The sequence below is a fragment of the Gastrolobium bilobum genome, unplaced genomic scaffold, assembly GCF_033153095.1.
Source record: "Gastrolobium bilobum isolate Gb01-03AN ecotype WA unplaced genomic scaffold, APGP_CSIRO_Gbil_v1 utg16185, whole genome shotgun sequence".
Taxonomy (NCBI): Eukaryota; Viridiplantae; Streptophyta; class Magnoliopsida; order Fabales; family Fabaceae; genus Gastrolobium; species Gastrolobium bilobum.
This window is the reverse complement of record NW_026899733.1, coordinates 546,281-689,944: the sequence shown is the minus strand read 5'-3', so window position 1 is coordinate 689,944 and position 143,664 is coordinate 546,281. Positions and strand designations below refer to the sequence as shown.

Genomic DNA, 143,664 nt, shown 5'->3' with positions numbered 1-143,664 from the left:
TCTGCTGTTAATGGCTGCTATTTCTCCTTTCCTTAACCAGGTGAGGACTTTGATCATAGAATAATGGACTACTTCATTAAATTGATCAAGAAAAAGCATGGAAAGGATATTAGCAAGGACAACAGAGCACTTGGCAAGCTTAGAAGAGAAAGTGAGCGTGCCAAGAGAGCTCTCAGCAGCCAGCACCAGGTCCGCGTGGAAATTGAATCACTCTTTGATGGTGTTGATTTTTCTGAGCCACTTACCAGAGCTCGGTTCGAGGAGTTGAACAATGACTTGTTCCGTAAGACAATGGGGCCTGTGAAGAAGGCAATGGAGGATGCTGGATTACAGAAGAATCAGATTGATGAGATTGTGCTTGTTGGCGGAAGCACAAGGATTCCAAAAGTACAACAGCTTTTGAAGGACTACTTTGATGGAAAGGAGCCAAACAAGGGTGTCAACCCTGATGAGGCAGTTGCCTATGGTGCTGCAGTTCAAGGAAGTATTTTGAGTGGAGAGGGTGGTGAAGAAACCAAAGGTACATAGTCTAGTTTCTTAATTACTTGGTTAGAGGTCATAAATTTTATTGATGCAAGTAGATTGCCAAGCATTACACTTTCTCATTGTTATGTGGCACTCTGGATCCAGATATCCTTCTCCTGGATGTGGCTCCCCTCACCCTTGGAATTGAAACTGTTGGTGGGGTGATGACAAAGTTGATTCCCAGAAATACTGTTATCCCTACCAAGAAATCTCAGGTTTTTACCACCTACCAGGATCAGCAGACTACCGTCTCCATTCAGGTACTGTTCCATAATTCAACTCCACTCTAGCGCATGATGCTGAGACATTTTTCTTCTAAATTCGTAATGTTTGACCCCAATTTTGACACCTTTTTATTAATAGGTATTTGAAGGTGAGAGGAGTCTCACAAAGGATTGCCGGTTGCTTGGGAAGTTTGATCTGACAGGAATTCCACCAGCTCCAAGGTTTGTTTCCTGCTTTTCATGCCGTCCTTTCTAAATTTTGCTCAATTGATGTTTGTAATTTATTGATAATTTTGTGTGGTAATTGAACAGAGGTACCCCTCAAATTGAAGTGACCTTTGAAGTCGATGCAAATGGCATCCTAAATGTGAAGGCGGAAGACAAGGGAACTGGTAAAGCAGAAAAGATCACCATTACGAATGAAAAGGGACGGCTGAGCCAAGAGGAAATCGAGCGGATGGTTCGTGAAGCAGAAGAGTTTGCCGAGGAAGACAAAAAAGTGAAGGAGAGGATTGATGCTCGTAACGCTCTCGAAACGTACGTCTACAACATGAAAAACCAGATAAGTGACAAAGACAAGCTGGCTGACAAGTTGGAGTCTGATGAAAAGGAGAAAGTTGAGACTGCTGTGAAAGAAGCTCTGGAATGGCTGGATGACAACCAGAGTGTGGAGAAAGAAGAATATGAAGAGAAGCTCAAAGAAGTGGAAGCCGTTTGTAACCCAATTATCACCGCAGTCTATCAGAGAGCAGGTGGTGCCCCAGGTGGTGCATCTGGGGAGGAGGAGGAGGATGACTCTCACGACGAGCTCTAGAAATGTTTGCTATAATTTGACTGGCGCTTGCAAACACAGGAGCTAGATATGATGAGGAGCATTAGGTTAGGCGGAGTCTTAATTTTTCTGATAGGTCGGAATTAAGAAGAATTTCCCCTGTGCTTGCTTTTTGGTGGCAAAATTACTTGTACTTTTTTTGTGCTAGTTTTAAACAAAACTTCTTCAGCTGTATGAACTTGCTTTTACTTTTGTTGTGTATGGTTCGTTTTCGTGCAATCCTCTCCATCCTTGTCTGGGTCTTAGAAATGGAGACTACGGTTGGGACTTCGGTGCAGTCTCTCAGCCTCTCTAAATTTGTCAGGAAAGTGATACTTTAAGTTGTAAAGCATTAGTACTCAGTTAATTTTTTTAATTTTTATTTTATTTTATTTAGTTACGACACACAAATCTCAAGATCTGGTTATCATTCCAAGTATCGAAGGCCTAGCACTTCCTGTGTAGCAAACATCAATTTATAATCCTCTGTAACATGGATTGTCACCTGCTGTTAAGTATTAACACTGGTTAAAAATTCAAGTTCGACTTTTGCAAGTTGTCTTGGGAGTTGATTTATAAATGTCATGAGTCGACATTTTTTGGCCTAGAAGTAGCATGCCCTGTCAATGACATAGGGATTTGGCTGAAACTAGGAGAGTTTCATTAGTCTGTCCTAAAATATGTTTCTTGTATCCAGTCATATAAAAGGAGTCTCTCTCGTACACGTGAATACTTATAATTAGTTCATTGTTTTATAATGATAGTAAAGAAATTTTTATTTTCTCCCAAATTAGTACTCTAAGCAATTTTGTGAAATTCATATGTGATTTCATAATATTTTACTTTTAATCTAACAGCTTGTATGATTAAATAAGGACATATGTTACATTCTTAATAAAATAATTTTTTTCAAGAATATTAAAAAGTCTCTCATTATTGTTAAATGCTGCATGAGTGTTGCATGGAAATATTTAACAATTTATAGCAACACTTTAAAAATAAAAAATGAAAAATTTGGTCGTGCAAAAGTCGTGTGCGTTTTTTTTTTTTTTTTTTTATCTTTCAGTTGTGTTCTTTTGTTGATGATTCTTGCAGTATTCAATCTGTACGAATATGAATATTATCTGTATAAAGTTTTTCTTTAATACTTGTTATTATTGGTTTGGTATGACAGGATGAGGATACTTAATTACTTGTGAATCCTTAATTACCTGTGAATTCTTTATTACCCGTGAAATCAGCTTTACACTCGAATCAATCTCAAATCCAAAACATATAAAAGTATAGATTAAAAAATTAAACATACCTAAAATAAAACTTTTAAAACACTTAAATAGTTACTTTCGAAGATTTAAGAATGCAATATGTGATAGTGATAGCAATTCTTTACTCAAAAGTTGTATAGTATGAGATGAGACTTAGACAATAAAACTAAATCTTTGAAATCAGCTTTACACTCGAATCAATCTCAAATCCAAAACATATAAAAGTATAAATTAAAAAATTAAACATACCTAAAATAAAACTTTTAAAACACTTAAATAGTTACTTTGGTGGTGAGGCCCTCGAAGATTTAAGAATGCAATATGAGATAGTGATAACAATTCTTGACTCAAAATTCGTATAGTATGAGATGGGACTTAGACAATAAAACTAAATCTTTCAAAGAATTTAAAAAATGTATTTCATTATGAAATTAATGTTTTTTATGTTGTAGATAAAATTTATCTTCTACATACATATAGAATATATGAGGCCCATATAAAAAGAAAAAAAATATAGATCTCATGCACTTTTATATATATATAAAAGATAAATTTATCTCCTATAGAAATAATAAACCCTTTCATTATTCTATTGTATGGAGTTATTATTAATTTTTAAAAGCTGATTGTTATTGCAAGAGACTTAAATGCATGTTAGATCAGGTCCATTAATTGTGGGTCACATTGAAACCCACAAATAAATATTGTAGTAATTGCGGTCCAGTGGGCGATGTTAGCTGTAACCTCTTGTGACAGTCAAAAACCAAAAAGTTAAACACATAATACAGATCTATTAACGTTGCCACAGTTCTAGATGATTTTTTTTTTCAGAATCATTGGATGGAAATAGATAAATTGAAAATGAAAGTAATTTCTAATTAATATTTTCTCCAATTATTCAACGTTTTTAACTTCTCCATAATAGAAATTAAATAAAATGGAAATAATTTTAATTTCAAATAAATGAATGTTTGTACAATTTATCAATGAATGGATTTGAGTCTTCTAAAATAGAAGTGTGTTTTAAGTGGGAAAAAACAAAAACAAAGAGCAGTTACAATAGTTGATTAGAAAATTACGTTGGAATATTAATTCCTCATAACTTTACGGTGATAATCATCACCAACAAACCAAGATTTATAATACCAAATCATAAAGGAATGTTAATAGAAAGGTGGAGGAATATTTTCAATTCAAATGTTTTCCTTTCATGTCGTATCGTCATCTTCCTCTTTATAATGCGGGCTAAACGTGATTGACTGATAGTGTAAAAAAGTTTTCACACTGACATAAGCAGTAAAGCAGGGATGAAAGGTTGAATGAATTTCATTACTCGAGCAAGTGCTATAAAAAGATGGAATCTATATCATTGTCTGGACCAGAATGCAGTCCTGAATATGCAAATCTACAATTTATTTCTTTTGTTTTTATTACTGAAGTGGTTAATTTTAATTAGAATCCAACACTGGGATTGCCTGAACCTACTGCAGCAACTCCCATCCCACCAAATCCAATACCATCTGATGAAGTTGCTAGTGTCTCATGGTTTCCTGATTCTTGAACTACATCTTTAACATCCAACTCACGTACAAGTTCATCAATTTTTCGAAATTGATATGGCCATCTTGCATTATAAAGAAACTGGCGAAGATCAAACCTATTATCCTCTGGTGAATAGCTCTGCAAGTTGAGTGAAAGATTGTAAACTTTCATTAGCCAACAAAAATATAAGAACAAGCCAAAATCCTTGGGACATCAAGAGCTATCCAGCAGAATTCAACTCTGATTTCATATCATAATACTACATACCTCAGCATGATAGGAAGGTGTCAATACAGTCATTTTGTGTCGATTGATGGAATAATACTTGAAGAAGTATTTTACGTTTTCCCCCACTTGTGATGGAGTTAATCTCGCACCCCATCTGCAGCATAGATTCTGCAACAGTAAATTACAAAAAACAACAGGTTATGTCTGAACTACGAAATGGACAACATTCAAAATTCTAATATGCTCATAGTAGTTAATTGCGCCGCAATAGCGCCGCAAGCCGCGCCATATGGGTTTCGCGGTGCCTCGCCGCAAGAAACCGCGCCGCGCTGCACTGGAACACAATAGCGGCCATTGCGATCGCATTTGCGGCCATATTGCTGTTATAAGGCAAAATGTCAATTTTGTCCTAAATTTAAATGTGTAACAGAAAAATTTAAGGGTTTATTAGTCTATCTGTGACTCTCTATCACTTCTGCTGTTGTCTCTGCCTTTAAAAAATGTTTCTTTTTGTTATTATTTCTGTCATATATCTATTCTGCTATTTCCGCAACCGCAACCGCAACCCGCTATAACGCTATAGCTTTTTTCGGGGTTAGCTGCGACATGCCGCAATCTGCATTTGATAACTATGATTATGCTAAAAGTTTCTTTCCTTCGAGTTCATCATGCTAACCAGAGAAATTATTCTTCCTGCTAAGCTTTCCATATAAATTGAAAAAATGGTAGTTTAGAAATCAATCTAATGGGAATGGAGATACATGGTATGGATCTCTTGTGGAGATGCTTAACTTACATCAACAACATCAACATCAACAACACCTTTATCCCAAATTAATTGGGGTCGGTGGTAGATGAACCCACAGAAAAGATACAAAACGGTTGAAAAAAAAAAAAAATATAAAAAATATAAAATAAGATAAAATAAAATAACAATATATGTATATATAAATAAATAAAAGTAAAAAAGAAAGGGACAAGAAGAAGTGGGGGAAATGAAGGGGAAAAGGACTAAAAAGGGACCATCTGGAACATAGGAATAATAGCGGGTCTAACCCTCCACCATACTTATAGCTTTTCTCCATTCCGTTCTAAGACATACTGTCCGCCAATCTATATCCCACTCCATTAAATCTTGTTTTACTACTTTCCCCCAAGTAAGCTTCGGCCTACCTCTGCTTAACTTACATATTGTGTATTATTTTGTTGTTTCATTAGATATTCTCCTAAAGTAAACCATGCTTGCTTTTGATTTTTTTGTTGTAGATAGACGTTCTATTATTACAAGTATATAAGAAGCTAAATTTGCAAAAAGGTTGCTGAAGGCCTGAAACCGTCAAAAAGCTGATATCAGCTAAACTTCCCTTCGGGAAAAAAACAATTTGTCTGTTTGGAAGAGTCCATTAGATTAGGTTGACTACTTTATTTTTATTCTTTTTATGAAAGCTTCTGCAAATAAAAGCTGTTGAGATATATAGTCTCACATTGATTGTGTGGGCAACTAATGTGGCCTTTATAAGGCCTTGGACACTCCCACCTTTTGAGCTAGCTTTTGGGGTGGTGTATCCCAAAGTTCTTTACATGGTATCAGAGCTTGAGTGACTATAAGGTCACAAGTTCGATCCTCACCGCCCCCCACTTTAAAGTGGAATTAAAATTAAAAGCACAAAAAGGTAAACCAAAAATTGGGCCTGTGCATAATCCACGCTTCAAGCCCAATGGGCTCTCGTGTGAGGGGGCGTGTTGAGATATATAGTCTCACATTGATTGTGTGGGCAACTAATGTGGCCTTTATAAGGCCTTGGGCACTCCCACCCTTTGAGCTAGCTTTTGGAGTGGTGTATCCCAAGGTTCTTTACAAAAGCTCAGATCAAGAACTCCTCTAAGATCTTAATACAAGTAAATAAGGTTTTGCATTTTGATACTTGATATGTCAAGCTTTTAAATAGAGACAAGATCCGGTATTGTGCTTTGATGCAAGTAATGACTGTTTTAAGCAGGACACCACCAATAGTTTCTCCCCTCCCAAAGGAAAATATCCGATTCAAGAAGTTTCTGTTCATGAAATAATTTTGATCTTACACAATAATAAAACCTCTTTCAGAGACCTGTCAAATGACTTGCAAGTAAATTAGCTATAGCCTGTAGGGTTTAACTTTTCTCGGCTTTGCATTATTCCACATTATTTCCGGCCCCACACATATTTACATTATGGGATGGTCGTGGGTCAGATTACCACTTGTTTGACCTATTCCTTTCAATCATTGTCAGATGAAAAGTAAAAAAATGAAAAACAAATGAAAGGTTAAAGAAAACATAAATAAGACAGGATGGAGAAACACGAGATATACCTGGAACATGGAAACTGGACCACAACGGAAAATTTTCCGCAGTCTTCCATAAACTGATAGTTCCTCGTAAGTCATTCCCATATCAACTTCATCAAGCTGTTCAACAAAGAATAAGGCGTTTGATATTCTTTTAAAACTTGTCTACAAACAATTACTTATACATGAAGATAGAACCTAGTGCAGAAAAATAAAGGCATTGAAAAGTCAAATGCTCAACAAGCAAAAACTAATAGAGCACTGCTGAAGGGAAAACAAATGAATATACTGGTTCCTGGATTTCACCTAGACCATCTGACTACATAAACAAGCATAAAATAAAGTTAAGCGTTTACACACACGGATCACATATTGCTTGCATGTGTCTGATAGGTAGAAGTTCAATAGCATGTGAAAATGGCAAAGGTTGAAAATTTAACATGCCCAATTTCATCCAGCTTGGGGCAGGTAAAAATAGTTGTTATGCAGCTGACAGGCAGTTAAGGTTTAAGATAATTCATCCTGCTAACCTACTTGCACATAATCATTGCTTTCCTGCTCTCCATTTTCATAGGATTGAGTTCATTGTAAGACTCTTGACAGTAGTTGTTTCAACTGTCAATGCTCACAATGAATGAACTAAAGTAGTTTTACTAAACATATATGCTTTTTTTTTAGGGTTTGTTTTTTCTAAAGTTACTTTAGATACTTTTATCTAATGTTCATCGAAACGACGTCGTTTTGGGACGGAAATCATGGTGTTTTTGTAATTTTAATTTATTTCAGGGTTATAATAGTCTTTATCATTCTAATTTTTTAATTTTTCAACCTCAAAACGACGTCGTTTCGATGAACATTAGACAAAGTTGTCTAAAGTAACATCAGAAACTTTTTTCCCTTTTTTTTAATACTGAAAAATGTTACTAGGATTTATTGATATGAGCCATTCTCTTCCCCCTGCTTCAAGGCAATTCTCAGATGCAAGGGCACAGGGAGAACTCCCTCCTACCCTGGTTACGGATATTTCTAAAATGAATTTTGAAAACATTTAGAAAAAAATTCCTACATATTTTTGTTTTGAAATAAAAATAAAGAGGGAAAAGACTGGAACAGAGAAATCCAAAGATAATCATGAGCCCAACCAGCGAAACAGCCTTCTGCTCCTTCAGATGTTATGAGACTCCCAAGAGGTGTACAACATATTTCTAGGGTAGTTTTGACAATTACCTTTCACTTGGGTACAAAGAAATAGACAATGATTTAAATTCTTTATTGTATTGCCATGACATATTCCCCACTCACCACCTCTGCTGACCCACTCAGGCAATTATCAACACATACCAAATATGGTATTATATGCATTTGCAATTAAAACAATGCAACCGAGAGAATTTATCAAGAGAATCAAGACCAGTACTGAAAGGTACAATATAATAGAATATTACCTGACTGTAATTAGAGCGTATAGGCTCCAGTTCAGCTGTGGGTGGAGCTGCTTCAACATCTGCCAAAGATGAGTAACCAAGATGGACAGCTGCCCATCGCAAGAATGCCCGAAGGTCCTGCTTACTTATACTCCCAATAGGATTTATATCTGCTGAACTGCAATCATACTGTAAGAAGAGATAAACTTTAATAACTAAGGTGTAATGGACCACAAACATGAGAAATTAGACAAACTAATTGAGAAACTAAAGAAAAGCATAACCCAAAGCTGTACAGAGATACCTTCGTCAAGTAACCCCGTAACCCTTCATCCACATTGGAGCTCCCCAAGACAAGATAAAACCCAGGTTTGTTGTGAACCCAAGGCAAGAGTGATGCTAACATGAAAGCTAGTACCATTCTGATTCGAGCTTGAATGTTCTGCAAGCTTAAATTCTCAACATTAGATCCACCGTCTACCTGTAGAAACAAAAACATACAAAGAAATTATTTGAGGCTACAATGTAATAGAAACAAAAGATATATAACATGCTTCCAAGCTGTAGTCAGGAAAAAAGAAGATAGATTCCCATAAAGAAACTATACAGTTATTTAACTAATCTGACATCTTGATTTGGAGATCTATGTATGAGTTTATGACTTGTTTTAGAATCAAAACACTATTATTTGTTACAATATCAACCTACTAAGACGAAAAAAACCCAATTTCCCAAGTGTTTGACAACATCACAGATTACGAATAATTCACAAGTTCATGCTTCATTTACCTTATAGCGTGGTCGTTTTCCTGTAAGTGTTTGGAACAATGTCAAAAGAGCAGATACAACACCATCAATGCTAACATCAAGGTGCCATGAGCCAATTTCATCAGCCAGCACCTTGGCCCGTGACCTTGTCACTTCCGAACTGCAAGGATAAAATTTTTAGTGCCCCATTACATCTGATAAGAGTAATATTATTTTTTTGGGTGGAATTCATGTATATATTTGAAGGTGTCAATCTGCTTGAACATAAACTGATTGACACAATGAAAGGATTACTCGACATAGAAAAACAAATCCTAGCATTCAAGGACGAAGTTCTTTCAATATATTTAGTCTACCAGTATCTATGCTTTACACTGCACAATAGTATAACTATTCCGAGTGCTAGAAGTTCCGAAAAGCACCCGTTCAACCTCATAAGATCACACAGGATTTAATAAATATTAGTACTAGATCAGGTATCCAGGATCACAGAAACCCCAGACATTTTGAGATACAAGTTTTAGAAAAGGAAATCATATAAAGCTTACCGGTCAAACTTCTGTGATATCATTAATGTGTTTCAAAGACAAAAACAATCAGCTTTGTTCAATGCCACCATTATATAAATTTGATTGGGGGAGTTAAAAAAAAAATGGAATAAAAGAAAATAGTATCAAAACCATAAATAAAAAAATCCCTCCGTATGAAACCCTGACTTGTGAGGATAAAGATGATGGAAATCCTTGTACGCAGACTTATTATTGCATTTTAACAAATAAATTTTTTCCATAAATCAAACCATTGTGATCACAACAGAACAATTTTACAACAATTTCAGACTCCCTCTTATCAAATCCATCACCCCCAAAAAGATAAATAAATAAAAAGAAGAGGAATATAGCACACAGAAACTCAGAGACATAGAGCCAAAGATTGTAAAACACTAAAACATGAAATATATCACTTACCTGTTTTCAGATCCCATAAACACAGTATAGAATATTCGTTTAGCAAATTCCCTGCTATCTGTAGGATACTGTCCATCTTTATAGTTTCCTATTCGTATTGCATCAGCTTTAACTTGTTCATCCCCATTTGCGATTTCTGCAGTCAAATATGAATTACTAGCCAATGATATCCAAACTACAACGTTTGGGCTTGTAAGGTCAAGTACTGCTATTTATTTTACCTCCGCCACATTAAAAAGAAAGAAAGAAAATGAAAAAGAGAGGCCAATTATCCATCTCAATTTTACTATTGACCATGATTTGACAGCAGTCGAGTTTCTTTGTAAAAAGTTAATGGGTTTTATTAATCTCATGTTAAAGGAGATAAGTTATCTCATGTCATAGAGACAAATTTGTGAGCTCCACCATCTGAAAAATAAAAAGAAAAGAAAAGAAAAAGGTGGCACAGTTATCAAAGGGTGTGTAGGAAAGAAAATTATCACATGTAGCATAAGAGTAGTTTTTCCCAAAGTTAATCACTCTAAACTAATAAAAGGTCTACGTTCTATATTCAAGCAATTATGCATGACTTTCTAGAAAGGAAATATGAAGATTCAGGTCCACTTCTCCAACTAATTCAGTTGTCAGTCAATTATATATGACCTCTTAACTACCCTTCCCGGTGATCTTTATACAGAGAAAATTCACCTATGAATCTAGAAACTGTATCGTATTACATAAAGCTTGCTGATCTCAAGATGACAGCAGAAATGCATATAAGAAAAATACAAGAAATGCAAAAAAAGGAAATGGATATCTGGCTTTCGAGAGGCCAATCTCTCCTTACAACCCTCCCCAATCTATTCTCTTATCCTACTCTCAATTTTGTTTTTATCCCCATTTTCCCACTCCAGCGGCCATAACAGCTTTTCCTCCAAATGGAGGATCACACTCCTTATACCTTAAGTGGGTCCATGCTCCTTCCTAGAGTAAACTTTAATCTTAGGAAGCTTTGGGTTCCTAACATATACACAATAATGTAGCTTCCAAATACTGTCACAAGTTGACCTGAAATAGGAACATTGAAGGTATACAAGAATCTAACAGCACTTGTCCTCACATTTGAACCCACCTTTCACAACCAGCTGACACATGCATCCAACAATTGCAGCCACAGAGGAACTGTCTGCTCCACCAGAAAGAGGAAGCAGAAAGCCGGATGCTCCACTTCTTCTCAAGTAGTCCCATAACCAACAACCAGGTCCAAATGCTATTTCCTCCTCGGGACAGTGATACTGTATCTGTAAAGCACAAAGCATGTTCATTTTAGGAATTTGGATACCTGAGTGATTGCAGCAGTAATGTTGTGACATTATCATAGAAGGATCCAGATTTTGGCACAAAAAAAGCTAAGTGCCAGATTCTCTTTAAATGAAAGCAGAGATCAAGACGTCATCAATTTATGTGCACCTATAAAGCTAATTAATTTTAGCTATCTGAAAGTTGCAACTCAAGATGACAATAAACTAACCTTAAGTGAAACGGAAAGGCGTATTTTAAGGTTAAAAGGAACACAAAGACTGTATGGTACTTCCACCGAAGGAACCTTGTTTTTGCAACTTGCTAGCTCTCGCAAGCTACTTACAGATCCTCTAAGGCTTGCAACCTACCGATAGACAAATGAGTAAAGGAACCAAATCTAATGTCAATCATTGATAGTCAATATGCCCTTGTATGCATTAATATACGGAAACTCATGCAACGCATACCACATCTAGGTCTATCTGAGCAACCACAATCTCAATATCCTTTAAAGAAAATTGTGAACCCTGAGCAACAACGTCTCCATTCACCACAACACAGGCACAGCCATCTGTTACAAATAAGTGAAAGATAAGATCAAATTTCAGACAAATGAAAAAAGCCTACATAAATGAAATCTACGTAAGAGATAAACAAGCAAAATGGAAGTTAAAATACCCTTATACCAACTTCCAGAATGTTAACGGTATTTGACTCTCCAGAATATGCAATGGACAGAAATGTGAAAAGCACAAATATCATTCTATTAAGAGAAATTTTTTCTACCATAGTAAAGGCGACCACCATCACAGCCTTGTTGATTGCTATACACGTAAACCCCTCCGCAAGTACCGGTGGCACGTATAAAAGCATCAAGACGAACATCGAGCTTTCTAAGTTGGTGGTGACTTCCACTTGCATTCAGAAACACTTCAACCCCATTCAATGCAAGCTCAGAATGAGGGGGCATTGGAGTAAAAAGCTCTTCACAAACTTCAGCTGCAATAGCACTTAGAAGGGGGAAAATACTTCATATTTAGCACTTGATAAACATCTGACTGCAACTTGGAAGGGCCCAAAAAATAAATTAAACACACGCACACGCTATATAGTGGGAGCGCACTAGTTCTTACGTGTATGAAAGAAAGGGCAGTTATGTCAATTACAAGATTGCTCAATGGATGCAATGCCAGTAGGGATGTCAACTTTAAAACGCAAGAGGATAAAACATACGTAGTGGTTGTAAGGTAAGTTCACACAGAACAGAAAAGATGAAAAAATCTATAATTTATTAATCCCGGAATTTAGCATTAACCAATGATTCACCTTAACTAGAAAATCTGATGAGTGATTTTATTGGTTATGAAAAGGACATAACTTATAAATAATAATAGAAAACGAAACCAAAAAATTGGCCAGGGAAGCCAGTTATGTTACATTTCAATGATACAGAAATAACAAAAATTATGTGTAACTTACGTATCTTGAAACTTAACGAATCCGTAACCAAAGGGAACTGATTTTTGGCCTAACGCCTCAGATATTTCACTGGGCAGCTGAAAATCCACAAGTTCATCCCTTTGCTTCCATGCTGTAAACCATCGAAGTTCTCTATAATTGCCATCGTTTGCAAGCCGCATCTTTGGTCGTATCATAATAATCCTTCGATTCAAACACAACACCTGACAATTGTACCGCTCTAAACCTTTAATAACAGGCATGCCAATGCTACACACTATGTCATCCGTCCAATCACCAAGTAAGATATCTTTCAAGCATTCCCATCTGAAACGAAACCCATTAAAACCAGACAACTTGAGATCTTCCTACGTTAAACAAAACACACAAAAAAAAAAAAAAAAAAACTTACGCATGGTTAACTGTGTCAAGCTCCAAGAAGTGGTCTTCGCAGCCATAACCAGGAATCTCGAGCTCGGGGCCAAGCCTAATAACAGCGCCGGCTTCTTTAGCCTTGGCTATGGAGTCTTTGATTTGCTTTGTGTTGCAATCAAAATCCATAGCCCATTGGTTGAGATTGCAAGTAGCCACCTTCAACAACCTCATGTTTGGTCTGAGAAATGGAACGTCCCAGTTTACAATAAAGGCTTTTGTAGTGTGTATCGGAGACGTGTAAACCACGAGGATTTAAGTGTGTATTTGGTCTTGGCTTGGCTTATAGTCTTTAGCTTTGATTCTACGAAGTTAGGATGAAACACAGCAAAACAAGAACGAGCACGAGGAAATTCACCTCCGGACCCTTGGACGGGTTCTGCTGTATTGGACTTCAACCCGGATGGTCTTTTCTTGACGCGTGTCAATGAGAGCCTAACGTACCTTTCGATTTTACCACTTCTAATTTATTGGATTTACTACTAGAATATGGACTTTTAGGGAGGTTTGCTACACGAGAAATTTGTTTTTGTCTGGTAATTTTGATTTTTAAAATATAATTTTTACATTCAGTTTACGATAATATTTTAAAATTAAAAATTTAAAAAAAATCAATTTCTCAAGAATCTTGAAGAATATTGCATACCAAACGACTTCTTAGTGTCTCTGATAAGGACTCAAGTCTATCTGTCATCTTCCCATAAATATGCTTGATTCATATATTAGATTGCCCCTTATTGAACCTATAAGAAAAATATTTGCCATAAATAAAAGAGAAAACAGTCACCGGAAATAATTTATCTCCATTGACTGAAGAAATTCTTTACCTAAAATAAAAACATGTTTTTCTTTATTTAGTTTTTGGATGTGTATGACAATTTTCTCAAAATTAATTATTTTTTAATTTTTGTTCCTGACTACAGAAATAGATAGAAATAATGTTTGATAAAATTGATTTATTGTTTTGTTCCCGATAATTAACCAGTTCAATTTTTTTGACATGATTTGAGATCGAAGATTTGAGACGTGTTTTGAATGATTAATTGTAATTAGTTATTTACTTTTAGAAGTTAATTACTATTATATTCATGTAAAAAAAAATTCTTATTTTTAAGATTTAAGATTTTGAGTTTTGAATTTTGAATCAATTTATAATTAGTCAGCTTACTAACTTTATTATAGAAGTTGGATTTTGTTATTATGTTAATAAAAATTAAAGATCGAAGTGTTACTCTTTTATAAAATCCCAATTTTCTACATCACATCTCCTATATGAAATCGTCTCACAGACATACAAAAATTTAATCCTCGATAATAAGGTGATACATTGCACTTTTTTTGGGGGTTAAATTTTAGTACAAATATTTGACAAATAAGGGGGATAACGATGCAAAATGAAACTAGTTACGAAATAATATTACATAATATGCTGAATTGCATTACACCTATATCTGACTTGAATACTTGTGTTTTCAGTCTAGACGTGATTTTTTAGACTAATTTCATCATATATACCATATAGTTCTTCTTCTTTTTCTTTCTATTATGCCACATTTTATGCAAAATTTAAAAATTGAACATACAGATTAGGGAAGGAAACGTTCATTTTTCTAATCCACAGCATCCTACATCAGTTGCGTCAACAAATTTGCGATTTTGTTTAGGATAATTAGAGCAACTTTTGCACTAAGATAAAATATATTTTTAATTGGATTGGATTAAATCGATTTGGATTAATACATAATACATTGGATTGGTTTGGATTAGATCGATTTTCACCGATTAAATCGAAAATCAATTCAATTCAATTAATATATACAATTTTTTCCAATTTTTAATTTTTGATTTATCAATTTTTGTATTCGGTCATCACAGTTTGAATTGGTTTGAATAGATTCATCAACCCCCTCAGCAAGATGAAATATATTTCTTTAATTAATAGGCCCCCAAGGTTAATTGTTGTATACTTGTATGGAACAAAAAGGTTAAAATTGAACACACAAAATTCAAATTACAAAGCTTTTGTGAAAAAAAATTGGAATAAATAATTCATTTATAATTATGCATCATTGTATTAGTATAAATAAATTTTTTAATTATAATGAGAATTACTTAAAAGGATTCGGTCAAAATTAAAGTCTAAGAAAGCTTATGATTTATTAAATTAGATGGAGTTAATGAACAAGGATGAGAAAGTTGAGAGGTGTTGCCAAACACAAGGACCAATATTATTGGCCGAAACAATCCATTCTCTACTTTCTATTGGTCCACGTCATCACAAATGACATGTCCGAGCTTTCGTTAGAGTCGGCGTGGGCACTATAAATAGCGCTCTACGACTCAGCGCATATTCCATCAATAGAAGTTTAGAGAACTCTCTTTCATCTTCGAAACAAGCTCCTTGAGAGGGTGACACCATGGCTGGCTCGTGTTCACGCGTGTCTCTGGTTCTTCTAGCCATCGTTTCCTTCGGTAATAAGATCTCATTACCTTTTTCTAGCTTTTGCATAATGTAGCCAGATCTCGCTATGCATGCTTTAAACCTTTTTTCGTGCTTGTTTGTATCCCCGATTTTGATGGATCTGATGAGATCTTAGCCCTACTTGGTTAACATTCTCTTCACTTCACATCTAAAGAATAATTAGTAGTTAGTGACAGTGAGTAATCGTATGCCTCTCTGTGCATCTAAGAAACTAATTAGTAGTTAGTGACAGTGAGTAATCGTATGCCTCTCTGTGCATCTAAGAAACTCATCAACATTGATTAGTTCTTGTTCTGCTTTACATCTTGCGGGAGTGTTATATTGATTTTATTATTTCCTTTTTATGTTTGTTAAACCGAGTAAACAATTATGATGAAGTATGTTATGATGAAGCTTTTCCTAAATAGGCAGTTGAAAGACATTAAATATTGTAAATAGTATCAATCAAAGCACGAATATCAATATGAATTCTCATTTTTTAGCAATGTCGTTAATGGAATTGGCATCAATCACCATTGTTACCTGATTTCCCTTATTTGGGAAGAACGCATTAAATAATTGAGTTAGGTTTTTCTACAATAATGCTTTTGTTAAAATAATTGATTTCTGTTTTTATAGAATAATGGTTTTGTCACATGAAATTACGTTATTCAATTCAGCATCAGTAACTACGTTGAGTTTGTGTTGTAATTAACATTGAGAAAGTTCATCACAGGATGTCTGTTTGCAATTTCCATTGCAAAAGAGGAAGCCACCAAGTTAGGGACAGTTATTGGGATAGACCTTGGAACAACCTATTCCTGTGTTGGTGTTTACAAGAATGGTCATGTTGAAATCATAGCCAATGACCAAGGTAACCGCATCACCCCATCATGGGTTGCTTTCACCGACAGTGAAAGACTGATTGGGGAGGCTGCAAAGAATCAGGCAGCTGTCAACCCTGAAAGGACCATATTTGATGTCAAGAGACTTATTGGAAGAAAGTAAGGCATCCTCAAGTTGTTGATTTATGACAATTTGACTTGATGGGAATAAAGGTGACTGATGGGTATCTTTTTGCAGGTTTGAAGATAAGGAAGTTCAAAAAGACATGAAGCTTGTTCCTTATAAGATTGTCAACAAGGACGGCAAACCTTACATACAAGTAAAAATAAAGGATGGTGAGACCAAGGTGTTCAGCCCTGAGGAAATCAGTGCCATGATTCTGACCAAGATGAAGGAAACTGCTGAAGCATTCCTCGGGAAGAAAATTAATGATGCTGTGGTCACTGTCCCTGGTAAATGGAGCAACTTACAACTTATTTCTCCCGCAATATTGGTTCTTTTGTTCCTGCTTTTGTCTTTATTCTAATTTCTCTCATTTTCTTTTCAAATGTACAGCTTACTTCAATGATGCTCAGAGGCAGGCCACCAAGGATGCTGGTGTCATTGCTGGTCTGAATGTTGCTAGAATTATTAATGAACCAACTGCTGCTGCCATTGCATATGGATTGGACAAGAAAGGTGGCGAGAAGAACATTCTTGTCTTTGATCTTGGGGGTGGGACATTTGATGTCAGTATCTTGACAATCGATAATGGTGTTTTTGAGGTTCTTGCTACAAATGGAGATACTCATCTTGGAGGTGAGTACTTTTTTTCCCCCTTATAAAATAAGACAGAATAAGAGGAAATTATTAAATAAAAGAAAAATTATTCTTTCCATAAAAAATTTTCTTCTGCTGTTAATGGCTGCTATTTCTCCTTTCCTTAACCAGGTGAGGACTTTGATCATAGAATAATGGACTACTTCATTAAATTGATCAAGAAAAAGCATGGAAAGGATATTAGCAAGGACAACAGAGCACTTGGCAAGCTTAGAAGAGAAAGTGAGCGTGCCAAGAGAGCTCTCAGCAGCCAGCACCAGGTCCGCGTGGAAATTGAATCACTCTTTGATGGTGTTGATTTTTCTGAGCCGCTTACCAGAGCTCGGTTCGAGGAGTTGAACAATGACTTGTTCCGTAAGACAATGGGGCCTGTGAAGAAGGCAATGGAGGATGCTGGATTACAGAAGAATCAGATTGATGAGATTGTGCTTGTTGGCGGAAGCACAAGGATTCCAAAAGTACAACAGCTTTTGAAGGACTACTTTGATGGAAAGGAGCCAAACAAGGGTGTCAACCCTGATGAGGCAGTTGCCTATGGTGCTGCAGTTCAAGGAAGTATTTTGAGTGGAGAGGGTGGTGAAGAAACCAAAGGTACATAGTCTAGTTTCTTAATTACTTGGTTAGAGGTCATAAATTTTATTGATGCAAGTAGATTGCCAAGCATTACACTTTCTCATTGTTATGTGGCACTCTGGATCCAGATATCCTTCTCCTGGATGTGGCTCCCCTCACCCTTGGAATTGAAACTGTTGGTGGGGTGATGACAAAGTTGATTCCCAGAAATACTGTTATTCCTACCAAGAAATCTCAGGTTTTTACTACCTACCAGGATCAGCAGACTACCGTCTCCATTCAGGTACTGTTCCATAATTCAACTCCACTCTAGCGCATGATGCTGAGACATTTTTCTTCTAAATTCGTAATGTTTGGCCCCAATTTTGACACCTTTTTATTAATAGGTATTTGAAGGTGAGAGGAGTCTCACAAAGGATTGCCGGTTGCTTGGGAAGTTTGATCTGACAGGAATTCCACCAGCTCCAAGGTTTGTTTCCTGCTTTTCATGCAGTCCTTTCTAAATTTTGCTCAATTGATGTTTGTAATTTATTGATAATTTTGTGTGGTAATTGAACAGAGGTACCCCTCAAATTGAAGTGACCTTTGAAGTCGATGCAAATGGCATCCTAAATGTGAAGGCGGAAGACAAGGGAACTGGTAAAGCAGAAAAGATCACCATTACAAATGAGAAGGGACGGCTGAGCCAGGAGGAAATTGAGCGGATGGTTCGTGAAGCGGAAGAGTTTGCCGAGGAAGACAAAAAAGTGAAGGAGAGGATTGATGCTCGTAACGCTCTGGAAACATACGTCTACAACATGAAAAACCAGATAAGTGACAAAGACAAGCTGGCTGACAAGTTGGAGTCTGATGAAAAGGAGAAAGTTGAGACTGCTGTGAAAGAAGCTCTGGAATGGCTGGATGACAACCAGAGTGTGGAGAAAGAAGAATATGAAGAGAAGCTCAAAGAAGTGGAAGCTGTTTGTAACCCAATTATCACAGCTGTCTATCAGAGAGCAGGTGGCGCCCCAGATGGTGCATCTGGGGAGGACGAGGATGACTCTCGCGACGAGCTCTAGAATGTTTGCTATAATTTGACTGATGGTGCCAAAGTAGGAGCAAGAATTGATGAGAATTAGTAGGTTAAGCAGAGTCTTAAAATTTAATTATAGGTGGGAGTTGAGAAGTATTTCCCCCGCTCCTGTATTTTTGGTGGCCAAGATACTTTATAGAATCACTTGTATTTTTTCTTTTTTTGGTTAGTTTTACGACAACACTTCTTCAGCTTTCTGTGCTTGGTTTTACTTGCATACTCTGCTTTTCTTGTGCCTTTAGCCTGCATCTTAGAACTGGGGAAGTACGATGGGATTTGGGACTACCTCGCTAGTTAGTAGATTTATTGGATGCTGCTTTTTTTGATTAGTTTTACGACAACACGTCTTCAGCTTTTTAGTAGATGTTAGATGTCTAGAAAGTTATTTTTATAGATTTGGCTGAAACCTAGAGGTAGATTTATATGATAGTTCAGGTGGTATTGTCGCATAATTGAGTAGTAGTATTCTTCTATTTTGCCCCAAAAGTCATCGAAGATCGAACATCATGTTGTTGTTGTTTTTTTATTATTATATATATTAAGAAATTGAATACCCAACTTATTACATAAATACCTGTATTCCTCACCATTAGGCTCCAACATCCCATTTTAACAAGATATAATATAACAATGGGTTTAAAATTTATGTATTTGTTGCAAATTTTTTCCCTCTATCACACTGGGGTAAATGTGAACGTCTCATCATAAAAAGAACAAAGAAAAAATAAGCGAGATCCATTCACGTGACAAAAATTTTCAATAATAAAAGCATAAATATTCTCACCTATAACAATAATAACCTAATATTCATTAATGATTTCAGTATTTATTTTTGCATTTTTTTAATTGAAATCAAATTTTAATATTTTTTTAAGATCATTTCTATATCATTTCGTTGGATTCATGTTCTAAAGGTAAATACTAGTATACAATATGATAAGGTCAGCATGGCTATTTATTATTTATAGTTAATTATCTTTATATTTTAAAAGAAAAGCAGAGATATATAGGTTTTCTTATGAATTATGAAGCACCGACATTCAAAAATCTTGACGTGTCGTGTCTGACACTTTCTGACACTTTCCGACACTCCAATACTCGTTGCAAATACTCAAAAAAGGTTCAAAGATTACATTACGTTACATTTTGAGTTCCAACTATTAAATTCGTTAGATTACGATTATGATTTTATTGAGTTTAATATAAATATTTAGGATATATTATGTTTCTTTTCAAAATTGATGAGTATTATAAGTTTAGCTTTATTTTTTTGTTAAATTATTGAATACTAAATATAATATATACTACATAAATTAAAAATATTATATAATATCAAAATGTGTCCTAACGTGTCGAAATTTAACATCTTTTAGAATTAACATGTCGGAGTGTCGTGTCGTGTTGTATCCCGTGTCCGGTGTCGGTGTCGGTGCAACATAGCTTATGACTATGTTTATGCGATTTTTTATTTAATGAATTGCCATTTGTTAGTAACATTATTATAGTTAGAGGTAACAAAACGGGTTGGCCCGCCTCGAAGCATTGTTAACCCGTTAAAAATGGGTTGGCCCGCCCCGTCCCGCAATTTGATATGAGTTGAAAATCCTAACCCACCTCGTTTTGTAGTGGATTAGCGGGTCAACCCTCCTAAAAATAAAAAATAAATAAATTATATTTTATTAATTTTATAATATTACTTATTTTCATTTCACCATCCTTAAGTTTTTTTTTTTCAATCTCAAGCCTAAATTTATATTAATATTCAGTAAGATATTTTGTAAGAATTTATTTTTGCCTCTATATATGGATAAACTTTGTTATAAATAAAGTTTTTCTTCTTCTTTTTTTCTAAGGGAGTATTAAGATAAAAAAAATTCATATCACAAAAGCTTAGTGACAAATAAAATACTATTTATTAGTAAAAAAAAAAACCTGCGGGCCAACCCTCTCCGATAAACCGTCAATCTGTTTTGACCCACAACTAAGTGGGACAGGTTGACGTGTAATTTCGTTGTTTTCAACACATATTGTCTCGTCTAATTATAGTAACTAAAACTTTTGTTCTACTAAAAAGTTTAATATTTTTTTTTGAAGTACGTGACTTCCTCTGATTCACACATAAAATAGATTAAAATTAAATACTATTTTTGAAATATTTTATAAGTAAATAAAACAATCATGAAGTTAAATAACATTTTTTCTTTTATATTTCAACTACTATTTTTGAAATATTTCATAAGTACATAAAACAATCATGTAGTTAAAATAACATTGTTCCTTTTATATTTATCACATATTTGACATGGATATACGAACAATCAAATTGTAATTTCTCCCCCATTCCTATGACTATCTTCATAATAAAATACAATACCACTCCACACCAAAAAATAAAATAAAAAATACAATACCACTAAAGAAAAAAAAAACATTTTCATTTGAAAAATTAAGGACATGTTTGATTTGTTTAACATTTTTATATTCATTTAAAACACATGTATTCATTTAATACAATATTTCATTTTTTTTTGTATTAATTAAAAGTAAAAAAGACATACAAGCCAAACCCTGTTGAAGCCTAGAAATTTAATGCAAGGATGAAAACTATGAGCCATGGGCCAATGACCCAATGGTTTACTATGGACTATGGACTATCGACTATAGACATTGGTCAAATTGGCGGTGCCTAGTAAATCGAGACAAAAAAAAAAAAAAACGCTGTGATTTCGCAACTTCTTTTTTTTTCTCGTACTCCGTTTCCGTTGCCGTTGGAAGAACAATTTTAGATCTGATTTGTCGGCGACGATGGAGAACAACGGCAGCCTTATATCGAGGGAGAAGATCGATCAGATGGCCACCTGGGTTGGGTCCACCGTCTCTTCCGCTTTCTTCTCTTCCTTGGAACGCTTCTCTTGCGTCAACGTCGCCACCTCTGACCCCGACAACGACGACGACGACGACGATTACTCCACCACCCCCACCCCCACCACGACCACCACCACCACCACAACCACAACCACCACCAATCCCCCGGCCGTTCAGGTCACTGGTCATAACACAAACGACGTCGCCAACCTCCCCGTTTGAAACAATACGACGTCGTTGCTGCGCTGTATAGTCATTTTTCCTTGTCTTCCTTTTTATGTACAATAAGTAAGGGATACCGATTTCAATTTCTACACTGTGATTAACATGTGATGCCATTTTGTGCCTATTTTAAATACATATGCTTATATATTTATATTAATTATATTATACTTTTCTAGCTGTGATGTTATTGTTACTATTTCAAATATGTTTGATTCATTGATTTGATTTTGATTTGGGCTTTGAATTATTGGAAACTTTCGTATTAATCATGAATCTAATTCTAACGCGCATTATATTGCTATGAACAACTCTTCGAAAAGTTAGTACACTGCATATAGTGGTTTTAATTTTAAGCGAATGAGATAAAATATGATGCGTACATGTGGACATTCAGTCGAATATTTAGATTTATTGGATGGATATAGAAAAATGTCTAAGTGATAGAGAAAGATACACCTTGCCAACTGGTTCCAAATATAAAATAAATCTTTAAACAGTTAATGATATCAATCGAGGTTAATATAAAGTTTAGTGTAGTTAGTATACAGCAGGTAATGGAAGATATATATGTCCTTGATGGTTATAAACTGATCACTGTTCTTGGTTTCAATTCATTGGGGGGTGTCAAATGATTGCTTTGGTTATGACTTGGAGCTATGGGCAAGTGTCTAATGGAATTTGCGTACTTAACTGATACGACTCCTCCTCTAAAGAGGTAATATAGAAAGGGTTGTAGAGGATTAGCTAGTCTCTAAAAGCATGTGGATATAATATTCTAGATGGCTGAGTTGGTTAGAAGAATTGGTTAAATAGTGAAAGTGGCATGGGAGAGAGGAGGTTGGAATTGGACTTGGAGTTGGGAGAGCTCAGCACCTCTTGAATGTGCTGGACCCTTGTGTAGTTATCACACTGTAGTAGCTTTATTTTCTGTATTTCGTTTCTTTGTCATTTCCATACTGTAATTCTGTTTCTTCTACAATATATATCAGAAAATCCGGATTTATCTGGGCCAAAATCCTTTGTTTCTTTCTTTTTTCTGATCCAATTCTAACAATAGCACTTTGGTTATTGTGTATCAAGTAGTTTTATTGATTTTTTTTTTTTTTAAATATAGCTTAAAAAGGTGATTTTATTTTCTTTGTCATGGTTACAATAGTATGTTGGATGGAAAATAATGAAATGGAAGAGGGTGGAACGGCTATTATGGAGAATCATTTAACATTGGGGATTGTACGAGGGTTTTGTGTTAACCTCCAAACTCTGGTGTACAATTTCTCAGACAAATTCAAATTCTTTTTAGTCCATCAAGGATTCAAGATTTGCTATAAACATTAGGAGAGATACTTCTGTAGAGTTGTGTAGACTAAACCAATCAACAATTGACACATTGTCACTTTAAATAATTGTATGGGACAAAAATTTATGTTACTATTCAATATAAAATAAAAATGTGTCAATTTTTGATTGGTTTAGTTTACATACATCATGTGTATACAAAGTCTATACAATAATTTCTCCTATGGAAGTAGAATTCCAGTAACAATTTTAGAACAAGATTTATTTTTAGAATGTGCTCAGAGATTTAGATTTTCTGCATGCTTAATTTTTGTTAAAGGTGATACTTTATACTGATTCTAAGCCTAGGAAAGGTGATCAAGTGGAATATCCTTTACTTTTTGTTATTAGTGGTACTAGATATGGGTAATGAATATCTCTGGAGGAGAGGTAGAACTCAATATGTTCCAAGTAAAAAGCATGCAATGTAAGATTAATTTGAGCTAAGCCAAGGTCTCTTGCTTCCTTGTCTTGCTAGATTTCATCTTTCACCTCTTCCCTGCTTGTCTCTTTACATGTGCTTGTGTGGGGGTGAATCACACTATATAGCTCGTATGACAGGTGTATTGCTTTTGTAGTTAAAAATCATAACTTACAGAAAGAAAAAAGAATCATGGTAGATCAATAGCGTCACATACACTCGGTAGGTGAAAAAGCTTCCTTCATATGTTGCTTTATACATTTATACAGGTCATCGTGCAATGCTTCTCTGGCAGATGTAATCCCGACCTGCTGGTTCGTTAAGCAGAACCTCTGCAGTATTATAACCATTTGATTTACCTTAGAATAATACAATATGAACAGTACATTCAGTGCTCTTGGTGAGTGAGTGTTTTACCGGTGTTACGCGTCTCTATTCTCCTTCCAACAGAGAAGCATGACTATGCATCGTCGAATTATGTAAAGCTTTGCTCTCTTCTCCTTCAGAATTCTACCCTTTGGTGCCTGAAATTTGGCTTGCTTTTCTGAAGATGTTGGAATTTCCATGATCTTGTTTCTTTTTCTCAGCTCTTTATATTCCCTGTTAGAATTCCTCTCTTGCGTCAGAGTATAAGTGATTTCTCACGGTAGGAGTTTCTGTTTGTAAGAGTTTCTCAAGTGATGTTTCAATTTGAAGTCAATAAAAGTGGTGAAAGTAAAGGCAAATAGTGATTAAAGTTAGCTTTCTGCGGTCAAACATAGATAGAGCTGTTTTTCTGCTTTCAGTCGCGGTCTTTGGCCTCTCTGGTCTAACGTCCGGAATCCCAGGACTGCTGTCTTATCTGCTCTGCTTCTCTATTTACTGCCAAAAGACAAATAAACCACTTAGCCTCTAAGCCACATACTAATTTTTATCAGACAAACATAAATGCTTAACATGGACTCACTGGGTGTCTCTTCAGCGTGATACTGTCAAACTTGAAAGGGAAACATGCAAATAATTTATGGATCTTTGAACTTGGTGAGATTCTTTTCTCTAAAAAAACAAAAAACAAATCAACTACTCTGTTTTTAAAAGAAAATGTGCCAAAATTTGTGTCATCACTCATCAGACTCGCCCTCCTCATTTTTAGACCTGTAATTGTACATCTTAGGCTTGTGAGATAGTGATTATATTTATTGACTAGTTAAAGTAAAAAATCAATAACTAATAATGAACTGATAGATATATTATATGAGACCAATATGTGAAACTGAAGTAGTGGAAGTAAAAAATCAGTACCAGAGTTGACCAAAAAAAGATGGGGTCAAGCGTACTATTTCCACTCGAGGAGGATAAGATTCATTCACTAATATCAAACTGATACACTAAGACCCGAACTGTGTTGATCCTGAACAAATATTAACGAAAATCATATTGCGACTTCGTGTAAATCTCGATTCTCGATGACGTGTTAAATAGGTACCGACGGGTGAGACAGCTCATTCAATTTGACCAAAAATTTCCCTACGTGAGCATCCTGTCACCCGCGTCACGTATATTTTAGTTTTCTCCAAATTATTGACAAACACGAGTAGCATTTAATTTCTTGTCTATTTAGTCAAGATGCCTCTGGTTAAGAAATGGATCGGAATTCTACAAGTTTGTAAAGTTCAATTCGCAGCACTTCAAGTTATGAATGGAGGTTGAAATGACGAGAGACAAGCTCAATCCAAAGTCCATACCATGGGAGATAAGCCACTATTTTACAGAGCAAGTTCTATTTTAATAAGTAACCTACGTTTTCATTGTGAAACCAAAGAATATGTAAGAATCTGTTCATGGTGACAATTTCATTGTGTGGCAGTGCTTGCAGTGTTCGTAACAATACAGAATTGCTATAGAAGAAATGGTTCAGCCTTAGAGTGCATTAACCTAATCGAAAGTTAAACATATGCATTAACCTAACCAATGGTATCACATGCTTACGAATCAGAGTCATTGATTTTTTGATCTAATGACTCTCAGATGAGGTGTCAAACTTTAAATTTGACACCAGTGTCAAAGGATCATGCCTATATATATATATATATATATATATATATATATATATATATATTGAGATAGAATATTTTTTTTGGTGAAATAAGATAGAATATTCTTACTACTAAATGTTCATGCTACCAATTTAATATGATTATGTATTACCGTTAGTACATCATAAGCTGTTTTTTTTCTTTTTTTTTCATAAACTTTTTAAAGTTTATCTGCTGAAAAGTGAGATCCAACAACTAAAAAGTGGTAGTAGATTGTATGCTGAAAAATGGTATCCAATGGCTAAAAAGTTGTAGTAGATTGGTAGTAGGAATATTTGGTAGTAAGAATATCCTACCTCATATATTTTATTTTATTTTATTCTTTTATGTTTTAATCTCCTTCTATTCTTTTTATCTAATATTTGCTTTAACATATAAATAATGCTATCCAATAATCTACTCAAATCAAGCTAAATTTAATCGAGTTAGTTTAGTTTAGATTAACATATTGTTTTTACCAAAGTCAAATCAACTCAAACCAATTTTTTTCCCTAATCGACACGATTAGACTCCTACTTTTTATCCTCAAATTATAAGTTAAATCATTATTTTGACTCCTTTTGTAATTCTTGAGGAGTTAAAGGCAAGCACTTTACAGCTTAGAGTCTAATTCTTTAAGCTTTTTTTAATTGATTAAAAAATATATCAAAATTTTATAATGATTAAATAAATTTTTGAAAAAAGTAAAAATAAATAAATAAATTTTAGTATTTTCCTTTAAAGTTATAAAACCTTGTTTCTTTTTTAAAAAATTAAAAATTATATCATAAAAGTATTTTTTATAATTTACCCAAACACGTCCTTAATTCATAAGGAATCAACTTTGCTTTTTCTCTTTATTTTTCCAAAAAACGAATGTCCTTACCTTTAGGCTTTAGCCAATTCTTCATTCTAGTTAGAGAATTTTACGCACCTTAACCTAATATCGATCCCACATGGCTTGTAAGCAAACCTACAAGTTTTGTGTTTATATAAAAAAAAACAAAACAAAACAAAACCCCTACAAGTGTTGTAATCTTGAGTTTGTTTTAAAATAAATAAAAAATATATTTACTATGAATTTAATTTAAAATATATTTGCTCGCTTTTAAAATAAATTGATTTTAATATATTTTTTTATTTCCCTTGTTTTCGTTTCAATTATTACTAGCATTAATATTGTGCATTGCACAAATTTGGGGAGGATTATATTTATAATTTTTTTTATAAACTCTTACAAATTATACTATATATTAGGGGTAGTTTGGAATGTACTACTCATAATATAGTGTAGTTTATAAGAATTTGTAAATATAATCCTCCCCATTAAATTTATATAAAATTCAAGAAATAAATTAAAATAGAAATATTTAAAATTATAAAAAATACATAATTAATTCATATAAAATTTAAAAATTATAAAGAAGATATAAATAATTAATTCAAAAGATTTAAAATGGAAAAATTAAAATTAATATGTATTTCTAAAAAAAAATTGAAAAGTTAAACTAGACTCAATTTTTTTTGAGTACATATGGTGGGCCTTGGGCCCAAGAAAGACAAAACTAACAGGTATGATAGCTTGAGTAACAGGGATAAACTAGACTTGATTTTACTTTATATATATAACGTTACATAAGTACAACTTAAAAGAACTAAGTCAAAGTCATCCATTGATGGGGTGAAAAAAATTAAAGGAGGAGGGAAAAATATAAAAGGAAAAAACAGTAACCAAATTCAGTAAAATATGTTCGTTTTTTTTAGGGTCCATTTTTCGTTTTTAAGGGTATAATTTATGTCCTTTTAGTAGCTTCATATTATATCTTAATGGTAAAATATAATTATAGTACGAAAAGTTTTTTTTTTTTTCACTTTTTAAGTCAGCTGATGTGACTGAGGAGACAGAAAAAAAATCTTTTCATATTATAATTTTATCTTATCGTTAAGACATAATGTATAACTATTAAAAGGATGCATTTTTTTTTCTTTTTTTATTGTTTATTTTATGTGCAGGTATATAATTTGTATAAGACAATTTGAACACACACAAAAATTGATGGACCTGCTTATTTTCTTTCTCTCCCTTCTTTTTAGTGGATTTTATCTTCCTTTTTTGTGTTGGATGAGATAAATTATCTTACGTAACGTTAAAAACTATATTCTCTTAATGTATATGGGATTAGTATTTTTGTTTATAAACACGTAAAAGTACATGAGATTTGTATTTTCTTTATTCTCTTTTTTTTATATGAATCTTATACATTTTTATACATGTATAAGATATAAAATTATCTCCAAAATATTAATTCCATTCTATACGGGGAGGTTATAGTTATTATATCTTTTTCTTACTATTAAATTATAACTGTTGATTTTCGTCAATCTAACAGTTGTAATTTATTGAGTTATACTTATTAATTAATTATTAATTTTCAATAAATTATAATCGTTAAATTGACAAAAATCAACGGTTAAAATTTAATAATAAAAGATAATAAGTAAAAAAAAATTAGTAAATATAACCTCTCCTCCGTACTGTATATAATAATATTTTTTCCTTTCGAGATAGTCAAACTTGCTTGACATCTGATGCAAGAGTTAACCAATGGACAGTGTTCGGAAAGGCAAGGTGAGTTAGTTAATACCGAAAGTGACTAGAAAATATCTTAAGCAAAAGTTAGATACCTTGCGGCAATTTGCCGGCTTCACCAGTCGCTGTTCTCTTTTGGTTTGTTTATTCTTCTTCTTCATTTATTTATTTATTTTAATTCTGTTATCTGTTGTTTTGGTTCAGTAATTACTAATTAGCATCATCTTTACAAAATCAACAATGTTAACAACTTCACCTTGTTTATTTCCAACAATGGTGAAGCAGTTTTCATTCCTCACTCACAAACTGCACGTGCTGACTTGCCTATTCTATTTCTCTCTCACAGTGACAGTGACAGGATCACCCTGTGGCCCCATGGATGTGATTGTGAAGCCCTCAACCCCTCTTGTTTCCTTTCTCGAACGCCTCCAAGAAACCGCATTCAATACCTTTGGCGAATCGCACTTCGATCCTAAAACCTACGTGGACTTGCCTCTCAAGTCCAACCTGTCTGTCACTGAGAACGCATTCCAGAAGCTTCCAAGGAACGCAAACGGGACCGTGTCGGTTGAGGATTTGAACCGTTTCATAAAAGCGTACTTCGAAGGTGCAGGGGATGATCTGGTGTACTTTGAACCAGAGGATTTCGTTCCCGAGCCAGAGGGTTTCTTGCCCAAGGTTAAGCACCCTGAGGTTAGGGCCTGGGCCCTGAAGGTCCATTCCCTTTGGAAAAACTTGACCCGGAAAATATCCGCTCGGGTCAAGACCCACCCACAGTTGCATACTCTTCTTCCTCTGCCAGGTTCTGTTGTGATTCCTGGGTCGCGCTTTCGTGAGGTTTATTACTGGGATTCCTACTGGGTAATTAGGTTTGTTAATGGGCCTCTTTCTTTTTGCTTCATTGAAGTCATTGCTACTAATACTATGACACTGCTTAATGGGGTTCTTGTTGTTTTGTTTTGCTTTTTTGGGGGATTCATTTCAGGGGCTTGCTGGTGAGTAAAATGTATAAGACTGCAACTGCAATTGTGACTAATCTCATTTCCTTAATACAAGAATATGGATTTGTGCTTAATGGTGCTAGAGCATACTACACTAACAGGAGGTACCCCACTTGACTTGGCTTTTCCATTCATCGTTATGTTTATGTTGTGTAATGCTATTTTTTTATGTCTTTTTTGTCTTTTCCTTTTTCACCTTTTAAAGGTTAATATAGTAAATAAAAGATAATAATAAAAACGCTAGAAGGAGGGCTTGAACCTCCGACCTTGTGGTTAACAGCCACACGCTCTAGCCAACTGAGCTATTCCAGCTTTGTTGTTGTGTTTTTTCTTTTTTCTTATTTATTATTTGGATTTGATGTTTGTCATTTTAAATAACATAAGTCATATCATTTTAGGAGAGAGATAGACACAAGGAATGAAAATTATAAGAGAGAAAGTGAGTGATTTTTTTTAATTTAAATTTTAAATAAAAAAATATTATTATATGTCTGTCTCTTAAAATAACATAATTTTATGTCAATGACAAACACTTTTCTTTCCTTAATAGGTTGATATTTTCAGGTAATAAAAGTTGCTCGTATAGTTTTTAATTATTTTAACTATTGGTGTTGACTCCCCCCATTTTGAGTGATTGCAAACTTCTGTGATCTCTTAGTAATTATGCAAATATAGCTAGAAGTACTGCTTAGGAATTAATGTGCGTGGTTATGAAATAGCTTCAAAACAGTAACACCCACACGATTGGACTTTCTAAATCATCATATTTTTTATGAGTAGTCTAAGTCTCAACTTGGATTTTTTTTTTTATTTTTTTGTTTTGTGTGCTTGAAATGTATCTGTGTGATTAAGATGACATGCCGATCCTTTTGTACACTCAAAAAACAAATTTTTTTCTCTCCTGGTTTTATAATTTAAACTTCTGATCTTAGAATGACATAACGAATAAGTTTCAAAAGGATATTGTAGCATGATTTAACTCTCTTCGTTTTACCTTGATATCACGCAATCCTCATATCTGCACTGCACCTTTTGAAATAAAAAGAAATTATTATTATTATTATTATTATTATAACTCTTGCTCTTAAAAACAGAAAAGGCTGACATATAAGCTTGACTATGATTTTACAGTCAGCCTCCCCTTTTAAGCGCTATGATTTATGAGATATACTGTAGCACTGGTGATATAGAATTAGTTAAAAGATCTCTACCTGCACTACTAAAAGAGTATGAGTTTTGGAATTCAGGTATTACAACACAACTTTTTCCTCAATTGCTTTATAGTTTATTATTATCTATGGTTGGATGATACTTGTATATCTACCTTTGAGGTTGCCTGAGTCATATGGTTGAACCTTTTAATTCATGTTGTAGATATACATAAAGTGAGCATTCGGGATGCTCAAGGTTGCACTCACACCTTAAATCGTTATTATGCAATGTGGAACAAACCCAGGCCAGAATCATCCATAATGGTGTGTGCTGTTTGTTAAGAAGTGTGGTATTAGTGAAATGACGTTTAAACTATTGAGATATATAGTCCCACATTGGTTGTATGTGCAACTAATATGAAGTTTATAAGGCCTTGGGCACTCCCACCCTTTAAGCTAGCTCTTGGGGTAGTGTATCCCAAGGTTCTTTACATGAACTATAACTTTGGGTGTTATTCCATGACATAGGACCAGGAATCTGCCTCCAAGTTCTTGAATGTTTCAGAAAAACAACATTTTTACCTTGAACTGGCATCAGCTGCTGAATCTGGATGGGATTTCAGCACAAGATGGATGAGGTACTATTTTGTGTACAACTAAGATTTTTGAAAAAGAAAAAATCATGAAAGTTATCTGAATGCAATTGGCCGCAACATCATATCACGTTTTCTTCTTTAATTAGCGAACAATACTTACAATTTGATAAAATCATATCATGTTTTGATGCAGAGATCCACCTGATTTCACAACATTGGCCACAACATCTGTAGTACCTGTTGATTTAAATGCATTTCTACTTGGGGTATGTCTTAAGACCAATGACTAAAAGAAGACCTGAAATCAGTGTTTGTAACCTGATTAATTCTGTGATGCTCATTGATTCAGATGGAACTTAATATTGCCTTCTTTGCAAAAGTTACTGGAGATAATAGCACTGCAAAGCACTTCCTGGAAATTTCTCATGTTAGAAAGAATGCAATGAACTCTGTTTTCTGGAATGTAAACAAGAAACAATGGCTTGATTACTGGCTCAGCAATGACACATGTGAGGTATTTCCTAGTGCTACTTGTAGAAATCTACCACAAGGGGAGCTATTGTAGCCTTCTGCAGTTCTGCTGACTGTCTCTTTGATACTTCTAGGAGGCTCAAGTTTGGGAAACCCTGCACCAGAATCAAAATATATTTGCTTCCAATTTTGTTCCTTTGTGGATGGAGCCATTTTACTCAGGTACTCTTGATTTGATATCCACATCAACTTTAGTAGCAATTAGCAAGTAAATTTAATTGCATGACTAGTTGCAATCATTGCGGTATCAGTTTAATATTGGGTTCAAGCCTTGTTATTTTTCTAATTAGCAAACGTGAACTTCATTTACATTTGGTTGCCTTGAATACAACATGCTTGTAGAGAATTAGGAAATTAGGACCAATTGATAAATATGTAATCCCAAATTTTAAATTAACTATGGATTATTAAGTATTAAATCAAATAGTTGGTCTTTAAACATATGGATAGAGTGCTAAACAGTTTTAGGTTAGTATGTAATTTTATAAGAATGATCTACAAAGCTATTAAACGGTGTAATATTAGTTTATTTTTGTAAAGAACCTTGGGATACACCACCCCAAAAGCTAGCTCAAAGGGTGGGAGTGTCCAAGACCTTATAAACTTCACATTAGTTGCATATACAACCACTGTGGAACTATATATCTCAACACGCCCCCTCACACGAGAGCCCATTGGGCTTGAAGAGTGGACAGTGCAACAGGCCCAGCCTACCTGTGCTAAGAAACGCCACAAGAGAAAGTGGGGGGCGGCGAAGCTCTGATACCATGTAAAGAACCTTGGGATACACCACCCCAAAAGCTAGCTCAAAAGGTGGGAGTGTCCAAGACCTTATAAACTTCACATTAGTTGCATATACAACCACTGTGGAACTATATATCTCAACAATTTTACATTGGTGTCAAATATTAATTTAAATAAGGAATGAATTTATGTTTAATGCACACAGAGGGTGCTTTTAGCACTTTTTCACTTTTAAAATTATTTCTGCTTGATATCAAACAAGCACCACTGAGAAAAACTGAAAATTTATTTGAACTTTGGGAGATATAGATCACAAATAATGCATGTAGCCTTTGGTTAATGAGTTTACTTTTCTCTCTGAAATATTAAGAAAGAATTTTGTGTTTTAAGTTGATGATCAATATATTTTGTATTTATCAAGATACTTCGCTTGTGGGTGGTGTTGTTGAAAGTCTCAAAACTTCTGGCCTGCTTCGTGCTGCTGGAATTGCAACTTCTTTGAGTGATTCAGGACAACAGTGGTAAGCAATAAGATTTAGATGATGTTATACTGCAAAAGCTTTTCTACATATATAGGAATCGGAAAAGGAGAAGAAGGGTGAGAGAAGGGAAGACAGGTAAAATATTTCACTTAATCAGCCTTTGTTAAATGACTCTTATGAAACTTGAAATAGGGACTTCCCAAATGGTTGGGCCCCGCTTCAACACATGCTAGTTGAAGGCCTGATGAAATCAGGGTCGAAAGAAGCAAGATTATTGGCTGAGGAAATTGCCATCAGATGGATCACAACCAATTATATTGTTTACAAGAAAACTGGTGTAATGCATGAAAAGTTTGACGTGGAGCATTGTGGAGAATTTGGTGGTGGGGGTGAATATGTACCTCAGGTATGACTGCTCTACATCATCATGGTTTATAAATCAGAAATCACTTTTGGTCTAGGGAGACATTTGAGAAACATATATCTGAATTGTGAGTGACTGAGAAGAAATTTGCCTGGTAAACTTCTCATGGATTTGTTATTAGGGAAGATTATATTTACAAACTTTTTGTTTACAAACTCTTATAAACTATACCATGTCGGACCGGTCATATACTCTTAATTGAAATCTGACCAGTCATACTTAATATAGTTTGTAAGTTTGTAAGAAAAAAAGTTTGTAAATATAACCTTCCCCTTGTTGTTATTATTATTATTATTATTCTTATTTCGAAGGGAAAAAAATAAATGACATCTGTCTGTTTGACATGAATTTGACTGTGGTTGTGTTGCAATGCAGACTGGTTTTGGCTGGTCGAATGGTGTTGTGTTGGCATTCTTGGAGGAGTTTGGATGGCCTCAAGATCGGAATATAGAATGCTGATGTGTTCAGAAATTAAATGGTGAAAAAAAAGCTTGGTATGCTGCTAGAATTTACTCATGAAGGATATTTGCGTGATTGCCAAATAAATTTGTGGAAAGCCACTTGTTAAATAAAACTTGAAAGAAAAGGGTATTTGAAATATTATTGAATTGTGTATTAATCTGATACAAAGAGGTCTCTATTTATAGAGACTAAAAAACCTAATTCTTGACCTAATGGGCTTGGCCCAATACAACAAATACTAATAATAATAAAAGACCTAATATTTACAACACTCCCCCTCAAGCTGAGGAATAGATATTTATCATTCCCAGCTTGCTAGTAAGTTCTTGAAATCTGTCTGAAGGAAGTCCCTTTGTCAATAGATCAGTTAATTGACGTCCAGTGGGAATGTATGGAGTGGTAATCAACCCGCTATCAAGTTTCTCTTTGATGAAATGGCGGTCGACCTCAATATGTTTAGTCCGATCATGTTGAACTGGATTATGAGCTATACAAATAGCGAACTTATTATCACATAGCAGCTTCATAGGTCCCTCACATTTTATTTTGAGATCATCAAGTACAATTTTCAGCCACAGTAACTCACAAATGCCTTGAGCCATAGCTCGAAATTCAGCTTCTGCACTTGATCTGGCAACCACATCTTGTTTCTTACTTCTCCATGTCACCAAGTTATCGCAAAGAAACATGCAATAACCAGTGGTAGAACAACGGTCAGTCACGGATCCAGTATAATCAGCATCAGTGTAGACTTCTAAAGAGAGATTACCATCACGTCAGAATAACAATCCTTTACCAGGAGTAGCTTTAAGATACTGAAGAATTCTCTCTATTGCCTGCATGTGTTTCTCCTTTGGATCGTGCATAAACTGACTGACAACACTAACAGCATAAGCTAGGTCTGGCCTAGTATGAGCCAGATATATCAATTTTCCAACTAGCCGTTGATATTGTCCTTTATCAACTGGAGGACTCTCCTCTTCAAAGCCTATCTTGTGATTCTGCTCAATAGGAGTATTAGAGGGTTTACACCCGATCTTCCCTGCTTCTTTGGGAAGATCCAAAACATATTTCCTCTGACTGATAAAAATTTCTTTGCTTGAATGAGCTATTTCTATCCCTAGGAAATATCTCAGTTTCCCAAGGTCTTTGACTTCGAACTAAGAGGCAAGTCGTGTCTGCAGAATCTGTCTCTCCACAAAATCATCACCTGTGATAATAATATCATCAACATATACAAGGAGCACAGTAAGCTTCCCATTTTGGGAGTGCTTGAAGAAAAGAGTGTGATCTCCTTGACTTTGTCTATATCCTAAGGTCATCATAACCTTAGTAAACCTTCCAAACCAAGCACGAGGTGACTGTTTCAATCCATACAAGGCCTTTTTTAATCGACAAACTTTATTTTCCCCCTTAACAGAATCAAAACCAGGCGGGATTTCCATGTAGACTTCTTCTTCTAACTCACCATTGAGGAAATCATTTTTCACATCAAATTGATTTATATCCCAATTGTAATGGGCAGCAAGGGACAACAAGATTCTCACTGTATTCATCTTTGCAACTGGAGCAAAGGTTTCTTCATAATCAATGCCATAGGTTTGAGTGTAACCTTTGGCGACTAATCGAGCCTTGTATCTCTCAAGAGTGCCATCAGAATTATATTTCAGGGCATAAACCCATCTGCACCTTACTGCTTTCTTTCCGTTGGGTCTATCAATAACCTCCCATGTTTTATTTTTCTCCAACGCATTCATCTTATATTGCATGGCTTGAGCCCAATTCCCATCTTTCAAAGCTTCATGTACTGATTTTGTGATTGAAGTAGAATCTAGTGCTGAAACAAAGCTTTTGTGCTGCACAGAAAGAGTAGCAGAGGAAACAAAATGGGAGATAGGGTATTGAGTACAAGAGGGACAAGAAGAACAAATTTTCTTGGAACAAGATCTTTTTCCTTTTCTTAAAGCAATGGGTAAATCATCAGAAGCAGTAGTATTGGGTTCATCAGAAGTATTAACATCATGATCAGAAATATGAGATTCAGGACTTACCAGGGGTTCAGACGATTGAGGTTGTTGTTGAGGCAATGTGGGCTGTTTCCTTCTTTGATATACCAATTCAGGTGTTACAATCTTCCGTATCTCTGGTGTACTTGATGTATCAGTCATAAGAGGATCAGTCACAGGAGGATCAGACATAGACACATTAGGAACAGGAACAAGAGGAAGAGACACTGACACAGGTGAAGGAGTAGACACTGAAGATTCAAAGAAGGAAGATGATGAGTCTTCTGGTGAATTATTCTCCCCCTAAAGATGAGGACCTTGGAAAAAGGACTCAGATTCCTGAAATGTAACATCCATAGAAACAAAAAATTTCCGACTTCCAGGGTGATAGCACTTGTAGCCCTTCTTATCAGGAGCATATCCAAGGAAGACACATTTAAGAGCCCTAGGATCCAACTTATTGCGATGCTGTTTATAATATGAACAAAGACAACACACCCAAACACTCGAGGAGGAAGACTTTGCAAAGTTGGAACAGAAGGAAAAAAAGAAGTCATGGAGTGAATAGAACTTACATGATCGAGAACCCGAGTGGGTAGACGATTGATCAAGAACGCTACAGTAAGAATGACATCTCCCCAATAGCATTTGGGTACATGTGTTTGAAACAGTAAGGCACGAGCAACTTCAAGAAGGTGACGATTTTTCCTTTCAGCAACCCCATTTTGTTGAGGGGTGTCTACACAAGTAAGTTCATGAATCATACCTTGATTTTGTATAAATTGGGAAAAAGAGTGATTGACATATTCAGTACCATTATCTGTCCTTAGTCTTTTGATTTTTTTACAAAATTGAGTCTCAATCATTTTATAAAATTGAAAGAACAGTTGTGGTACCTCAGACTTTTCACGCATTAAGTAAACCCAAGTTACACGAGTGCAATCATCAATAAAAGAAACAAACCATTTATTTCCAGAAGAATGAGGGACCTTAGAAGGACCCCAAACATCAGAATGAATAAGATCAAAAGGTTCAACACTCTTAGTAATACTAGAAGGAAAAGACACACGATGATGCTTAGCAAATTCACAAACATCACAATGAAAAGACTCAACAAACTTAGACAAAAACAATGACGGAAATAAAGATTTGAGTAAACTAAATGGAGGATGACCCAAATGCTTATGATGCAGCCAAATTAAAGAATCAGCAGTTGATTGACCATGAGACATGAAGGTGTGATCTGTCACTTTATTTGCGGGAGATTGTGACACCAGATAGTACAGCCCACCTTGCTCTTTAGCACTACCAATCGTCTTCCCCGTGGCGAGATCCTGAAAAACAAAATGGGTAGGGAAGAAGGTTACAGTACAATTCAAATCTTTTGTAATTTTGTGAATAGAAAGAAGATTCGTGGAGAGTTTAGGAACATGAAGAACATCCTTAAGATGTAAGGACTGCTGTAAGTTTATGTCACCAGAACCCGCAACTGATGTATGTGAGCCATCAGCTATGGATATTGTATGAGTTCCAATGGTAGGATGATAAGAAATAAAGGAGTCAGCACAACAAGCCATATGATCAGTAGCACCAGAATCAACAACCCAAGAATGTTTAAAATCATTACATGAAGAAATGAAAGAATGAGTTTTGGAGCTCATACCAGTCATAGCCAAAGCACTAGTATCAGATGGCTTACTCAGATAATCAAGAATGGTTCAGAGTCGTTCCAACTCATCTGGACGAAATGCATATTGGGTCTCATTAGGTGCAGGGGTTATTTCAGAAGAAGTAAAATGCGCTTGACCACGCATCATTGCCATCTTTTCTAAGACAGTTTGCTTTCCATAAAGGCGAAAGCATAAATCCTTGATATGACCTGTTCTTTTACAATAAGAACACCATCGATCATCTCTCTTAGGTCTAGAAGAGGTACCATCATAAAATTTTGAAAAAGAACTCCTTTGAGAAGAGGCCATACTGCACAGAAAATGGTTAAAGAAAAGCTCCAAGAAGCCAAAAAATCACAAATAAATACCAAACGATGTCCGGTCAAAGAGAGAAGCACAGATCCAGAAAGAGGATGAAGGGACGATCAAGATCGCGGTGGTCCGATCCGGAAAAATGGTCTCACGCGCTGCCACGCGCCGGTGAGATTGGCTGCACGTGGGCTTCACTCGTGGTTGAGGGCGGCGCGTGCGGTGGCCGTCAGGTCTGAAATTTCTGGAGCAACGTCGTTCGGTGAACGCGGTTCTTTCTGGGTCTGTTCGGAGTTGAAAAACCACCGGGAAAGGGTCCAATCGTGATGAACATATTCTGTCTTGTGATGAAGAATAATGGAGACGATGAATAGTAACAGAGACGATGAACAGTAACAGAGATCCAGTATAACAGAGATCTTCTCGGTCCAAGAGGTCCCTGGAAAAAATCCGGTGGCGGCTGATGGCAGCGAGAGACAAAGAATAAAATGTTCTTGTTCTAAAGACAATAGGCGCGGAAGCAGAGTCCTCAGGATCAAGAGCTCTGATACCAACTTGAAAGAAAATGGTATTTGAAATATTATTGAATTGTGTATTAATCTGATACAAAGAGGTCTCTATTTATAGAGACTAAAAAACCTAATTCTTGACCTAATGGACTTGGCCCAATACAACAAATACTAATAATAATAAAAGACCTAATATTTACAACAATAAATTAATAAAGCAGAGCTTATTTGCCATTTCCAATATGTGACGTTTCCTTTGAAATATGTTTAGAAAAGTCGTCAAAAGTGATGGATGACATTACATGCCAATTCTTTGGCCTAATTAATGCATGTTAGTCAATCCCTTCTATATGATACCTTAATGGCATGGATTAGACCATTTGAAGTAAGTTGCTTTGCTTAATATTTGTTAATAGCACTTGCGTCTGGCGGCATCAAACACGATCCAAAGGTGTTAGTGTTGGGTTAGAACTGACATGTCATTGTATTGGGCTCGCATTAAGGCCCGTAAACACTGTATTGGGCCTGATATCGTTTGTTATAATAAACAGTGACATGGGCTTAATACCATCCCTTGCGCAGATTTCTTGCGACTCCTATTCAAACCCCAAAACTCTTTGGCTTGGCGTCTCACTCTCACGTAATAAATACGATCTCATTAACAAATTTTTTTTCCGAAAGATATAATAAATAAAGATAAAAATAACATCAAAAGACAAAAGGTTCGAGAAGCCCCTTGTTCACCTATTCATAATGTCATTTGGTACTCTAACGATAAAGATAATTTGCCAATATTTGTGCTATGTATACAACAAACAAATATATTTTTTGGTGGTATGTTGTTTAGTTTTGAGTTGTCAGGTGTGTGTTTATATTTTATTGACAAAAAATTTGTGCTGTTCAGTTGATTTTTTTTTCTCCCCTTTGTTGATGCATTCAAAATCAGATTGAATCTGCATTAGCCAACTGGATTCGTTATTGAAAACTGTGTCCCACCTCGGCACTAGGCTCATTTTTTTTCCCTTCAAGGTACTACGTGTACAACATCCATTAAATGTTATTTGTTATATGAAAATGCTTTATTTTTAATGTGACTGTTAACTTTCTCCATTTCGGTTCACGAGTCAGAAAACCTCACTTGCGTCTCTGGCATCCGTCACCAACCATTCCATTCTTCCCCACACCACACACCATCCTCTTTACTTTTTTCGTTTCTTTATCTTTTTTGGCATATATTGGTGGAGATTTGCCCAACCTTGGCCTTACCAATCAACAAATGTCAGCTATTATTTGGTAATCAATCGAGTAATAGAATAAATTAAAATGGTGGATGGATGATATTGATTAGTATCACTAAATCATTTTATTGTTTATTTATCTAGATTAAGAAACTATAAAAGCTTAATCCTAAAACCAAGGATGCGGGCCCTCCAAGATTCGACTCTTAACACAAAAGTGCTGCAATCATTGAAGAATTCTTGCATTCAAATGACGCCACTCAATAATGAAAACAAGCGAAATGTGTTCATGGGTCTTTATTATATACATATAGCCACCCTATAATAGAGTGAGTGGGAAGTAATGGCAAAAGATAATTTAATATGCAATTTAGTTAATGGAATTTGCTCATCCTGACTCGAGTCCCACAATTGATCAGTCAAATAAAGTTGGCTAGCAATCAGTAATGACCCAAAGCAAAGCATAATCTGGAGGATATGATTGATGATTGTGGCTATTAAAAAATGCATACAAAATCTAGGGTTTGATCGGATTGGTTGTGTTTATATGCAGGAGACAAATCAAAGAGAAAGGATCTTTTAGGTACAACTATACAAGGTCTAACTGAGGAAGTATCACAATCCTTACTCCAATCAAGCATTTTTTTTTTATAGGATGATAAATTAACTCCAAAGTATAATGACCGACCATATACTTGTGTATAAGCAATTCTTTACCTATTGGCTATAGAATCATTGATAATAACTCTTTGTTATTAACAAATTATACCTAAAGAATTTAAGGTTTTTAAGTTAACTAATTCTTCACATTGTATGCGTAGCCTAGTTAATCCTATAATCATATATAATGGAACTTTATCTCACAATTTTTTATGATCATATGAGTCATTTATATTGTATTAATTAGCCGAAGGTCTTATCTTTTCCAATGCACAAAATCATGGTAACCAAACTCGAATCCATCCTTGTTGTTGCTAAAATCCATATCCAGCGTGGGATTAGTCTTAAAAAGTGTTGTAGCTCCGATTTTATTCTTTTGAATGCTTTTCTCATATTTTAAGTGAGACAAGTATTCTAATTCATGTTTACGGATGAACTTGATTTGTTAAATAAAAAGGCGAATCCAATTGTCAACTAGATACAAATTTGAAATTGGTTGGAATTTTTTTATTATCTAAACATGATATATGTCCAAATTATATGTCAAATTAATAAAGATTAATTATTTTGACAAATACAACATAACAAGACTCAAAATTTTCAAATATCAAAACAATTATTATTGTAACAAATTTTTTGTACAAATCATATAGCATTCTATTTAATCTTTTTAAAAAGAGTATAAAATACTGTAGGAATAATAATTTTTTAATAACAATTGACAAACAATCAATATGATGTCGAATGAAAATGGAGAGATTTTAACTCCCAAAAAAATGGAGAGATTTTAGTTTGAAGTAGCTAACTCGTTTGTTACATTCGTTATATATAAGATTTGACTACAATCAATTATACATTTTTACCATCCAAAAAAAATAATCAATTATACATTTTAATCACTACGGATTGTTGAGGTGTTAATATCTGGAGTGGAATATCGGTACTCGATTACTATCGCCTGTCTTGCTTGGCAATCTTTTATCTTCTCTCACGCGTGCAGCCTTCAGAATTCGTGGCCAACGATTTTTAACTTGAGTAGTGTCAATTTTTTTGACCAAAATCAATTCTAGACTCTAGTTGATTAAGATTAAAATACCCAAAGATGCTAAGTTGAAGTGGAAGTGCCATCTCATATGGATCTTATTTACAATATACCCAAAATTAAGTTATATACCAATTTGCATTGATATAAAAATAAAAAGTCTTAGATTTAATCATTATTATTGATTTATTTATATCTAACAATACACATATAAAATAAATTAGAGCATCAGATATAAGTAAAATCAGCAACTAAGATTGAAAGTGTAATTTATACTAGGGAATGTTATATTTATAAACTTTTACAAATTACACTAAGTATGACCGGTCATACTTCAATCAAGAGTGTATGACCAATCATACTTAGTATAATTTGTAAAAAAAGTTTGTAAACAAATCATTCCCCTTTATACTAATATAAAAATGATTCTGTCTTTTTAAAAAAATACTAAATATAATTTGTTATATGTTAGTTGCTTAATTGATAAGAACTGGTGATGAAATTTGATCCTCATAAACTCTTTCTATTTTCATATCTCCTCTCCCGACTCCATTAAGACATTGCTCATCAAGTCCACAGAATAGGTTTTGTTATATCATTATATATATAAATTTTATATTACTAAAATTAGAGAGAAATATTGCGAGCCATAGGAAAATATTATTAGATAATAAGTCAAAGGGAGCACATAATTATTAATTAATATGGGAGGATAAAAAATGATGCATTAATTTCTTCTTCCGCTCATTCTTAATGAGGAAGAAGTTTCGATTTCAACTTATGAAAAATACAATAGTAATAAACTCCCTAATTATAACAATAATTGAGTGGTTTGTTGAGATATATAGTCCCACATTGGTTGTATGTGCAACTAATGTGGAGTTTATAAGGCCTTTGGCACTCCCACCCTTTGAGCTAGCTTTTGGGGTGGTGTATCCCAAGGTTCTTTACATGGTATCAGAGCCTCGTCCCCACTTTCTCTTGTGGACTTTCTTAGCACAGGTAGGTTGGGCCTGTTGCATCTTCCACTCTTCAAGCCCAGTGGGCTCTCGTGTGAGGGGGCGTGTTGAGATATATAGTCCCACATTGGTTGTATGTGCAACTAATGTGGAGTTTATAAGGCCTTGGGCACTCCCACCCTTTGAGCTAGCTTTTGGGGTGGTGTATCCCAAAGTTCTTTACATGGTTAAAGTTAAACTCACGACAAAGGTGGTAAAATTATCATAAAGAAAACCCTATAACAATAACCGAAAGACACAAATAAGATGTCTTGTGAAGTTGTGATAATGCAAAAATCCTAAGGAGGCGTTTGGTAGAGGAAATTTTATTTTTTACTAGGGAAATAAAATTAATAGGATAAGGTGAAAAAATGAGTTTGGTAGGAAAGTTAAAAAAAGTTATTTGGTTGGTCAAAATATTACCAGGAAAATTGGATTAAATTTTATGAATGTATGTTTGGTTGAAGCTAAAATATTGATGGAAAAATAAATTGAAATGACAAAAATAACCCTTATAATTTTTTCTCAAATTTGGTGCCACCAGTCAAATTTTCCATTTTAAACTTTTATGAAACTAGTATTTGAGATAATTACCATTTCGCATAAAGTATTGAAGTTTACTATTTTTTCCTTTTCGTTATTTGCATTTTTCTACGCTTTGAAAATGAAATATGTGCGTATAGAATTTATATAGAACTATAAAATATCAAAATAGGCTATTATTAGAGAGTGAAAAAGAGGAACAATATGAAAGTGTGTTACAACTGTAAATGAGAGAGGTTCACGAGACGGACATCTGTAGACAATGGAGGGTCATTTTTGTCAAGAGATTGGAGTTCAACTTTTCACTTCCTCATTCATCACAAAATACCACATGCAAAGTGGTATTTTGAAATAGTGATTTTCATCACATTTTTCACACAACTAACCTTTCCTATGCATCTTATTTTACTAGGGAAGTTTTTGAAAAACTTATACCAAACATGATTATACTTGATACCTACTCACACTTCCCCATCAATCCCAAAACAAATCTCTTACCAAACACCTCTTAAGGGAGCGTTTAGTTGAGGAGAAATTTTTTGAATACTAGAGAAATGTAATTGATAGGAAAATGGTTGAAAAGTGAGTTTGGTAAGAAAATGTAAAAAAAATTGTTTGGTTAGAAAAAATATAGATGGGGAATAACTTCAAATTACAAAATAACCTTGTAGCAAACACTATTGTCTAATAGAAGAAGGTATTTTTGGCATCCACACAATTTGAAAATACCATTAGCCTATGCAACTTGAAAATACCACCTTGGAAGAGTTATTTTCAACAGTATTTTTTTCCCCAATTTTTCACACAAAAGTAGATGGCTAGGCAAAATGGATGCATAGCTAAGTTTTTTGAAAACTTCAACCAAACAAGGAAGTTCAAAAATGACATATTGAGATGCATGGCTAACTTCTAAGAAACCTTGAGCCAAAAGCCTTGTAATAATCTTTTCTATGTTCTATAAATCGATTTCATAATATTTATGTTCAATATGTAATATTGGACTGATTGTTTGTTGTATGCTAAACAATCAGTCCAATATTGTTGATTATTTATTTAATAAATTAATTATTTTAATAATATAAGATATTACATTTATTAGATAATATATTTAATATATACTTTAAGTAAGTATAGGGTTTTGGGTTTGATCAGAAACAAATAAATATGGGGTTTGAACAAGAATGATTGACCAGGTAAGTTTGGTATCCCAAGAATATGCTACATTCGAGGATTGACCGATCTTTGTTAATGTTATGTTATTGATATTCTTCCTCTGTGGCCTTAAACCACACTGAATTCTCAATGCTCGCTTGCAGGGTGATTCCTCCTTTGACGATTCATACTTCACATACCTCGGTGCTTGTGCTTGACCCTCTTCCCAATCCACTCACATTTATTTGAATTTGATTAATTAACCGTACCCATCTTGCTTCTTCTTTTTTCATCATTATATTTTCGTAATTTTTAAATATGAAATCATTTTTCTATTTACAATTAAATAAATTTATCAATCACGTTTTTAGGATTTGAACATTTGTATTTTTATGAGACAATTTACTTATCTTATTCTTATTGGGTCACTTTCTTTGTTTATATTAATTTGTACAGCCCATAATAATCAAGTTAGCGTGATAAGCAGTTTCAATCATCTATAATGGGAACACAAGTTTAAATTTAAAAAAAAAAAAAAAAATCTTATGATGAGGTGCATAGTTTTTTCTTCTTCTTGTAATACAACTTTTTAATTAAATAATTAGTTCATCAATTAATTACAAAGTATAGAATTTATGGGTTAAATGATTGCATTACTTTTGCACCATATTTCTCACTCCAATAACCATTACTAATTGACCATATAAAAAGATCCCTAAGCAACTTTGTCATTGAAATCATAAAAGTTGAGAATTTGTAACGAAATTATTTAATTAAAATTTAGTTAAACAATCAACTTAATTAAAAGTTTTTAAATTACTTAAAAAGGAAAAGGAAAGGAAAGTTTTTAATAACTCTCAAATTAAGAATGAATTTAATTTTAATTTTTTTTTCTATATATATATATATATATATATATATATATATATATATATATATGCATATCTCAATTTATTTAAATTTGATTTCTCTAAGCGTATTTATTCTTAAAATTATTAATGACCCCTTTTGAAGAATTTTTTTTTTTTGACAGATACGTTGATCTTTATTATCGCTAAAAGAATCTGAGTTTGATTTGATTATGAATTCCTTAACCACCATTATCATGGATTTAACGCTTACATCGGGGAAAGGACAAGCAATCCAACTGTAAGATTACTGTTTAAAGAAGAACAATCAATGACGATATAAAGATGAGACTGGATTGATTTAACAAGCGTTGTCCACGTTAATTATGAAAAAGTCAATCCATAATTACAGTGTCCGATGACACATGTTCACTGATCGTGGAAAGAAGTTAATGCTGTATATTCTTTTTCTTCTCTTAAATTAATGGCGCATAGGAAATAGAGTAGTGCCAAGAAATAAATAACACAACAAACTTTCCTACCCTTATCATATTTTGTGGAGCCCACACTTTTTAAAACAAAAAAAATAAATAAAAAATTAAGGCACGCAAAACGAATCTCTGTAATATTACACAATCACTTTCCTACAACATAACTCTTATAAAACGCATAAATAAAACCAGTATATTACTTTTGTGTCTTTCCCTAGCACACAGATATAGAGGAAATGAAAGGTATCATCTGAAATAGTAATTAAAAGTACTTGATCAAAGATGAAGGATCCATCGGATCATTAAAAATTATTAAACAAAAAAAGAGCACAGTCTCAGTCCCGCAAAGAATTTTTTAGTATGGTATAATATATTGTTTTTGGGTTTTATAAGAGTTATATCGTAGGGAGAGTGATTGTGTAATGTTATAGAGATTCGTTTTGCGTGCCTTAATTTTTTATTTATTTTTTTGTTTTAAGAAGTGTGGACCCCACAAAATGTTGTGAGTGTAAGAAAGTTTGTTGTGTTATGTTAAATGATAAAATAAAAACCCATTGTTTTTTTATTTTATCTAGTATGAGTGTCAAATATGTTGGTTATATAATACGCTCTTTATTTCGTTCTTTTCTTTTCCATTTCTTTTTATTTCTACCGTTGATTCTTTGTGTCAGCAGTCCACACTAGGCACTAGCAAGGAAGGACCATTATTCATTTATTGTTGATATATGGTTATAAAAAAAAATACGGTTATCCTTATTATCATTCTAGACTTATTGTTTTTATTATTTATTTAATTATTATTGTATTAATTTGAAATTAATAATTAAAAAAGAAAAGAAAATAATTATTTTTTATTTAAAATTGATCCTGTGGTAACCAAATAAATAATAATATTAAAATAATAATAAGTACAATCTTTTCCAATATAAAAAAGAAAAAGAAAAAAAGATGTAGTGAGGTAGCTATACCCCTTTTCATTTCCATAGCCTTTGAACCAATCTGTTTGTGGCACTATCACGCTCACGCCTTACCCTCTTTTTTCTTTCATCCTTTTTTCTATCCTTTCCTTCCCCTCTCACTCTTCCTTTTCTTAATTTCTTTCTTCTGCACGTACGCGTTAAGCAGTGTGAGGGTTTGATTGAGATTAATGCAGAGCCACACCAGCATCTGCAAAAACCTGACAGTGAAAAAGAGAAGCACCTTTTGTAACCAAAAGCCGGTCACTTTCTCAGTCATTCGGAAGAAGAAGCAGCAGCAGCAGAAGAATTTCACCATATTATAGTCAAAAGAGTTAAAAGATCTATACCAAACCCAAATGTATTGAGTCAACACAAGAGTGTAACGTCCACCGTTACATTAACTCACTCTCACTTCAAATCTAAGTCTCCAACAACAAACACAACTTTCCTAAATTCTTTTTTAGTACCAAGATGCTTGAAACGGTTAAATACCTGATCGGGTCTGCCGGTCCAAGCGGGTTCGGGTCAAAATCCACTGCCGAACAAGTCACGGAAAACTGCGCCGATCTCCGCTCTATCACCGCCATCATTACCGGTATATTCCATAACCTTATATTAGAGATGTTATTATTATAATTATTATTATATGTGATTATGTTATATATATATATTTTTTATCAGGTGCTACGTCTGGAATCGGAGTTGAAACGGCGCGTGTGTTAGCGAAACGTGGTGCGAGGCTGGTTCTGCCAGCGCGGAACATGAAAGCTGCGGAGGATACAAAAGGTCGCATAGTTTCAGAGTGTCCCGAAGCGGAGATCATTGTTATGGCGCTCGATCTCAGTTCTCTCAATTCTGTTAGAAACTTTGTTGATCACTTCCACTCCCTCGGTTTGCCTCTCCATCTTCTCATGTAACTTCACTTACATGCAACATTTTATTTCATTTTAATCTAACCAAAAAATAATAATAATAAATAAATAAAGAACAACATTTCTTAGCTCATGAATTTGAATGATTAATTAATTGTTAGAAACAACGCCGGAAAGTTTGCACACGAGCACGCTGTCTCCGAGGATGGAGTTGAAATGACCTTCGCCACTAATTATCTAGGTATGAAACGAAGTATTATTAATACTATTTTTTTTCATTATATTTGACAATTACAATATATATAGCCAATTAATTAACGAATTAAGGGATATGATCAGGTCATTTTCTGTTAACAAAGTTGTTGGTGAAGACGATGGTTGAAACGGCAAAGAAGACAGGGGTGCAAGGTCGGATCGTGAATGTGTCGTCCAGCATACACGGGTGGTTTTCCGGTGATGTGATTCCATATCTTGCTCTTATTAGTCGCAACAAAAGGTAACAACAACTCTATATATGAATTTGATTCTGATTTGTAAGAGTCATATATCCTAACTAGCTAATTAATAACGACCCTGTTTGAAATTAATACAAAAAGAAGCTTTTATAGTTTGAACAAAATGATGTGATATGTTTGCCAAACACTGAACCTATTTGGATTGAAATTTGTCCATTGTCCCCCAGCCATTACGACGCCACACGTGCTTATGCTCTTTCCAAGCTCGCCAACGTTTTCCACACCAAGGAACTTGCCCGCAGACTCCAGGTACCGTATAATACACACACACACACACACACACACGCACACTCACTCCTTCGTTCATTCCTCTTTAACATATTTAATTAATTAACAGTTTTCAGCATCTAGCTATCTATGATCTTATCCTTCTTAAAAAGTGAAATTTGTTTGTTTCCCTAGTCAGTAATCAGTCATCTCTGTACTCATGTTTCCCCAGGACTTGGATTCGTTTAACCCCATTCTTGCTAATTAGTTTATCATTTTTTTTTTGTTGAATCACTAGATATTAATTAATAATTTAATTAAATCGTTTCTATGTGATTTCTGCAGCAAATGGAGGCCAACGTGACTGTGAATTGCGTTCATCCGGGGATCGTGAGAACCAGACTCACCAGAGAGCGTGAAGGCTTACTTACAGGTTAAAACCCAAACAAGCCAATTTTTTTTTTTTTTTTTTTTTTTTTTTGCAGCCATTGATTTTTGGGATTTTTCCTTTTATGTTTTAAATTAAAATTGCAGATTTAGTGTTCTTTTTGGCTTCGAAGCTCTTAAAGACGATTCCCCAGGTAAATATTAATTAAATTCAAAATAGGGTTATGCATCTTGTCCTGCATAAATAATATTGTAGAGATATTTGATAATTTATTTTTATTTTTTGTATTTTTCATTATATTATTTCTCTTCATTTATTGCAAATAAAAATGTAGGCAGCTGCAACGACATGTTATGTGGCAACCCACCCGAGGCTCATGCATGTGTCCGGCAAGTACTTTTCTGACTGTAACGAAGCCTCCACCTCAAAATTGGGATCCAACTCAAATGAAGCAGCAAGGTTATGGGCTGCATCCGAATTCATGATTTCTAAAGGTCCGAAAGCTGCCTTTGACCTACTCAAGCACCTTGAATTTTGAAGCTTCTTGGGACACTGCAAAAGTAAAAGAAAAGAAAAAGACATCTATAGAAGTATATGGAATTAGATAGGTTTAGATGGAGACTAGAGAGAGCAACTCAGATTTTGTTTTGTTCTCTCTTGGGTCTTAGTATATTAAGAAAGTAGGCATAATAATAGCAAGACTTAGCTTGGCACAATCTTATCTTATCTCGGGTATAATTAAATGTAACTATATGTTTTGATTACTTAGGGTAAACGTCAGGAAACTTGTTGGTTTTATTTTATTGTTCCAACTTTAAAATGATTTAGATGCTAGCTAGTTAGATTGGATTGCTATGATGATACAATGATTATGGAGCTTGGGTTTTGTTAACATGGATCTTAGTTAGATTAGAAGTGAAAGTGCATGCCTGGAAAACTCTAATGGTGCATTTTTATTTTGTTATCATTCTGTTTCTGGGATGTAGTTGTACTTGTATATATGGGGATAGTACAAAATACATGCGAGAAAGTTCTTTTGGAGTTATATTATATATATTATATGTGGACTATACCTCTTATAAATATAAATAAATAAGTGGACAATAAGAACATGGGGTCGGGCTCTCCATGTGGTAGTTGTTCTCCAAAGAGTATCTTTCTCATGGTGTTTGCATGGGACCTACTAACATGCGCACCAGGGAGGGGAGAGAGCGTGCTTTTAAAGAAAAATATTTTCGCAAGATATTTCTTTTTTAAATAAAGAGATCAAATCCATGGACGAGTAATTGGTAATATTCATTCTACTGAAAAAAATTTAGTGTAAATATCATCTAATAATATCTCACTACTATATTTAAAATATTTTGATTAACATATTAATTATTCAAAAAATTCAGCTCTTTAAATAATAAATTAAATGTTGACTTCCATATTTTTTTTCATTATCATCGTATCATATATATATTTATGCATTATTAAAAAAATTCATTTAGTAAAAAGAAATTCGATTTGTATTATCATCTAATCATATATAAGTTGCAACAAATGATTTGATGATATTATATAGAAGCTTTGTAATCACACTCTATTAAAGCCAAATTGTTAGAATATATAATTAGATGATATTATAATACAAGCAATAATTTACACCTATTATAAAAGGTTGTACTGGTGCCTTGCAAACTCAAAAACTTGGAAGAGGATTTTATGATTGTAACATTAATGTGTTACTATTGTTGTATTAATGACAAGCTAACTGTCTAAGGAAATATATCCATTATTTGGACGACCGCTTAATTGTATAGTACGTGGAATAATCATAGCGATAACCTTCTAAAGAAACGATCCATAATTAAGGTTTAGCTTCTTTGCAACACCACCACTTAAAACTAGCTTGATTCTGGCTGTGTTTTTTTGTGTAACATTATTCTTTTAAAATTGTGATTTTTTTTTAATCACGGTATTTTTACAAACAATTTTGTTAGATTAACACACCGATCATATCGTTACGACTAAAAGAGTTTTTCAACAGTTGTCTTTTTCGAGGTTTAAATTTTGATTTGTTTATTAAATTAATGTATAATACATAAATAAATATAAATTAATATCAACCATTTGATAACAAAATTAATCTTATTACATTTCTTTTTGTAGATATCTTATTCCATTTTCAAAATTTGGCATTACTAAACTTATATAACTATTTATATACAAATTATTGAGTAGATCAAAACTATTAATTTTTTTTTATTTAAGTGATGTAATGGTGTTAAGACCTATACATCAACGTTAATAGATCTACCTTTTAATTAAAATATTATTTTATTTAAATATACAGTTAGTATGATATTTTTTATATTCGTTCATATATATTAATTTACCATTAAATACAATTGACTTTTAAGAGAGTTGCGAAAGTCAAACATTTTTAATGAGTAACAATATATAATTTTTTTTAGACTAGTAACAAACTATAACTCAATGATACACACAAAGTATACCAAAATAAATAATTAAAAGAGTTAAATTATTTTATATCGGTGTAATAAGTTTTACATTAAATTCTAATCATTAATTATATATATATATATATATATATATTTAATAATTTTATTTTATGAGTAATTTGATACAATTGGATCAATGAATGTAAAAAAAATTATTCTTATAATGATATAATAAGAATAATTTGTCCTTATTTAAAATATTTCATTGATATATTCTTATGTTGTCAATCGAAAGAATTTAGTCGTGGAGTACTTATAACTTATGTGATAAGTTTTATAAAAAAAAGTGATTTTTTTTAGATACACGAAAATAAGTTTTAATCTTACATTAATTTGCTACTTGCTAGGGTAAGTCCTTAACCATATATATTTTTCTTTAATGAATCCTTTTATTACAATGCCACCTTCTTTTTCTTACTAATTAAAGATGGTGTTATGCTTTGCCCAATTTTTATCCACAAATTACAAAGAACATAAATGTTTTCGTGTATCCTCTAACCTCTAACCTTATCCTCCTCCCTCCCCCTAAAATCTTCTTACTTACATAGATGCTATCTATCCACTTGGATTGTTACATAACTAAGGTACGGGAGGCACGTCACAGTAATGACCAGCTTTAATATCTGCATAAATCTCCACCAATTTTGAAGAAAAGCGTAAGAGAGACTCGTGAGTGTTCAGATTTTGGAAGACTATCTTTTTGTGTGTTTATCCATTGTAAGTGTTATTTTAGTTTCATTTATATCCTCTCTTTTTATTCAGTCTTGTGAGATTGTGACATCAAACTTCTTACTCTTTTCCCTTCCCTTCACCTAGTCTTAAGACTTCCTAACTTATTTAACTAAAAGAGAGAAGAAAATATGAAACAACGTGAAGTGAAGAAAATAAGAATATCCTTACTATGAACAGTGGCGGAGCCACATGTTATTTGGGTGGCCTCGGCTCGGACTAAATTTTAACAAATTATACTTATCATGTATAATTATATAATTAATTATAATTTGGTCCAGTCTAAAATTATAATTTGGCCCGGGTTGTATTTTTGCCCTATCAAAAAATTAAAATATACTTGGTGAGAGATTTGGATAAGTTTTATTAAATTATGTGTTCCATTTTTATTTATATAAAAAATTAAAATACATTTAATAAAATTATAACTCTTTTTGATGTTGTCTGCTCAGGTGTTTTATATTTAATACAACAGAAAAATATTTATGCAGTTACTGCAGATAAGTTATTTGCATTTATTTTCAAAACGACGTCATTTTGAAATTAAAAGATTAAAAAATTATAATTATTAAGACTATAATAACCCTGAAATAAATTAAAATTATAAAAATACCATGATTTCCGGCCCAAAACGACGTCGTATTGGGCTTACTGCATGCAGTAACTGCAAAAAAAGCGAATCCTTAATATAATTTAAAAATATTATGAGATGAACTACCTAAAATTAAGAAAAATAAATATGTAAAGAACCTTGGGATACACCTCCCAAAAGCTAGCTCAAAGGGTGAGAGTGTCCAAGGTCTTATAAACGGCACATTAGTTGCACATACAACTAATGTGAGACTATATATCTCAACACGCCCCTCACACGAGAGTTCATTGGGCTTGAGGATCGAACTTGTGATCTTGTAGTCACTCAACTCTGATACCATGTTAAGAACCTTGAGATACACCACCCCAAAAGCTAGCTCAAAGGGTGGGAGTGTCCAAGGTCATATAAACTCCATATTAGTTGCACATACAACTAAAGTGAGACTATATATCTGAAGAAAATACATATATAATTTTTTGGTAGAGAGACTCCAATTGGAGCCCGCCACTGACTATGAATAGTTATCTTCTTTTGCTAATTCACGCCATTTCTTTCCATTATATGTCAGCTTGTGATGATGATAAGCAGTGTCTCAAAATGGGGTATTTCCAAGGAGATAAATATTAAATAGTATGTTCCAGTTGAATCCTAACACTGTATCACACTGTCTTGCTTTATCTTGAAATTGATAAAGACTGTTCTATGCTTGTGTTTTCAAATGAAGGGGCAACAAATGACTTGAGAAGTGGACGTGGAATTGTTTAATCCCCTTATTGCGCAGTTTGTAACAATCTTACATCTCTATCTCGTGACCGAGCAAGGGTAACCTCTATTTGGGTATCTCGTGATGAGCTCTGGGTTTTTTAGCAATATTGTGACCCATCAGAGATTACAACGTGATACTTTATTTAGGATTTGAAGTTTTGCTTTCTTAATTATCGCAATTTTGTAGTTGTGGGTTGATAAACTGTAATGTCATATTTTAACCAAGCTCTCTTGCGAGGATCCTTAATTAAGGCTATATCTAAATTCCAACGTTGGTGGGTTTTGGTTTCAGCAGGTGAAGACAACTATTTTTGAGCCAATTTTCTTCATGCTCCAGGGCACACTGTCAGAAGAAAAACCTCCTCGTCATTCCTTCTAAAGATTTTTCATGCTTTTTTTCTTCCTTTCTTTTTTTCACTGTACCCGAAAACAATATTGATAAACTATTTTGGAAAAATGTATTTCGATAAATAAACTAAGGGTTTAATTAATGTTTGTCAGAGATAATTTTTTTTTTTTTGGATACAGTCTCAGAGATAAATTTATCTACTAGAAAACATAAGAAACATTAAACTTATAAATTTATTAAGAAATCTAATAATGCTACACATATATTCTTTTAATAATATAATAATGATTAAATGACAATACAAGAAGATTTTACATTAATCACTCTTATAATTACACCCCTAAACTTGATTTATGTGGAACGGATTATCTATTTATAAACCAAAATTTGCCACATGAAATTGTGTTTATTTTTCTCCATATACCGATGACACAGTGACCCTCCCTTAGCACGTGGAACGTACAGACTTTTTCCAACCATATTTTAGGATAAGAGGATGTTCTATTCTATCTGATTTGATATCAGGATGAATTATCAACGTTAATTGTAGTGAATTTCAAATTATGGAATTGTTATAAATAAAAGGGCTTTAATATTTTTACAGTGAATGTAGATAAGTTATTTATATTTGTTCTCAAAATAACGTCGTTTTGAGTTGAAAGATTAAAAAATTATAATGACAAAGACAATTATAACCCTAAAATAAATTATAATTACAAAAATACCTTCATTTTTGCTCCAAAACGATGTTATTTTGTATTCAATGTAAATAACTTATTTATAATAATTGTAGAAAAAATGAACACTAAATAAAAAGTTAATTAAGTGAGTAAACTCATTGTGCACGTGTGTACGTGGCTTAGCAGTCATTACACCAAGAAGTCAAGCGCATACACTTGGTTGTTTATTCGCCATCAGCTCCAAGCAAAGATGGTATTAGGTCCTAAGATAGAAAATTCATTTTTTTTTAATTAAGCTGGGAAAACAAAGACGAAAATAAAAAAGCACCTTCATAGTAACTTATTTTACCACTAATTCAATTTTTAAATTTTCAAGGTCTATTAGGCAAAATATAGTCATTATGCATTTATGCACTTTCCACATTGAGGTTGTGCAAACAAACATTTCAAGTATAAGTGAAAATTGAATAAAATCTTACTGTATAATATACACTTAATCATGAATTACATTCCGATAAGGACCACCAGCAAAACTAAAAATCACATTTCTCAGCTGACAGTCCCTAAAAATTAAAGAATCATATAACTGATATTGACTTTGTATAAAGAATATTACGTGAGGGGCAATCCCTAGTCATCTATTCAGGTGGCATTTCAAACAGAAGAATTGCCCTGGTTGTTACTCTATTACACCTGCAAATGATGAACCTTTGCAATATAGCAAATTCCATTCTATCCAAGAACCCTCTAATGCTATGAGAGCATAGCAACTTATTAACTTTGGAATGCCCCAAGAAATGAACCTAAGCCTGGGTTTCAAACACGAACTGGTAACCCATAATTCTGGTACACTCTTATGTGTCCATCCCATCCTGCTGTTACAAATACTTGGCCCCACAAGTGAGAATTAGACATTCCCTTGCAAGCACTTCTCAAGAACTTGTACTCTGATTTACCCATTCTAGGAGTAACAACAGTTTGGCATGAGTCCAGAAGTGTCTCCTCAGGCCAGGTGGCAGAAACCTTTGGGACTAACTCTGACAGAAATCCGCGACTCAAGAAGAAACAATCAGGCGAAGACAGAGAGGACCTTTGATTCAAATCCTCCCCCAGTGATGGGGACAAGAGTGTTCCTGGCATTGATTCAATGCCACACCAGGGTAAAGCAATTGCAGCATTGTGGGATAGAAAACACTCAGAAGACCAAATCTTTTTTGCTTTGGAAGTACTCCTATCCTGGCCAGTGTAATTCCATGTACAAACATTTGAATCCTCACTAACTGAGACAATATGTTTCCCGTCAGAAGTGAAGGAAGCATGCATCTGACCTGCACTTTTTAGGCCTGAAGGCAAAGAAAAGGAAGTGGTATAAATAACAATGTAATTTATGACCTAAATGGACATAATTGTACAAAATTGAAAACTCCAGGCGAAATCAATTATCAAAGCACAAAAATTTGGAAAAGAAACCCATGCATTTCCATAGTGTCCCTGTTGCAGGAGACTATATTTGATCCCTGACCTTTCAGTTACAAAAGAGCAACTTTATCGCTGCTCCAGCCCACACTCTTTAGGAATACATCAGATATATATAAATATATGAGCCTGTTTGGAGCACCTGATAAAGAAGATAGGATAAGATGACTTATCATATCCTACTTTTATCTCTTGTTTGGTGGGTCAATAGGATATGATTAACTTATCCTATTGTCTCATTTTATCCTATCCAATACATGATTTCTTATCCTATTGGGGGGAGCTGGGTTAGAATTCAATAGGATAGGATACCAATATTGGATACCCAATATATCCCCATGCTACCCAATATATTTGTATTTATTGCATTATATTTTGTTTTTTCTTTCTCTTTTCTCCTTCTACATAATCTTATCATATTGCTAATCAAGTGCGCATCAAACACAGGACATGATATAGGCTTATCAGCCCCATATCATATCCTACCCTTATGAGCCCCATATCATATCTTACCCTTATCCTATCCTATCCACCAAACGAGCCCTATATGTATGAACATTTGTTCCTAATCTAATACTTGTAAGATGCAGCGAAATAAGAAATGGGCATAGATAGGATGCGCTTCATATGATTTTTCAGATAAGGAAAAGATAATGAACCTACCCTTAAATTTGTAGATGACATCAACTCCAGAAAGTATACAAACATGTGAATCAGCTGAAGCAACCAACAATTTGCTTGGGTCACTTGGTGAAAACTGAAAAAAGAAAATAATCATGTAAGATTAATAACGGCTATTCAATAATTTTATATAGGGTAGCAGAGAAAGAAAGATTACAAATCAGAAAAAGAGAGTGGCAGAAATAACTAACCTGAAAGCCAGTGATCCTTTTCCCTGATGTCTTCTTTTTGCCTTGTAAGCACAATTGAGCATCCAATTGCAGATGATTATCTAAACAAGTGAAGGTAAAAGGATAAGAATGACCATTAGAAACTACTAATTGTAATCATTTTTGGGATAAATAATATAAATTTAGATACTATTCTATATTACAAGCATAAGAAAACATCAAAATAATCAACAGTAATCCATTGTTTGACCTTATGCACGTCTACATCCTAGTCGTTCCAGCTAGTGCAATCCATACATATATATATTGATAAAAGAAAAAATCTATTAAGACAAGAGAATAATATAACAGAGGGAAACAACGAGAAGAAATCCTCCTTAAAAAAGAGAGAAAAGAAAAGAGTATACATCAAGGAACAATAGTTATCAATGTAGTGAAGCTACCAAATTCCTCAACATATCAGCAAGGGACAACCCCTTATAAGGCCATGTGCTTTACTCAAAGTAATATTGCCCTGCCTGGCACGCTGACCAGCAGTTAAACCTAATCTAACCCTCAAGAAGTAAGAACAAGGCTTCCACAGACACAGAACCAACAGCCATACATAATCACCACATTCACCAGTCACTACACTACGTAGATTAAGTTTTTCTTTTAAGTAGCTTGTTACATAGCTAATGATCACAATAGGTAGACAGCATTTGACAGTTGGAAAACCTTTACTGAAGTTGAAGATCAGCACATGAAATGCTCTCAAATAAAGGGGAAAAACCACTAGTATATGCCCAAATTAAATTGCCAAATTTTTATCAACAGAACCCATACATGTTTTAACTTTTAAATAATAACATATTGAGTTTTATATGGTTCTCAGAGACTTCATATTGTAACACAATTCCAAACATCTAGAGAGCCAAATATGAGCATACCTCGGATATCATAGAAACGACAATTTCCTGCCATGGTACCCACAATTGTGCCCTGGAAGAATGAGTAAACAAGTTTTAGGAACAAAACAAAAAGAAAGTTTCCAGCCACAATGTTTTACAGTAAAATGTAAAATGAAACAAACCTTTCCATCAGTGCGGAAGCATACGGCTGTGACTATCTCTCTGATATTAATGTAATCAATAACTCGACAGTAAAGAACTTCCCAGATGCGCACTTTTCCATCAATTGAACCACTGATGAAAATATTATCATTGACGGGATTGAAATTGACACATGTCACTGCATCAAAGCCAAAAGTAACCACAAAGTATTATTATTTAGCAAAACAACACAATATAGGAAAAGAAAAATATAGAGGAACAAAATTACGGAACAACCAACATTATCCAAATCATTCATTAACATACATAACTAACATAAGGCAATAGATGCTCACCATAATTATTGTGGGAGAAAACTCTAAGACAACTGTCGATTCCTACCTGCCATAGGCGCACTGTCTTATCAACAGAGGATGACAGTAGAAACTGTCACAAACAAAAGAAAAATGAAAATAACAGTAAGTTCCATTTCATAGAAAACTAAATAATAAGCAAATTTGAAGACAGTGCATGATATAAAAGACAAATAAGAGTAGCTTGCTTCTCTAGGAAACTAACCCCTCTTTTGGACCATGCAAGGTCTAAAATGTCACCACTGTGCCCGTGAAATTCATGCAAAGGTTTCTCCAATATGCGGAAGGTCTTCGGTGGGATAACCACACAGGTTGAATCAGACAATCTCCTCAACTTCTCTGTTTTAACTAATTTCTCTTTATCTACACCGAGGGGAGCTACACATGAAAAATTATTCATTTTGAAATATATATTTGACGGATCATTGTCCAGAATGTCCAATTCACTTGATCTTACGTTCTCAACCACCTTCCACACGCGTACGGTGCCATCCTCACCGCCACTAGCCAGATATTTTCCATCAAGACTGAACTTCATTGTCAAAATAACACCCTTATGTGCTTTAAATTCCTGTTCAGTGTAAAGGGAGGAAAGCTCCTTAAAGCGCTTCCTATGTGAATGAACTCGAACTCTATGTATCCCAATTCCATCTACTGAATCAAAATCTTTGCAGTTAGTTTCATCAAGCCCTTGATTATGAACAAAACAAGCCACAGAATCCAGTTTCCTTAGCCAACCCCTCTTCATTTTCTTTTTTGTCACACTCAACAATCGTGTGTTCTCAGCATCTCTCTGCAAATATCTGCGAACCAATGGTGATGGCCCGATATTTCTCTGAAACTCTTCCAAGCTAATCAATTGATTGGAACCCAGAACACGCAGTGTACTAAGAGTTCCATCGTCACCAAGTTTATCCACAATATAGCGTGTTCCATCGTCCAAATTCTTTATCACACAAGCTAAATTCTCCGTACCACCGCAATTTTGTGGCGAGCTCGAAGCCTCATTTGACACCGAATCCAACACAATCTGGTTAGAGGTTGAGGGAAGACCCTCTACAGCAATCGAAGTTCTCAGCACTGCCCCACTGGTTGCTGTGATTCGGTCAATTCCACAAGATGGATCTGCCAACAACTCCTCTCCCATCCTAGAATTCGCATCAGAATCTAAACCCATCCATCTTAGGAAACTGAGGCGTCGCTGGTCAACGCTTTCAAGGTTTTTTGTCCAAACCTGGTACCTAGTAACATGTCCATTACCAGAACTAGATTCGTCTAACTCTGAGCAATCTGAACCCCCATCAGAGACAGAACACAATTCCTCACGGGTATCATAGAATTGATCCTCATACTCATCCATATCCTCCTTCCTTTTCCCAATTCCCAACGTGTCCTCTAATCTCTCACACAGATTCCTTTCTTTGCAGATAAACAAAAACAAACAATTCTAGGCCCAACCGAAGACTTTTACTTTATTTTGAGGAAAAGGGTATTATCTGAAACAACTGCGATGATGAAAAACCATAAATCAGGAAACAGTTACGAGTCCAAGAAAAACATAAAAGGAGAATAATAAAAAAAAAACATGGATTTGGAGGATGAAGTGTGTAAAACAGAGAAGCAGCAAAGATGGAAACCAAAACATATGATGTTTGCAGACCTGGGTCATCTTCAAGTTTCGACCTTGATCTAGAAAAATCCAAAGGGATCTTCACTTTGTGTTGTGTTTGTGCAGTCTGCACTGTGTATCCACAGGAATACCTACCCACACCCAACTTTGGTACGGCATAGAAGGTTAAAAACAGAACCATGAAAAAAAGAAGGGAAAAAAAGAATATTATTATTCAATTAATAATAATAATAATATTATTGAAGAAAAAACATAGCCTCGTTATGGGTGTGTGTGTCTACGATGACGAAGTGTGAATTGAACGAAGAAGGTCCAAAAAGAGTGGCTGTTATGATTTTAATTTTGTGCATTAAGGATTGTTGACTTGGTCTACTTAGTCTTGCTTTCAGTGTTACCGTGTTAACAGTTAACATCAAACATTAACATACATTTCCCGCGAATCAGATCCTTTGCTTTACCCCTTTCTTTCCACTTTCATCGACTCCACAATGCTTGTCTTTTTTACCGTCTTGTTTTTATTATATTTTATTCCTACTTATTCTTACATGTGTGAAGTTGACAATCTTATTTGTCGTTACATTTTCAGTGGTCATCCTCCGTCTACGTTAGCCCTGAGGTAATATAATTAGAGTACAATTAATTCATTTTAAATTAACAATTATATAAGGTATCCTAAAAAAATATATATATATGTATATACATGTCTGGTTATTATTAATTATTTTAAATAATATTGAGGAATATGAATGACCCAATAAAAAAGTCTCATATTAATTAAAAATAAATTATATAAATACCGTACAAGTGAAAAAAAAAACTCATGCATTTGATTGTGATGTTCCAAATTCACTTAATATTATCGTTGCTTACTTGACTCATAATAAGCGGTATCTTTCCATCATTAGCTCCTCTGCACGGTCAAACAAATAACATACATTCTTTATTTTTTTTATAGAGTACATTTTTATTATTTTGAATTTAATTTCAGCCAAACATTATATATATATATATATATATATTTTTTCCCATTATTTTATAATATTTTTTTCATATATATATATATATATATATATATATATAATTTCTAAAAAAATGCTATTTACTTTGAATATGGATTGAAGATAAAATGACTACCATAGTAGTCTAACAAATTGAACCGTAGCCGTCTTAAACAGAAAATGTGCGATGCATACTTTTCAATTCATTGACTCTATTTATTGTGTTATGTTATAGTTTTTTTTACTACAGAATAAACCATTTTACATGGTTGAGATTTGTCTTATTGAATTCTCTACAAAATCCGTACATCCATACATGGGTGATTTTTAATTGATTTATGTGAGTTTTGTCGTGTTAAACTAAAAAAAATTAAATTATTATTTCATCTCATTTTTTAAAGAAAAGAAAAAATAAATAACTATATTTTTAGGGAGATGTTATACTTATATTGAAATTTTTTACAATTCTTACTATTATATTAATCATTGTTGATTTTTCAATCAAACGGTTATAATTTATTTGATACACTTATTAATTAATTTTTAATTTTTAATTTTTAATAAATCATAACTGTTAAATTAAGAAAAATTAATAGTGATTAATTTAATAATAAAAATTGTAAAACTTTGCAGTAGTAAATAACCGTTCCATATTTTTATGTGATATATATTGGTGATACTTAGTGGTATTATTTTTCTAATAATTTAAACAGAATAAATTTTGAAAACATTATTTTATACTTATTCTCTTTTTTGGGTCGTAATTGTAATTTTCGGTTAAGGCTATGGTGGTAAGTGTGTACACATATTTTTTTTTAAAGGTTCTTTTCAATACGTATTACCATTTTTATTTTTTTTGGGGGGGTACAATCTTTCCTCTTATTTTACTATATTTACACGTTACACTTTTGTTTTTATGCACACATATTGCTCACTCTTGTTGATTATAAAATAAGAAATTCGATTGCCAAATGCAAATTACCAAAAGCTTACACTGTGGTTAGCGGTGGTCAAAGTCTACCAGGGAATAGATACCAACCACCGTTATTTATTTACCCTTTTATTTTAAGTGGGAAGAAGAGGTTGTTGAACTACTCAACAACATTTTGTTAGTATTTTACCAAATAAAAGAATAAATCTTTTACAAAATTAAGAAAAGGAATTGGGAATTTGAGATTAAGTCATTTTTTGTATTTTTTTAATAAGATTTTAAATAAGTATATAAAAAAATCACTATAAGGATTGGTACTTAGTCATGACTCACTTTAAACTTGTTTTAAAAATTAAAGAAGTAAAAGAAAGACAATTCTGACTCACCAAAATATTAAAAAGGTAAGGTTCTTACATCTGAAGTCATTAAAAAAATTCAAAATAAATACTTTGGACAAAGTGGACCATCTAGTCTAAGTGGTGCTCGAGAAAATTAAATTGGTGAACAATGTTTTTATTTATACCAATTTCTTTCTTGTGGGATAGTTTTATATAAAATCTACATAAATATATATTAGATTTTTTCTGTAATAATAATTGAATTAATCGTTCTAAAATAATTAAAAATTGTTCAATATTCATCCCTGAAAAAGATAAGGTCCATATTCAAGCTAGTTTCTTCATCAATCAACTCTTACAAGTCAATGGGACAATTTACAAAGCCTTATAAACGCGTGCGAATATTATAACATTTAAGATCAACATCCAAAGTAACTTTCAGAAACATTTCTCTTAGCTTTGAAAGCGTCAAAATCACTTCATACTCAATTCAAATAAAGTGTTCTTACTGAAGCCTTTCAAGAACCAACCCTAGTTAAATTATATAATTTCCATACCATGTGATGTAAAACCATACAAAATGAGAGAATATAAAATCATAAATATATACAAGCACACTTCAGATCAGATCTTCTACTGTCCTAGACATAAGCATGAATTTAACCATTTAAATAACATCACCATATGCTATAAGCCAGATATCGTGGAATCACGTGGGATCTCATATAGATATATAACCAAGTATTACACCAACATTATATAACAAACAATTTGAAGAACCTGCAAAATTTGCATCCTCTAGGACAGAACACAAGCTTATAATTACTCTCATATTTCATTGGGTAACAACGAAATCAATGACTAAGACGGTATATGTTCATTATTAAGCTTTTTTCAAGTCATGGTTTCCGTAACTTTACATGCCTAATCTTCCTCAGATGCTGAGAAATCTAAGGAATTGTAGAATCCAAACTGCATTCCTTTTGTAAGACCTATTAAATGTAGTTAATTCATGTTTGATTAGGACACCTATTAATTATTATGTAGTTATTCTGTTAGGATTAAGCTTATATCTGTTAGGAATAATTTTAATTGTAATCCTTGTCCTTTTGATGTATTCTTACCACTTGCAATTTCTGTTTTCCTTCTTGCATTGTTTATACAAGTACTGTTAATGACTAAAGTAAGGTTTTTCACACTTTCATGTTATCAGAAGCTTTACTTCTTAACAGCAACATGATTGATTCCTCCATTACTGATCCTGTCAACTCTTCAGCTAATTCTGCTGCAAACTCTTCTCAGCCTACATAAATAATCATTTCAATCCAAAATCTTAAAGTGTTAGGTAAGGACTTTTTTAATAATTTATATTATTCTCTAACAGTCCACCCCATCACTTGTAATTTCTGTTTTAGATAATGCATTATAAATATATATGAGTAATGCTAATGAATAAAACAAGGCTTTTCACACATTCACTGTTCCAAATTTTTCTTTGTGAAGTTAAAATAGAAGTAAACCCAAACAATTTTATGTTAACCGAGATTGCTGCTTTATAAATTTTGATAGTAGTCCTTTGTTCCCTACCAACTGGACTTGATTAAATTTTGGTTCTTTAGCAATTCATCGAAAATCCTGCATTAAGAATTGGATGAAGAAATTTGTTTTTTAATTGCTATGACCAATAATTTTTTTTATAACTAATGTTGAGTTATTTAGTCTTTTGATTTTCTACATTTGGTCTCTATTGCATGTGATTATTCCCAGCCGTGTTGCATTCACCATCTATAGCCAAATCATGAAGGACAACATTGATTGTTTTTGCATGGCATAAAACTTAATCACGCGTTCTTCATCACCAAGGGATAAGGGATGAAGCAACAACTATAAACTTGAGTGTTATTGCATTCACCCCCAGTAAACAATGAGTACAGACAAAAACAACTGTACATAACAGAACTTCCCCTTCTGTCAAACAACTAAGTATGTGTCAAACATCAGAGAAACAATGTTCAATCATCTATTTTTGGAGTTAAATGGACATGGAAATGGCTTTTTGAAGATTCCTGAAAGCTTTCTCATACCGTAAAAACCCCATAAACCAAAATTCAGAATCATCCTGAGTAACTATTTCTACGTACTTCTGTTCTGTCCTGTTCACATTCTGTCCTTCATTGACTTCTTTTATCTTCTCTATTGGTATCAAAACCTGCACAATTTCACGCACCTTGATATCAAAACATTGCAATTCGATGATCAATGAAAAATAATGACAATTTGATGTTAATTAAATTCGGGGTCTAACAAATGAAGATTACCTTATAAGGTACACTGAGCAACTCTCCAGTTGCAGAAGGGAAGGTTATAGGCCTTTCACTGCAAAATGCAACCTTTTTATTGGAAATAAATAGAACTCCAGCAATAGGACCAGCTGTCGTGTATAAATAGCATTGTGAAGCCTTCAAGAGTTGCTCTCCTTCTTGCATCCCAAAAATATGCTTGAAAATGTTCCCTCTCCCACCTTCTTGTATAATCCTTGCGCCCAAACTTAACTTACCCTTCAGAGTCTCGGACAGTTTAGTACCCAATTTTACTGCAACCCCACATACCACATTTTGTGAATGAATCTACCATTCAATAGAATTCATTTCTCTTTTAACATCTCAGTGCAAATTGGTCTAATGGTAAGGAGTTTAGATAATTTACTCATATTTTGGAAATTCAACATCATTCTTGTATTAAAACAAAAAGGTTATATTTATCTTATCTTGCATAAGATAAACAAGTTTTTTACCCACACAAAGTAGAGGTGGGTCCCGTATATATTTTTTCTCTCTCCTCTAATATGTGGATCTTATTTGTAATTTTATTTCTATAACATGAGATAACAATCTTCCTACAACATAAAATAAATATAACCTTAAAAAAAAAAATTAAAAAAAAAAAAAATACTAACCATGTTCATGAATCCTACATGCAAAATTGCTTCTTTTCGTGCTTGTTGTTTTCTTGTGCTCCATCTTTGCAGGTTCTTTATCTGCAGTTACAAGAGAACCGCATCAGGATGTTATTGGTATTGTTATCTGATGAGAAGGATCTCTCTAGAAATGTACCAAAAGAGTTCTTCAGTGGATGGATTTGCAGGCAGGTATCTGATATGCAAATTGGTTCTTCAAAATCTATAAACAAAGATTTAATTGCTATGCTTGCAAACAGCTGTCCAAGGGAAGCTTCGAAGAGATGCCTATTCGAATAGCTTATATCGAAGAATGAAAATTTTTATTCCTTATTTCTTTTTGTTTTAGAATCATCCATATATAAGAAACAAATCTATGTTCATTTAATATGCATTGCATACCTTATTCAATTTGGCAGAGGAAGTTAATTATTATAATACCAGTAATGTCTCGTCCTTATCTCTAAAACACGCTGCAGGTCTTTTTGGGCAAATCAAAGTCTTTGAAAAGTAATTTGACTTTCCCGTGTGAAAGGCTACTTTTTCCCGATTCAATAAAAGTTGGCTTATACTTTGGTTTTGAGGTACATATTCTTTATTTCACAGTTAGTCGCAGTTCATCCATGTATTTAATATGAGAAGCTTAAAAAAACCTGAAGGAAAATACAATCATAAATCGGATATTAAATTATAATTAGTATTACAAGATTTATTTATTTGTGAAAAAATTACTTTAGTATTTATTTTATATTAAATACTGCAGAAATGACAAATATAAAAAGATAAATAAAATTACAAGTGCACAATCTACATGATTCTCTTAAAATGGGGTTACATTCATGGAAAGATTCCGCTATAGGAGAAATATGTATAAAATGTGAAAAATATTAACTTTGTTTCTTCTTATTTAACAATCCGTTACAAGTTTACAATTGTGGTCACAATTGTAATTTTGGCCACAATATTGTGAAATTTTGGATGTCTTTGTAATCAGTATGCAACTACAATTACAACTGCAATTCACAACCTTAGTTGGTTCAATTGAGTTTTGAGCGATTCTAAGTGGCCTAATCAATCAGTGCAGTCACAAGGATCCATGCATGTAAACCTTTTGTTTTGTTTTGTTTTGTTTTTTTTATAAAATATGGGAGACAATCATGTTTGAACCAAGAATGTTTATATCATAACGAGGTTAACTCTCTCAAAGAAATTTTTTTGTATTCACGTAGACTTGAACCCAAAATCCAAAATCTTGTTTAAACGAAATCAAGCATATATCACTTCAACGAACCTATTTCTATAAATCCATGCGTATAAACCTATCCCAAGGAAACAAAGCATAGTTAACTAGGAATGACTTGTCGTGATGCTGAAGTAGATTGCAATATTGCATACAGTCGGGTGTGGGCCACTAAGCCATGCCAGTGCTCCAGAAACTAGTTTTATTTCAAAATTGATTCCCATAGTAACCAATCTTTTAAAATTTTAAGTTGATATCAAACTCTTTTATTTAAAAACTAGCCGCATTAATTACACTTTGATATTTAGTTATTGAAAATTCCCAAATTTAACCAGTCAGATTCATACCCAGTTCCCATGTTTGATCTTCAATTTTCAAACAAGCAATTTTAATAACTTGACGGGATAGTGTGGACCCAATTGCTTTGAGCTTGGATGTGCAATAAATAATATTGTGATTATGTGGCCACGGATCATCCGACTCAACTCACAAAAATAAAAAAGTTAATAGAAGTAATTTTCTTTTGCTCGTGACCTAGGCCTTAGTTAGAATAGCATGATGCATGTGGAAGGTCAGAAGGTGATAAGGATTAATCTCCATAGATATTATACTTTCTTCTCCCTTTTTCTCCCTTTTTTTTTCTTAGATTTTATGTTTGTTATGTTATATAACATAACTCCACTTTTTTACACACACAATAAAGAGATGGGGTCCATATATTTTTCTCTATCTTTCATCATTTCACTTTCTCTCTCCTTTTTGTTGTCTGTGTAGAAAAATAAAGTTATGTTATGGAACATAACAAACATAAAACAGATCTGGATCCTCTCATGTGAAAATTCACATGACCATGTGATGTGGGAAATCATAACCATACAAAGATGGATCAATGGTAGTAAAGGAGGAGAGAAAAAAAATATTAAAATAGGTAGTTACAAAATTATAACCGTTGATTTACCTTTGTATGGTTGTGATCTTCTCACATAACCATATCATATTTTTTTGCACATGAGAAGATCTATTTCTCAATTTTTATGACAAGGATCAGATGAGCAGACATTATTTAAATTAAAAATAAATAAATATAGTAATCCTGGCCCATTTGTGAGCCCAGTAAGGGTGATCCAAGGCCCATGGCCACTCCAAAAGGGACACCAACTTTGGAGATTATTGTTTCCAAAAAAAAAAAAAACTTTGGAGATTATTCAACGAGTATGTTGGGTTGGTGATCTTTTTCTGTTTACTTTATTATCACAAATCAAAAGAGAGGAACTCATAGGAGAAAATATGAACTCCATCTTATGGATTAAAACTGAAAAAAATGAAAAACTAAAAACTGAATGAGTTCTGTACTTTACATAGCTTATATATTATAAAATTAAGCTAACAGAAAGCTAACTACTTCTAACTAGTTTAACTGAGTCACGTGGGATCTGTTACTTCAAGAGCTGACGTGGCCTCCTTTATTACCCCCCCCCCCCCCACAAGCTGGACGAAGAATATCATGAAGACCAAGCTTGCCAATATTGAGCAGAAACGGTTGAGGATGAAGGGATTTGGTAAAGACATCAGCCAGCTGAGAAGAAGATTGAACTGGGAGTAGATGAATGGTGCCATCATTAATGCGTTCTCTTGTAACATGACAGTCGATCTCAATGTGCTTGGATCGTTCATGGAATGCAGGATTCTTAGCAAGATAGATTGCTGAGATGTTGTCACAAAACACAGCAGCAGGTTTCGTGAATGGCACACATAAATCAATGAGTAAGAACTTCAACCATTGAATCTCACAAGACATGGATGCAAGGGCTCGGTACTCAGCCTCAGCTGATGAGCGTGAAACAGTGCTTTGCTTTTTCGAACGCCAAGATACAAGTGAATCTCCCAAAAAAATACAAAGACCAGTGGTGGACTTCCTAGTGTCTGGACAACAGGCCCAGTCACTATCGGTGAAACCTGACAGAACCAAGGATTTATTGCAAGAAAAGAACAGCCCTTGAGCTGGAGAGTTCTTGAGATACCGGAGAACTCTATGTGCAGCAGCCATATGAAGAGTCGTGGGGGCTGAAACGAATTGGCTGAGCTGTTGAACAGCGAAGGAGAGATCAGGTCGTGTGGTTGTGAGATATAGCAGTCTACCAACAAGCCTTCGATATGGTTGAGCATCAGATAAAATTTCATAAGGATCCTTGGCTTGACATAACTTGTTAGAAGGCTGCATAGGTGTGGAAACTGGTTTACAACTAAGCATCCCAGCATCAGAAAGTATCTCTAAGGCATACTTCCTCTGGTTTACAATGAGACCATCCTTTGAGCGTGCAACCTCCAAACCAAGGAAAAATCTCAGGTTGCCCAAATCCTTGATTCTGAAAGTAGAGTCTAGGAAAGCCTTAACTTGATTGATCTCGTTTAAATCATCACCTGATAAGACTATATCATCCACATAGACAAGTAAGGCTGTAAAGGAAGAATCTGTTCGTTTGATAAAGAGAGAATGATCTGCCACGGATTGTTGATATCCGATGGAGATGAGTGCTGAAGACAGTTTTGAATACCATTGACGACTCGCTTGCTTGAGTCCATAAACAGATTTTTGAAGTTTACATACCTTGGGTGGCTGAGACTGAGGGAAGCCATCAGGAAGAGCCATAAACACCTCTTCATTGAGGTCTCCATGCAAAAAAGCATTGTTGACATCAAGTTGCAAGAGATGCCAACCCCTAGAAGCAGCCACACTAAGTAAAACCCGAACAGTAGTCATCTTAGCAACTGGGGAGAAGGTGTCAAGGTAGTCTACTCCTTCCATTTGAGTATAGCCCTTGGCAACTAGCCTGGCCTTATATCTCTCTATGCTTCCATCAGCCTTGAATTTTACTTTGTATACCCACTTGCAACCTATTATGTGTTTATCAGCAGGTCGATCAACTAGAACCCAAGTTTGATTCTGCTCCAGAGCAGAAATTTCAGCCTTCATGGCTTCTTTCCAGCAGTCATGTTTTGCTGCTTGAAGATAAGTATGAGGTTCAATGATGCATATGGAATTGCAACAAAACTTTGTAAAAGTGGGTGAGCAATTGTCATAAGACAGAACATTTGATAAAGGGAAACGTGTATCAGCATTTGATGTTAAGGAAGAAAATCCACAATGAAAATCCTTAAGATACTGAGGGTGATTTTTGACTCTTGTGGAACGTCTAATAGGTACTGTGGCTACTTGGTTTGGACTGATATGATTTGGATTATTAAAAGGTAAGTCACTGGCTTGGACTGTTGTGTTTAAAGGTAAGTCACGGGTAGGATTATTTATAGGTTGGTCACGGGAAAGATCTGTGACAGAAAGAGGTTGGTCAAAGATTTGGTTAATAGGATCATTATAGGTAGGTCTATGGGAAAGTCATAGATGGGAAAGTCAGAGAGGGGTGCAGGGTTAGGAAGAGGTAAGCATAACTTTTCCTTGAATGGAAAGAAATATTCATGGAAGACAACATTTCGAGAAGTAAAAATCTCATGAGAAGTGACATCAAAAAGGGTATAACCCTTTATTCCATCTTGGTATCCAATGAAGACAGCTTTCCTTGCTCTAGCAGAGAACTTATTTCTGTGGCTAGTCAATGTGCTAGCATAGCCAAGACACCCAAATACTCGTAGATGAGTGAGGGCTGGTGGCCTATTGTATAAAATTGAATATGGAGAGCTGTAATTTAGCAGTGGAGTGTTCAAACGATTGATCAAATGGGCTGCATGAATAACAGCAAAATTCCAAAAAGTTGGTGGGATCTGAGACTGAAAAACTAGAGCTCGAGCAACATTCAATAAGTGTTGATGTTTGCGCTCTACTCTACCATTTTGTTGAGGAGTTTCAACACAACTCCTATGATGCATTATACCTTTCTGTTGATAAAAGGAATCCATGATAAATTCAGTTCCATTATCACTGCGTAACACTTTCAATTTTGTTTCAAACTGAGTTTCTATGTATGCTATAAAATTCTGCAGACGTGGCCTCACTTCTGCTTTATTCTTGAGGAGTATTACCCAAACAAATCGAGAAAAAACATCTACAATGGTAAGAAAGAATCTGTGACCATTAATAGAAGAAACACCATATGGCCCCCATATATCCACATGTATCATATCAAAGGCTTTATTGCTTTTAGAATTGCTAAGAGGAAAAGGTAATCTTCGCTGCCTTGAGTAATGACATATGTCACAGGGACTTACATCTTCACAGGAGATAAAAGGAAATGCTTTAGACATCTGTTTGAAAACATCAAAAGAAAGATGTCCTAAACGAAAGTGCCATAACTTGGCATTATTCAATTTTCTAGCTACATTAATAGAAGCTTTACTCAAGGAGTTGTCAATCTTCATTGTTGTTTCCTGCTTATAATCAAGGAAATACAGCCCTTCCTTTGCATCAGCTATACCAATCATCTTCTTGGTATTTGCCTGTTGTATAGTGCACGAAGACTTGCCAAAAGTTAGATAACAAGGAATAGTTGAAGTCAGCTTTGAAACAGAAATCAAGTTGACCTTGAATTCAGGGACATACAAAACATCAACTAGTTGCAGGGTATCAGATAAGAAAATAGTTCCTGATATGTTAGTCACCACTTGAGTTCCATTAGGTATCATGATAGAGATTGGCTGTATATTGTGGATAGAATTGAAAAGAGACAATACAGAACAAATATGATTTGTAGCTCCAGTATCTAGAATCCAACAGATATTACCTGCTGTGTTACTCCAAGATGCTGATGTTGGAGTTGTATTCAACGCAGTTGTACTTGTCAGATTAGTGGAATGAACTGCTTGCTGTTCATTAGGTGGTTGGCATCCATCATCTTGCAAAAGGCTTAACAATCTCTGATATTGCCCTTAAGACAATGAAACTCCTACTTTTGAATCATCATCGAAAGTAGTTGTGTGAGTTTCTCCACCAAGTTCTTGTTGCACAAAATTAGCTGAACTATTCTGTCTTCCACCTCTTTTGAAACCAGGAGGAAAACCATGAATCTGATAACAAGTTTCAATAGTGTGGTTGGGCTTTCCACAATGAGTGCACATCTTAGTGCCACGTCCTTGGCCTCCTATATTTGGCCTAGGCCTTCCCTTTTCTGCAACAAACTTTCGGCCATAGTTCGAATTATTAGCAAAAGCATGAGATAAAGATGATTCACCTTGAGATACAGTATCGAATTGCCTTTCTTGTTGAGCAACCAAAGAAAAAGCTTGTGTGACATGAGGCAAAGGATCAATCATCATTATCTGGGATCTAACATGAGCATAGTGCTCATTCAAGCCTTTCAAGAAACGCACTGTCTGGTCTTGTTCCTTATGAGTTCGAACCATATGTATGAGCCCACAGTTGCAAGGTACTGTACATCGACACAAACGCACTGTCTGGTCTTGTTCCCAAAGAGTCTTCAACTCAGTGAAGTAGTCAGTCCCATTCATCTCTCCTTGATGAAGCTTATACAAATCTTCTTGAATTTCAGATAATCTGAATATATCAGATTGACAAAACCTATTTCTCAGATCGGTCCACACATCTGAAGCACGATTCATCCATAGAATGGATCTTTCGATTGAATTGCTAATGGATCTATGAATCCAAGCAAGAACAATGGTGTTGCATTTCTGTCAAGCAACATATGAAGGATCTTCAACAGGGGTGGAGCAATAGTTCCATCAACAAATCCAAGCTTATTCTTGGATAATAGAGCCATGCTCATACCCCGAGCCCATGTATGATAGTTCTTTCCACTCAGAGGTGGATTCACAAGAACAAGAGAAGGATTCTCGTTTGGATGCAAGAAAAAAGGATGACCTGGATTGGTCAAGTATTCTGGAATGTTATCCACCATTGCAGATGAAGAACAGAGAACAAGAAAACGATCAATGTAACATCCCCGTCTCGAGCCGGTTCAATTAACATACATATGATAAAACAGAAAACAGCGGAAGACTTAACTTCTAAAAATACGAGCTAACTTTTTCTTTTTCTTTTTAAATTCTCATTCGTCGTAAACGAAAATCGGGCAGAGTTTCCTCTATAAATCGGACAACTGGGGATTTTCCAATCCCACACAGAAGCATTTCCTGATAAACAATTTATACAAATATAATCAAATGCCCATCCATGGGCGCATGCATAACTTGGCTCAGTGCCACTATATCTAACAGCATGCAATCCAACACGTAAACATATCTGAATACTACCTCATCATATAACGTGCCTGAATACTCAAATGTACATGCATCAAACTGACAGACATGTACAAAACATATACAGGCCATATACAAAATAAAGGATCAATGTCATGATCCATCAAAGGCGGAAATATAAAATAACATGAATATACTTCCAAAAAGTAGTAGCCTACAGCCACTCAAAATTCGATCTGTCAACTGCCTCAGCCACGTGTCGCGTCCCTGCCTAGTGAGGACTCACCGGGAATCTGGGCACCTGAAAATATGTCCCCAACGAGGGGTGAGATTACAAATCTCAATAAGCTCCAGGTTTATAGAGAATTCTCTATACCCCTGGCTCACTCCTGCACGAAAGTCAGATACAGAGTATACGAATACAACATATAACATATATCATAACAGAACAGAGCATTTATCCATATCAGAGGTGTGCGCCGTCATTCCCAAGGGAGGACCCCAAGCGGAAATCAACGCACGTGTTCCCGAGGGAGGACCCCAAAGCGGAACCAGACATATCAGAGATGTACACCATTAGTCCCGAGGGAGGACCCCAAAGCGGACATCAGGGTACTATACAATCAATGGTCAGAGATTGTTACAGAAATCATATTACAGAAGTCATATCAGAGCAAAACATATCATGTTATCAAATAACTCTATATGAATGCATCTATACAAAGCATCTAAATCACAGTTATACAGTCCAACCATAGTTCACTAACCATGGTGGAGCACTCAAGCAGGAAAAGACTCCTTAAACATAGAGCTTACCTCTTGAAGCTTTACCAATACCCTTACTTGTTTCACAAGTTACTTATATATCTTCAAGAGATTCTGATTCCTTTTTAGTCCCTAGGTACACCTAGAGCAAGAATCCACAAATACCAATTAATAAAATGCCATCATGCCTAGCTTTCACATAAGGCATACATTTTATCGCTTCTTTTCATTTCTTTGCATTTTTCCCAATCCTATGCCAATACACAAGTCTAGACCTCTTTATAACCGTTGGTGTTCTTTAATTTAATCATCCATTCCCTTACGAATTTCCAACATAAATCATAGCATTTTACTTTAAAGGACCGTGGGCCTAAAATTAGGAAATCAATATATTTTTCCATGATTTCTTTTCAAACCATTTCACTTCATGACTTATCATTTTCATACTTTGAAACACACATATTTTATTAAAATAAAATATGACAACATCTTTCCCTAAACACCCTATATGTCGAATCCTTTAAGGGAATTTCCAAGGATCCTTCTCTTTTACAATACATTTTCCTCACTTAATTTAACAACTACACGTACATAAATATATAATATATACCAAGTTCCTATTTGATTTTTGGGAATCTCAAGCTCTTTAAATCCTTCAAGGCCGAAACATCAAGGGTATGTTTCAAAGGATTTTCTTTCAAATTTAACATTCTTACTAACTCATCAAATTTCCTCTTATTCAAGCACATTAAACCTTCCCAATACATACAATAAATCTTTGCGCATCACCCCTAATTACCCTATCAAGGCCGAAATCTAGGGTATGTCACCATGTGATTTTTTTCCAATTTTTATACATGTTCATATGCTTATTCCATATTCCTATATCCAACACATCATCAATTCAAATTTTAAACTAATTTATTTCACACCAACACATGCTCACAATTTCTATGACACAAACCATCAAAATAACATCATGAAAACAAAGGTTTCTTACCATTAATCAACTTCCCAAAGCCTAGAAAGCAACCTCCAAGCCAAGCTCCATCAAAAACTCACTTTTTCCACCTTGGATGAATAGTGCACGAAAATGGGGTGATGGATATCTCCCTCCACAAATGAAATCAGCTCAAATGGAGGGGTGGAATAGCTTCCTTGGATGATTTCCTATGAGATTGGTATAATGGGTCAAAGATTTGGTTGCTTAATCATGGAGAAATCAAAGAAAAATCAAAACAAGCCCTAAGCTCTATTCTCCATGGCTGTCACGGTTTGGGAGGGAAGAGGGAGAGAGAGAGTGTGAGGAAAAATGGTGACTTTGAGTCACTAAATGTACTTTTTAGCCTATGTGGCTTTACCGGATGTTTTTCCTACGCATATTTTTACTTAAACTGACCCGGAATTAACTTAAAGCTCCGAACATATTTTTATTTTTCTAAAATCATTTACATTACTTTTTATTTCTTACAAAAAAATATTCATAATTCACAGTATGATTTTTGCACCGTTTTTGACGAAATGCACTGTGAATCACTAATTGTACTTCGTTTACTTATGAAACTTAAAACTTATAAACTTATCATTTTCTTGGGCCTATATTGACTTGCTTGACATATATTGGACTTTCTTATTCTTATTTCATTAATTATTTATTTCTGGACTCTACCGGTTGCTTAAACAGCAGTACAAAATACCCGGTAGAAACACTATTCACGAGATTTTCACGGAAAGTGCCAGACTATACAATTTTTCGTTCTGAACTCATATTTGTCGTCAGAATTATCAAATTATGTCTCTAAAATTATTTTGCTCTTTTAAGCTCTACCGGTTAATTCACAAAACTGTAAATTCTCCGGCAGAACACGTTTCATAACATAGTCATGATTACAGTCAAAATACTCGGAATCACTCACTAAATCTAATTATGACATTTAAATCCTTAAATTAAATCTCTAATTAAGATTTACCATTTAGGGTCATTATAATCAAGAAGGAAGAAAATGCAGCGGAAATGGTGGATACCAGAGCTAGGAAAGCTCTGATACCATATCACAAATCAAAAGAGAGGAACTCAGAGGAGAAAATATGAACTCCATCTTATGGATTAAAACTGAAAAAAATGAAAAACTAAAAACTGAATGAGTTCTGTACTTTACATAGCTTATATATTATAAAATTAAGCTAACAGAAAGCTAACTAGTTTAACTGAGTCACGTGAGATCTGTTACTTCAAGAGCTGACTTGGCCTCCTTTATTATTTATAGTGAATCATATTCATACTTGTCCTTCTGTTCGTCTGATCAGTCAAGGATTCATATAGAAATGATTAAGTCTTAAAAGGTTGTTGCTTTGCGAACTGTAGCCTTTTCATTCATTCATACAAGACAAGATTTTCCTTTTATTTTACTTATGATATGATTTCCTTGATTCAAATATACATATATTAGTTTATCACTTGATCAAAAAATTTGGCTCACTGAAAGATTATCATCCTCTGGTTCAATCCTTAAAGCAGGTATTAGCTGTATAGGAACAAAAAAAAATTATATTTCCTTTCTAGAAAGCCACATCAATAATTTTAAAGGGATATATATGTATTATGTCACAGGAAAATTTTAGTTTTTCCTGTAGACACACATTTAGAAGAGAGAGAAAGTAAAAGTAAGAGAGAGAATAAAAAATCAATGGACCCCAACATTATTTGTGTCTGTAGGAAAAATAAAATTTTTCCTGATACATGATAGATTTATATCCCAATTTTAAATACAATGAAAGTATATAGTTGCAAGTCAACTTTACTTATATATTATACAATAATTATTATATTTATCTTGAACCTATACTTTTATGCCTTACAACTATCATTTTCGGAAAAAAATAACTCAAACAAAACTTATTTCCTTATATATTTTCGGGAAAAAATAGTAAGCGTACGAGTTCGGGTGTAGATATAACAATATTATATATTATGTGAATATAGACTCTGTGTTGCTTATGTTATTATCTATTATCGTGGGAAGAGGCAATGTCACACCTTCAAGGAACAAGCAATTCGCATTCTTTTTAGAATGGGTGAAAGAAGAGTAATTTGAGGCTACGATGTCTCCTATTATATATCATTATTTGCCATCTTTACAAAGAGGTTTGTTGAATAAATCCAATTTAACTTCTCTCTTTTCAAGCCACAACTTCCTTCATGTCTCTGAATGAACTACAAGTTAGGGGGGAAAAGTAACATGTAAAATATAGCAACAAACAAAACCACACTTTCCTTTTCCGTCTACCTATTTTTTTTTTTAATCAGTATGTCACAATAAATTTGCACATTCTTCAAGTTACTTCCTCTGGTATGTTAACAAGATTCACCTTCCTTTTCTTTCTTTGCTGTCAGTATATTGTTCAATCTTTGGTTTTGTCTTGGCATCTTTGTTCTTGGTTCGGTTAGTTGCTCTTCTAGTTCTAAAACTCATCATGTGTGGATAATTCAAATAGAATGGAATAACAGAACTCCCAGTTAATTAACTATTGTTAATTCTCTGATATATATATTATAACATTCAACTAGTGTTGTTGTAGCTTTCATTGATCACAAACTTGTGAACATAAACTAATGTTATCTGTTTATTTGAAAATTTCTTCAGAGCTCAAAATAAAGAGAAAATGGGCAAGGATGGATCCCCGAAACATTATAATCAGCTTGAATTTAGGAGAAATCGACTGACATGGATATTTGGGGTTAGTGGGCTATGTATTTTGTCTTATATAATGGGTGCATGGAAGAGTAATCCCGCACAAGCTAATCAATCTGATGTCTACTCAAAACTAGACTGTAATAGTGGGTCAACAAGCCAGTCTTCAATTCTATCATCATCTTCAAATTTAGATTTTGGAAGTCACCATCAAGTTGAGATCAATAACTCTGGAGGGGTGCAAGAGTTTCCACCATGTGACCAAACATATAGTGAATATACTCCATGCCAAGATCCTGTCAGAGGTAGGAGATTTGACCGAAACATGTTGAAATATAGGGAGAGACATTGCCCCTCCAAGGAAGAACTCCTACATTGTCTCATACCTGCTCCACCAAAATATAAGCCACCTTTCAAATGGCCTCAAAGCAGAGATTATGCTTGGTATGACAATATTCCACATAAAGAGCTTAGCATTGAGAAAGCTGTTCAAAACTGGATTCAAGTTGAGGGTGACCGATTCAGATTCCCTGGTGGAGGTACAATGTTTCCACGAGGAGCTGATGCATACATTGATGATATTAATGAGCTTATTCCGCTCACGAGTGGTAATATCAGAACTGCAATTGATACAGGGTGTGGTGTAAGTTAAATCTGTAGTCTTATCTTGATTTATTTCTATGCCTCTATTTTATTTACTTTTTCAACCTTCTTGTTTGTTTGGAACTGTGGACCTTATATTATAGTACTGTGTAAAAGATAAAAATTGCAGGACAAAACAATGCATGAAAAATGCTTAGACTAGGAGTTGTATTTATTTGGTGATTTATCCTATACTTTCCCCTATAAATCTTAAATTCAAATTAAAAGGTTATGTGTATGTTGCTAACATTTAATACATTCCTGTGGTTCTAATTGTAAAGGTAGCAAGTTGGGGTGCTTACCTTTTGAAAAGGGACATCATAGCAATGTCTTTTGCACCAAGAGATACACATGAAGCTCAGGTCCAGTTTGCATTGGAGAGAGGAGTTCCTGCTATGATTGGCATCATGGCTTCACAGAGGATGCCATACCCAGCGAGGGCATTTGATATGGCTCATTGTTCTCGCTGCCTGATACCTTGGCAGAAATATGGTATTCGTACAATCAATCATACAAGTAGTTAATTTAAGTAAATATAATAGTTAAAAGGCATAAACACTCTTTCCAACATTGTTATCTGAAAATGGAAAACATTTTAGCATTTTTAATATCATCATGCATGCTTGTTACAAGTAACAATAATTCTTTTGCATGCACTTTTAATACTCACTAAATCTCTTAATTTCCAATCCACAGATGGTATGTATTTGATTGAAGTGGATAGAGTCCTCAGGCCAGGTGGCTATTGGATTCTTTCTGGCCCACCTATTCGATGGAAGAAATACTGGAGGGGATGGGAAAGGACACAAGAAGATTTGAAGCAAGAGCAAGATTCTATCGAGGAAGTAGCCAAGCGTATATGTTGGAAGAAAGTTATTGAGAAGGATGACCTTGCCATTTGGCAAAAGCCTTTAAATCACATTGAATGTGTACAAAGTAGACAGGTTTATAAAACACCACACATATGCCAATCCGACAATCCTGACATGGCCTGGTAATTAATTCTTTATTAGGTCATTACTACTATAGGTAGGATCACTTTATATATATATATATATATATATATATATATATATATATAGGGATAGGATCCTTTGACACTGGTGTCAAATTTAAAGTTTGACACCTCAGAGAGCCGTTAGATCAAAAAAGATCAATGGTGTCACATGCTTACAAATCAGAGTCGTTGATCTTTTTTGATCTAACGGCTCTCAGATGAGGTGTCAAACTTCAAATTTGACACCAGTGTCAAAAGATCCTGCCCCATATATATATATATAAGGGAAATAATTATCTCATGCAACATAGACAAAATAGTAGAGTCCATTATTTTTTCTTTTTTTCGAAAAAGTACTGGACCCCACTATCTTGTCTCTGTTGCATGAGATAAATATCACATGCAATATGAGATTAATAGATCACTGTATATAATAAAATCTTTGGTTTTTCATACCATTTTCTTTGTTTCATTGCATTGTAAAGGTATCAAAATATGGAAAAGTGCATAACGCCATTGCCAGAAGTCAGCAGCTCAGACAAAGTGGCAGGAGGGGCACTAGAAAAATGGCCTAAGCGTGCATTTGCCATCCCTCCTCGAGTTAGTAGTGGTTCAATACCAAACATTAATACAGAGAAGTTTCAAAAGGACAATGAACTATGGAGGAACAGGATAGCACATTACAAGCATATCATTCCTCTTTCCCAAGGACGATATAGAAACATTATTGACATGAATGCTTATCTTGGTGGATTTGCAGCAGCCTTGATAAAATATCCAGTGTGGGTTATGAATGTTGTTCCCTCAAATTCAAACCATGACACTCTAGGTGCAATTTATGAACGAGGTTTTATTGGGACTTACCATGATTGGTGCGAAGCTATGTCAACTTATCCAAGAACATATGATCTCATCCATGCTAGTAATGTATTTAGCATTTATCAGGATAGGTATGTAATAAACATTTGGCCGTACATTATCTACCTCTTTAGCTTATGTTATTTCTCACCATGGTATGAAGTTTTAGGAAAAAAGAAGTATCATTTTAAAGGACACAAGTAACCTTTCAGGTGATTTACACAAAATTTGACTGATCATATTTTGTGTAAATCTGAAAAGTTTTTTTTTTCTCTCCTCAGTCACATCGCTGACGTGTAAAGTGAAAAAAAAAATAACTTTTCATATTTACACAAAATATGAGTCAGACTTTGTGTAAATCACTAAAAAAACACAAGTTACATCTTTTGTAACTACACACACTGAACCCTAAGTTTTATTATATGTTTTTTGACTGGATGAATTATTGTGTGTTGAAGGTGCAACATTACTCTTATACTACTGGAGATGGACAGAATTTTGAGGCCAGAAGGTACTGTTGTATTCAGAGAAGGAGTAGAGCTTCTCGTGAAGATTAAAACCATTACTGATGCAATGAAATGGAAAAGCAACATAATGGATCATGAAAGCGGACCCTTTAACCCAGAAAAGATTCTTCTTGCCGAGAAAACTTACTGGACTGGCGAAGCTAAAGAGAATCAAAATTAATAGATTGGGTTCTTATTACAATTAACTTTATTCTTCTGCTTCCACCTTTTTGTTTTCCCTCAAGAAATTAAATTTTAATTAGATGTTTGCTTTAATTACCTTACGTTGCTTTCTTGTCATATTCTTCTTATTTTTATTCCCGTATTAAAATGCATTAATTAAAACCTAAGAATTATTATCACGTTATTATTACCTATTTTTGTTTTTCAAAGACAAGGATCTTATCAATGCATTAACAATAAACCAATGTTAATTTCATTACTCATATAAGAATATTTTATTTTATTTTTTTCTCTCACTTGATTGATGCCACATCCAGCGGCGGACTTACGGTGTTGCATGTGTCTGCACATGCAGACACAAATATTTTAGAAAAAAAAATTTCTTCAAAGAGGTAGGTGATTTAGGTAAAGTAAAAAAAAAAAATATTTAAGAAGATTGAAAAGAAAAAAGTAAACATAAGTTCAACCATAGTAGTTAAAATCGGGATCTTCATAGTAGTTAAAATCGGGATCTTCATAGTAGTTAAAATCGGGATCTTACCTAAAATCAGAAGGAGGATAAAAAATCGTAAAACGTAAAAAAAATCGTAAAATCGTAAAAGTGTTTGAAATTTTGATGAAATCGTTTTAATTAAAAAAAACATAGAATCATAAAATCACAGATATAAATCGGGATTTTAACTAATATGGGTTCAATCCAACCAACCCCTATAATTAAAAGCTTAAATCCTATACATTTAAAATTTTCTTTAAAAAAAACTTCGGATTCTGAGTCGGCCACATCATTCATAGTAACGTGTGTTTAAAAATCTTTCATGCCAAATAGCATTGCTCGTTTAGAATATAACAAATTCTGTGAAAGTTAAAGTTTTAACTTTATACATAATGTTCTATACCATAAAATTAACAATCATAATTTATTTTAAAAAAAATATTGCACTGCAAGTTTCACATAGAGAATGGAGGTAGTACTGCAGCACGATAATCATATATAACGTTAAGCACCTTGACAATTTAATTAAACACGAGAATCGAAGCACGGGAAACCAAACACAGATTTAACACAGATAACCATTAGAAATTGCCTTATTTGTTAAAGAATTTATTAAATTTTCATCCTTTAACCAACTCTAACCAACAAATAAATTTTTGATGTTACTGTTACGTCAAAGATTCAGTACATCTCACTAATAAAAATATTACATGTCAGTTAAAGTTTTTTTTTTTTCTGTTAAATTTTTTCTCTCTTCTATGATATGTAATGCTCCTGTTAGTAAGATGCACTGAATCTATCTTGGTACAACAGTAGCACCCTTCGGCACCCCAACATATTGCCATCAACCTCAAGCTTTTAACAACAATATCTAACCAAGTTATTTATGATTGGTTCTCTTGACTTTGCTTTTATCAAACTGATATTTGCCATCAACATCAAGCCCTTCGGCACCCAACCCCACCAACGCTAATATTACATAAATACTACACACTACATTTATCAGAATCCAATACACACTACATTTATCAGAATCAAATAACGAACTCAAACCAGTGGGGATAGAAGAGCCCAGTCACAATATTACATAAATAGTACACGTACACTACATTTATCACTCAAACCAGTGGGGATTGAAGAGTAAGTAAGAAACAAATTAAAGAAGAAGTTAGCACATCTATTTCCTTCGGATAAACTTGATAGTCCAATAAATCTTTTTGTTTTGTTATAGTACAAGTCTAGTTAATTATGGTATAAGGTTAATTACTCTTAACTCTAGTTAATTATGGTTTGTGCTAAGGGTCGGACTTCTTTCTATATATTTTCTTCAACCCCGCAAGGATTATGGTGTAACTCTGTAAGGTCATAACTCTTTAAATCTTGTTATTGTTTTCTTTCTATATGTGCCTTCTTCAACCGCGGATAAAAACTAACATTTTTCATCCTTTACAGACTGCTTGAAATGCGCTCTCACACCAGATCATGCCCATTAGCTGTGTAAGGAAGCCCAAACACTTAAGGAATATCACATGTAGTGGCCCAATCTGATATGTCGTCATTTTATTGCACTGGGAAGGAAGCTATAGAATTTTCACTAGCGTCTATATCTTTTTTTGCGTGTGATCTAATTAATGGAATTTATTAGAGATATAACGTGTAAAAAAAAGTCATTCATTTAATGGCACGCTCTTTTTGCTCATCGATCAATTAATGGCACGGATCAAAATTGGGCTGGAAGCGTTAAGTATACCTTGCTGCATTTGTGGGCTGAGAATCTCCATAGCTGGTGTTTGTTTTTTCATATTCGGATAGACCCATCTGCACTAGCAAACCACTTTTGTCAAAATTTCAAATACAGCGTTGACTCTTCGAATCACTTTTTGGTAATTTTTCAGTTAGTAGAACACACAGATTAGACCCTCATTATTACATAGGGTTAGTAGTACCTTTGATAAAAAAATAACAGAATGCACTTTAAAACTCAACCAAATATAGAGGAGAATTTGTTCAGACTAAAATATTGCTATGGCTGTACACTTCTAAACTCAATAGTACGACAATGGGTTAGATATCATATCACATTAAAAAAAAAAAAAAAAAAACTACCAAGCAATAGAAAAATAACCATCTTGATTGTTTTGTGGTGCAACTACTGCGCACTTTTATGGATTGATTTTGAAGTAATGACTACTAATTAATTAAGCAGTGAAAGATCAAAATATGTTCGGAACATGTTCACCCATCACAGAGTAATGAAAATTATTTCCTAATTGTAAGATACTGGTCAAGAATAGCAAGAAAAAGATGGAAAAAAGAGAGAGAATGACGTTTATTGATGAATCCCCTTTTAGACAGCAAGAATTTTGACTGGATGAATTATTGTGTGTTGAAGGTGCAACATTACTCTTATACTACTGGAGATGGGCAGAATTTTAATTAGATGTTTGCTTTAATTTCCTTACGTTCCTTTCTTGTCATATTCTTCTTATTTTTATTCCCGTATTAAAATGCATTAATTAAAACCTATGAAATTATTATATCGTTATTATTACCTATTTTTGTTTTTCAAAGACAAGGATCTTATCAATGCATTGACAATAAAACAATGTTAATTTTATTACTCCTATAAGAAAATATTGTTATTTTGTTAATTATAAATTAGACTTATTCATTGTTCTCTATCAATTTACTTAAACATTATGTGAATAAAAGAGTTGCAGATGTTTAGAATACAATGTTACAAAAAGAATTAAATTCGTAGATCTGAAACAAAGTTTTGGTAAGCTGCATTTACCTTCCACTACTTCTCTTTTTTACCTTTTTCCCTTTAACTATTTCATTTTTTTTCTCTCACTTGATTGATGCCACATCATTCATAGTAACATGTGTTTAAAAATCTTTCATGCCAAATAGCATTGCTCGTTTAGAATATATGACAGATTCTGTGAAAGTTAAAGTTTTAACATTATACATAATGTTCTATATCATAAAATTAACAAACATAATTTAAAATAAAAAATAAAAAAAATATTGCACTGTAAGTTTCATATAGAGAATGGAGGTAGTGCAGTAGACAATGAGTAAAGATATTAGGATATACGAACAACTGGTAATAATATTGAAGGGAGCACGTGAAAGGAGTGAAAAGTAATATTATACATAGCTGGAGGAAGTTCAAGGGACTAAGGGTGTGCGGCCAACTTTCACTATCGGGTCAAAGCATAACCCAGTAAACTAAGTACTTCACAGAAAAAATTGCAGATTCATGCTATGTGATTGATTAAGAGCAGTTCCCTTTAAATGGAAAAAAGAAAAAGACAAATAATAGATAGGAGTAGTTATATAAAAACTTAGAAAACAGAGACATATAAAATGTTAAAAACTTAAAAGCAGTCTCAGCCCCATCAAAAGATATAAACGAATATGCAAACCAAAAGAAAGAACCCTACTACCAGACAGCACATCTTCCACTCAATTAATCCCAATTCGAACGCAGCCTTCAACTTCACCGATCCCATTTTCGAACTTTGGTTTTATACTTCTGTTCATTTGGGTGAAAAGGTAGGAATTAAGTTAGACGTTCCCAAACATGAGAGAAAAACTTAGCACATTGTCAAAAAGTTCCAAAATTGATAATAGTTGTAGTAATACTATGCTAGGCAGTTTGCATCTGTGATTGCTTAACGAATGATTTTTTTTATTTTTTAATCCATTATGGCCTATGGGACCAACAAGTCCAATTAAGGACGTGTATAGATTGATACCAATAGTGGAACATCTTGAAGTGATACACTAATGAGATCCACCTGCAGAGGAAAAAGAATCCAAAATATTATGATGCTTCTGTTGCCGAATTTACCAAACCTTATAATGAATCAATTACCACCTTTTTTCCTAATATTACCATACAGGTACGACTTTTCTTTTATTAATTGAAGGTCAAAACTGGATAACCTTGAGAAATTTCTTAGTGGCTGAATTTATGCCCTATATTGATCCGACCCAGGAGTATGTCCGTCCCCAGGGTACATGCGGTGCAAACGCACATAAACGGCAAAAGTTATCGTCCATGATCTCATTCCATCTTGCTTTCAGAAGCTATACATAAATATAATGCTAATGCATGCATGTATTACATACACGATATCCTCTTTACTAAGTCAGAACAGACATCCAGTAAACAGAAACCGAATAAGCAAAAAGTCTCCAGATAAGATTTTCATTTTTTATCTTCAGAAGAAAGAAATAAAACACACAAAAACACAAAGCTATTATATAGTCTCCCTTCACTACCGGAGTCTTATCTTCCCCCCAAATTTTCCAGTCTATGTTTTTATGACTTCCTTTTTTCATTTGCTTTCCCAGGATCAGTCAGCAGTCATTGGTTGAGTGATGCAACACCTAAACCGGGCCTTCCGAACTGTTGTCAAGATCTCAGTCTCCGCATTCTCAAGCATTCCTACAATTTCAGCAAATGGTGGCCTAACATCAGGATTGGGATCCCAGCATCTTGTCATGATATCACGGAGAACAGGTAGGCAATCATTCGGTATGATTGGGCGAACATTTTTGTTGACAACTGCAAATGCTGCCTGCACTGCTGTCATGTTCTGAAACGGAAGCATACCAGTGATGAGTTCCCAAAGAACAATTCCAAAGCTATATACATCCACTTTTTGTGTGTAAGGCCTATGCTGGATCATCTCCCTGCAGCAGATCAGTAAATAACATATTTAAATATCACATCAAAATAATATTTTAATAAAAATTAAAACAGTTAAAACCAATTATGCATTTCAGCACTTCAAAAAAGTTGGTTCATATTAGCCAAAAATAAACAATAAATCATGAACAATAAAAAATAATATCTCTGATGCTGACATGATTAGATTAATATCTTACACAATTGAGGAATGGAGCTGCCCATATATTTTCTAATAATAGGTTCTAAATTAATTGCATAAATCTCCTTAATACACTTATCGAGTACTAGCTAGTTCTAGACAGCTAACAGCATATTTCATTCAATAGAAGAACAATAGTATTACAATGAAATAAGAAAAACAAGGAATGAATATGGTAAAGATATCATCCCCCCACCCCCCCAAAAAAAAAGAAGCAAGAAAGAATTAAAGCTACAGAACATTCCAATTCCTCTGAATGTCCGACAATGAAATCTTCATAAATATTGACCTTTGAACAGCATAGGAGAATCGATCAAAATAATGTAATCTCAAAGCAAATCTAAGGGTTAAAGTTTTCCCATAAAAATTCAAGCATTTGCCTCCCAACCAAAAAAGACACCATAGAATAGCATATAAAGCAGGTCATTAAAACACTTTACTTCTCACTCCTGCAAGCCCTGTGGGTATACCCAAGATTCACTGGAAAGTTAACAAAGTTATTAGAAAAGAATGTCCCAAAATGAAAAAGATTCCAGTTCCTTCCACATGATTTCCAGAAAAAGTTTCAATATTATTGCAACTCATCAACGCTCTAGTTTTCTGCTACAAGCACCATGGTTGCTATGACATACCTCACTCACCACAAGAAGAAACTAAATAGTGAATCCCAATAAACAAGATAGAGCAGAAAATAATTACCAAAACCATGTGGTCTTAAAATTTCTTATCACAATAATAAAATTTCTTTTACCATCCCAATCTTATTTTCCGCTATTTTCATCCTCTCCCTTAGTTGTTTTTCTATTGCTTCTCTCTTTTCATTATAATAGGGCAACCTGGTCCTATAAACTTCCCACTCTCTGTAGGGTCCAGAATGGTCTATAGTGACTAATCTTTCTTAGCAATTACAAAAGATGAACTACATGAATCCAACCTCTGACCTTTGGGTCACATGGCGACAAAATCAACTGTGGTTCAACATCCTTGTCTATAACTACAAGCATGTTTCCCTTTTTGTTTTGCATAGAATATATGTAATGTCAAAACACCTAAAGAATAACAACAATAAACACAAGCCTTAATTCTAAGTATTTGGAGTCAGCCACAAGAAACCATAATCTTAACCGTTCAGAATCCTCCATATAGATACTATGTTACCATTTCTGTAACAAGACAAAATCATATTGCATAATACAGTTAAAGTAACTAATCAAACAGTATAATGGCACAAATCAAGCTAACACTCTAAGAGCCGTGCATTAAATATTACCGGTACATATAACGTGCATGTAATCAATATCAAACTTATCTTAAAGCACAAAGGTCCAAACCAAAAAACAATTACTCGAACCTATTTCAAACCAGAAAACAAAAAAGTGGTCAAAAAATTACAACACGGCAAATTACACACCCAATGTAGACAGAACCCAAACATTTCACCTCATCATGCAATAACTGTTATCAGTCAAGACAAGATAGTATCTACAACAAGATATGCATGTGAAAATGCAGACATGTCATAGGATATGCCCATAATCAAACAAAGGGTTTTCATATTTCATAACACTACTATGATATTGTAGACTGTAAACTCCAAAGCTACAGCTCAAGGCATGATTATGCAGGTTGCTATATATTAAAACAGGCTGCCAATGCATCAAGCTTCCACCACTATGACGTCTGGAGAGGGTTAGATGTATACAGCCATATGCCTATAATTGGAGAGAATTTTTCCGTGACTAGATCTCGTGATCACCAGGTCACAGGGCAGCAATCTTAAAGGTCTGTACACAACAATCGCATCACAGATAGATGCACCGAGTAAAATTACGTTAATCAGGTCTGTTAGACAGCAATTAGCAAACCGAAAAAGAATAAAGAGCAAAAAGGATTTATCTTTAACAGCCAACAAATAGATTCCTTTAATTAATATTTTCTCCTTTAACCAAGGAAAGAGAGAGCTAATCAACACGTTATCAAAACTTTACTACTTTCTTTCATTTGGCTATAAAGCAATCCTTGAGTAAATATGCATTCAACTCGGAAGATTTTTCAAGAAGCATGTCAATATATTGGTAAGATTAAAAAGATAATGCAATTAAAACAAAAAAATCTAATTTCACAGCTAATATTACAAAATTTATTATCTTTGAGATCGTATGAAATGGTGATAATAATGGTAAAGCAGTAGGAATTTACCCCCTTATTTATTAGTAACCTCCAACTCAAAATCTAAAGAACTTCACATTTTCACCCTATCAAATATGCTTAGTTAATGTAGGGTTGAAGCACAAATTGTTTAAAGGGACAATATAGGCCAACAGCCAGATCACCCAAAAATGGGTCACAGGAGAGAAAGCATGATGGTATATTTCTTTAACTCCAATCTATCCTTACCTTGAAGGAAACACACGTGAAGATGAAAGTTATCTTCATCTTACCCCATCCTGTCTACCTTATTTCAAGTTTGACTTGCCATATCTGTTATGACCCGTATTAGGAATAGGGGGCAACTTACAGCTTGGCAAGTATATTACCGCAGGGTGAAATATACCTTAGATAGTGGTTAGTTCTGTTGAGGGCAGTTAGTAGCAGCCCAGGGTAAGTGGTAGCAATTAATAAGGCAGTTATTATGCCATTAGAGAGTTACGAGGGAAACCCATACAGTGTATATATAAGGGAGGTTAACCCCTATTGATAGATACTTTTTGATATTTTGTTGTAGAACTGAGGCTTTACCCAGTGCGAAGGAGAATTCCCTTGTAAGAGGATTTACTCTTGTATTCGTTCATTGGTCATGCATCAATAATACGACTATTTTCTCTTATTTTCCCTTTCTTTCCTTCTTCCCAAACCCAACACCACAATTCTTACCTTTTGAGAATCTAGGGCCATAACAATATCATTCTAATATTCAAATAACAAACACATAAAAGACCTAAACATACAGCTGTTTTGAGCATCTAAAGCCAAATACAAGAAACAAAACCCATTCTGCCACAATTGCCCCTAGTAAATACCAACAAGTGCCATAAACAACTTAACTTCATTACCCAAGCTTAGTGACTTACCCCAAAGCCACAACAAGGTTACCTACTCAAAACCAAGCTATGGCAAAAGAAAATGTCACTTCTGAAGCCAAAGCTCTTTTAATTCATTTCACTCTGATAAACCCTTATTATCAGTGGAGTGTGGTGTTTAAAACATTAGGCACAGGCGTAGTGGAAGAGCAGGAGACGTAGTGGAGCCTTAGGGTGCCACGTAGAGTAGTAGGAATAACAGAATTTTGTCAGGAAAAATAATAAAGAGTAGAGTAGGGAAGAATAGGAGTAAGAAAGAATTTGGTGAATAGTAGTGTGTGGGTTGCTGTGAGGTGCTTGAGAAGAGAGGAGGGGGGGGGAGGGGGGGGGGCTCGGCCAGAGTAGCTGGTTCGTGTTTTTTTTTTTTTATCTGTTTTGTTTCCTTCCTGACTGGCACCTATCACACTCTCACGCTCAGTTTGACTTGCCCAACTTCTGATTGACATGGACTAGTAATTAATTTTTTATTGGAACAAATACATATGTACAATGGATTTGTATGATGAATGAGCAATAGGTTTTAACACATGATAGGATTTAGCTGCTTGCCAGCAGAGAGTAACACATCTACACAAATATATCAAGTTACCGAGAAGTGAGAACACACGCAAAGAAAACTTTTCTCGCATGAGATTTGCAAATTATTCCAGCCAAACTTTCTAAGTTCAGACCACATGTTTAATTGTTCATGCAGTGTGGATGCAAAATAAATATATCATTTTCCAAGCAAGGAATGGGGTAGGCTGGGGAGCACGAAAGCAAAACAGAAATTAGATGCGAAAAATATTGAAGGCATCATCATTAAAAAGAACTTGTCAGCCCTCAACCATGACTGAGTACAGTCAAAAGAAAAACAAAACAGTCTAAAAAGAATATAAATAATGGGAAAAGTGTGTGTCATTTTAAAGGATGTAAAGTTGTGTCATTTTAAGAGAGAGAAAGAGATAAATAAAGGAGGAGAGAGAGTTAACAAAAAAAAATAAAGGTGTGGGTCTCACCTCTTTAAGAGAGTTAAAGAATATAAGTTGTGTCATTTAAAAGGATAAACATTTTTCCCATAAATAATATCTAGGATCCGAAAACAGGATCAGCATTTTTAAACTGCAAACGCCCACGGTAACTTCCATTAATGGCAACTTCTCGAAACTGGCATTATCACCAGAAATTGCTTCTAAACAAATGATAGGCCCAAGCTGCACTTTAAATACTTGGCCACAATTATCTTTTCTGTTAGTCCAATGCAGTGCAGACATTCCCTTACCCGTTGAGTCAAAACAAAAGAGACAGAAGGAGATTTCCTCCACTTCTTGATACACAAAAGATAATGATGAGAATACAGTGTGAGAATGTGATTAAAAGAAATTTGTCACAATTATATTCTAGAACAAATATTAAGCTAAAACTAAAAAAAAAAAAAAAAAAAAACAAGATTAACCTGCTCCGCCAATAAGCAAGGCTAGATGAAAACAACAAATTGGACACCAAGAATATACAACTAATAACAAAATAGCACAATTCCTGTTTCAGCAGTATTTTCCATTTCCGTTCAGGATCACAAACAACTAATTATGAATAAAGAAAACAAGAAATTGATCCCTAGAAAAAAAGGATCAATTGTTTTTTAGCAGCACTTAAATTTTAGCAATCTTTCCTTCAATAAATATCTACTTTTGTTCCAAAAACAAAATTTCAGAAACATGAAGCCAGAATGCATATCAAATTTAATATCAAAAGAAAAAAGAACAGTAAATAATCTTACGGAGCCATCCAACGGTATGTTCCAGTTTCAGGTGTCATTCCTTCAGTTTGCACCTCAATCCGAGCAACTCCAAAGTCGGCAATTTTAATTGATTTGTCACCAAAAATCAAAAGATTGTCAGATTTCAAGTCCCTGTGGATGAACCCAAGGCCATGAACATATTCCATCCCCCGTGCAACATCCAGAGCTTGTTTGACAGCCAATTTGAGGGGGACTGATCGGTTTTGACGCTTCATTAAAAACTGTCGAACTGAACCGCCTTTGGCATACTCAGTTACAATGCACCATACCATTGGCTTACGGCACGCACCAATGAAACGAACTATGTTGGGATGCTTTAGCGTAGCCAGCATTGTGACCTCCTGCTGAAATTGCTGTTCCATCAACTGAGCCTTTGCTGGATCATTTTCAGGCCTCTCCAAGATCTTGATAGCAACATCTTCACCATTGTAAGTACCCCTATAGAGTTTCCCAAAAGCTCCTTGAGCAAAAGCCTCACCCATATTAAGTTTCCTTAAATCAATTGTCCAATCATCAAAATTGCGAAGCCCCTCAGTCGGAGAACTGTTGTCCATTAGAGCTTGAGCTAAAGCATCATCACTCAAAGCATGTGTAACTCTTCCCCGACGATTGACACTATGTGCCACAGAGTAGTTATCATTGGCACGCCTCCGCAGCCCTTGGTGGTCCAACATGCGAGTATGGGAATCATTGGACCCAACACTGCTATTATCAATGGACATCGCAACAGAGCCTCCACCATTACTTGTTTGCAAGCTCCCAATGCTGTCAATTGACATATTGGTACCCTCCCCAAGCTTATGGTAAAAGCCTTGAGAAAAATCATAGTAGTTATTGTGTTTGTTGAGGTCTATTATTCCAGGGAACTTTGAGCCACCGTCCAACATTTTTCACACAGAAGAGCAAAGCCTCCAAGTCTTGTTATTTCTTCAGCATCAGAAATTGTAAATTAAACCTCCTGGGAAAAACCCTAGTACCAAAATAAAACCACAGAAGTTTTTCTCATTGTAATAAATAACTTTCAATTACAGCAACAAAGGCAACCCACCCACCCCCACCTTTTACAATCCCGGGATTTATGACAAAAGAAGAGCCGATCTAGTTAACATCACCAAATTAAAAACCCTAGTAGTATCCCACGTCATCATTTAATTCAAAACTGGGAATCAAATGCATATGACGCAAGCTGTTGAAAAGAAAAAGGAAAAACAGTAAAATAAACATAACGCTCTATAAAAATAACTTGGAATAATAAACCATCAAAGATTAGATTTAGGGGCATATCCTTGTGCAAATCAACGCAGAATAAGACTTCTCTGGAACATAATCACTTTTCAAAAGAACAAAAAAAAAAAAAATCCCTGCTAAGAGACCATAAGTTCCACTAGCTACAAATTCATCATATATCATATACAAAAGCAAGCGAAATTCAAAGAGAAATTGTCAAAATAACAAGGAGAAAGAGCAAAAAACACCCACAAGATACAAACGAACTCCAGAATTAAAAAAAATAAAAAAAAAATAGATATATATCCAAAATAATCAAAGCCCTCAAATCAGCTTATTAAACAAATCCAGACCGTATATGGACGAACTCCTCACTGATCTTACAGAAAAAGGGTGAGAAACAGTGAAAACCCCAAAAGAACCCTAAAATCCGAAAACTCCAGAACCAAAAGATTAGTAAGAGACGGTGCGACACGTACCTCAACGAAGAGGGCTTGGCTTAAACCTATGCGAGTTCTGGTGATAGAGTAGTCGAAGAGAGAAAAACGAAATGGAAAAATGGACAAGATTGGAAGCCCGAGAGACCAGAGAAATAGCAGAGAAAAATGAAACGGATGACTTTCTTTTTAGTTTTTTAAGAAAATATATATATATTTATGGGAAAAAGAAGTATAATGTTGTAGGAAAATGTTTAGGTAATGTTATAGAGATAGAGATGGTGGGACCCACGCTTGTTTTCAAAAATCAAAAAAATAAACAAGTGTGGGTCCTACCATCTCTATCTCTATAACATTACCTAAATATTTTCCTACAACATTATACTTCTATTTCCCTTTATGGGAAAAAGAAGTATAATGTTGTAGGAAAATGTTTAGGTAATGTTATAGAGATAGAGATGGTGGGACCCACGCTTGTTTTCAAAAATCAAAAAAATAAACAAGTGTGGGTCCTACCATCTCTATCTCTATAACATTACCTAAATATTTTCCTACAACATTATACTTCTATTTCCCTTTATATATTTTCTTTTATTATGCCTAGTCTTTTTCTTCTTCGACTTCTAACATTCTAAAAAGTCTTCATTGCTTGTTTTTTCTTCACTTCTTTTATATTCTTTTTTTAATATTTCTCTCCCATATTTTAAGCACTCTTCACGGCATGCTCGAGCTAGTATACACTACGGGCAGTTCCACTCTGCTATGCGTTCTTACGTTTTTTTTGACTTTTTTTTTTTTTTTTTTCCAGAACCTACCCTGGGCCATCGCCATCGTCATCGCTAATTTGTACTCTTTCTTTTTACCATGAAAGCTAAAATTAAATGCTGAATATAGCCTAGAGGTGGGTACAGTTGGCATTTGGTTTACATCCTGAATTCAAACTCCGTCAATTGATGTGAAGATTTTATTAATGAATGATAAGAAAATTTTCAATGGGGTTTTCTCTAATTCTAGTAAGATATTGATATCTAATTTTATTTAAATTTTTGAGAAACAGAAAATAAATGCTGAATATATAAAAAACATATACATTTATTGATAAATTAAATGTGTGGTAAATGTCTCTGAAAGAAATATGTTATATAAGTGCACACTCTCGAGGTGGACCCAGCTTTTACAGAATTACTTTACATATTTTTTTTATTTTAATATACATTTTTTCTTATATCTGCGGTTTTTGTTGGATTTATCAAAAGAAACGCCTTAAAAAAGGGCCTGACCAAAACGGTAGAATTTGAAATTTAAAATGAGAAAAAATTCATTTGTCAAAAATTATTGGGTGTAAAAAATCTAACCAATGTGAGCAATGTTTCATACTATACTTTTGTTAGTATAAGCGCACACAAAATATTATAAGGAGCATTCGGTAGAGGAGAAATTTTTTTTTATCCAGAAATTTCAATTTTCAAAAATATAATTTTTACATTTAGTTTATGATAATATCTGAAAATTAAAAATTTTAAAAAAATTAATTTCCCGGGAATCCGGAAAAAAAACCATGTACCAAACGCCCCCTAAGTCTAATAACTCTCTTTATAAAAATTACATAGATTTAATCAGGAAAAAACTATTCTTATGTTACATGAAATAAATTTTTTCTCTTACCCATCCTTCGATAACTGTGCCACATTTTTTTTTCTTTTATTTTTTTATTTTTTCAAGTGATGAACCCACAAATTTATCTCTATTACATGAGATATCTTATCTTTTTTAATATAAAATTAATAAAACTCATTTAACAATTACAATAATAAAGACACAATGGATGAAATTAATGTTTTGAGGAAATATTTAACTCTGACATAGTTTATAGTTGTGTCTAAAAAAATTAGGCTAACTCACGAACTTTGAGCTTCTTCACTAAGAGATTCTTGTGTTTTATAAAGTAACACTTTTTATTCAAGTATTTTTTTTCAATCACAATTGTTCGATATGGCTCATATTTCGCGCATGCTTTGATCTGTTGTATTTTTTTCTTTAATTGTTTGAGATTGAGCCAATAAATAATTGTTGTTAAGGTTTCTAAATCATATTTATATTCTTCATATAAACTGAGTAACTTATAAATAGTGTCGATAAAGAGAATATATTATAGACAAGTTGGACATAGTCTACATTTGATGAACCAAGATTAATTCATAGTGTCCACTCTTCTTCATTTTTTCTCTACTGTTTTTTATTTGTGTGTTGTGTGATTCCAACACAATTTTGTATCACCGTAGTTTTAATTTATGTATTTTCTTATTCAATTTCTCTTCATCAAAATTGTTATATTTGGATCAATTATTAATTCGGTTGAGATATTAAATCACTAGTTCAATAGGTAGCCGTTGATTCAATCATTTAAACTAAATTTATATAATAGTATGTAATATTCAATATATTAACAATAATATTATGACTACCACATGGTTTTGGCATAGTGGTATATGTGAGAGATATCCGAAAAAATCAATCTCATAGCTTTCCATACAAGATAGTAATTAAGCTTGTATATTTGTAACCCTTGCATGAATATATATACAAAGTGGCCGAGTCAGTATAGCAATCGTAATTAATTTTTAAAAATCAGCTTATAAATTAATTATGGTTATTTAAACATGAATAATTTTCAAAAATTATTCGGGACCAAGATACCATCATGCCCTAATGTGGCTCCGCCACGAAATAGTGCATAATGAAACATCAATGAATTATTGTACTCAAATTTTGTTGTATATCTTCTAATATTTTACAAAATAATATAACTTTTATGCGAGTTCATACAAGCTATTTGACCATTTTGCTCTTGATTAAATAAAAAATAATCACTTTGCCCCGTTCCAAAACTATACACTGATTTATCCCTGTTTAATTGATTACATGTATATTTAATCGATTAACTTTTGAAAATTCATTTTAATCTACTACTTAATCGATTAAGTGTCGAATATTCATTCTCTTCGCTCGTGCTTATCGCACCAAAGTACATCTTCCTCCTCACTCAAGTATTCATTTCACATATCCATCGACAGTGCATCTTCAAGGCTGAGTTACGACGCTGAAGCTCATCTTCATCACTAGACATACAATATTTATAATAACATCCATAACCATTTTAGTATCTAAACATTGGTTTTGGTTGTGTCTTGTTGTATTATGGCATCATTAATACTTCTAAAATGTTGAATGAATAGCCAATTTTTCCTCCATTCCAAGAATATTTTCGTCATAGCAACTCCTGCTTGCTGGCGCACACTTAATATACAACATTTTCAGTTCACCTGTTTTGCAAAAAACCATCAAAAAAGTCATGTAAATGAATCAATAGAGCCATAATTCAGAATAAAAAATATATTGGATTTTTAAGAGAGAGAAAGAATGAGAGACATGTTTACCCGAGGTTGATGAAGCACAGAGCGAGACGAGGATGAAAAAAAAAAGAATGCAAGAGAAGCCATGCTCTGTTTCAGAGAGAAGCCGAGAATGCAAAACTGAGTAAGAAAGAGTTGCAATTAGTCGAATAAAATAAATTTTCGACAGATGATCGATTACATATATCATGTAATCGATTAAATAGGGACAGATATGTGTATAGTTTTGGAACAGAAATAAAATCATTATTTTTTATTTAATTAAGAGTAAAAGGGTAAAAAAGTCTGAGTTCATGCCATACAAATTTATTAAAGATGGATTTTTTTTTTATGGTTATCTTGGACAAATTAAGATGGTAAAGCAAGTTAATATGTTTCATGTCAACTTAAATAATGTGTTATGCATTGATATTTCTAAAAGATAGATTGAAAATATTATTTGGTTTTAATTTTTTGACAAATTTGTAAGTTGACAATTCAATTAGTAAATAAATAAATAAAAATTAAAGGTCTAATTGTAATGTCGTGATTCACATGGCAACTCAACATATTAAAATGATAATAAATATGTGCCAATCATATGGATTCATGTTTTTATGTCTCTTTTTTTAGCCCCATGCTTCTTGAAAGAGGGATAAAGTGTTTTCATTGGAAGAGTCATGTAGTTTGATAACAAACCAACATGATTTAATTATATTTTAGTTACTTCGTCATTTAGTTTGTTTAGATTAATATATACTAAAGCTATGAGATTTTTTCCATCTTTCTCACGAGGGCTTTGCCTCACAAGTCAATAAAGGCAACCACACCTCCAACATATCTCTCTCTAAAAGTCATCTATATATTTCATATAAACTCATTTTTATGATTCCAAAAGTAAAGAAAATCCATTTGGAGAGGGTCAGCAACAACATCACAACAATGTTGATCTTCATATATAGCCACACATTGGCCTCAATACTCATTGTTGCCTCTAGCATCTGGCCGCTAGCATCAAGTTAATTAGCTATTAAGTACATACAACTTATGGTGAACCATTGTGATCCTTAGCATCCGTATCATGCTTGTTTCCTTAACTAGCTTTGTGGGTGCTTACTGGATCCATCAAGCTCTCTTAACACTTTACCTTTTAATTTCTGCATGGCAATACCCTTATCTCTCCTATACAGGTTACTATATGTTCCCTTTATTAGTTAGTGAACTTTTTTTCTCCTTCGTTATATATTTTGAAATATAAGCCATAACCGATCATGTTATTAGTGCTTATTCTTATTATTGAACCTTGCATTGTGCTATCGGTCGACGTCGTGAACTTGTACTATACCAAGTCACTAACGAGGGTGATGCATCAATGGTTCATTCATTCTTTTAGGAAACAAAACAACATGTAAATTAATGTTTTTATAGAGAAAATAATTTTTAAAGGCATTTATTCGTAATATGTCGTAGCTCAAACTCACATCACATGACACCATATATATCTAATGACTGAATTTGAGATTGTATATATTTAAAACAAACTCTAAGTTATGAAATAGAAAGGGGAATGTCAGCCATCTAAACTTGACATCTAAACAAAATTTTGATAAAAGTGTTATAAGCTTCCACTTGATATCATGGGAGAGTGGGACTACACGTTTTTTGTTTTTTGGGTACATTGGGACTACACGCTTTATTTCATAGGTACTTGAGGATATATGTCACGCGCACAAACGTTGAGAATGTATTGATCTTGGCTGGAGATCATTTGTACATAATAGTTTACATGGATTTTGTGCAGAGTCACATGGGCAAGAACACATATATTATAACATCATGTGCTACTGCATGTGACAGTTCTGCATTAGATTATGGATTGGTCAAGGTAGATGGCAGGGGCTGCTTCATCCAAATAGTGGTAATATGAAAGCAATGTTGACTCGCGACTATGCAAAGAATACAATTGACATTTGAAAATAACAATGTCCCATCTCCACGTCAAGAAACATTATGATTGGACATTATTTCTGAGTTTTATTTTATCGATGCAGGGTATTTGTGAATAAATTATGGGGACTCTCCAATCATTACTTTAATTTTATTTTTTTCAATTTAATTTGTTGTTTTATTATACAATGCCTTCATAAATAAAAAGATGGAGTGTTTGATACTCAAATATTTTTAAGGGAAAAGGTGACATAAAACGGAGTTATGCGATTTGTTTTGCTGAATTATTTGTATAATTTTTATAAAATTTATGATATGTCTATTTTTTAGAGTTTAAGTATTTGAAACGCTTTATGTTATTATTTTAGTATTTTGGAAAGTGTAAATTTTAAGGATATATTATATTTTATTTAATTAAAATAACTTTTATAATATTTGACTTTGATTTAATGATATTGAGAAAGTGTTATGGAAGGATATTGTGGATTGAAGAATTATTTATAATTTTGTGGTTGAATATTAATCAAGAAACATTGCAATATTTTTGAATTGATTTATTAAATCGTTTTATGTTTATGATTGATCATGAGATATGTATGCATCATATTTGATGTTTTTGAAATTGATTTTGGGGGAATGTTTTGATAAGAACAGCAGGAGGAGAAATTACCAAATGTTTAGCATTCCCTCACGCTTGGCACCAATGAGTTTTTTATTTGAAGAAAAAAAAAACTATGCCTTCACAATAAGAAAATTAAGTAATAATAGCATGGCACTTCGAGTTTGATATGGAATTTTTTTAACATTCGATTATCTATCGAAAGAGTACTGTATGTTAAGAGCAATAGATGCTAGTCTTGATGCAACATGATTTATTTATGGGTTCTATTTTTCTCATGTTGTAGGAGATAAGTATCTCCTACTATAGATACATAATATGGTGGAGCCCACCATCCATTAAAAAAAGAAAAAAAATGATGTCATAACTTTTTATGTGAGAGAAACATGAGATAGTTATCTCATATAAAATGAGACAATGTTTTCCCTTTATTTATAGACTGGAAGGCTGATATATTGCAATTTTGCCTAAATATACCCCCTAAACCCTGATTTATTTATAAATGTTAGCTTCGAATTGAAAGTTTACTTTTCAATTTTTACAACATATATTGTAAAGATTGGAAGTTTACTTTTCAATATTTTTGAATTGGAAGTTTCCTCTACTGCTACTTAAATGTGTCAAATAAATTCCACGAAACATATTTTTAAAAGTTTGTATGGTTAAAATTTTGGACAGCTTTAAACGTATATGTTTATTGGCAGTGAAAGTCATTTGAAAAAATAAATAAATGATTGGTATACCTTCTCAGTTATATTTATCAGTGAGGTTGAATTTATAATATGATATTTGCATTGAGAAAACAGTAATTATAATTGATTATTTCTATTGTACCAAAATAAAAGTGATTTTACTTTGTTTTGTTAGCATATAAATATCTTTTTAACAAGTTATTAAAATATTATTTCTCATATACAAATCAATTATTTTAGTAGCAATTATATCAAAATCTAAACGAAATTAGGTCTAAGCCTTTAAAGCTAATCCATTCATAGACATCACCGTTTGGTGGCCACGCATTATGGCCCAACTTGTTATTGAAATTAGGTCTAAGCCTTTAAAGCTAAGCCTTTTAAACAAGTCTATTGCTAAATGGTTGGGGCAACAGCATTATGGCCCAACTTGTTATTGATGCTGGGCTAGTTAATGTTGGCCACGCACCGTTTGGTGGGTTAGAAAAGTTGGCCTGGCTTAAATTAAGTTAGTATAGATTTTGGATTTAGATTAGCGCAGTTAAAATTTAGGCCTGTTTGATTATTGTTTCCAAAAACAGTTTTTTTTTTCAGAACAAAATATAAAAAACTTTGTTTGGTAAGATTTATTTTATAAAAAAAATTTCTAAAAGTTGTAACTATTTTTTTTAAATATTCCAATCGATTTATTGTTTCGCAACTAATCTGATTAGGGGCGGATCCAGGATTAAGGCTTTAAATCCCTCTTAAAGATGGTACTTGGAAGATTCGAACACATGCTCTCACCCCACCTGCTTAGCTCTCATGCACCAACTGAGTTACCACCATTTGATTTTTTATTTTTGTTTTTAGAGAAATGTTCTGAGTTGTTTTTATTTAGTGTTTTAACTTTTAATATTCAAAACAAAATAGTAATAATGAAAACATGTGATAACTATTCTATAAAAGAGTTTTAAGAATAAAAAATCAAAAAACAATCAAAAAAATTATGCAAACCCATTAAGTATAACCCATTTTAATAGCAATATATAAGAATAAGTTTAATGTTTCTCTACGATAAAATTATCTCCGAAAACGGAGGTTATTTTAGGTTTAGAGAAAAAAAATTATAAAAGAAAATAAATTTGTCGTTTTAAAAGATATCGAAAAAATATATAATTTTGTGCCATTTTAAATGAAACAACATTATTTTGGTGCATATTTAGTATTTTTTATATTCTCTCTTCTTCACTTTCTCTCTTCTTGATTTTATGAAAAATAAATAATATAAAAAATAACTAATTATGCACCAAAACAATGTTGTTTTATCTAATATATCCTTTTAAAAAATAAATATTTAGTTTACCAAAAAAAAAATAACAAATATTTTTTTCAACCTTAAAATAATATCATTTTGGACTTATTGAAGATAAAAAAAAAAGTGAAAAAAATATTAAACAATATAAAATCTGACATGCATAACTAAAGTTCTAGTATTTGCTAATAAATAGCACAAAAAATCTGAATCTTGTTATCCCATCTAACAGTATCAATAACATTCTGAAGTTCTAAGCATTCTCCTTTTCGAGTTGGAATCAAGAGCTCTATAGTAATAATGTTGATATTTATTTATCAAGAATTAGTTTTCTTTTTTAATCCTATTTTTTTTTGGGCAAAAAAAATTAATTTAATGCTTTTTAATTAAAAAATTACAAATTTACAATTGTTTTCAAAATAATTTCGAATCTACTACACAATGTCACACCCAAATTGGGCTTCACATGTCACGCCCCATTTAGGTGTGATACCCACATGGGTCACGCCTAAATGGGGCGTGACACATGCAGCTGTGTGCCCCCTGGGCGTGAATGAGTTAAAAAATTATATAATCTCCTACTACTCTATGCACTCTTCACATCTCTTCTCTACCATCAATTCTTACATTTTACATACATAATTGTTATCTTAAATTTAGTCTTTTATTTTATTTGTTATTCCATTTTAAAATGAGTTCACATTCTGATTCTGTTTGTCTTTGTGTTATATTACAATGGTAGGAAGGTAGAAGGTCGAGGAGGTGTCATGTTTGAAGGTGAAAAAAGGCCGACACGTATCCAACACAACGCAACCATTGACGAACTGCATCAGAGAATTCGTCAGAAGTTAAGTCTTCGAGGTAACCAATGTATCACTCAGATCACCACAAGGTTATGGCAATCTGAACAATACATTAGTTTGTAAGTGGTTGACAACGAAGACGTGGAGATGATAATGGAATAATTTTTCAACCAGTCAAGGAAAGATTTTCTGGAGTTGTATGTGGACATTGCCGGATCAGAGGATGTTCCATTACTGGTGAGGTCAGTTGCTTTAAATTCTCCCTGTCTTGCATCAACTTCTATCGCTCATGCTTCTCCAGTTGGTAACATTTATGAGGGAGATGAAAATGATCCGACTTGGGTTATGCATGACGACAACGACAACGATGATGATGAAAATATCGCAATGGAAGAATGTCTTTTGGTCGAGGATGCTAGTGCTTCAGAAAGATATGAAGGTGGTGATATGGACGCGTCTGAAATCACAGTATACCATGAACCAGTGGACGCTCAAATCCGCAACTTAATGACGTTGGCTCCGCACAATTAGGAAATCATCATGAAGGTAATTTATAGAATAATTATATATCTGATTTAGGATGTTTGTATTAAGATGTTTTAATTACTATATGCAGGGGACAATGCTGTTATTCCTTTTTGGGAAGGAATTTTGCATTACATACATATTGATTGTAGTTATCGGAGCGAACAAGAATCATGCACTGATGGTTCGGTTTCAGGATCGGGATCAATACAAGGTCCGTGGCAACTGGGTGACAAGTTATTTGTGAACCAAGAATTTGCAAAAAAAGAGAGGATCAAATGGCACTGAAAATGCAATTGTAATTGAGAGCACGCCTGCAAAGTTAAGCATGAAATGTTGCACATATGATCAAGGTTGCCTGTGGCGCGTTAGGGCGATAAAACCAGTGTTTGGTAAAAATTGGAAGATTACCAGATGGAGTGGGGATCACAATTATTTGAATGACCACATTTCTCAGGGTCATAAACAGCTCGATGCTGACATCATTGCAGAGCTCGTTCTATGTATATATTCTGTCTTAATGAGATGTCAACTGTTAAAGACTTAAAGTGGTTTGTGTAATTAAACGCGTTCTACGTAATGTGAATGTAATCTCTTAATTGACAGGGATGATAAGGGAAGAACCATCAGTCTCAATTGCATTGGTTCAGGAAAAGATAACCTTTAAACATGGATTTAAAGTTTCGTACAGAAAGGCATGGTATGCAAAGCAGGAAGGGATTATAATTATGTACGGTGATTTAGATGAATCGTATGTTTTTTTTCCCGAGGTGGTGTGAATATATGCTTCGCTTTTCTCCAGATTCTTTTTATCATATTCAAACAAATGATTATTATGTGGAGCATGGCTTAGTTCCTGGAAAAAAATGTTTCATCAAAACTTTTGGACGTTTAGACAGTGTTGTAAGGCGTTCAAATTTGCCAAACTAGTCATACAGATTGATGGCACACATTCATATGGGAAGTACAAAGGCAAATTGTTGGTGGCCACAGCCCAAGATGGAAATGAAAAATGCTTACCGATTGCTTTTGCCATCGTTGAAGGTGAAACCTTGGAAGCCTGGGACTATTTCCTTGTTAATATCCGTGCTCATGTTACGGAAATGTCAAACATATGCATCATCTCCGATCAACATCGTAACATAATATCTGCTGTGGAGAATAACCGTAATTGGCAGCCACCAAATGCATATCACGTGTTTTGTATTCGTCACATTGCAAACGACTTCAATCAGAAGTTTCGAAATGACAGATTGAAGCGGACATTAAAGAATTTAGGTATACTTGGCTGAACTGTACTTATTTAATTGTTTATGGCTTACATCTCTTACATCTGTACAATAATGGATTTATGTGTAGGTTATACTCCGTCAATGGTTGACTTTGAAAGAGGTCTTGCGAGATTATGTGAAGCTAGTCCTCAGGTTGCTGAGTGGATTGATGCCATCCCAAATGAAAAGTGGTCGTGTGCATATGATGTTGAAGGACGAAGGTATGTTGAGATATACAGTCTCACATTGGTTATATGTGCAACTAATGTGGAGTTTATAAAGGCTTTGGACACTCACACCCTTTGAGCTAGCTTTTGGGGCGGTGTATCCCAAGGTTCTTTACATGGTATCAGAGCCTCGCCGCCCCCCACTTTCTCTTGTGGACTTTTTTAGCACAGGTAGGCTGGGCCTGTTACATCTTCCACTCTTCAAGCCCAATGGGCTATCGTGTGAGGGGGCGTGTTGAGATATATAGTCTCACATTGGTTGTATAAGCAACTAATGTGGAGTTTATAAGGACTTGGGCACTCCCACCCTTTGAGCTAGCTTTTGGGGTGTGTATCCCAAGGTTCTTAACATGCTCGGGCATATGCCGGCCACATCCTGCAAGGTGATAGTCATCTCACCATTTGTCATGTGAAAAGTATGTGTCTCTGTTCTCCACCTCTCAACCAGAGCACTAATCTATGGGGCATCAATGTGAAATAAATTATACAATTATCACATTTTATGTCATTGTATTGCATAACTACATAAATTGCAACGTCGGAAATTGCATACTGAATATGTCGCATGCGTGCAACATGTATAAATTCAGTCGGTGTGAGTTAGTCGACGACCACGTCTGGAATAGCGCCGGTAGGTGGCCCCCCTGTACCTTGCCATGCTTGGTCTTCAACTGATGCACATTTTTCGTATTCCACACCCGCTGTGAAATATGGGCACTGTGTGTTCTCTTCCAAAGGACCTCCTATCTATACGGCTCAGGTATGATATACATAGTAGGATCGGTAGGCTCTGCCTCGTGATCGGATGCAGAACCCCCAGATGATGATGAATTACCCATGATAAAAAGCTGTATAAAATAACATTGAAATTAATCACACGTAACAGCAAAATTTATTTACAAATTAATTAAGCAAAGCCCTAATTTACTATCAAACTTATTAAGCATAAACCCTACGTATTTACTACAATTGTAAGTAATGAAATAATATTAATACGTAGGACACTAATTTATTTGTAATGAAATAATAATAACACCTCAGACACTGATTAATTTGTAATGACATAATACTAATACCTAAGTCACTAATTATTTCATAATTAAATAATAATAATAATAATAATACCTAAGTCACTAAAAAATTCTTAAGTCACTACAACATTCATAACATGGTACAAAATTTCTAAGTCACTATCATTATTTTCTAAATCACTAATATACACTAAACCCAATACATAATTAAATAATAATAATAGCTACGTAACAAAAAAATTCCTAAGTCATTAAAGCATTCATAGCATGGTACAAAATTCTTAAGTCACTAATATACGATAAATTCTAACATATTTGTAATGCAGCACTGTAATTTAAACGTACACATAACATATATTAAGAACTTACTTATGTTAGCAGAGCTTCGCTACGGAAAATTCCACGTATGGTCAAGAGCACACCTTGGTTAGAGAGAGGTTAGAATGAGAGTATGAAATGGTAAAAATGAAAAAATGAGGAGTTTTATAGGGTTGGTGGGTGACGCCCCATTTGGGCGTCACATGTCACGCCTGGTTTGGGCGTGACGCCCTTTTTGGGCGTGATATGTGACACTCAAATGAGGCGACATTATGCAAAAAATGCGTAATTATTTTGAAAATAGTTGTAAATTTATAATTTTTTAATTAAAAAACATTAAATTATTTTTTTTGTCATTTTTAGGATATATTATTCTGCCTACTTTTATTTTTTCTATCTTTGCCTATCTCTCTCAACATCGTTAGATTACAATCTCATCCAACGGTAGAGATTCATAGAATAAAATAAACTCATTTTCTCTTTCTTTGTCCTCATTGTCTCTCACACTTTTTTTTCTCTCCCCCCATTTTCTCTCTATCGATTTGCGTAATTTACAACTTGAATTTATATTTGAATCTAAATCAATGCAATGATTAATGGCATGATAGTCTGCTAGATGAGTATAATTTTCAAAATTTCTTGAATATGATATAATTGAACATGACAGAAACCACAAAATTACAAAAAAACAAAAACCACGAATAACCCTTCATTTAAATTAATCCACGATTATCACAACATTTTTACTTTGCTATTGAAATTTGAGACAAATCAACTTATCTCTTTCTTCTTATATTGTTTTTCACCTTGAAGTTGGGAAATAATCTTTGTCCTCTCTATGTTAAGTCCAACAACAGGCCTAACTGGTTTAATAAAACAGGGCATCTGAGTTTATTTATTCTTGACACCCCATTTCAATTTTTGATTTAAATGCTCGTAACAATGGTTGGGTTGGATGAATTGAGAAAAAAGCTTGCACCTTATTTTTATGCTAAAGCGCCATTGAAGAAAGAGAAAAGGGAGGAGAAAGAAAGAGTGAGAGACCGTGGGAGATAAAATGGGAAAAAAAGTTTATTTTATATCGTAAATCTCTATCGTTTGATGAGATTGTAATATAACAATATTGATAAGAGTAGGCAAAATAATGATATTGAAAGGAATAGACAAAGATAGACAATTTTTTTTTTCTAATTAGGCTTAATTTGCCAAATAGGTCGTCAGTAATTGCTTTGCCGAATAAGATATATGTACTTTTTAAATATTTTTTATTTATTTATTAACTATAAAAAAGGTGTAACCTTCTTAATTTTTCTAAGATTGATTAACGTAAATTGTTGATTATCAATAGCTCTTACTTAATAATTTATATTTTTTTATGATTTGTAATCAATAATGTATTCAATTTAAAATTATACACGATAAATAATTAATAAAAAAATATTTTTTTATATTGTTGAAAAAAATATTTCCTCTCGTACTTGTTGAAAAAAATATTTCCTTTCATACACAAATATAAAGGCGTGGGTCCTTTTACTCCTATAGATATTTTTTTTACAAACAGTAAACAATGACTCTCAGTTTGTCATAGAAATAAGTCGTCTCCTTTTGACATAAGATTAATAAGCCTCTTAGGGATGTTTGGTTGAGGAGAAATTTTATAAATAATAGAAAAATGTTATACATAGGAAAATGGTTGGAAAGTGAGATAGGTAGGAAAATGTAAAAAAAAGTTGTTTGATTGGAAAAAAATTTACCGGAAAAATTAGGTCACTTTTATGAAATCTATGTTTGGTTATAGGTAAAATATAAATGAGAAAATTAAGTAACTTTACGAAAATAACCCTGTTTGTAAATATTTTTTTCGGTAGCGTGCCACTTTACCCATTTACAATGCTGTCAAATCCCACCTATTTCTTCTCCACCCTTGCCACAACGCCTAACTTTTACCTGTTTAACACACAGAATGTCTCAAACCCTGAAAGCTTCATGCGTTTATTGTTTTTGACCATGAACGAAACTGCAGATGAAGCAGCTCGTGCTCCTATTGGTCACAAGAAATATGCAACAAAGGAAGCAATTGTGTCTGGATATCAATCACTTTATTGTCTAGCTCAGTGCACACTAGATCTTTCACTCCATGATTGCAGAACCTGTCTAAGTGGAGCAATATGGGAACTTTCATCGTGCTGTGAAGGAAGGATAGGTGGTAGAGTTCTTGACCCAAGCTGTAATATTAGGGGTACGCTCGTCTTTGGGTTTGTATGCTGTGGGGAAAATATGGAGCTTTCAAGAAAACCACGTACGAAAAGGGCAACTTTGGCCGGCTATATAGGTTTAAATAGATATGCAAATACGTTTCCTATGATTCATATTTAGGTAGCTAAGTGAGGAACCACCATCAACCATACATAGGGATCTTCTATTCCCACTTCTCATTTATCTATCATTCTCAACAAAATCCTAAAACCAAACAGCCCCTTGGTTGAAGGAATCTGAACAGAATGATAGATAAATCACAAATGGGAAAGGAAGAAAGCAGCGTTTGGTGTGTTGGGTTTCCTCACTTAGCTAGATAACTGTGATTGAAGGCATTCCTTCCCTATGTATTTGTACTGATTTAGCCGGCCATAGAAACCCATTTGCAAGGTGGTATTGTGGAATACCTCCACATCTGCTCACTAACTGTACTACGAAAAAGACCAGCGTACCCCTTCTTTCTCTGCAACCGTTGCTTCACATCGCACAACGAGCCTGCTTCTTCTCGCGTGCTGCTTCCACTTCAACCCGACGGTGGCAGAAGAGAAGCACTTTATCAGACCATGTTGCGGTGGCAGAAAAGCGCTTCTCAGGTGGTATTGGGGTTTTGTTAGTGTGAATGGGGCAACAGAGGCAGTGGCCATGCTTCTACTCAGTACATGAGCCATTTTCAGACCTAGAAAGAAAGAGAGAGAGTAACAAGGAACCAAGGACGTTGGGAAAGGACAACGGGTGTCTTCTATGTTCATTAAAAAATTTATAAAGTCAGGGTTATTTTTGTAATACCCACTGTATTTTTCCATCTATATATTACCTACAACCAAACATAGATTTCATGAAAGTTACCTTATTTTTCAGGTAAATTTTTTCCAACCAAACAACTTGTTTTTATATTTTTCTACTTATCCCACTTTCCAACCATTTCCCTATTATTCATAAAATTTCTCCTCAACCAAACGCCCCTTAATAAAATCGTAAAATTAAATATACATTTCCTTTTATCAAAACAACACATTTGGGTAGATAAGTTTTCACTTTGGGTAAAAACAAAAAAGAAAAAGAAATGCACAAAGAAAATTGGGGAAAGATATTGTGACAACCAAGTTGTGTTACTACCAAGTGACTACCAATTAATCTCACTGTTAGATCGATTATGTTGATCCAACGATTATATTTATTTCCATCTTTGTATGATTATGATTTTCCATATTTAAAGTGAAAGTATTAAATATGAGAAATCATAACCATACAAAGGTAGAAATACATATAAAATATTAAATTTGGGAAACCATGACCATACAAAGATGAAAATAAATATAACCGTTGGATCAACACAATCGATCTAACGGTGAGATTAATTGGTAGTCATTTTGTAGTAACACAACTTGGTAGTCACATTATCCTTCCCCAAGCAAATTAATTTTTTATTTTTATTTTTAAAAAAGGAAATAAAACGACTGCGGAAGTCGTCCATTTTCACGGTTGGCTTCCTCCTCGGTGACGACGAAGTAGCAGATACAGAGAACAGAGCGAAAAAGGGATTGATTGTTCGATCACAACACAAACAAGGAATGGCGGTAATTCCTCATAACATGCTTACTTCTTCATATTACTTTTCCTTCGAAATTCGAACTCTTCAACTTTGGATTTTGTTCAGGACTCGTCGGGAACGACGCTGATGGATCTGATAACGGCGGACCCAACCCCGGCGCCGACATCATCTTCGGCATCCAGTGCGGCCGCATCACCGGCGGCAACGCCAGCAGCATCTCTGCCATCGGCGTTGGGTAAGCCCGCTGGAGAGAAGAAATCGAAGAGAGCTGCATTGATGCAGATCCAGAACGATACCATTTCTGCTGCCAAAGCTGCTTTAAATCCAGTTAGGGCTAATATCATGCCGCAAAAGCAAAAGAGAAAGGTACCGTGATTTCATCTCTGCTTTGAATTTGCGTTGTTTGATAGTTAATTTGTTGTGCATCGTGGATCAGTTAGTTTGGAGTTCAACAATATAGCTTTTTCACATGTACTTGAAAGCTCTATGTTGTTATCAACTGGAGTTTAGTTGATACGATACAAGACTCGTCTTGTGCAGAAGATAATATTGATAATTCATGTTTGATCTTCGTACACGTTTTCTTTTGCAGCCAGTTTCATATTCACAACTCGCTAGAAGTATTCATGAATTAGCTGCCACTTCTGATCAGGTAAGTGTCGCAAGTTTCTCTGCAAGATTATGCTTTTGTGTTTGGACTGGTAAGTGGAAACACTCTCATTTTTGTTTTTTTATGGTAACTCGGTTTCAGAAAAGTTCTCAGCGGCAATTAGTGCATCATGTATTTCCCAAACTTGCAGTGTATAATTCGGTCGACCCTTCATTGGCTCCCTCTCTTCTCATGGTTTGCTCCAATTCCCTTGAACTTGAATACTTTCTTATAATTGTGATTTGTGGTTTCTAGCCTTCTTTGTTTATTTATTTATTTTTTGGGTTGTACTCCTTACGTAGCTTGTTTAATTCTTTTTACATGTCAGATTAAAACTTCTTTAGCCCGTAGGTGCTTCTTTGTATGTCTAAGGTCTACTACTGGGCATTCTTTTTAAATGATGGGCCTACTGCTGAACTGCATGTACTATGAAACGTGCAACATTATGTCATAATGAACTTTCCTTATGGAATTTGTTTACCTTTGCTTAGTATGTTGGGAAAATCATTTATCTTTATGTTTGTTCTGTAGCTTAATCAGCAGTGTGAAGATAAAAATGTCCTGCGATATGTCTATTACTACCTCGCCAGAATTTTGTCTGACACTGGTCCCCAAGGTTTGAGCACAGGTGGTGGGATACCCACCCCTAATTGGGATGCTCTGGCTGACATGGATGCAGTTGGAGGTGTTACTCGAGCTGATGTTGTGCCACGAATAGTAGAACAGCTTACTGCAGAAGCCACAAATGCTGATGTTGAATGTAAGTAGTTAATAACTTTTGTTTTGATGGTTTTAAACCTGTCATGGCACAAGGTTGCATGCTTGCATGTGTATTTGTGCAGGAGCTCATATGTTATACCTTGATTTGAGAAATAACTATTCTTGCTCTTGGGCTGTTAATTAGTATTAAGGGTAATGATTAGGGATAGGGATAAGATAGTAGTTGAATTATGTAAACAACTTTTGTCTCTATCATTTTACCTGTTAGTTGCTTAGTTGTTTATAAACTTGTATTTATGCTTCTATATATTGATGCCTCTCCAATAATGAAAATAACTTTGTTTCTATAGAATTTCCAATATGGTATCAGAGCGGTTTAATCCTCTGTAACCTTTTTGTTCAGATTGGAGGGAGGAAAGTTTGGAGAAATAGAATATTTTGTTTAGAAGGGAAGGTTTATTGAATAGGAATTTTTGAATTGCTTGAGGAAATCCTTAGCAGCACATTATATTTGTGAATGATCCACAATCTCTAATAACGGGAAACTAGGAATTTACAGTCTCTAGGAATTTAGAGTCTCTAGGAATTTTAATGAGTGTCACACAATTCAAATGCTAGGTATATACAGTATAGGAAGTATTTCTCTAAATAGAAGATACTTTTCAACACTCCCCCGTAAGTTGGAACATACAAATCATATGCACGAAGCTTGTCAAAGATGAAATCTGTTCAAGATTCCCACAATGACTCTGTGAGAATATCAACAAGCTACACGCTAGAATTTACTAATTCTATAATGATTTATGTCAAGAACCAACCCAACCCAAAAGTTTAAGCTGTAAGGTGAAGACCATATTAATATGTTTATATTATATTTTTCTAATGTTTCCTTTCATACGAGAGCTCATCGGGCTTGTAGGTTAGATAATGCACAAACCTATCTACCTATGCTAAAAAACTCCGTAATATTTAATTATTTATTAATAAAGTAAGGCGGTGAGGATTGAACTCGTGACCACTTGGTTTCAAAGGCTTTGATATCATGTCAAGCAACCAGCCCAACTCAAAAGCTTAAACTGTTAGGTGAAGGCCATATTAATGATTTTATATTATATTTCTCTAACAATGAGAATCAATCTGTATATGCTTGGGAGACTGAATTTGATACAATGTGTAAAACAACTTGATTATCACAATATGGCTGCATATGATCAACATTGCCAAACTTCAACTCATGAAGTAATTGTTTAACCCATTTAAGTTCATAAGTGACAATTGCCATGGCACTATACTTGGCTTTTACATTGGACCACACAACCATATTTTGCTTCTTGCTTTTTTAGGATACAATGTTACCTCTAATAAAGACACATTATCTCGAAGTAGATCTCTTATCAATAGATGAACCAGCCTAATCAGCATCAATGTACCATGTTCCTCAAAACTTGACCATAATCCTCTTCTTTATACAACAATACTTGAACTAGAGCATTTTTAATATATTGTAGGATTCATATGGCTACATTCGAATGATCAACATATGGAGATTGCATGAATTGACTCACTACATTGACTACGAAGGAAATATCTGGTCTAGTTAGCATAAGGTAGTTTAGTTTTGCAACTAATCTCCTATACATGCCAGGATCTGAATAAGATTCCTTTTGATCTTGCAATGCCACTCTTTTTCAATATATCCGAAGCAAAATTTCTTTGTCAAATCGCAATACCATTCTTTAACAAAGTTATCTCAAGACCTAACCAAGTTACGTCAAGACCTCCTTTGGTTGACATTGATAGGTGATAAGGGGTTGCTTAGGTGGTTTTAGAGTTGGCTCTTTTTGGGCTTGATGTCTGTTCAGAAAAACCCTACAATGTCTATATCATTCTTCCGACCGCCATTTAGGTCGGTACCCAGATCACCATAAAGCTCTAGATCCACCAAAAAACTTCCGTCCGACCATCATTGCCACCGTCTACCCTCGATCAATGACACATTTTATTTATGCATGATTTATAATCTCTAATAATAGAAAACTAGGAATTCACAATCTCTAATAATAGGTAGCTAAGAAGATAAGGAAACTAGGAAATGAATGAAAATTTGCTTTGGATATACATTCTCTGAATAAGAGATATAGGAAGTATCAATAGAAGATGCTTTCCGACAGGATGAATGACTAGTTCCTCTCGAAATTTATTAGAAGTTATCTTGAGCAGGATGTTTCGTGTATGCCTCTGATTTTCGAAGCTCCTTGGTGCAAGTGCAATCATTATTTCTGATTTTCAATCTGAATGTATATGTCCTTTTTGTGATATTGTCTTTGAAAATACAGTAATAAAGTACAATGTTACATCGCATGACTTCCAGAGCTAATATGATTATATAATTTCTAAACTAAATTATCAGAATTATGCTGATGGAATGATTTTCTTTTTTTCGTAAATATGAGTTGGGCCTGTTTGAAAATTAAATTGGGCATTGTGTTAAACATTGCATTAGTTACAGTTGTTGAAGTATGTCTTCATTTTTCATTTTGAGATAATGTCTTCATTATTCAATTTGTGTTCTGTAGTTCATGCTCGAAGACTGCAAGCCTTGAAGGCACTTACATATGCTCCCTCATCCAACACTGAAGTTTTGTCCAGATTGTATGAAATTGTATTTGGCATACTAGAGAAGGTTTGTGCTTTCCTATTATCTTCATTATGTATACTAGATATTGACTATTGCACATTTATTTTCAATTTATCCTTTAGCCATCTCTACATGGAATAAGTTCTTTGGAACTGTTGGTGTATTTCATAAATCTTGGGTATGCCCTCAGAGTTTGGAGCTTTTCTTTTAATTAAGATCTGGGTCTTTGGTCAGGAAAAGAGGGCAGCATTGTGGCTTTGACTGTAGTGAAATGCATATATCTTTAAGGGAAAATCTTTGTCCCCGTACTTGATTTGGGAAAAACAATTTCATAGCCTCTTCATGGCATTTAGTGCATGGCTTCTTGCAAAGAGTTCTATAGGCTGATATACAAAGGCATTTGAGAGCTTCATTATTTTTTATTTCATTTTGTATCTCCTGCCTTTTCAATGTAGTTTTTCTGTTGGAGGATATCTTTTTATCCCTTTTCTCACTTTGTTTCTAAAAAAAGTTTTTTATTTATCAAAAAGAGTTGTGAAATTATGTTACTTGAGCTTTCTTCACTTTTTCTGCTATTGACAATTTTCAGGTTGGTGATCCACAAAAGCGGAAGAAAGGCATATTTGGGACTAAAGGTGGTGATAAAGAAGTAAGATCATTGCTTTGACCTATTCTTTCTTTTATGCTGATATATGTGTATATATTTTAGTGTTTAACTTGAAAGGGATTTTTTTAATCTCTTATGGAACTGTAGCCGCTTGCTGTCGAAGCTGCAAAATTCTAGGCTCTTAAAGATAGTTTAGAGAGAGCAAGCTGTACTGATTTGACACCTCTCTCTTTCTTCCTGATAAGATATTCTTTATTAGGGAGAAAACAGCAGATCTTGACATCATATAGATGTTTCCCAACCATCTAAAATTCGTAAATGAAAATAATCTGGCTAAAAGGAGAAAGTACATTGGTCCCAAAATTCTCAACAGCTACTGAAAATGCTGCATCTGAATCACCATCGTAAAGGGGTTAATTTACATTTTGGAGTTGATGTACTTCTAATTTCTCATGACATAATTTGTATATAGGTTTATTATAATTTGCCAACATTTTATGCGGAATTTTTAATTGTCAAATATGAATAATATATGTTAATTGAGTCAGTAGTGCTATTTATGTTTCTTTATATGCTTGATCATATAGTACATCATCCGAAGCAATCTACAATACGCTGTCTTGAGTGCTCTGAGAAGACTTCCTCTGGATCCCGGAAATCCGGCATTTCTGCATTATGCTGTACATGGGTAAGTTACTCTTATAACTAACGTTTACTAATTATTGCATGGATCTTTTCGTGGCAACAGCAGAGGAGTTTTCTTCTGCATATCACACACATGATGTACTAGGCACAGCTCATTTGCATAATTTGTTACAGAATTGTGCTTTCTTCACTGGTTTGTGGTGAATTTGACTTGAGCACAATGGGTGACTCAAATTTTTTCTGGTACATATTCTTAGAGAGAGGCTTGTTTTTTCTAGCTTCTATGCATGTTTCAACTATGAGAATGAGTCTGAAGCAGTGGTAAAACTACTCTTTTGTGACCAAAAGGTCATTGGTTCAAATATAGAAAAGTCTCTTTATAAAGTTGTAATTCAAAGATTTCCTCTCCGTACCCTTGCAAGTCGGGTTTCATGGGAGTTTATTTTTCAATTTTATTACGCGTGTGATACGATCCCACCCTAAGGACAATTTAGGGAAAGCATACGGCTAACTCAGCAAGGCAGTTATGACCACTTGCAATTGGTTCTAACAGAATGGCGTGGGAAGTGAAGTTGGAGGTGGTTAAATAGTAAGGAAGGAGAAGAGTGAGGGGCATCTTGGATTTGGAATAGGCTTGGAACTTGGGAGAGTCTAGAGCCTCTCGAATTGCTCTAGAACTATCTTTTCTTTCTGCATGTACTTTTTTTCTTAGTGTAATTGAGTCCCTGTGTTATTGTTCTTCCATTACTGTCAATGCAATTAGGATTATATTGTCTCTATTATTGTAATAGCGGCTGAAGATTGCTCCATTTGCTCTTAATATACTGTCCACATTAGTATTTCATGAATTGTGCTACGATTCTGGTGCTGTTTCTCTAAATGAAATTGTTGGTCTGTATCAGCGTGTTTCAGCTCATGGCTTATGCCTAGGGAATCCAATAACAACAACCAAACCTTATCCCTTTAGGTGGGTTTGGCGACATGGATCAATCAACACTTTTGGACTCTATCAAAACATCATTTTCAGTAAAAATGATCTAAAAATATTGCCTTATGGAAACTTTGGAACCTCATTCTCTTTGGCATAGGTAATGAGGAGTTAAGTAAGGCCTTCATCAGAATGGGTGTGATGTCAAGCTTGAGGTCAATGTTACTCATGGAAGTCCTCAGAAATTCATTTTGTACTTATAACTGTCCTTTGCCCAGTTTGCGTGCGGAAATGGCTTCTGGTTTGATTTTTCGGAGGATATGGGGATGAGGAAATACTCTTTCTTTGATCTTTTTCCTTGCCTTTCACACATTTCTATCTTGCACAATTCCACAAGCTGGATCCTCCCCCTTCCGCCACCCACTGAGTAGATCCCTTGGAATTTTCATTTCTTTTGGAATATTAATGACTAATGATTGAGTTTGTGTTTGATATATTTTGCCTTGCTAGTATTCTGGATGCACGTGCTTGGACTTTAGGTTCTTTTGCCCATAGTTCCTTTGTTTTTAGATTTTTATTTTTATTTTTATTTCCTAGTTTCAGCAGGGCATTTCCTCTTTCTTTTAAGGAAGTATTCTTTTATCAAAAAAATATAAACCACTAATTGGTTTTTTAAATTTAATGTTATCGTCTGATGGGCCTAAACGTGATGGGGTCAATTAGTTAATTTGTTAGTGTAGAAAATTAGAATTCAAACATGTTTCCGTTTTTATTTCCTATTAATTAGGATTGATTATGATTGATTAGGATTGATTATGATTGATTAGGATTAATTGTGATTGATTATAATTGATTGTGATTAGGATTGTGATAGGATTGATTAGTCATCGCTTAGTCATTCTTAGCGATTCTTTCTTGTATAAATACTCACTCATGTAATTTATTCAATATCAATATACAAAAACTTCTTTTCAATATGGTATCAGAGCGGGTTCGTTCCTACCCTAATTCAAATCTGAAATAACCATCCAAACACTTCCATCACCGTCAAACACCTCCTAAACACCGCCTTGAATCTGTCCAACACAGAAACCTAGTTTACTGACCTCCGATCAAAAAAAGTGAGGTGACCATTCGACTCAGAAGGATCCGACGAGTCGACCGCCGCTGGACCCATCGTCGTCAGCCGCTACACGCACCACCACGCGCCGCCTTCCAGACGTTTTTTTTCCGTCGCGACTTGCACAGACCTTCTCGCCGGCTTCTCCCCTTCCTGTTCCAGAGGTCAGATCAAAAGTTTACAAAACTTGATTTTTCATCAACGGTCAACCCTTCTCTTTTTATTCATGGCTTCCTCAAAACACTCTTTTTATTACCACGAGCAACCTCCTAAGGCCACTAGTCATGTGGTCCAGCAAGGTACAACTTTCCATGTTGATAGTCAAAATCATTGGATCCTTGATTCTGGAGCCTCTGATCATATGACAGGTAATCTTGGCTTGTTTTGTTCATACACTCCATATTCTGAACCTTCTCGGGTCAAGATCGCCGATGACAGTTTTTCCCAGATTGCGGGACACGGAACCATTAAACTTTCTGAGCTGATTACTTTGACATCAGTTCTTTATGTTCCTTCTCTGACTTGTAATCTCATTTCCATTAGCAAGCTCACCTCTGAGTTGCATTGCTTTGCTAAATTCTTTCCACATGGTTGTGTTTTTCAGGAACAGGACTCGGAGAGGATGATTGGCAGTGCTAGAGAGGATGGTGGATTTTACTACTTTGAGGAGGATGTGACTCATGAAGCTGTTTTCGTAGAAAAAAACTCTATGTTTCCTTTTGATTCATGTAATGATGTTATGCTGTGGCATCGTAGGCTAGGCCATCCAAATTTTATTTATCTTCAGAAGTTGTTGCCAAACTTATTTATTAATAAAAGTCCAAGTTTGTTTTCTTGTGATATTTGTCAACTTGCCAAGCATACTCGTGCTCATTATCCTTCTAAAGTTCACCATGACTCTTTCCCATTTTCCTTAATTCATAGCGACATATGGGGTCCAGCCCGTGTTAAAAATATTTCAGGTACTCGATGGTTCATTACCTTCATTGATGACCATTCTCGAGTTTGTTGGGTGTATCTTCTAAAGGATAAGTCCGATGCTGCATCCGTGTTTAAAAAATTTCATGCCATGGTTCAAACCCAATTCCAAGTTGCTATACAAATTCTTCGTACAGATAATGGCAAAGAGTATTTTAACTCTATTCTTGGAGAATATCTTTCCCAACATGGCATCCTTCACCAAAGCTCGTGTCCTGACACACCCCAACAAAACGGAGTTGCGGAAAGAAAAAACCGACATCTCCTTGAAGTTGCTCGGGCTCTTATGTTTACCACGAGTGTTCCTAAATATCTTTGGGGAGAGGCAGTTCTCACTGCCTCGTATCTGATAAATCGAATGCCATCTCGCATTCTGAAATTTCAGTCTCCTCTTTCTAGTCTTGTTCGTATCTTCCCTTCCTTCCGAGGTGTCTCCTCCTTACCTCTCAAGTTATTTGGTTGTGTTGTATTTGTCCATATTCCCTCCCATCAACGGTCTAAGCTTGATCCTAAGTCTCTCCAGTGTGTCTTTATTGGTTATTCTCCTACTCAACGTGGCTATAAGTGTTATTCACCCTCTCTTCGTAAGGTCTTTGTCTCTATGGATGTCACTTTCTGAGAATGACCCTTTCTTCCCCTCGACTTCTCTTCAGGGGGAGTCTATAGGAGTAGATGAAGATCAGTCATGGGAACCTATTAATGCCACAGTATTACCTCTACTTTTGGAAACAGGGGGAGCTACAGAATCCTCACCATCAGGAGCCTCCTCAAAATGGGGACAAGTTTATAGCAGGCGAAAGCCTCCTCAAAGTGTGAATAACCCAGAGCCTCTACACTGCCAGGATTCTGAACCATGTTCTAGTTCCAGCACCCCAATACTTGAGTGTCATGGTGAAAATGATCTACACTTGCCCATTGCTCTCAGAAAAGGTACTCGATCTTGTACTACTCATCCTATTTCTAATCATATTTCATATGGAAAGTTGTCCCCAGGGTTTCGTGCTTTCAATACTATGTTGGATAGTACAAAGATACCGAGAAATATACATGAGGCTCTCAATGATAAAAAATGGAGGGATGCTGTCTTTGAAGAAATGAATGCTTTAGAAAGAAATGGAACTTGGGAGAGAGTGACCCTACCCAAAGGAAAAAAAGCAGTAGGATGCAAATGGGTGTTTACAATAAAATTCAATGCAGATAATAGCATCAACAGATACAAGGCAAGATTGGTTGCAAAGGGTTTCACTCAGACTCATGGGATAGATTATCATGAGACTTTTGCTCCGGTTGCTAAAGTCAATACCATCCGAGTTCTCTTATCTCTTGCTGCCAATCTAGATTGGCCTCTGCAACAGTTAGATGTGAAGAATGCATTCCTAAATGGTGACTTACATGAAGAAGTCTATATGGATCCTCCACCTGGTTTTGAAAAGGGAAATGGATCAGTGTGTAAACTAAAAAAGTCTCTATATGGATTGAAACAGTCTCCCAGAGAATGGTTCGACAAATTCACACAAGCAGTCAAAAGAAGAGGCTTCATTCAAGCACAGACTGATCATACTCTCTTCCACAAACACTCTAAGGATGGTAAAATTGCTATTCTTATTGTATATGTAGATGATATAATTCTTACAGGTGATGATATTGAGGAATTGAACACCTTGAAGAAATTTCTAGCAGCTCAATTTGAACTCAAAGACCTTGGCACTCTCAAATATTTCCTTGGTATGGAAGTTGCTAGGAGCAAAACAGGTATCACTCTAACACAAAAGAAATATGTTCTAGATCTTTTGTTGGAAACAGGAATGTTAGGGTGTAAACCTGCTGAGACACCTGTGGAACCTAATACCAAGTTAGGTATTGAAGATGGGAATGAGGTGGATAAAGAACAATATCAGCGATTGGTTGGTAAACTAATCTACTTATCTCATACGCGTCCTGACATTGCCTTTGCGGTGAGTATGATTAGTCAATTCATGCACTCACCCAAGGAGAAGCATCTTAGTGCAGTCTATAGGGTGCTTAGATACCTCAAGAATACTCCAGGAAGAGGATTATTCTTTAAAAAGGGGTATAAAAGGACAATTGAAATCTACACTGATGCAGATTGGGCAGGCTCATCAGTAGACAGAAGATCTACCTCAGGCTATTGCACCTATGTGTGGGGAAATCTTGTTACTTGGAGAAGCAAAAAGCAAACAGTGGTTGCAAGAAGTAGTGTTGAAGCAGAATTTCGAGCTTTAGCTCATGGAGTTTGTGAAGGAATCTGGTTGAGAAGACTTCTTCAAGAGTTGAAGATTTCATATTCCCTACCAATAAAACTATATTGTGACAACAAGGCAGCTGTTAGCATTGCTCAAAATCCTGTGCATCATGATCGAACAAAGCACGTGGAAGTTGATCGTCACTTCATCAAAGAAAAATTAGATGATGGAAGTGTGCATTTGATATATGTTCCAACCAAAGAGCAAACGGCAGATGTCCTTACCAAGGGCCTACACCGTCCAGCATTCGAAGACTTGATTGGCAAGTTGGGAATGATCAATATTTACCTCCCAACTTGAGGGGGAGTGTAGAAAATTAGAATTCAAACATGTTTCCGTTTTTATTTCCTATTAATTAGGATTGATTATGATTGATTAGGATTGATTATGATTGATTAGGATTAATTGTGATTGATTATAATTGATTGTGATTAGGATTGTGATAGGATTGATTAGTCATCGCTTAGTCATTCTTAGCGATTCTTTCTTGTATAAATACTCACTCATGTAATTTATTCAATATCAATATACAAAAACTTCTTTTCAATAGTTAGGAAACTTTCTAGAATATTCTTAGAGGAGGGAATAAAAGGAGAGTGAGTGTGTAGTGAGGTAGGCATAAATTTAGTATTGTTTTAGTGGGGAATTTGGGGATCTTTTGAAGCCTAGGGTTGTTGGCTTTGAGGGTGAGTTGAGGTCTTTGGCTTATTTTTCTGGTATTAGTGTTTGTAAAAAGAGGCTATGCCTCTATTATTTTAGTAAATTTAGTGTTATTTTTTTGGGTTCCATCTATTTGGTATCAGAGCACTTCCGATCTAGGGGGCTTCTGGTCCAGATCTAAAACATAAAATAAAATGGGAGGAGTCAGTGATTTAGAGCTTAGGGAAAATTTGAAAAAAATTGTGAAGGCTTTCGATGATGCAATAGAGAAGATGGGGAGACAGAGGCTTGAATACGAGAAGATGAAGTCTGAGAATTTTAAAAAAATAGAAGAAGAAAACGAAAGAAAGAAAGAAAAGACAGCAGCAGGGAAAGAGGAAAAAATGGAGAAAACGACACAATTCGAAGAAGGAAACGTAGAAAGAGCAGAAGAAGAAATCAAAAAAGAAAAAAGAAAAAGATGAAGAAAAAAAGAAGGAAGAAACCGACGAAGAAAAAGAAAAAAAAAGAAAAGAAAAGGAAATATCAAGATGTGAAGGAAACGAAGGAGAAGCAAAGGAAATATCAAGATGTGTAGGAAACGAAGGTGAAGCAGATCGAAACATAAATGAAGATGTAGAAGAATTGGAGAAAAAGAAAAAAGAGAAGCGCAAGAAGATGAAGAAGACAGAGAGGAAGAAGAAGAGAGGAAGATTTGTGAAGAGAATGGGACAGCTACTGGGCAGAAGGACATTGGAGCGGAGACTGGACAGTAGCAGGTGGCAAGCATAGTAGAACTCATATCATTGACGCAAGAGGTAGAAGGGAAGGAGAAGATGATGGGAAGGGTGAGTGGGTATGTGGGCTGCAAGGGAATTGGGCTGAGGAAGATTGGATCAACACACTATACAAAACTTGCCCTCATGAATTGGTCCGTAACTCAAGTGGGAGGATCAGGGAGAGCAGGAAATGGGCTTGGGGGTGACTATTTGGGGCGGACAACATTGTGGACTAAAGATAATAGAATTGGGCTGAATGGAGGTTATTGATTGGGACAAAATGGGCCTCAGACTACTGGGGCTCATGAAAATATCACCTATGGAAGTTCTACACAAACTTCAATGGCTAGTGGGGGTGGATCGAACCCTAACACAATTGAAGGTTGAAGAAAGGAAACAAAATCAACAAAGGCAGCGACATCTACGACAGTGGCCAACGTAGTGGGGAGCCAAGGGTCGCGATTTATTCATTTAACCAAGGAGGGGTTGGAAGAACGAAGGAGATACAATCTCTGTTTCGATTGTGATGCTCTTTTTCCCCCTTAAATAAGTGAGAAAGAACAAGTTTGTTGAGATTCTTCCTATCTGTAAAGAACCAATTCAACCCAAAAGCTTAAGCTGGTGTGTGAGGGCTTTTTAATGGTTTTATATATCTCAACACGCCCCCTCACACGAGAGCCCACTGGGCTTGAAGGGTGGACAATGCACAGGCCCACCTACCTGTGCGAACAAAGAAATTCCACTTGAAAGAAAGTGGGGGGCGGCGAGGATCGAACCCGGGACACGAGGTTCTGATACCATGTAAAGAACCAATTCAACACTATCAATGCTGGTTGTATAGGTGCTTGCACTTACTGCAAGACAAAGCATGCTTGGAGTCACCTAGGGAGTTACACAATAGATAGCCTTGTTGGCTGTGTAAAATCGGTCATATCCGATGGAGTTAAAGAGATATGGCTGAGCAGTGAAGACGTTGGAGCATATGGTTGTGACATTGGTATGAATCTTCCAACTTTATTGAATGCCTTAGCAGCAGTACTACCAGCTGATGCGAGCACAATGCTGCGTATTGGAATGACTAATCCACTTTTTATCCTTGAGCACTTGAACGAGATAGCAATGTTTTGTAGCATAAATGTGCCTACTCTTCATTGCATATCCCAGTTCAGTCCGAAAGTGTTACTATTTTGGGTGCACTGAATTGGGAATATACTGTAAGTGAGGTTCATGAAATGAAGACGTTGGAGTTGCCAATTGGGTTAATATATTGCAAGCAATGGGATCTAGATGGATGCTTTCTCACATCACTTATCCTCTTTCTGTTCCTAGAGGACAAGGTGAATTTTTGAGGGGGAGTATTGATGGGCTTAAAAGTGATGGGGTCAGTTAGAAAACTTTCTAGAATATTCTTAGAGGAGGGAATAAAAGGAGATTGAGTGTGTAGTTAGAGGCATGAATTCAGTATTGGTTTAGTGGGGAATTTGGGGATCTCTTGAAGCCTAAGGTTGTTGACTTTGAGGGTGAGTTGAGGTTTTTGGTTTATTTTTCTGGTATTAGTGTAAAGAGGCTATGCCTCCATTATTTCAGTAAATTCAGTGTTATTTTTCTGGGTTCCATCATCGTCCTTCTTAGATTTTTATTTAAACGTGTTTGAATTGTGAGGTATTGGTGTGATGGGTGGTATTTTTAATTTCTTATTTGGGTGGTTTTGCTTTTACTAGGATTTGCAATTGGCATTGTATCATAATGTTTCAATCCCAAGTCTTTATATTTTGGATGATCTAATACTTTTTTGGGAGTTTTCAGTTACTAATAAATATTAATATTAATAATTGGTAAATCTTGTGTTTGCTGTTACTTTTATTCGCCCTTGAATAGTGTAATTGTCCACTTATCTGCAATCTGGATGGCAGGATTTGGACCACGGATGATTCTGGTTTTCCTGTCTTTTTTAAGAATCTTAATTATTCCCACGTAGTTGACATTTTCCAAAGGAATTTATGTTTTTGATTTGCAGAGTGATTGAACAGCTTTGCTGCATTATTGATTCTCTCTATTTTCTTCGTGCTTCTTTTCTTATTGGGCTATCTCATCTTCTTGTTGTAATTTCCCTTTTTTCTGTTTAATTATATTGATTTTTTTAACGAAAATAGTTTTTGACTTGAGGCTTTGTTGTCTGTGTGTCTGATCTGTTTTATGAAATCAGAAACTGATGATAATTTGTTTTTGCATTGTTTGGTTCTCAGTAGTTAAAACATGTATCGGGGATAAAAAGACATGAATTCAAGTACATTCCATTGGTTGTTTCAAAATTTTTGGAAGAACAGAAATAGAGTTTTATGGACATGTGCTTTACTTGCAATAGTTTGGTGTCTTCTGATTGAGAGGAAAACTGGATTCTGGAAATTTCAAGAACCAGAGCTTAGAGGGACATGATAGTTCATGGACTCTCTTTGTTGGAGCAACTTTTTGCCGCTTGCTTTTCATCTATTTTGGAGCTAGCATTAACTATGCATAGTTTAGTAGCTTTTGCATTCTTCCCTTCCTTGTTTCTGGATTATAGTTCTCAGAATTAAAGGGTTGACTTCAGGATTTCATATGCTGATCCGGTTGCTGTGAGACATGCGTTGGAAATTGTGTCTGAGTTAGCTACTAGGGACCCTTATGCTGTTGCAATGGCCTTAGGTAACAGTGCAAATCTTCATAATAATTTTCTATTTAAATGGCATTTCATTGCATATTTTTTCGCACTGTAATGTTAAAAAATTTCTCCATCCTTAAATCTAATGCTCCCTTGATATTCTTCTGCAGGAAAGCATGTGCAGCCTGGAGGTATGCTTATTGGATCTTCATCATCTCTTGCTTTCTTCATTTATTTTTGATTGTTTGATTATGACATTTGTAACATCCCCGTCTCGAGCCGGTTCAATTAACATGCATATGATACAAACAGAAACAGCGGAAGACTTAACTTACGAAAATACGAGCTAACTTTTTCTTTTTCTAGTTTAATTCTTATTTGACGGAGACGAAAAATCGGACAGAGTAACCTCTGTAAATCGGACAACTGGGGATTTTCCAATCCCACTCTCACGAGTTCCTGATAGACAGTTTATACAGCATATTCTTTCAGAAGTACCAGACATCCATATAAAATATACCCATCCATGGACGCATACATAACTTGACTCCGTGCCACTATATCTAACAGCATGCAATCCATCAAGTAAACATAACTGAATACTACATCGTCATATCAACATGCCTGAATACCCAAATGTACATGCATCAAACTGACAGACATGTACAAAACATATACAGGCCATATACAAAATAAAGGATCAAACATCATGATCCAGAAAATACTGAAATGCTAAATAACATCAGTATACTCCAAAATAGCAGTAGCCTATAGCTACTCAATCTGGTCCGTCGAAACGCCTCAACCACGGGTCGCGTCCCTGCCTAGTGAGGGCTCACCGGGGATCTGAGAACCTGAAATGATGTCCCCAAAGAGGGGTGAGATAACAAATCTCAATAAGCTCCAGGTTTATAGAGAATTCTCCATACCCCTGGCTCGCTCCTGCATGAAAGTCAGATACAGAGTATACCAATGCAACATATAACATATATCATAACAGAACAAAGCACACATACATATCTTATTAGAGGTGTACGCAGTCATTCCCAAGGGAGGACCCCAAGCAGAAATCAACGCATGTGTTCCCAAGGGAGGACCCCAAGCGGAACCAGAACATGTCAGAGGCGTACATCGTCAATCTCAGGGGAACCCCAAGAAGACATCAATGTACCATACAATCAATACAGAAATCATATCAGAACAAGTCATATCATGTTATCAAATAGCTCTATATGAATGCATCTATACAAAGCATCAAAACAATCATACAATCCAACCACAGTTTACTAACTATGGTGGAGCATCAAGCAGGAAAAGACTTTTTAAACATAAAGCTTACCTCTTGAAGCTTTACCAATCTGCTCACTTGTAACACAAGTTACCTATTTAACTCCAAAGGCAATTTGAACCCTCTCAGTCCCTAGGCACACCTAGAGAAAGAATTCAAAACAAATTCAATAAAATGCTACAATGCCATGAAATTTACACAACGCATTCATCTTATTGCTTACTTTTATTTTTTCACTTATGCCAAATCTATGCCAATATACAATTCCAGACCACAATCTTTAAGCTCTCTTATTAGACCAGTTAAGGATGATTACTCACACAACAAGAAACCACCTTGGTTCATATTTACATAGGGTCTTAGAATGACCCAAGCAAGCTCCTACAATATCTTTTACAATTTTTAACAATTCCTAGCCCCAAAAATCATACAATGGCCGAAGCCAATAACAAAGGAAATTAGAGTTTTTCATCAATTCTTTTTACACAACCATTGGTTCCTAGAACCCATACTTGACCCCTAGTTACTCGTATATTCATATAACAATTTAAGCCTAAACTTTGCCTATTTTTCCTTCACAAGGCCGATGAAACATACAAAGGAGCCAAGATGTCTCTCATTATTTCTTAAACCCTTTCACTTCAAAATCATACTAAAGCCATGCATTAGAAACTAAATACATCACCAACATAATTTTTAACATAATCAACCCCCACATAACCCTATATGCCGAATTCAAAGAGAAGGGTTTTCCAAAGGATTATCTTTTATACTTTCAATTTAATCACTCAATTCACACTTCCAAATACATATAATCCTCTACAAACCAAGCAATTAAATTTTTGCACATACACCCCTACCATCACTACATGGCTGAATTCTAGGGAGGGAGATGCAAGGAAAATTTTCAACATTCAAACTCATACTCATGCTTATTTAACACTATAACTTCATTAACAACACTAATCTATCATAAATTTCAATATTCCAACTCAATAGTATTCTATAACATATGCTCATAATATTCAAAACTTAAATCATATAAATCAAACCATTAAAATGAGGATTTCTTACCTCAAATCGCTTATCCAAGGCCCGAAGAACAAAACCTAAGCTTAGCTCACTCAAAATCCATATTTTTGCACTTGGATGAATAGTGCCACGAATTGGGAATGAGGAAGAACTCTCTCCACAAGCAATTTCAGCCAAAACAAAGTGGTGGAATGGATTCCTTGGGTGATTTACTATGTATTTTGTGTAATGCACTTAATGATTTGGTTGAAGATGGAAGGGGAAATCAGGGAAAAATAAAATGGAAACCTAAGTTGGCTTCTAAGGAAGAACGACGACAGTAACCAACGCGCACGGGGAGAATGAAATAAAAGGTCACGGTTTCTTAAGGCTTTATTTGAAGTTACTTTTTAACTGGGTAACAGCTTATCTATCTACACACCTCTATTCAATACCAAACTTTACCCAATGAACTAGAATATTTTTCCAGTCATATCTTTAACTTTACTTTTGCATTCTGGGTAATTTTTCCTACACACATTTTTATCACAAAAATATCACTGACTATACTTTTTACCTTAAAAGTAACCCTAATTTATTTAATTAGGTCTTTTACTTAATTTAACCCATTTATGTATGATTAAATATTTAATCACATGCCATTTTCTAATTAAATGGGTTAGGGGCATTATAACATTGAACGTAATGTCTTCTTTATTCAGTAAAAACTAGTATTTAAGGACTAAGAATCAGTTTTCTGTCAGTAAAATATGTCAAAGCACCTATTTTACTTTACATTTGTCTCGTAGTTTTTAAGTTCTATGTGTACATGGAGAGGAACTCCTCACTACTTCAGGTACTCAATAAACTATAAAATCAAAATATATGTGGAAAATGTTTGCATACTTAATTCCTGAGTTTTTCAGCTTCAGCTATAACTTTTTCCTTCCGTAGTAAGAAATGAGGCTTTGTGGATTTTCATGACTAACTTTATGTTGTTCCACTACAACTAGATTGTTTGCTCATGTTTTATGGGTCTATGTTGCAGGAGCTTTACAAGATGTTCTCCATTTGCATGACGTTCTTGCTAGAATTTCTCTAGCAAGGTTATGCTGTACAATATCGAGAGCTAGAGCTTTAGATGGTTTGTGTATTAAAAGATTTGTGTGGTTTAATGGAAAGTGGTCTTTGGGGAGTTTGCAATGATTAAATTTTTGTTTACTTGCATTTACAGAGAGATCAGATATTAGATCTCAGTTCAATTCAGTGCTCTATCAACTTCTGTTGGATCCCAGTGAAAGAGTCTGTTTTGAGGCAATATTGTGTGTACTTGGAAAATATGATAACACTGAGAGGTGTGATTTCTGCCATATAACTCTATAACCTCCTGTGTCACCATATTTTTATCTTTGATTGGCTAGGTTATAAATTCTGTGCAAGTATTGACATTAGGTGGGATGTAATCTTATTGTCTTTACACTTTATAGGACCGAGGAGCGTGCTACTGGTTGGTATCGTTTGACCAGAGAGGTACTCAAGTTACCAGATGCATCATCAAAGGAAGGTTCTAAAGATAAATCTCAGAAGACAAAACGTCCTCAGCCTCTTATAAAACTTGTAATGAGAAGGTTCAGAAACTCAGTGGATTTCTGCCTGCATGTATATTTTGTCTTGTTGGATTCTCAAGTCGTCAAACTTGGGTGAAATGGAAATTGTTTAATCTTTATGCACATTGTCTACTATTTACTGCTTTACAGGTTAGAAAGTTCTTTCCGTAGCTTTTCTAGACCTGTGCTTCATGCAGCAGCTAGAGTTGTGCAGGAAATGGGAAAAAGTCGGGCTGCTGCCTTTGCTTTGGGTATACAGGATTTAGATGAAGGAGCACATGTCAATACATTTGCTGAGGCTACAGATTTTAATGAATCAGATGAAAGTACACATCCTGAAAGTATGTTTATTTTTTTTTGTTTAATGGTGCATGCTTGCATCGCATTGTAAACAAGGTTTTTGGCCATTTTTATTATTATAGATAATTAGATATTGATTTAGGTAGTTACAAAGGTTTTTGAATATTAAATCTAACATCTAGGAATCCCGTGGCTTTCACCTAACTGTTTAAGCTTTTAGGAGAGTTGTCCTTCACAATCATAATAATTCTCCTAGATTCTTATATGCTATTAGCCAATTATCTTCATGCTCTTTCCTTTTGGTTTCTTATGTTGTTCCTTTGGTTGAGTTATTCTTTTCTGGATTGTATTTTGAGGTTTTTGCTGTTGTTATATTTGTTGGGTTCTGATTACTTTTTTGGATAGTGTAAAAAACCAATTCAACCCAAAAACTTAAGCTGTTGGGTGAGGCTATATTGATGGTTTTATATATCTCTAACATGTCCCCTCACACGAGAGCCCACTAAGCTTGAAGGGTGGACAATGCACAGGCGCACCTACCTGTGCTAAGAAACTCCACAAGACTTAATTAATTATGAATTAAATGGGAGGCGGTGATGATCGAACCCATACCGAGGCTCTGATATCATGTAAAGAACCAATTCAACCCAAAAGCTCAAGCTGTTGGGTGAGGCTACATTGATGGTTTTATATAGCTCTAACAAAAAGGCATTAAGAGATTGGAGTGTTCCTGTATAATGGAATCACTTACTTGATTAGGCTGTTTGTGTGTGTTTTTGTAATAATAAATTTAAGTTTAATACAAGCATAGTGCAATCCCTGGTTTAATACTTATAATGCACTTACATAATATTCGTAACACTCCTTCTCAAGCTTGATCATAGATGTTAGTCATGCCCATTTTGTTACCAACACAATCTACCCAGTTCTGACAAGGGGATTTCATAAAGACGTCTATTAGTTCTCCACTTCATTCATGGCCAGTAGAGACGAATCCTTGTGGAAGTTTTTCACAAAGAAACTCCAATTCAGCAGAACTCCTTGGGACTAAATCCAATACTGATGCGTACTAGATGCTACCACTTCAAGTCCCAATTGATACCCCAATGCGAAACTCCTTGGATCACAACACTGCTTAGCTGCAATTCTTTGAGTTGCCTTGTCCTAGCGTGCAACTAACCAAATTGAACAACCAGAAATGGGTAAGTGAGAAAAGGGAAGAAAGACCAATTGCTAGGATGAAAAAGGAAGATTGATTAACAAGTAGGAAAGTATCGATTAGTTCTATTGAAATTGTAGGGATTTAGGTAGGGAAGGAAGAAAAGAAAGAAAAAAGACTGAATAATTTGAAATTGATATTGATTTGATATGAAGGATGTGTTATGATGTGATACAAACTACAAAGCATTATTTCTTATTTTATACTAATATTAGACTCCAAATCCTAATTAAATAAGGAAAGAAATCATGAAATATAAAGAAATTAAGAAACTATACGTAAGAGATCATCTAAGATACAATCAAAATATTATGAGATGTTTTTTCATATATTTTGTGGTGCATCACAACAACGTAGAATTCATCACTGACATGACTCATCAATGAGATAGAAAAAATCATCTTTGATATGATTCACAATGGGGGACTGGTATGAATCATAGCCAATTTATCACTGTATGACTTATTGGTAAGAAAAAAGTCACAGGGAAAGTCGTCTCATGAGGGGATAAGGTTGGTTCAGCTCGAACCCACTAGGATTTGGCTGATTTGGAAGGGAGTCCATGATGCAATTGTTGGTCAGAAAACTCATTGAAACATCATTGGATTATGGCTGACGACAGAGAGGAGGCTATTGGAAAGACGATATGACAGTGGTACGAACTGATTTAAGGATTTTGGAGAAGATGGTGACAATGAGAAAAGCCCAATTGATAGTAGTGTGGTGGAGAGATAGATGGATGATTTTGGACAGAAAACAATGCAAGAGAGACGACTATTCTGAAGGATGAAAATAATCATGGAAATAAAGTAAAGATTCGGATTTTAAGGAACTCGACAGTAAAATAGTGACAAGGAGGTCATGGAAGATGATTACCACTTTGATACCATTTTGAAATTATAGGGATTCAGGTAAGGAAGGAAGAAAAGAGAGAATAAAGATTGAACAATTTGAAATTGATATTGATTTGACATGAAGGATGTGTTATAATGCGATTCAAACTATAAAGCACTAATTCCTATTCATACTAATATTAACTCCAAATCCTAACTAATAAGGAAACAAATCATGGAATACAAACAAATCATTTGTTTTTTTTTTTGGGAGAAACGTAGGAATCTGTAGTTCTAATCTAGGTTTAGAACCTAGTTTTGATACCATTACCGCGTAGAAACTAGAAAGAGATGGATTGATAGAGTAGAGAATTCCTGTATAATGGGATGCACCAATTTGATTCTGGTTGGATTTCGTGTGTGTATTATTAATATCAATAAACTAGGTTGTGTAGATTTCCTTGTTATTTTGTTTTTATTTTATTTCATTTCTCTCTCTGGAGGATCCTTTATCCTGTGATTTTCTTGTACTTCTCTTCTTTTTATTGAGTTTCTTTTATAAAAGGAAGCTAGGTTTAGTTCATCCTTTGTACAACAAGTAAAAGCACAAGCCAATACTCGGAACACACATTAATGTAGTATTGTCCTTTGGGAGTATTATTCTCTGACAATTTTTAAAAACTATTTGCACAATTGTGAATAGATTTTAAGCTCACGGGTTTCCTTGCTTCTTTTTACTGCAAGCTGGAGATACAATTCTGTGCTTTCATTATTGAGTAGCTAGTCTGACTTCCATAGTTTTGTGCCTGGTTACTTACTATAAATCAAACCTACTAGGGACCCTCTACCTGATTTCATTGAAGCATTTAATTCACATGTTAGGATATATTCTCCTCCAATACTTTTGCAACATTGTGATTTATGCTGCTGATGTCAGTTATTTTTGCATCTTCTTGCGGTGTTACATAATGATCTGGTTGATGCACAGAAGGGAGAGTGGGTTGTCTTGCCATGTATGCTGAACTATCTTCTAATTGCATACTTACTTTGATGTAGGCATCCGAAGAACTTCTTCAGTATCTAATGGAAATGCTGGCAGAGATACCATTGCGGGTATGTTGGCTTCACTAATGGAAGTGGTCCGGACAACAGTTGCCTGTGAATGTGTTTATGTACGAGGCATGGTGATCAAGGCATTAATCTGGATGCAAAGCCCAATTGACTCTTTTGATGAACTGGAATCTATTATTGCTTCAGAACTTTCTGATCCAGCTTGGCCAGCAGCACTATTGAATGATGTACTACTCACTCTACATGCTCGTTTTAAGGTAAATGGATCATCACTTACGAATGATATATCACTTTCAAGCACGCTCAAGTTTGTTTGACAAAGCATTACCTGAAGGATGAGCAACCAATCTATGATTGAATTTTGGCATTATAATTGGTAATAATATAGATTAATTTGCTGGCTGTCCTAGACCTCTAATAGTCTAATACCATGTTAGAAACCAACTCTCCAAAAAGTTTAAGCTATTAGGGGAAGGGTTATTAATGGTTTTATATCTAAGACTCCTCTTTTCTTTTAAACCTCATTAGTATATTTTGTTTGCTTGATTTATCATTTGTTGAAATCTGTAGAAACATTGCTGTGGATGTGGTTTTTTTTTTTCCTTGATAAGATGTTCAAATCATTGTTGTCTGTGCATTGAATAAGGATAAACACTATAGGTGTTCTAACTGAGGGGATATTTAGTGAGATTTTTGAAAATGCATTCTGCTGAAGTGACATAGCAATATCTTATTATCGGTCTTCCTTGTAAACTTTGTACAACTTCATGCTAGCTATGTGCTCATGTCCTTTCATATTCATGCATAATGGAAAGCATAAATTTTCCTTTAACAGTTATTTCAATTTTGGTTTGAAGGCTTCTCCAGATATGGCTGTTACTCTTCTTGAAATTGCAAGAATATTTGCTACTAAAGTTCCAGGAAAGGTTGATGCTGATGTGCTACAACTGCTTTGGAAGGTGAGTTTGTATACTTTTTACCTTAACAGCTTTTTGAAATTGTTATCTGTTTGGCGTGGATCTGTTTATAATGGAGTGGTGAAATGATGATAAGTAGAGATAAATGCGTACCATGAAACTTCTGAAGCAACACATCTGCACACACACATGCATTCACACAGATACCATTTTCATTTGATCAGTTTTAAGTTTCATTGATGATTTTGACTTAAATGAATGATTGACTAAATGAATGTTTTCAGACTTGTCTTGTTGGAGCTGGTCCCGATGGAAAACATAAAGCTTTAGAAGCAGTCACTATTGTTCTTGATCTACCCCCTCCACAACCAGGATCAATGCTTGGTCTTACCTCAGTGGACAGAGTGTCTGCATCTGACCCAAAGTCTGCTCTTGCTTTACAAAGATTAGTCCAAGCTGCAGTAAGCATTCTTATTTATTCAGAATACCTTGTTCTTCAGCTTCTGCAACCCAATAATATGTTAAGCAGTTAATTTCTCTTTTTGCTGAAAACTTATGCTTTTAGGTATGGTTTCTTGGAGAAAATGCAAATTATGCTGCTTCTGAATATGCTTGGGAATCTGCTACCCCTCCTGGCACTGCATTGATGATGTTAGATGCTGATAAAATGGTAGCTGCTGCTAGTTCTCGTAATCCTACTCTAGCTAGTGCCTTGACTAGGCTACAAAGGTGTGCATTCAGTGGCAGCTGGGAGGTATATATAATCCATATGAGTGGTTTCCCTCTCTTTACCCTTTTATTACCTCTATCTCAAAATTTGAAGGGAATTGTTAAGTCGTACTATGATATGAAATTTGCCCCAAAAGCTAGCTTGTAATGTAGGAGAGTCCAAAGTCCATATAAACCCTACACTAGAACCTTATGTTTCCGATGTGGGACTTCAAGTTCCATATTTGCAACTGGATCGTAACATCCTATCACGCTTTGCATCCTTAATGCCCATGCGGCCTGGCTTTGCAATAGTTTTTTACTAGCCTTGGGCGAACACTGCAATGTTAGCGTCACCAGCCGCGCTGCTCGATTGCAATTAGGAGACATAGTGAAAGCTCTGATACCAATTAATACGAACCTTGGGAGAGCCTCACTCCAAAAGCTAGCTTGTAAGGTAGGAGAGCCCAAAGTCAATATAAATCCCACACCATAACCTTATATTTCTGATGTGAGACTCCAAGTCCCATACTTTGCAACTGGATCGTAAGATATTACACTATATTATGAGAACAGTGATATGTTTTATTATTGCAATTTAGTGTTAGTTGACCTTCCAAAGTTTTAGTCTGATTCAACCACTGTGTTTACGTAGTTGTGCATGTTTTTACGATATGATTATTTGTTCTTGCTGTTCAACTTAAATATTCTCTGTTAAATGGACATACAGATTCGAATTATTGCTGCTCAGGCTCTTACAACGATGGCAATTAGATCTGGTGAGCCTTTCAGGTTACAGATTTATGAGTTTCTGCACACTTTGTCTCAAGGTGGTCTGCAGTCACAATTCTCAGATATGCATCTTAGTAATGGAGAAGATCAAGGAACTAGTGGTACAGGCCTTGGAGTTTTATTAAGTCCTATGATAAAGGTTTTGGATGAGATGTATAGAGCACAAGATGATTTGATTAAGTGAGAGCCATATCCTAATTTTGTGCTTGCTTCAAATTTGCTGATTCTGATTATTCTTGCTCATGAACTTCTGCTTATAAATAGGGAAATACGCAATCATGACAATACTAAAAAAGAATGGACTGATGATGAACTGAAGAAACTATATGAAACCCATGAAAGGCTGCTAGACCTTGTTTCATTGTTTTGTTATGTTCCAAGAACAAAGTATCTACCTTTGGGCCCAATAAGGTACTAATTTATTAGAGTGCATTCTTTGTTTGGTTTAGTTGTGCAAACTATTGTTGTATCTAAAGAAATGAGTAGGTTCTTAGCTTCTGTATACAGTGGAGTGCCTCAAAAGTGAGGATAACTTTTCAAAATGGGCCGATTGTTTTGTTTTTTGAGTCTTTATTTAATGGTTTATTGTTTCTCTTATCATAGGAGATAAAATTATTTCATGTGACCCCAAAACAACATCGTTTTGGGTTAAGTTGAATTTTTTTTATCAAGTTTTATAATTTCAATATGTTTTGGGGGCTATATTAGTCTTTCGGTGACTGATAGGAACCAAGCAAGAAATTACAAGAAACTGAATATACCTTGTATTAAAATGAAGAATCAATCAAAACAACAATTACAGTGACAATCTGATACATCGATGCAACAACTTTATAGCAGAATTACAAAGGAAACAAGAAATGAATAACAAATAACAATAAAAGATAATTCTAGAAAAATTCTAGAGCCCCTAGTCTCTCCCAAATCACCCTAAGGTGCCCAAGGTTTCAAATGCCCAAAAAGCAATCTTCCCTCATCAGCCTTCCTCTATTTATCCACTTCCTTTTATGTATGTGGCTTGCATTCTAGAAAGTTCTCCCCTAACCACCTAGCTGCTGACTCTGCATAAGTGACAATTTCACTAATTTTCCTTTTAGAATATTCTTTTAGGTGTGGTATCCTATCAATACTCCCCCCCACCTTTTAAGCACCTTGTCCTCCAGGTGCAGTTTAGTCAACAGACACCCTCCTCCTGGATCCCATTATCTGAATTGTTGGACTCCACATACACACCAATCATGACAACTTCCATCTGAACCCCATTGTTCTATTTCAGCTGCTGCTTCACACACATTAGGCCCAACATCTGCTATAACAATTTGCATGGTATTGATGAATGGATATAGAACTCCTTTTGAAATACCTTCCTCCATTATGTATGAGACAAGGCATTAAACAATTATTTTTATTTGATCACCACTTTCCAGCACAAGAAGAATCTGCACCAAACTGATTCTAGATCCACTTTTCCCTGCCCATTCAATGACTTTTAAAGTAGCTTCTGTGCTAGACAGACCATTAATTTACAGCCCCACGAATGTATTTGATGTATTAACAATAATTTCGTCACCTGAAACATTTCTAGACTCGTGGGTTTTTTTTATCATCCCATATCACAACCCAAAAAACAAGAGCATCATGTTTCAAGGCAAATTCAAAATCGTGAAAATCATATGCCATTACAGCCAAGATTGCTTCCATTTCATAATAGCATGGTGCATCTCGTTGCACCCTATATTGTTCTCGGTCTTTTCTTGAACTTGAGTCGTGAAAGAAGTTAACGACACCATCTCTTTCAAAAGATTTAAATTCGTAGATTAACAAAAGTAAAAAACATTTTTGTGAAATCTTTGGTATATAGTTTCTTCATCAGTGATAAGAATAATGTCACGAAAAAATTCACTGGCTCCAATACTGTCTGAAGCAGAGAATTATCTGACCAGACTTGCCTCTCGGCCTATTATTGCAATTGCCTTCAAATAGATATCAATCTTCGCTTCTGTCTCTTTTCTGGACAACTCCGATAGCGAGCCACAAAATAAGTCAACACTTTGGCACCTTGCTGAAAAATAGTGTTCTTCCTTTTGCTGAGGTTGGTTTACCTTGCCCATATTAGACACACAACATTTCTTTGCAACATGGCGAACCAGTTGGTCCTTGGTGAAGTAGAAAGGTCAGTTTGCGAGGCCGTGTACTGAAACATCAGCGAGCAAGTCCTCCCACTCTTCAATAGTGGCTGGCGCAGTTGAAATTGGGGGTGCAAAGGTCGACCATTGCTGAGACCTATTATGTTGATGTTGCTTAGGGTCTTTCATTTCGCCAAGTCCAAATTACTGTAAATACTAGAATTATTTTATTATTTTGTAATAGTCAGTATTTGGGCTTAGCCCATTAGGTCTTTTATTCTCTTTAAATAGAGAGCTCTTGTACAAATATCATACAGTTTTATAATACAAAAATATTTCTTTCAATTTGGTATCAGAGCCTCGGTGTACCGGGTTCGATCCTCACCGCCCCCACTTTCTTTCTAGTGGAATTTCTTTCTTCGCACAGGTAGGTGGGCCTGTGCATTGTCCATCCTTCAAGCCCAGTGGGCTCTCGTGTGAGGGGGAGTGTTGAGATATATAAAACCATTAATATAGCCTCACCCAACAGTTTAAGCTTTTGGGTTGAATTGGTTCTTTACATGGTATTAGAATCTCGTGTCTCGGGTTCAAACCTCGCCGCCCCCCCACTTTCTCTTGTGGAATTTCTTAGCACAGGTAGGCTGGGCCTGTTGCATTATCCACTCTTCAAGCCCAATGGGCTCTTGTGTGAGGGGGCGTGTTGAGATATATAGTCTCACATTGGTTGTATGAGCAACTAATGTGGAGTTTATAAGGCCTTGAACACTCCCACCCTTTGAGCTAACTTTTGGGGTGGTGTATCCCAAAGTTCTTTACAGTCTTGTAGTAACCTATTATCCAGATCAATTCATAAAAACTTATTGTGCAATTAGTCTATATTCACCTTTGCACTACTTCTAGGAACGACAGTTTGTTTCTAGCTTATCCAGGTCTCCAAATTTCCCCACACTTTGGTAGAATGGAGGGTTCAACTACATGAGCGGTAACAGTGGGCTTGTGCTGACTTTGAGGCTTCCAATCTGCAATGTTTGGCATGAATGAGGCAACACGTGTCCTTGGTGTGATATGGTTGATCACACCTAGTTTTTTTGCCTCTTGAAGATGTTGAGTCCCTGGGTGATTGTTGGAATCACTTCTACGATCGTGGGACTAGAATCCTACATTATCTTCCTCTAACTTTCTTCCTTTCTAATCATGGAAAAGGTTTCTCTGGGCCATGTTTGCATCTAATTCTATGGTTAGCCTGAACAAAAATCAAATACCCTTTATTTTTCCTTGCATTCGGTCGTATAACAATTTTTCTTTGGAGGATTTCCATGAAACAATGTAGAATAGGTCCATTTCTTGCCATAATTCAACCGGCATATTAAATTACTTAGTGACAGACTTGTTATCTTGGCGATTATTGCGTTGGGCAGACCTGATTTTGAAGCATTCTGCAGAATTTTAGAGATCTGAGTATATTTCCTGAACATGTGTCCAAATTTATGGGCAAGTTTGCATAACTGGTAGATTTTACTGATTTTTGGATCCACCAAGTTGATCAACCAAGCCATGACAATAGATTTTTCAGCATCTCAGCTACTTTAGGAGAGATTGTTTGGTGGTGGAGCTGCTGTAGTACATGTAAGGCAGCCCATTGTCCCTTTTCCTTTAATTACAAGGAGAGCTGATTGGAACCATTCTTGGAAGTTTAACCATTTTTACTTGTCTTGGGTTATATGAATGGAGGTGTTTAGGCCAATAATTTGGAGAGATGAATCCATGGAGTTTGAGTTGTTGTTTGGGTGTTGGGTGAGAAGCTGATTGACATTTGTGAAAGGCTGATCAGTATTTTCTGGGTGATTGGTGCGTAAGCCATGAAGCTGTACCTTTATTTTCATCTTCAATGATGAAGGATTGGCTTTGATGTCATAAGATTAGAGTATGGAGAAATTATTCCATCTCATGGTTTATTCATATGATCAGATATACATTATATAGCAAAGAGAGATGCATTTAAGTTTCCATTTATTATTTAATAATTTCAATTTTTATTCTCTTTATTTTTTATAAAATTTACCATTTTTATTTGAATTGGATTTTCTGGATCCCATTAGTTTAGTTAGTGTAAAAACATGTTACTATATCAAAGTTTTACTTCAATACTTATCATTGTTGTATTTTAAGAAAAAAGATATTTTGTTAAAGGGAGAGTCAGAACTGAAGGAGCCCATTATTTTGGTTTTTAGGAGTGGACATCAAACCAGAAATCCCCCCTTTCTGTAGTAGTGGTAGTATACAGTTCCCTTTCATAATTTAATCATGATGTTTTGGTTAAATCATGACACATTTATTTGTTGTGGTTATGTTATTGGTGTTATTCTTTAAATATAATTTTCCTCTTAAAACTTTGACAGTGCCAAACTCATTGACATCTATCGTACAAGCCACAATATTAGTGCATCAACTGGTTTGAGTGATCCAGCTGTTGCCACTGGTATATCTGACCTCATCTATGAATCCAAACCACCACCTGCTGAGCCTGATACACTTGACGATGATCTAGTAAATGCTTGGGCAGCAAACCTTGGTGATGATGGCTTGTGGGGAAACAACGCACCAGCAATGAATAGGGTATGGTTTGGTTAATTTATTGAGTTTTATCTCTTTTGCTTTTTTTTTTCCTCTTTAATTTGATAAGAGAAACTATTTTATGAACAATTACTTGAGTAGCAAAGTATGCTTCCTTCTATATTTCTATAGAATGACTCTAAAGGGCCCTCACCTTCCGTCTTGAATGACATTTTAACCTTAATGATATTTTTGGTTGCTTTATACATACTCGTCCACACACACATTCAAAATAAAATGCTAATATTCCTTGTTATTTGAAACTTAGTTGATTTGGCTTTAAATTGAAAATGCTTTTCTTTTTTTGGCATTAGGTAAATGAATTTCTGGCAGGTGCTGGAACAGATGCCCCAGAAGTTGATGAAGAGAATATGATCTCCAGGCCTTCAATTAGGTATGATGATATGTGGGCCAAAACACTTCTAGAATCTTCAGAACTAGAGGTATGGATTAAGCCAGATCCTTTTCTACTTAAGATGTATTGGGTCTTGAACTTCGTTTATGGTTTGTATCACTTAAATCCATTCCTTGCAATTACAGGAAGATGATGCAAAGTCATTGGGATCATCATCTCCAGATTCAACGGGATCAGTTGAAACTTCGATATCATCCCATTTTGGTGGAATGAGCTACCCTTCACTGTTTAGTTCACGGCCATCCACATATGGAGCATCACAAACTACGGTACCAAATATTATGATTAAGAATTAATTTTTATTGCAACATGCACGATGCTTCTAAGAATCTAATTTGATGTTATTCTGATCCTTTTATATTTTTTTGCATAATTTTTTTTTAGCCTTGAGAGGACTAATACAATGCATAGCATTCTGATTTAATATGGGGATTGAATGGTCAAGTGTTGGTATTATTGTTCGTTATAAAGATAACAACACCCCTCGATAGGAGATTACAAATTTACCAAAATATTCTGAAATCATGTTACAGGTACAAAGGGAAGTGTATTTTCAATGTGTGAAAACCATTTAGAAATGGATTTCCACCATTAGGATTGTGGAATCAATGTTGTTGTCTAGGCAATTGACCTTTGAACCTCATTTATTGGTCTTTAGGGACTGGGGTTATTGTCATCTGTCTGTATATGATTCTCTTTACATTGTTGTTAGTGGATGAAGATACAAGGTATCATGGAAGGGTGAAGTCACATAATTTGTAATATTTGTTGAAATTATAGGGTTTAGATAGGAATGGAGAAAGGGAATAAAGACTTAAAATAATGTGATATCAAATTGATTTGATGTATTATGTAGTGATGTGATATAAAATATTAGACGCCTAAAAATAAGATAAAATCCTAAGAATAAGATAAGGCTCTTAACAAGATAAGACCCCTAAAAATTAAGCAACACAATTATCCCTAGAATAACATAAATTATCCTAATTTACTATATATCATTCTCTCCTTCTTGAGATATTTTGATGATGTTCTAACACTCTTCTAAGCTAATGTTTTAGCTTTTTACAGATGAACCCTTTAAAAGGAAAAAGAAAATAACAAAAATATAAAAAGTGAGCTCCATCTAACATGACACAACTCAAGGATATGCTTAAGATGCCAAAGAAATGAGTGTTCCTGGAAAGATAAGTCAACAAGATGGCTGGAATGATCACAAGCTTGAAAGGAATTTTTTGGCAAGCAATCTAGCATAGCAAAGCCAAAACTTTTCCAAACAGCAGAAAAATTTAGGAGACTAACATTAAATTGAGACTAAGGCTGGGGTGCATTACGGCCATGGATAATTTATCACCCCTAATCTCGCTAGTTGGGATTTAATGGGTAGTAATTTTAAATTTTTAATGACTCGATTAGTGGGATAGAAGAAATCACCATCGATATGATTCAATAATAGGAGGGTGGTATGAACCACAACCAATTCATCACTATGATACCATTGTGATACTGATAGAACCTGGGACAGAAGAAAAAAATAGTTACAGAATTAGTTAGCTGATTAAGATTAGTTACAAAATCGATAGGTGGTTAGAGTTGAAATAGCAAGGGGCTTAGCTTCAATAATAGGAGACCTGTAGAAGAGGATTCATTCTAAATATTGTTAGCATTGGAGTAACTGAGCGATAGCTCAGTTGTGACTTTGTTGAAGGGGAAACCCTAATAAGAAGAATTTTCTTTTTCTGTTGGGATTTATTCAGCAGCAACAAATTCATTTTCTCTCTCTCTCCCATAGTATTTCCCGCTATCTATTGTGTGAGATCCTAACACACCTTGTTGAAATTATAGGGTTTAGGTAGGGAAGGAGAAATAGAGACTCAAGATATTGTGATATTAAGTTGATATGATGTGACACAATACTAACCCGATAGTTCTATTTATAGTAGTACTACGTACTTAATCCTAATTAAATAATGGAACAAATAACTTCGTAAAAATAAGATAAAATCCCTTACAACATTAACATCACGTCACCTTTATTCCAAACTAATCAAGGTCAATTATCGATGAACCTATATCAAAGCAACATCAGATTAAGGAAAACTAAATAATAAATAAGAAAATATATATTATATATATATATATATATATATATATATATATATGAAAAAATCATTTCCGCAGCCGCTTTACGTACAGCAACGACATGTGTATGGTTATGATTCCTCACATTTAATGCTTTCATCCTTTATATGGTTATAATTCCCTGCATTTAATGCTTTCAAGTATATATATAGCAAGTATTTGATTGCTGCACGTACAACAGCTGCAGAAATGTAAACCCCTATATATATATATATATATATATAATCCTAATCTATTGTGGTAACACAATTATCCTAATCACTATGTGTTCTTACTTACCTTGAATAATGTAAAATCACATATTCATTCACTTTTTATCGAGTTATAGACTATGCCATTGGCTACTCAATTTTTTGCATTTGAAATTACTTCTGGAAATCTGAATCATCGATTGCAGGACAAGGGACGAGCAAGCCGAGGTAGTGTTCCCTCTATTTATGAGGGTCTTGGTTCTCCGGTAAGATCCCTTTGCCTTTTCTGATTACATTTTATTTTTGTAATCTTAATTTTGGTAAAATATTTTCAGATAAGAGAGGAGCCTCCGTCCTACTCATCCCCTAGCTATGAATCATTTGAGAACCCCCTAGCAGGGAATGGATCTCGAAGTTTTGAGTCTCAAGATGATGAACGAGTTTCATCTGGAAATCCACAATTTGGAACTGCACTTTATGACTTCACGGCAGGAGGAGATGATGAAGTAAGTTGATTATAAATTTTAACTTAGATGGTTTTACTTCTTTAAGGGCTCACATGTTTTGCATATTTGATATTTCTTAGAACTGTGCTTTTTGGCCTGTTGTGTCACTTTGTTGATGTCTTGTTTTAGAGATAGGATTGGTTATTATTTTATTTTATTTTTAGTAGGATTGGTTATTTTAGTAGGATTGGTTATTTTAGTAGCAAACATGGCGAAAATTAATTTCATTGTTTTTCCTGGCAGTTGAGTTTAACCGCTGGAGAAGATGTTGAGATTGACTATGAAGTAGATGGCTGGTATTATGTAAGTATTTAAGGAGATATCTCTTTGTATCTTGTCCGAAGTTGAGATTTAGATAACTAGAATTTGCCTGGATTCCTCTTGTTTGACGCATACATAGGAAAATCGGTTGTTGATTGCCTACTTCTTGTTGCAGGTTAAGAAGAAACGCCCTGGCAGGGATGGCAAGATGGCCGGACTGGTCCCTGTTTTATATGTTAATCAATCTTGAATCTTGTACCTAAACTGTCTTGTAATACAAATGTTTTTTTTTTTTTTTTGTACCCCCCCTTCTCTCTCTCTCTATGTCTTCGGGCATTGCTTCCATCCAAAGGTTTCACTGTGCTCCTGTTATATGCCCCTGGTCCTCAATTTGTGAAGTGGTATGCTATAGAAGTATAATTTTTCATGATAATTGCTTGCGAGAGTGTCTAGTCATTCATCCTAGGTATTTTAATTTACTGAATACGGCTATTGTAAGTACCTTCGAATTACTTGATTGAGTATGTTTGCTCTTGTATAAGGAGTTCAAAAAATCAAGTCAATGTTTCAACAGAACTGTATCAATACACTAAAATAAGATTGGGTTTAACATTCCCCTAAAAATATACTATATTATCACAAAAATGTGTACAATAACAATATATAACAGCGGAAGTTTTAATATGTCTCGAGATTATAAAATAATGATTGTGTGCACTCTCACTGGTCCAGTACAGACAAAACATAAACACCGTCATTAGGGACACGATCACAACTTTTCTCTCAAGCAACATTAATTCAAAATAAAAAGTGAAATACATTTTTTAAAATTGAAACAATATGAAGCCGTGCATGGAGATAACAGCATAATTGTTTAACTACATAGCTTCATTACGAACTAAATGACCTGACTCCATTCTTAGGAGATTATAAGTATATATTCTACGCCTTAAAAACAAACCAACGCTTACTGCTATAACAAATATAGATGTGTGAAATGAATTTTTACCCCAAATAGTTAGTTAACCTTTTTCACATATTCAATTCGTATGAGATTTAAGCATATAACTATTTTATTTTATTTTTGTCAATTAAAGAAAGGGTAAAGTGTGTGTCATTTTAAAGGATGTAAAGTTGTGTCATTTTAAGAGAGAGAAAGAGATAGATAAAGGTGGAGAGAGAGTTGAGAAAAAAATAAAGGTGTGGGTCCCACCTCTTTGTGAGAGTGAAAGGATATAAGTTGTGTCATTTAAAAGGATAAACATTTTTCCCAGAAAGAAATTGTCGAACATTGAAGTCAAAGGCACCGTGAGTTGATTTAACATGTTTGCATCGAAAATTTCTTTAGGAGGCGTTTGGTAGAGGAGAAATTTTTTTTTATCCGAGAATCAAGTACTGGAAATATGGTGGGAAAATGAGTTTATTGGCAAAGTTAAAAAAAAGTTATTTGATAGGTCGAAATATTACCAAGAAAATTGATTTAAGTTTCCTGAGTCTATATTTGGTTGAAGGTAAAATATTGTTAGTTAAAAAAAAGTTGTTTGATAGGCTGAAATATTAAAAATTGATTTAAGTTTTCTGAGTCTATGTTTGGTTGAAGGTAAAATATTGCTGAAAAAATGAGATGAAATTACAAAAATAACCTTTGCCTAAAGAGTAATTTCTTTTTAAACTCTCTATAAAACTGGAAAAGAAAAAGAATTGAAATTAAAAAAGCAAACCAGCTTTCCCATGCAAATAAAAATACCACCCTTTGGGTGGTATTCTCAAGTGGTGATTTGCTCTCAATTTTACTTACACATTTTCCCATGCAAAATAAAATCCTGCGCAAATAATTTTCAAAATCCCTACCAAACACAACTTTCTTTGAATATCATATACATTTTCTCAAGCAACAAATCAAAACTCCTCTACCAAACAAGTTGAGTGCAGTGAGAGTATCCAAGTGGGCACTCCTTTTTTTTTTTCTTCTAAATGTGAAAAGTTTTTTTGCATTTAAATTCAACTTTTAATTTATATTTCCTTTTAAATCTTAATTTTTTTTTCTTTTTGGATAGGATATAAGTACATCCCTAACACTCAAGATTTGTTCGTTTCCATCACACAAAAATCCCCAACACCACTGATGAAATAATATCTTGAAGTGATTGATATGACAATTTGGCTTAAAAAAATATTCACAAATAAATATGAGAAAATTATTTGTCCTTTTAAATGACACAACCTATATCTTTTTATTTTTACAAAGAGGTGTGATTCACACTTTTATTTTTTTTGTCCACTTTGACACAACTTTATATCTTTTAAAATGACACACACTTTACCCAATAAATATTGACTTAATCATCTTTGTAAAAGTCACTTTCGAAAGAAATTTAATCTACGCATTTTTTTCTCGAGACATAATTGAATCAAGAAAGGTAGAATACATAAACGCGTAGGATGCATATACACACTATCCCGTGAGATTATTCTAATAGTTTAAAACAAGTCATCACCTCATCCAACAAATGAATGAATGGTATGGGCAAACTTCCAGACAAGTCTTAATAATGAAGCTCATCAAGAGAGATCCCGCAAAGAGTGGTAGGCAGTAAAGGCCACTCAAATGAGCAATCGGAAAATATACAAACTAAACCACTACAGAAAAACAGTCTACTAAATTTTCAAAGCAAGTCATGCCACACTTTAAATAGAGGGGTCATTACAAAATAAATAAATAAATAAATAATAATAAATAGAGGGGCAAAGACTCTGATACATTCATCTTTCTTATATTACATTTGCACATTAATTAAACAATGACTTAAGTATCAGAGTACCTTGTAATTTATCCCTTCTTATTCCAGTCAAATCCATCAATTTGCGGCATCAAGATACTATCCGCAGGTACCATCTCGCTCATAGGCTAATAATCCCGAAAATTGCAAGGTTCAGCACTAAAATACTTCAATTTGGAAATCGCCTAGTGATCTATTCAATATTTAACCAAACGTTAGTGAATACAAATTGTGTTACAAAAAATTGATATTATCAAGAATGATAATTTAACTGGTATTATATTGTTTAAAATTACTCAATTTGAGAGCCCACAAATTTTGATCTATGTTCTTTCTCGCCGCACCAAGCCTTTGTTTGGATAAATGTTGGTACCTTTTGAAATGTGCTTTGTTTATTGTGTTAGCATGTTCGGCAAAATTGTTAAGAAATCGATTCCGTACCCTAAAAATCCTAAACCATGATTTTGACAGAAGTAACATTTTGATACTTTAGCGGTTCAAAAAAATTCATGCGCATGTGTACTGATAAAAATATATCTATATTATAATGTTTTAATATTACTTTTATCAATATTTTCATCTCTATCGACAATCTCACACATTCAAAAGTGATTCTTATCAGCATATTTAAACAACATTACTTCTATCAAAATCTCTTCATAGTGATTGGTCGCAGGTAGCTAAAAACAATGAATGCAAGTTATCAATATCAGTGTTTTGAAAAGGCAACAATTTTAAAAAAAAATTACTATAGCACGGGGTGGGAGATATTTTTCCAAAATATCATATTTAAGTTGTGTAGGGTATCATAGAAAATTGCACATAAACTTTCCAAAGTATCATAATTTCAGCTGGACT

At 34.5% G+C, this 143,664-nt stretch overlaps 12 protein-coding genes, 1 long non-coding RNA gene and 1 other non-coding gene across 19 annotated transcripts in view; 8 read left to right on the top strand and 6 right to left on the bottom strand.

Annotated features, from left to right (window-relative positions):
- Positions 1 to 2,038, top strand: part of LOC133293105 (luminal-binding protein 5) — a 3,948-nt gene extending 1,910 nt beyond the window's left edge. Inside the window, exons 5-9 of one of the 2 annotated variants that reach the window (XM_061491640.1) lie at positions 41 to 520; positions 631 to 785; positions 889 to 971; positions 1,062 to 1,092; positions 1,258 to 2,038. In XM_061491640.1, the coding sequence (XP_061347624.1) occupies positions 41 to 520; positions 631 to 785; positions 889 to 971; positions 1,062 to 1,092; positions 1,258 to 1,563 (1,055 nt within the window). In that variant the 3' untranslated portion in view covers positions 1,564 to 2,038. Of the gene's footprint in view, positions 1 to 40; positions 521 to 630; positions 786 to 888; positions 972 to 1,061 lie in introns of both variants that reach the window. The other variant, XM_061491639.1, reaches the window with a different exon arrangement.
- A 2,106-nt stretch (positions 2,039 to 4,144) lies between these two features.
- LOC133293087 (glutamine-dependent NAD(+) synthetase) lies at positions 4,145 to 13,598 on the bottom strand. Its single transcript, XM_061491616.1, has 13 exons — positions 13,234 to 13,598; positions 12,843 to 13,148; positions 12,150 to 12,373; positions 11,831 to 11,934; positions 11,593 to 11,727; positions 11,194 to 11,362; positions 10,083 to 10,218; positions 9,136 to 9,274; positions 8,651 to 8,827; positions 8,368 to 8,535; positions 6,947 to 7,042; positions 4,635 to 4,763; positions 4,145 to 4,505 (listed from the first exon to the last, which is right to left on the bottom strand). The coding sequence occupies exons 1-13, from the start codon at positions 13,425 to 13,427 to the stop codon at positions 4,278 to 4,280; spliced, it is 2,205 nt and encodes a 734-aa protein (XP_061347600.1). The 5' UTR covers positions 13,428 to 13,598; the 3' UTR covers positions 4,145 to 4,277.
- A 2,019-nt stretch (positions 13,599 to 15,617) lies between these two features.
- Positions 15,618 to 19,529, top strand: LOC133293103 (luminal-binding protein). 3 transcript variants are annotated; one of them, XM_061491636.1, is made up of 9 exons: positions 15,618 to 15,725; positions 16,451 to 16,718; positions 16,798 to 17,012; positions 17,116 to 17,358; positions 17,491 to 17,970; positions 18,081 to 18,235; positions 18,339 to 18,421; positions 18,512 to 18,542; positions 18,708 to 19,529. In XM_061491636.1, the coding sequence occupies exons 1-9, from the start codon at positions 15,671 to 15,673 to the stop codon at positions 19,008 to 19,010; spliced, it is 1,833 nt and encodes a 610-aa protein (XP_061347620.1). In that variant the 5' UTR covers positions 15,618 to 15,670; the 3' UTR covers positions 19,011 to 19,529. The 3 variants fall into 3 exon arrangements, with proteins under 3 accessions (XP_061347620.1, XP_061347618.1, XP_061347619.1); XM_061491634.1 differs by having other exon boundaries at positions 18,512 to 19,514; XM_061491635.1 differs by having other exon boundaries at positions 15,671 to 15,715; positions 16,441 to 16,718; positions 18,512 to 19,515.
- Positions 19,530 to 21,720: 2,191 nt separating this feature from the next.
- Positions 21,721 to 22,258, top strand: LOC133293134 (uncharacterized). Its single transcript, XM_061491671.1, has one exon. The coding sequence runs from the start codon at positions 21,830 to 21,832 to the stop codon at positions 22,109 to 22,111; it is 282 nt and encodes a 93-aa protein (XP_061347655.1). The 5' UTR covers positions 21,721 to 21,829; the 3' UTR covers positions 22,112 to 22,258.
- Positions 22,259 to 28,787: 6,529 nt separating this feature from the next.
- LOC133293146 (probable trehalase) lies at positions 28,788 to 33,995 on the top strand. The gene is made up of 11 exons (XM_061491684.1): positions 28,788 to 29,383; positions 29,500 to 29,619; positions 30,647 to 30,762; positions 30,890 to 30,990; positions 31,195 to 31,304; positions 31,456 to 31,528; positions 31,612 to 31,776; positions 31,868 to 31,955; positions 32,959 to 33,058; positions 33,212 to 33,425; positions 33,819 to 33,995. The coding sequence occupies exons 1-11, from the start codon at positions 28,788 to 28,790 to the stop codon at positions 33,900 to 33,902; spliced, it is 1,767 nt and encodes a 588-aa protein (XP_061347668.1). The 3' UTR covers positions 33,903 to 33,995.
- Positions 29,754 to 29,827, bottom strand: TRNAN-GUU (transfer RNA asparagine (anticodon GUU)). Its single transcript has one exon. It is a non-coding gene; the product is annotated as a tRNA-Asn (tRNA).
- A 12,311-nt stretch (positions 33,996 to 46,306) lies between the features above and the next one.
- On the top strand, positions 46,307 to 49,314 carry LOC133293081 (short-chain dehydrogenase TIC 32 B, chloroplastic). Its single transcript, XM_061491606.1, has 8 exons — positions 46,307 to 46,925; positions 47,012 to 47,243; positions 47,364 to 47,443; positions 47,542 to 47,698; positions 47,885 to 47,966; positions 48,270 to 48,357; positions 48,459 to 48,505; positions 48,647 to 49,314. The coding sequence occupies exons 1-8, from the start codon at positions 46,802 to 46,804 to the stop codon at positions 48,848 to 48,850; spliced, it is 1,014 nt and encodes a 337-aa protein (XP_061347590.1). The 5' UTR covers positions 46,307 to 46,801; the 3' UTR covers positions 48,851 to 49,314.
- A 5,099-nt stretch (positions 49,315 to 54,413) lies between these two features.
- Positions 54,414 to 59,442, bottom strand: LOC133293092 (uncharacterized). Of its 2 annotated transcripts, none has more exons than XM_061491622.1 (8): positions 59,327 to 59,442; positions 57,872 to 59,171; positions 57,649 to 57,739; positions 57,334 to 57,491; positions 57,191 to 57,242; positions 56,283 to 56,362; positions 56,070 to 56,167; positions 54,414 to 55,267 (listed from the first exon to the last, which is right to left on the bottom strand). In XM_061491622.1, the coding sequence occupies exons 2-8, from the start codon at positions 59,024 to 59,026 to the stop codon at positions 54,751 to 54,753; spliced, it is 2,151 nt and encodes a 716-aa protein (XP_061347606.1). In that variant the 5' UTR covers positions 59,027 to 59,171; positions 59,327 to 59,442; the 3' UTR covers positions 54,414 to 54,750. The 2 variants fall into 2 exon arrangements, with proteins under 2 accessions (XP_061347606.1, XP_061347605.1); XM_061491621.1 differs by having other exon boundaries at positions 54,414 to 55,277; positions 56,074 to 56,167.
- Positions 59,443 to 63,414: 3,972 nt separating this feature from the next.
- On the bottom strand, positions 63,415 to 64,930 carry LOC133293133 (GEM-like protein 4). The gene is made up of 4 exons (XM_061491669.1): positions 64,677 to 64,930; positions 64,520 to 64,600; positions 63,882 to 64,156; positions 63,415 to 63,772 (listed from the first exon to the last, which is right to left on the bottom strand). The coding sequence occupies exons 2-4, from the start codon at positions 64,581 to 64,583 to the stop codon at positions 63,596 to 63,598; spliced, it is 516 nt and encodes a 171-aa protein (XP_061347653.1). The 5' UTR covers positions 64,584 to 64,600; positions 64,677 to 64,930; the 3' UTR covers positions 63,415 to 63,595.
- A 7,231-nt stretch (positions 64,931 to 72,161) lies between these two features.
- On the bottom strand, positions 72,162 to 73,846 carry LOC133293069 (uncharacterized). The gene is made up of 3 exons (XR_009749008.1): positions 73,693 to 73,846; positions 72,744 to 72,834; positions 72,162 to 72,228 (listed from the first exon to the last, which is right to left on the bottom strand). It is a non-coding gene; the product is annotated as an uncharacterized LOC133293069 (long non-coding RNA).
- Positions 73,847 to 76,355: 2,509 nt separating this feature from the next.
- Positions 76,356 to 79,568, top strand: LOC133293113 (probable methyltransferase PMT18). The gene is made up of 5 exons (XM_061491648.1): positions 76,356 to 77,027; positions 77,308 to 77,518; positions 77,723 to 78,020; positions 78,509 to 78,973; positions 79,340 to 79,568. Exons 1-5 carry the CDS (start codon positions 76,356 to 76,358, stop codon positions 79,566 to 79,568), a joined length of 1,875 nt encoding a protein of 624 aa, XP_061347632.1.
- A 4,545-nt stretch (positions 79,569 to 84,113) lies between these two features.
- Positions 84,114 to 91,670, bottom strand: LOC133293086 (serine/threonine-protein kinase STY13-like). Of its 2 annotated transcripts, none has more exons than XM_061491614.1 (3): positions 91,534 to 91,670; positions 89,807 to 90,797; positions 84,114 to 84,770 (listed from the first exon to the last, which is right to left on the bottom strand). In XM_061491614.1, exons 2-3 carry the CDS (start codon positions 90,712 to 90,714, stop codon positions 84,431 to 84,433), a joined length of 1,248 nt encoding a protein of 415 aa, XP_061347598.1. In that variant the 5' UTR covers positions 90,715 to 90,797; positions 91,534 to 91,670; the 3' UTR covers positions 84,114 to 84,430. The 2 variants fall into 2 exon arrangements, with proteins under 2 accessions (XP_061347598.1, XP_061347599.1); XM_061491615.1 differs by having other exon boundaries at positions 89,807 to 90,754; positions 91,534 to 91,662.
- A 4,999-nt stretch (positions 91,671 to 96,669) lies between these two features.
- On the top strand, positions 96,670 to 102,340 carry LOC133293144 (uncharacterized). The gene is made up of 7 exons (XM_061491682.1): positions 96,670 to 96,768; positions 100,413 to 100,706; positions 100,855 to 100,999; positions 101,117 to 101,266; positions 101,370 to 101,514; positions 101,659 to 102,041; positions 102,123 to 102,340. The coding sequence occupies exons 1-7, from the start codon at positions 96,670 to 96,672 to the stop codon at positions 102,338 to 102,340; spliced, it is 1,434 nt and encodes a 477-aa protein (XP_061347666.1).
- A 4,995-nt stretch (positions 102,341 to 107,335) lies between these two features.
- Positions 107,336 to 140,547, top strand: LOC133293078 (uncharacterized). Its single transcript, XM_061491601.1, has 27 exons — positions 107,336 to 107,443; positions 107,524 to 107,784; positions 108,011 to 108,070; positions 108,170 to 108,262; positions 108,599 to 108,827; positions 111,364 to 111,470; positions 112,015 to 112,074; positions 112,620 to 112,720; positions 121,976 to 122,070; positions 122,197 to 122,217; positions 125,374 to 125,469; positions 125,560 to 125,680; positions 125,813 to 125,953; positions 126,083 to 126,273; positions 129,341 to 129,612; positions 130,213 to 130,314; positions 130,557 to 130,733; positions 130,838 to 131,026; positions 131,711 to 131,952; positions 132,037 to 132,183; positions 136,298 to 136,514; positions 136,826 to 136,954; positions 137,052 to 137,195; positions 139,466 to 139,525; positions 139,595 to 139,765; positions 140,009 to 140,068; positions 140,202 to 140,547. Exons 1-27 carry the CDS (start codon positions 107,438 to 107,440, stop codon positions 140,274 to 140,276), a joined length of 3,567 nt encoding a protein of 1,188 aa, XP_061347585.1. The 5' UTR covers positions 107,336 to 107,437; the 3' UTR covers positions 140,277 to 140,547.
- Positions 140,548 to 143,664: the final 3,117 nt, after the last annotated feature.

Bases quoted from the DNA above. Each gene is read 5' to 3' on its own strand.
- LOC133293087 (XM_061491616.1), bottom strand. From the start codon at position 13,427: ATGAGGTTGTTGAAGGTGGCTACTTGCAATCTCAACCAATGGGCTATG. The intron at 11,935-12,149 runs GTAGAAAAAATT...TATTTGTAACAG, and splicing joins TGGTGGTCGCCTTTACTATG to ATGGCTGTGCCTGTGTTGTG. The intron at 8,828-9,135 runs GTAAATGAAGCA...TTGTTTCTACAG, and splicing joins GAAAACGACCACGCTATAAG to GTAGACGGTGGATCTAATGT.
- LOC133293103 (XM_061491635.1), top strand. From the start codon at position 15,671: ATGGCTGGCTCGTGTTCACGCGTGTCTCTGGTTCTTCTAGCCATC. The intron at 17,359-17,490 runs GTGAGTACTTTT...TTCCTTAACCAG, and splicing joins TGGAGATACTCATCTTGGAG to GTGAGGACTTTGATCATAGA. The intron at 18,422-18,511 runs GTTTGTTTCCTG...GTAATTGAACAG, and splicing joins GGAATTCCACCAGCTCCAAG to AGGTACCCCTCAAATTGAAG.
- LOC133293134 (XM_061491671.1), top strand. From the start codon at position 21,830: ATGGAGAACAACGGCAGCCTTATATCGAGGGAGAAGATCGATCAGATG.
- LOC133293146 (XM_061491684.1), top strand. From the start codon at position 28,788: ATGGTGAAGCAGTTTTCATTCCTCACTCACAAACTGCACGTGCTGACT. The intron at 29,384-29,499 runs GTTTGTTAATGG...GATTCATTTCAG, and splicing joins GATTCCTACTGGGTAATTAG to GGGCTTGCTGGTGAGTAAAA. The intron at 33,059-33,211 runs GTAAGCAATAAG...AACTTGAAATAG, and splicing joins AGTGATTCAGGACAACAGTG to GGACTTCCCAAATGGTTGGG.
- LOC133293081 (XM_061491606.1), top strand. From the start codon at position 46,802: ATGCTTGAAACGGTTAAATACCTGATCGGGTCTGCCGGTCCAAGCGGG. The intron at 46,926-47,011 runs GTATATTCCATA...ATTTTTTATCAG, and splicing joins TATCACCGCCATCATTACCG to GTGCTACGTCTGGAATCGGA. The intron at 48,358-48,458 runs GTTAAAACCCAA...TTAAAATTGCAG, and splicing joins GCGTGAAGGCTTACTTACAG to ATTTAGTGTTCTTTTTGGCT.
- LOC133293092 (XM_061491621.1), bottom strand. From the start codon at position 59,026: ATGGATGAGTATGAGGATCAATTCTATGATACCCGTGAGGAATTGTGT. The intron at 57,243-57,333 runs GTTTGTTTCATT...TCATTCTTCCAG, and splicing joins GCTTCCGCACTGATGGAAAG to GGCACAATTGTGGGTACCAT. The intron at 56,168-56,282 runs GTTAGTTATTTC...TTCTTTTTTCAG, and splicing joins AAAGGATCACTGGCTTTCAG to TTTTCACCAAGTGACCCAAG.
- LOC133293133 (XM_061491669.1), bottom strand. From the start codon at position 64,583: ATGGAGCACAAGAAAACAACAAGCACGAAAAGAAGCAATTTTGCATGT. The intron at 64,157-64,519 runs GTTAGTATTTTT...GTGGGGTTGCAG, and splicing joins ATGTAGGATTCATGAACATG to TAAAATTGGGTACTAAACTG. The intron at 63,773-63,881 runs GTAATCTTCATT...GAAATTGTGCAG, and splicing joins TGCTCAGTGTACCTTATAAG to GTTTTGATACCAATAGAGAA.
- LOC133293113 (XM_061491648.1), top strand. From the start codon at position 76,356: ATGGGCAAGGATGGATCCCCGAAACATTATAATCAGCTTGAATTTAGG. The intron at 78,021-78,508 runs GTAATTAATTCT...TGCATTGTAAAG, and splicing joins GACAATCCTGACATGGCCTG to GTATCAAAATATGGAAAAGT. The intron at 78,974-79,339 runs GTATGTAATAAA...TGTGTGTTGAAG, and splicing joins TTTAGCATTTATCAGGATAG to GTGCAACATTACTCTTATAC.
- LOC133293086 (XM_061491614.1), bottom strand. From the start codon at position 90,714: ATGTTGGACGGTGGCTCAAAGTTCCCTGGAATAATAGACCTCAACAAA. The intron at 84,771-89,806 runs GTAAGATTATTT...GATCTGCTGCAG, and splicing joins ACATACCGTTGGATGGCTCC to GGAGATGATCCAGCATAGGC.
- LOC133293144 (XM_061491682.1), top strand. From the start codon at position 96,670: ATGGATTTTGTGCAGAGTCACATGGGCAAGAACACATATATTATAACA. The intron at 100,707-100,854 runs GTATACCATGAA...TACTATATGCAG, and splicing joins TGGACGCGTCTGAAATCACA to GGGACAATGCTGTTATTCCT. The intron at 101,267-101,369 runs GTATATATTCTG...CTTAATTGACAG, and splicing joins CATTGCAGAGCTCGTTCTAT to GGATGATAAGGGAAGAACCA.
- LOC133293078 (XM_061491601.1), top strand. The intron at 111,471-112,014 runs GTTTGTGCTTTC...GACAATTTTCAG, and splicing joins TATTTGGCATACTAGAGAAG to GTTGGTGATCCACAAAAGCG. The intron at 139,526-139,594 runs GTAAGATCCCTT...AAATATTTTCAG, and splicing joins ATGAGGGTCTTGGTTCTCCG to ATAAGAGAGGAGCCTCCGTC.